Source organism: Anomaloglossus baeobatrachus, chromosome 6 (genome assembly GCF_048569485.1).
Source record: "Anomaloglossus baeobatrachus isolate aAnoBae1 chromosome 6, aAnoBae1.hap1, whole genome shotgun sequence".
Classification (NCBI taxonomy): Eukaryota; Metazoa; Chordata; class Amphibia; order Anura; family Aromobatidae; genus Anomaloglossus; species Anomaloglossus baeobatrachus.
This window is the reverse complement of record NC_134358.1, coordinates 184,613,591-184,757,769: the sequence shown is the minus strand read 5'-3', so window position 1 is coordinate 184,757,769 and position 144,179 is coordinate 184,613,591. Positions and strand designations below refer to the sequence as shown.

The following is a 144,179-nucleotide window of genomic DNA, read 5'->3' as shown; positions in this document are numbered from 1 at the left end:
TATGGTGAGGTCCCACGACATTCCCCAAAAGCAAACCTGGAAAGACATAAAAGAGAAAATCATTCAATAAATAAAGACAAAAGACACCCTCTTTTCCAATTTATTTCTCTATCAAAGCCCTAATCCTGGTCTGCCGAAAGCCAATTGGGGGCGGTCACGTCAATACTGCTGTCACACTCAATGGAGAACCGAACATTCCTCATTGGTTGTGAGAGTACTCACACACACACTGCTGTGGATGCTTCTGTTTGATGACCTTCATCTCATAAGGTGAGCTCAGGTTATTCAGGTCAGCAGTATGTGTGCGGGCGCGGCAGTGATGTCACAGGTTAATCAGAGTTCACAATGAACTCAGATGACATCCTGATGACACCCGCGCTACTGTGGGGGTCGCGGCAGTAACGTCATGGGTTCATCGGAGTTCTCAATAAACTTTGAAGAACCCGTGAAGTCACTGTCGCTACACCCGCGGTGGCGTAGGCGTTGTCAGGATATCAGAGTTCCTTGGATACTCACCTGTCCCCAGCGATGCTGTCCCTGGCATTGATGTCTATGGTGCTGCTGCTTCCAGGTCCTCCGTTGAGTGCATATTCATTGAGTATAATGAGCGGGGATCGGAAGCAAGTGACAGCAGGGCTGGAGACAAGTAAGTATAAAAATTCATTTTATTTCAGAGACACGTGTTTTCTCTGGTTCTTGTCACACGGATTACATCAGTGTGTGACACCCGTGCTGCCTGAGAAAAAAAAACAATGTCTGCGTGCAGGGAAATGTGGGGCAACACGGTCCATGTAAAAACATGCATGTGTGAGGAACACTATAGAATAACATGAGTACGTGTGGCATCCGTGTTAAAAATGGATGTCACACATACCTGAAACATATGGATAAAAATTCCCCGTTTTCCCAATCGGTGCGGGTTCCAGTGATCGGACACTGATCAGCAGGTGATCACCTTGCCCATGGATAGGTGATAACTTGTTTTCACTAAACAATCCCTTTAAGGCGTGTAAACAATCCCTACAATTATTTGTCCGACAGCTCTCTCTTGACTATCACATACAGGAGTGCTCGGCCAAATGTTCTTGTGTTCTCTCTCTGAGAGCTGATGTCGCCTCCTCTGGGGGTGGATTATCTTTCAAGAGATCAAAAGCATCAACAAGTGGAATTCAAACACGCCGGTTCCTTCCCTCCCTTTAAGCTGGGTTCACACTAATCGACAGCGACAACGACGTCGCTGTTACGTCACCATTTTCTGTGACGTAACAGCGACCTTGTAAGTCGCTGTTATGATCGCTGCTTAGCTGTCAAACACAGCGACGCAGCAGCGATCATAACGTCGCTGTGCTACATGTGCAGAGAGCAGGGAGCCGCGCTTAGCGCTGGCTCCTTGCTCTCCTAGGTACAGTACACATCGGGTTAATTAACCCGATGTGTGCTGCAGCTACATGTCACAGTGCAGAGAGCAGGGAGCTGCGCACACTGCTTAGCGCTGGCTCCTTGCTCTCCTTGCTACAGTATACATTGGGTTAATTACCCGATGCGTACTGCAGCCACATGTGCACAGAGCAGGAGCCGGCACTGGCAGCAAGGGCGGAGGCTGGTAACGAAGGTAAATATCGGGTAACCAGGGAAAGGTCTTCCCTTGGTTACCCGATGTTTACGCTGGTTACAGCTTAACGCAGCTGCCAGACGCCGGCTCCTGCTCCCTGCTCGCTTCATTTCGTCGCTCTCTCGCTGTCACACACAGCGATGTGTGTGTCACAGCGGGAGAGTGACGACCAAAAAATTAAGCTGGACATTCAGCAACGACCGGCGACCTCACAGCAGGGGCCAGGTCGTTGCTGGATGTCACACACAGCGACAGCGACTGGACGTCGCTGCAACGTCACAGAAAATGGTGACGTAGCAGCGACCTCGTTGTTGTTGTCGCTGTGTGTGACACCAGCTTTACATCCATTCTCGAGGTAAGTCAGATAGCCCCCATACACATCATATTGTTGTCTGATCCGGGCAATTTTAGCCCTATGTTTATGGGAGCTTTCATGTAATCTGTATAAGGGCTTATTCAAACATCTATGAACGTCAGTACAATCTCTGAACACAATGCATGGACTGGCTGAGGCCGTCCTTATAGACAGTGCTGTGAGCTCAGAAATCATGAACCTCAGTGCAGCAACTCCGCTCTAGTCACCTCTAGTGAGATAGAATGGAGTTACTGTACAGGGGATGTTCCTTACAGACAGTGCTGTGAGATCAGAAATCATGAACCTTAGTGCAACAACTGTGATCTAGTCATCTCTGTGCTGGGCAGTGTTGTAACTAGAATTTGATGGGCCCCAATGCAAAATTAGGACCTGCCCCCCCCAACACAGATACACTGGGTACAGGATAATGACACCGACACTCGGGGCATGGGATAATGACGCTGACACTCAGGGTGCGGGATAATGAAGTTAACACTTGGCTCTTTCCCTCAGCACTCAGGTTTCCCATGATCTGAAATCCCTCTTTCTATCATCATCCAGCTTTCCTATGTTCTGATATCCATCTTGTCCTCAGCACCCAGCTTCCCTAGGCTCTGCTATACATCTTTCCCTCAGCACCCAGCTTTCCCATATCATAGCATCGTAAAGCTGGGTGCTGCGGGTAAGAGCCTCTTTCCATCAGCACAAAACGTTCCCATCCCAAGCTTATGTCTTTGTCCCCCCTCGTATATATAGTTCTCCAAATACTATAATGGCCCCCACATAGCCTTCCATATAGCATATTGGGTCCCACGTAACCCTTCATTTTACTAGAATGCGCCCCATAGTCCTCCTTGTATTATAATGCATTTCCCATAGTCCTCTATGTATAAGGTAACTCTTATAGCCCTCCAATTATTATACTACAACTCCCATAGTCCTCCATGTATTATAATTCACTCCATAGTCCTCCATATATTATACTGCACCCCATAGTCCTCCATATATTATAATGCACCCCCATAGTCCTCCATGTTTTATAATGCACCCCCATAGTCCATGGATAAGGTAGCCCTCATAGGCCTTCATATATTATAATGCAGCCCCCATAGTCATGCATGTATTATAATGCACCCCACAGCTCACCATGTATTATAATGCAGACCTCATAGGCCTCCATGTATAATAATGCAGCCCCCATAATCCTCCATATATTATAATAGTAGCTGTCATATACCGTCCCCCAGGCCCACCCACCCAGTTCCTTGACCACTTTTCAGCCTGGCTGCCGCACTTCATGTCCTCAGAATTACCAACCCTCATCCGAGGAGACTTTAACATACCCATGATCAGCCCCTCCTCCCCATCTGCATCCCAGCTTCTATCTCTCACCACCTCCCTTGGCCTCTCACAGCTCTCATCTTCTGAGACACATGAAGATGGTAACACTCTTGACCTGGTCTTTATCCGCCTCTGCTCAATCTCTGACAACTCACCTCTTCCCCTCTCTGACCACAACATCCTCTCCTTCAAGCTCACAAACCCTCGTCCACCCCAGTACACTCCCACCTATCACACATTCAGAAACCTACAGGCCATTGACTTTCAGACCCTTACAGACTCTTTACACTCATCACTGTCCCCTATCTCCTCACTTTCCTGTCCTGATCTGGCTGTAAACCATTACAATGACACACTCAGAAATACCCTAGACCAAGTAGCACCCCTCACCCTCAGAACCTCCAAACACAGAGTAAAACAGCCCTGGCTCACTTCCCAAACTCGATTTCTCCAGTGATGCTCTAGGAGTGCCAAACGCATATGGAGGAAAACACGCACACCAGAAAACGTCATCCACTACAAGTTCATCTTAAGGACCTACAACTCTTCACCTCGCCAAACAGACCTACTTCACCACCCTTATTTCCTCACTATCCAACAATCCAAAAAAGCTCTTTGACACCTTTCACTCCCTCCTCAGTCCCAAAGTACATACCCCCATCACAGACCTTCATGCTGATGACCTGGCCTCATATTTCACAGATAAAATAGAAAACATCCGCCAGGAGATCAGCTCCCAGCTACCAAGCGTTGTGAATCCCATCCCTCCATATATCCCATCAAGCTCACTTTCCACATTTGACCCAGTCACAGAGGAGGAAGTCTCCAGGCTCCTCTTTTCTTCTCATCCTACCACTTGCCCTACTGATCCCTTTCCCTCACACCTACTCTGGTTGTCACCACTCACCTAACTAAAATCTTCAATCTCTCTCTCTCTTCGGGTATCTTCCCCTCCTCCCTCAAACACTCTATTATTACTCCATTATTAAAAAAACCCTTCCCTTGATCCGTCCTGCACAAGCAACTACAGACCAGTCTCCAATCTCCCCTTCATCTTCAAACTCTTGGAGCGCCTGGTCTACTCTCGCCTCACCCGCTACCTGGCCTCTCACTCTCCTCTAGATCCTTTACAGTCTGGCTTCCGCCCTTTACACTCAACAGAAACTGCCCTTGTCAAAGTGACCAATGACCTATTGACTGCAAAACATAATGGTGACCACTCTCTGCTTATCCTTCTTGACCTCTCTGCCGCCTTCGACACTGTTGACCACCATCTCCTTCTCTCTATGCTCCATTCTATCGGCCTAAAGGACACTGTGCTCTCGTGGTTCTCTAACTATCTTTCTCGCCGTTCATTCAATGTATCATTTGCTGGCTCCACATCTTCTCCTCTTCCTCTCACTGTTGGGGTCCCTCAAGGTTCAGTCCTCGGCCCTCTTCTTTTCTCCCTCTACACTGCCCCAATTGGAATGACCATTAGCAGATTTGGTTTTCAGTACCATCTTTATGCTGATGACACACAGCTATACACCTCATCCCCTGAGCTCACCCCCGCTGTACTACAGAACAGAAGTGACTGCCTGACTGCAGTTTGCAATGTCATGTCTGCTCTCTATCTCAAACTTAACCTTTCCAAAACTGCCCGCTCCTGCCGCTTGCACCTCAAGAACATCTCTAGAATCCGCCCCTTTCTCACAATGGAAATGACAAAAACACTCACCGTGGCCCTGATCCACTCTCGCCTTGACTACTGTAACTCTCTATTAATTGGTCTCCCCCTAACTAGACTCTCTCCTCTACAGTCCATCCTTAATGCAGCAGCTAGGGTCATCTATCTGGCTAATCGCTACTCGGATGCCTCTGCTCTGTGCCAGTCATTGCACTGGCTGCCCATATATCACAGGATCCAATTCAAACTGCTTGTTCTCACCCACAAAGCTCTCCACAGTACAGCACCCCTACATCTCCACCCTCCTCTCTGTCTATCACCACAAAGCTCTCCACAGTGCGGCACCCCCCTACATCTCCACCCTCCTCTCTGTCTGTCTCTGTCTCACCCCACCCGGTCTCTACGCTCTGAAAACGACTTTCGACTAACATCAACACTAATCCGAACCTCCCACTCCCGGATCCAAGACTTCTTCCGAGCTGCACCAATCCTCTGGAACGCTCTACTGTTAGGGCCAGGTGGACGGGCAGACCCAGGAGGCGGATCCACTGGGCCGAACTCCTTGATGAAGGCAAGGGGTCCGGTAGCCGGAGCACTACGGGTAGCAGGACAGTCCGTATACAAGAGTAGAATGGAGAAGTCCCTGGGACCACGGAGTCACTGATGGTAGTCCGGGTGACGGAGCTCAGGTTCGGAGGCCGAGATGTTGTCAGGCGGAGTCCGGAACCGATGGAGCGAGAGGACGGGTCACCTCAGGGATCAGAGATGGTACGGACTGACAGGATGGCAGATAGTCAGCGTTCTGGGTTCGGGAATCGGCAGGACCGGATGGCGAGGCAGGAGCGGCTCTAGAAGAGAGATAGGTAAGTATGGCACAGAGACACAAGGAGACCTGACTCCTAGCTTGGGAAACACGAAGAACAGGCCCCGCCCACTTGGACACTAAACCCCTTTATACCCTGTACCTGTGTGCTCAATTTCCTGTCAGTGGACGCTGGCCCTTTAAGAAAGGGTCAATGACCGCGCGCGCGCCCTAATGCGCATGCGCGAGGCCCGTGTGCCAGAAGCCAGGGCAGGGAGCGGTGAGCAGGAAGCAGGAGAGCCGGGCTGGGGCTGAGCAGCCGACGGGCGCCGGGAGCGGGGACCGGACCGCCTGGAGACCGCAGGCAATGGAGGCTGGGGACCGGGGAGAGAAGCAGGGAAGCCGGGGAGCGTGGCAGGTGAGCCGGGGAGCAGAGCAGGGGAGCCGGAGAGCGTGACATCTACCCCAAGAAGTTATAATGAATCATAACTTACTCTGCTTCAGACGCTCCCTAAAAACGCATCTTTTTAGGGCGGCCTACCACACTCCCTAATCTAATCCAATTCACACAGTGCCTCTACAACTTCTCACAACATAACCTCACGTCAAACTCCATGCCACCCAAATGCATCTCAAGATTCAGGCCCACTGGTCCAGGAAGCCATTATCTATCCCCCATTTCCTTGAAATTGCTGGATTGTCATTGTAAATAAGCACTTGTACCTTGCCCCCCCCACCCCACCCATATCTCATTGTAGATTGTAAGCTCTCACGAGCAGGGTTGTCTTTTTTTTCCCCTCTAAATATTGCATTTTCTATTACTGTTATTACTGTTACTTTTTTGTATATGATCCTCCTGAATTGTAAAGCACTGCGGAATATGTTGGCGCTATAGAAATAAAGATTATTATTATTAATATTATTAATACAGCTCACATAGTACTCCATGTATTACTGTATAATGCACTCCCCATAGTCATTCATGTATTATAATGCAGCCCTCAAAGTCCTCTGTATATTATACTGAACCCCATTGTCCTACATATACTGCACCCCATAGCCATCTATGTAAAATTCACCCCATAGTACTCCATATATTATACTGCACCACATAGTTCTCCATGTATTATACTGCACCCCATAGTACTACATACAGTTAGGTCCAGAAATCTTTGGCCAGTGACACAATTTTGGCGAGTTGGGCTCTGCATGCCACCACATTGGATTTGAAATGAAACCTCTACAACAGAATTCAAGTGCAGATTGTAACGTTTAATTTGAAGGTTTGAACAAAAATATCTGATAGAAATTGTAGGAATTGTACACTTTTCTTTACAAACACTCCACATTTTAGGAGGTCAAAAGTAATTGGACAAATAAACCAAACCCAAACAAAATATTTTTAATTTCAATATTTTGTTGCCAATCCTTTGGAGGCAATCACTGCCTTAAGTCTGGAACCCATGGACATCACCAAACGCTGGGTTTCCTCCTTCTTAATGCTTTGCCAGGCCTTTACAGCCGCAGCCTTCAGGTCTTGCTTGTTTGTGGGTCTTTCCGTCTTAAGTCTGGATTTGAGCAAGTGAAATGCATGCTCAATTGGGTTAAGATCTGGTGATTGACTTGGCCATTGAAGAATGTTCCACTTTTTTGCACTCATGAACTCCTGGGTAGCTTTGGCTGTATGTTTGGGGTCATTGTCCATCTGTACTATGAAGCGCCGTCCGATCAACTTTGCGGCATTTGGCTGAATCTGGGCTGAAAGTATATCCTGGTACACTTCAGAATTCATCCGGCTACTCTTGTCTGCTGTTATGTCATCAATAAACACAAGTGACCACGTGATCACGTTGCCTCCACCATGTTTTACAGAGGATGTGGTGTGCCTTGGATCATGTGCCGTTCCCTTTCTTCTCCAAACTTTTTTCTTCCCATCATTCTGGTACAGGTTGATCTTTGTCTCATCTGTCCATAGAATACTTTTCCAGAACTGAGCTGGCTTCATGAGGTGTTTTTCAGCAAATTTAACTCTGGCCTGTCTATTTTTGGAATTGATGAATGGTTTCCATCTAGATGTGAACCCTTTGTATTTACTTTCATGGAGTCTTCTCTTTACTGTTGACTTAGAGACAGATACACCTACTTCACTGAGAGTGTTCTGGACTTCAGTTGATGTTGTGAACGGGTTCTTTTTCACCAAAGAAAGTATGCGGCGATCATCCACCACTGTTGTCATCCGTGGACGCCCAGGCCTTTTTGAGTTCCCAAGCTTACCAGTCAATTCCTTTTTTCTCAGAATGTACCCGACTGTTGATTTTGCTACTCCAAGCATGTCTGCTATCTCTCTGATGGATTTTTTCTTTTTTTTTCAGCCTCAGGATGTTCTGCTTCACCTCAATTGAGAGTTCCTTAGACCGCATGTTGTCTGGTCACAGCAACAGCTTCCAAATGCAAAACCACACACCTGTAATCAACCCCAGACCTTTTAACTACTTCATTGATTACAGGTTAACGAGGGAGACGCCTCCAGAGTTAATTGCAGCCCTTAGAGTCCCTTGTCCAATTACTTTTGGTCCCTTGAAAAAGAGGAGGCTTATGTATTACAGAGCTATGATTCCTAAACCCTTTCTCCGATTTGGATATGAAAACTCTCATATTGCAGCTGGGAGTGTGCACTTTCAGCCCATATTATATATATAATTGTATTTCTGAACATGTTTTTGTAAACAGCTAAAATAACAAAACTTGTGTCACTGTCCAAATATTTCTGGACCTAACTGTATATTATACTGCACCCCACAGTCCTGCGTATATTATACTGCACCCCATAGTTTTCCATATATTATAATGCACCCCCATAGTCCTATATGTATTATAATGCAGTCACCATAGTCCTTCATACACTGTGTGCAGAATTATTAGGCAAGTTGTATTTCAGAGGATTTTTTTCTATTATTGATCAACAACTATGTTCTCAATCACCCAAAAGACTCATAAATATCAAAGCTTAATATTTTTGGCAGTTGGAGTGGGGTTTTTTAGATTTGGCTATCTTAGGCTAGATTTGGCTATCTTAGGTCCACGCAGCGGAAAATGCACGGATTTTGCCGCGGATTTCTCGCAGAAAAGCCGCGGATTTCACGAAAATCTGCAGCACCGGCACTTCCCAGCCATTTCTATGGCATTTTGGAAATGCTGTGTCCATGCTGTGGATTTTTCCGCAGCGGATTTCGTGCGGATTTTGGTCCGGAAAAATCTGCAACATGTCAATTATTGTTGCGGATTTTCATCCGGATTTTGGCTTTAAAATTGGGAAAAAAAAATCCGCATCAAATCCGCGGCAATTACGCGGTAAATCCACGGCAAATCCGCACCTTTGAAAAGGTGCGGATTTTGCAGGAAAGCTGCGGATTTTGATGCAGAAAAATCCGCAGCTACATTCTCTCGTGGACACATAGCCTTAGGAGGATATCTGTCTGTGCGGGTAACTATTACTGTGCAGAATTATTAGGCAACTTAATAAAAACCAAATCTATTCCCATCTCACTTGTTTATTTTCACCAGGTAAACCAATATAACTGCACAAAATTTAGAAATAAACATTTCTGACATGCAAAAAAAACCACAAAAAATTAGTGACCAATATAGCCCCCTTTCTTTATGATGACACTTAACAGCCGACTATCCATAGATTCTGTCATTGCTTGATCTGTTTACACTCAGCATTGCGTGCAGCAGCCGCCACAGCCTCCAGACACCACAGCCTCCAGACACCACAGCCTCCAGTCACCACAGCCTCCAGCCACCACAGCCTCCAGACACTGCTCCCAGAGGTGGACTGTTTTCTTTCCCTGTAGATCTCACATTTTATGAGGGACCACAGATTCTCTATGGGGTTCAGATCAGGTGAACAAGGGGGCCATGTCATTATTTTTTCATCTTTTAGACCTTTACTGGCCAGCCACGCTGTGGAGTAGTTGGATGCATGTGATGGAGCATTGTCCTGCATGAAAATCATGTTTTTCTTGAACGATACTGATTTCTTCCTGTACCACTGCTTGAAGAAGTTGTCTTCCAGAAACTGGCAGTAGGTCTGGGAGTTGAGCTTCACTCCATTCTCAACCCGAAAAGGTCACACAAGTTGATCTTTGATGATCCCAGCCCATACCAGTACCCACCTCCACCTTGCTGGTGTCTGAGTCGGAGCGGAGCTCTCTGCCCTTTACTGATCCAGCCTCTGGCCCATCCATCTGCCCATCAAGAGTCACTCTCATTTCATCAGTCCATAAAACCTTTGAAAAATCAGTCTTAAGATATTTCTTGGCCCAGCCTTGACGTTTTATCTTATGTTTCTTGGTCAGAGGTGGTGGTTTATCAGCCTTCCTTACCTTGGCCATGTCCCTGAGTATGGCACACCTTGTGCTTTTTGATACTCCAGTAACGTTGCAGCTGTGAAATATGGCCAAACTGGTGGCAAATGGCATCTTGATTTTCCTCAATTCATGGGCAGTTATTTTGTGCCTTTTTGTCCCGGAACGCTTCTTGCGACCCTGTTGGCTATTTGACATGAAACGCTTGATTGTTAGGTGATCACGCTTCAAAGGTTTGGCAATTTCAAGACTGCTGCATCCCTCTGCAAGACATCTCACAATTTTAGACTTTTCAGAGCCCGTCAAATCTCTCTTCTGACCCATTTTGTCAAAGGAAAGGAAGTTGCCTAATAATTAAGCACACCTTATATAGGGTGTTGATGTCATTACACCGCACCCCTCCTCATTACAGAGATGCATATCACCTGATTTACTTAATTGGCAGTTGGCTTTCACTATACAGCTTGGAGTAGGACAACATGTAGAAAAAGTATCATGTGATCAAAATACTAATTTGCCTAATAATTCTGCACACAGTGTATTGTATTATTCACCCCATAGTCCTTAATGTATTCTAATGCAGCCCTATTGTCCATGTATAAGGTAACGCCATTAGTCCTCATATAATGCAGCCCCCATAATCCTATATGTATTATAACGCATCCCCATAGTCCTTCATATTGTATTATGCAGCCCTATAATCCTCCATATACAGTGCCTACAAGTAGTATTCAACCCCCTGCAGATTTAGCAGGTTTACACATTCGGAATTAACTTGGCATTGTGACATTTGGACTGTAGATCAGCCTGGAAGTGTGAAATGCAGCAAAAAAGAATGTTATTTCTTTTTTTATTTTTTTTTTTAAATTGTGAAAAGTTTATTCAGAGGGTCATTTATTATTCAACCCCTCAAACCACCAGAACTGTTTGGTTCCCCTAAAGTATTAAGAAGTATTTCAGGCACAAAGAACAATGAGCTTCACATGTTTGGATTAATTATCTCTTTTTCCAGCCTTTTCTGACTAATTAAGACCCTCCCCAAACTTGTGAACAGCACTCATACATAGTCAACATGGGAAAGACAAAGGAGCATTCCAAGGCCATCAGAGACAAGATCGTGGAGGGTCACAAGGCTGGCAAGGGGTACTAAACCCTTTCCAAGGAGTTGGGCCTACCTGTCTCCACTGTTGGGAGCATCATCCGGAAGTGGAAGGCTTATGGAACTACTGTTAGCCTTCCACGGCCCGGACAGCCTTTGAAAGTTTCCACCCGTGCCGAGGCCAGGCTTGTCCGAAGAGTCAAGGCTAACCCAAGGACAACAAGGAAGGAGCTCCGGGAAGATCTCATGGCAGTGGGGACATTGGTTTCAGTCAATACCATAAGTAACGTACTCCACCGCAATGGTCTCCATTCCAGACGAGCCCGTAAGGTACCTTTACTTTCAAAGCGTCATGTCAAGGCTCGTCTACAGTTTGCTCATGATCACTTGGAGGACTCTGAGACAGACTGGTTCAAGGTTCTCTGGTCTGATGAGACCAAGATCGAGATCTTTGGTGCCAACCACATACGTGACGTTTGGAGACTGGATGGCACTGCATACGACCCCAAGAATACCATCCCTACAGTCAAGCATGGTGATGGCAGCATCATGCTGTGGGGCTGTTTCTCAGCCAAGGGGCCTGGCCATCTGGTCCGCATCCATGGGAAGATGGATAGCACGGCCTACCTGGAGATTTTGGCCAAGAACCTCCGCTCCTCCATCAAGGATCTTAAGATGGGTCGTCATTTCATCTTCCAACAAGACAACGACCCAAAGCTCACAGCCATGAAAACCAAGGCCTGGTTCAAGAGGGAAAAATCAAGGTGTTGCAGTGGCCTAGTCAGTCTGCTGACCTTAACCCAATTGAAAACTTGTGGAAGGAGCTCAAGATTAAAGTCCACATGAGACACCCAAAGAACCTAGATAACTTGGAGAAGATCTGCATGGAGGAGTGGGCCAAGATAACTCCAGAGACCTGTGCTGGCCTGATCAGGTCTTATAAAAGACGATTATTAGCTGTAATTGCAAACAAGGGTTATTCCACAAAATATTAAACCTAGGGGTTGAATAATAATTGACCCACACTTTTATGTTGAAAATTTATTAAAATTTAACTGAGCAACATAACTTGTTGGTTTGTAAGATTTATGCATCTGTTAATAAATCCTGCTCTTGTTTGAGGTTTGCAGGCTCTAACTTATTTGCATCTTATCAAACCTGCTAAATCTGCAGGGGGTTGAATACTACTTGTAGACACTGTATAATGCACCCCTAAAGTCCATGTATAAGGTAACCCAATTAGTCCTCCATATAATGCAACCCCCTAAGTCCTATATGTATTAAAATGCACCCCATAGTTCTTCATATTGGATTATGCAGCTCCATAGTCCTCCATGTATAATGCACCCCTATATTCCATATAAAAGGGATCCTTCATATAGTATTATGCACCCCTTATATTCCTGCATATAGTATTATGCACCCCTTATATTCCTCCATATAGTATTATGCTCCCCTTATATTCCTTCATATAGTTTAGTACACGCCTTATATTCCTCCATATAGTAGTATGCACCCCTTATATTCTGCCATATACTAGTATGCAGCCCCCATATAGTGCACCACCATATTGTGTGCCCCAATATAATATTGTGCGCCAACATATAGTTATATGTGTCACGCTCCCCGGTGCCCGTGCCATGCTCCCCGGTGCCCGTGCCACGCTCCCCGGTTCCCCTGCCACGCTCCCCGGCTCCCCTGCCACGCTCCCCGGCTCCTCTGCCACGCTCCCCCGCTCCCGGACCTCGCTTCCCCACTCCCGTGCCACGCTCCCCGGTCCCCTGCTCCTCAGCCTCCATGCTCCCTCACCTGCGTCCTCCAGGCAACCCGGTCCCCGGTCCCGGCGCCCGTCTGCTGTCCTGAGCCGGCCCGGCACTCCTGCCTCCTGTACACCGCATCCTGCTCTGGCTTCTGGCACCCGGGCCTCGCGCATGCGCATTAGGGCGTGCGCGCGGTCATTGACCTTTTCTTAAAGGGCCAGCGTCCTCCAACAGGATATTGAAGATGCAGGTACAGGGTATATAGGGGGTTCCTTTCCAAGTGGGCGGGGCCTGTTCTTCGTGTTTGCTAAGCTAGGAGTCAGGTCTCCCTGTGCCATTGTCTCGTACTCACCTATCTCTCTTGTAGAGCCGCTCCTGTCCCGCCAACCGGTCCTGACGGTTCCAGAACCCCGAACGGACTGTCCGCCATCTTCTCAGTCCCTACCGTCTCCGATTCCTGGATCTGTGCGGTGACCGATCTCCCCGTTCCGCTGGTTGTGGACCCTGCCTGACATCATCTCGGCCTCCGAACCTGCGCTCCGTCACCCGGACTACCTTCAGAGACTCCGTGATCCCAGGGACTTCTACACCCACTCCTCTGAACGGACTGTCCTGCTACCCGTAGTGCTTCGGCTACCGGGCACCTTGCCCTCGGTTGGGTGCTCAGTCCAGTGGATCCACCTCCTGGGCCTACCCGTCATCCTGGTCCTAACAATATGCAGCCCCATATACTATTTTGCAACCCCAATAAATGCTTCCCCATAGTCCTCTGGAATTCCTGATTAAATACACAAATATACTCACTTCTCCTCATTCAGCCACTGCCCCAGTCTCCTCAGCGTGTGTCCACTGTTATGCCACTCTGACATTTTAGCACATCAGTGCGCAGTAGTGACGTCACTGCTAGAGATGAGCGATGTTCGAGGTTCGCCAATTTCATGTTCGAGTGATTTTTGCTAAAAGCTCGACAGTTCGAGTTACGTTCGAGAACGGTTCGATCACCAAAAAGCCTAGCTAGTTACTAGCTGGCTTTTCACTGTAATAGTGTGAGTCACTCTGTGATTCACACTATTATCAAATTTCAGCTTATAGTGTGCGGGGGGGACGGGGTTTAGATCTGTGCTACTGCAAAGTGCTGAGAGAATGCCGATCACCATTTATTAATTTTTTTTCCCCCTAACCGCGCGTGCAGTGGAGCGTTCCAAGCTGTCAGCAAATCACAGACACAAACACAGCTAAGTTGATTTTTGCCAGACAAGCAAGGGCATGTGTCATAGGCTGTGCATGTCACATGTCCTTAACCTATAAGATACGGCCATTTTCCCCTTCGCCGCTATTATCTGTCTTCTGCGTGTGGGTGACAGTCACCGCTCACGCTGCTGCTGCTGTGTGCGCTATAGAGATACAGTGCAATCTACACAGCGCTTTAGGGATTAGGGACTGCTGGTTATTTCAGCCCTTTTCAGGGCTGATTTACAGGCATTCATAGCCATAGCTGCTAAGCATGTCCGTGCAAATGCGGTGTAGGGATTTAGATAACAGCGTCTGGCTACCTCAGCTCAGGCAATTCCTTACTGCATTTTTTCATTAGCAGGGATAGAAAGTGAGGCTTCCTTTGCTGTCCTGCTCCCCAGAGCACCCGTGCATTCTACCCACATGCACATTTTTGCCACGCTATTTTATTTGCCCAAGGAGCTGACACTTTTTGTGCCATCCTAAAAGTGTCTGGAATACTACCTTAGTGTTCCTTTGCTGTCTTGCTACCTACAGCACCCGTGCATTATACCCACCTGCCCATTTTTGCCATGCTATTTTATTTGCCCTAAGAGCTGACACTTTTTGTGACATCCTAAAAGTGTCTGAGATAGTACCTTAGGGCGGCTTTGCACACTACGACATCGCAGGTGCGATGTCGGTGGGGTCAAATTGAAAGTGACGCACATCCGGCATCGCATGCGACATCGTAGTGTGTAAAGCCTAGATGATACGATTAACGAGCGCAAAATCGTCGTAATCGTATCATCGGTGCAGCGTCGGCGTAATCCATAATTACACTGACGCGACGGTCCGATGTTGTTCCTCGTTCCTGCGGCAGCACACATCACTGTGTGTGAAGCCGCAGGAGCGAGGAACATCTCCTACCGGCGTCACCGCGGCTTCCGTAGGATATGCGGAAGGAAGGAGGTGGGCAGGATGTTCACATCCTGCTCATCTCCGCCCCTCCGCCGCTATTGGCCGCCTGCCGTGTGACGTCGCTATGACGCCGCACGACCCGCCCCCTTAGGAAGGAGGCGGGTCGCCGGCCAGAGCGACGGTAGCAGGGCAGGTGAGTGCGCGTGAAGCTGGCGTAGCGATAATTTTTGCTACGCCAGCTATCACACGATATCGTACCTGAGACGGGGGCGGGGACTATCGCGTGCGACATCGCAGCATCGGCTTGCGATGTCGCAACGTGCAAAGCCCGCCTTAGTGTTCCTTTGCTGTCCTGCTACCCACAGCACCCGTGCATTATACCCACCTGCCCATTTTTGCCATGCTATTTTATTTGACCAAAGAGCTGACACTTTTTGTGCCATCCTAAAAGTGTCTGGAATACTACGTTAGTGTCCCTTTGCTGTCCTGCTACCCACAGCACCCGGGCATTCTACCCAACTGCCCATTTTTCCCACACAATTCTATTTGCAAACTGTGCTGCCACTGTTAGGGGCATATTAAAATTGTCTGGGATAGTCAGTGTTGGTTCTTCAGCTGTCAATAAAGCTAGACCACCGCTGCAATCTACAGCACCTCTCCATTTTTGCTACCACATTTTAAGTGTCCAATCTTTTCGCTAACAAAATGAGTGGCAAAAGGACAGATGCTGGTGGAAAGGGGAACAGGCGTGTTGGAAAAGGAAAAAAAGTTTGTGTCCGTGGGGTAGGTGGGAAAGCTACATTAACATCTGCTGAAGAAATGCCATCTTCCAGCAAAAGTAAGATGTCTACTACTTTCCGTGGACAATCCGATGTGCTTCCTTTTTTACGGAACCGAACAACTGTAACAAAGGTAGATGATGCACAAAAAAAAACAAGCTTGAATGGATCTCAAGTGCTCCAACAAGTGGCCTCGCCTCCACCTCAACTTCAACATCCAAAAAACAACAGTCCTCTGAGTTGTCATCCCAATCGCACTTGCTTTCTCCCAGCTCTCAAGTCTCCACCCGCCCTGAAGAGTATGGTGTAACAGAGATGGCTGAGTCTGCAGAGCTGTTCAGTCACACTATAGCCTCTGGGAATCAGAGGTCTGTTGCCAAGCTACAGTGAGTACAGACCAGGAAATGGTCTGCAGTGATGCCCAGAAGCTTTGTGAGTCTGATTCAGGCCTTGATGACCAAGTTTCTGAGCATAATGTAGACCCTCATTCCCAAACTGTAACACCTGTTGGTAGAGACAATGAGGAACATACTGATGACGATGAGACGCAGATACCAGATTGGGATGACAACTTAACTTGATAATGAAGTTCTAGATCCCACTTACTGTCAACCCACAGTCAGGCACTCGAGGAGGACACCAGAGGCGGTGGAGGAGGATGCAACTGATGACGAAGTTACCTTGCGCCTTCCTGGACAGAGTCGGAGAACTGGAAGCACGTCAACAACTGCATCCTCAGCCACAACTCTGCCTCTGAGCACAAGTCGGGGTGGCTCTGCAGGTCGCATGGCCTCTAAGCCTTGCCTAGCCGGGTCCTTTTTTGACCTTGCAAAGGATCTCCCAAATCATGTGATCTGTAAAATTTGTCACCAATCTATAAGTAAAGGCCAAAACCTCACCAGTTTGACAACTTCTTCCATGAATCGTCACATGAATAACAAGCATAAGTCCCAGTGGGAAGCTCACCGTGCTGCAATGCGGCCTAGCGGAGCAAGCCAACCACCGCCTGCCCCTTCAAATTCCTCCGCGCGCCCTTCATCTTCTATGACTGTGGGGACAGCTGTCACACATGTTTTTCCACGCAGATCTTCCACCTCTTTAACCGCAACAGCCAGTTTGCTTCGCAGGTTGTCAGTTGGTTTGGAAGGGGAAACAAGTGCTGGTGTAGAGCTCTCTCAGACATCGAGAGCATCAACTTTGGATGAAGGCAACATCATGTCTCCGCCTGCACTTTCCTCACAGATCTGCAGTTTTCCAGGGACACCCTACTCACCACCGTCTCCACACAGCAGCCAGATCTCGGTCCCTCAGATGTGGACAAATAAAAGGCCATTTCCTCCGAGCCATGACAAAGCTAAGAGGTTGACTTTCACCCTCTGTAAGCTCTTGGCTACCGAAATGCTGCCTTTCCACCTGGTGGACACAGAGGATTTTCAAGACCTTATATCAGTCGCAGTGCCACAGTGCCAGATGCCCAGTCGCCACTACTTCTCCAAGAAAGGTATGCCTGCGCTACACCAGCATGTCGCACACAACATCGCCGCTTCCTTGAGAAACTCTGTGTGTGACAGGGTGCATTTCCCCACCGATACTTGGACCAGTAAGCATGGACATGGGCGTTACATGTCGCTGACTGGGCACTGGGTAACTATGGTGAGAGATGGTGAGGGGTCTGCTGAACAAGTCTTGCCGTCCCCACGACTTGTGCGTCAATCCTCTGTATGTCGAAGTTCCTCCACTGCTTCTGCCTCCTCAACCTCATCTGGGTCCTCCACCTCCGCCCAAAGCCTGTGTGGTCAGGCCACCCGCGTTGTAACTGTGCACAAGGAATCCCACACACCTCCTTACTATGCTGGCAGTAGAGCTCAACGGCATCAGGCGGTCTTTACGTTGAAATGTCTGGGAAATAAAAGTCACACAGCTGAGGAGTTGTGGTCAGCTCTGCACTCACAGTTTCGTAAATGGTTGTCTCCACTCAACCTGCAGCCAGGTAAGGCCGTGTGCGACAATGCTGCAAACCTGGGTGCGGCCCCTCGCCGGGGCAAGGTGACACACGTGCCTTGTATGGCTCACATTTTGAACCTTGTTGTCCAGCAATTTTTCACCCACTATCCCGACCTAGATGGGCTTCTGCACAGGGCACGGTAACTCTCTGCTCACTTCCGCCGTTCAACCGCCGCAGCTGACCGACTTGCATCGCTGCAGAGGTCTTTCGGCCTGCTGGTTCATCGCCTGAAATGCGATGTGACGACACGCTGGAATTCGACTCTCCACATGTTACAGCGACTGTGGCAGCACCGCCGAGCCCTGGTGCAATACGTTATGACGTATAGCCTGGGCCAACGAGATGCAGAGGTGGGGCAGATCACGCTGATGGAGTGGTCTCAGATCAAGGACCTATGCACCCTTCTGCACAGCTTCGACATGGCGACGAATATGTTTAGCGCTGACAATGCCATTATTAGCATGACAACGGAAGGGTTAACAAGATCTACAAGGACCAGACGTTCATCATCAACAAGGCGGCAGGCATGGGACAGTGGGGGAGAGGGATTAACAAGGGCGCATGGTAGCAGCCAAACTGTTTAGGAAGGGGCAGGAGCCCATGAAGAAATGGAGGACGAACTGTCGATGGGCATGGAAGACTCAGCTGATGAGGGAGACCTTGGTCAAATTTCGGTTGTTCGAGGTTGGGAGGATATGTCAGAGGAAGGCAGCATGGTTATCACCTCGCCGCCACCAACACAGCAAGGACTTGGTCCGCAGGGATGCGCAAGACACATGAGTGCCTTCTTGCTGCACTACCTTCAACATGACCCTCGGATTGTCCGAATTAGAAGTAATGATGACTACTGGCTTGCCACACTCTTAGATCCCCGGTACAAGTCCAAGTTTTGCAAAATAATTCCAGCCATAGAAAGGGACGCACGTATGCAGGAGTATCAGCAGAAGCTGTTACTCGATCTTAGCTCGGCTTTTCCACCAAACAACCGTGCAGGTGCAGGGAGTGAATCTCCCAGTTGTAACTTGACAAACAGGGGACTGTCTCGTCATCAACAGTCAAACCGTACCAGCAGCACCGTATCTGGTGGTAACAGCAGTTTTATTGAATCGTTTCATAATTTTTTAGACCCTCCTTTGCAAGGCCACCAGAGACAAGAAGTCTGACACATAGTCAACGGCTGGAGAGGATGATACAGGAGTATCTCCAAATGAACATCGATGCCATGACTTTGCAAATGGAGCCTTGCTCATTTTGGGCTTCAAATCTTGAAAAATGGCCAGAGCTCTCCACTTACGCCTTGGAGATCTTGTCATGTCCCGCGGCCAGCGATGTCTCTGAATGTGTATTCAGTGCTGCTGGGTGTGTGCTGACAGATAAGCGCACGCGTCTGTCCAGTGACAATGTGGACAGACTAATGTTCATCAAGATGAACAAGTCATGGATCAGCAAGGACTTTGCTACCCCGGTGTCATCCTGGGGAGAGTAAAGGCTTGTGGATTTGGATTGTGCTTGATGCAAGTCAACATGTGAAGTTTACAACTAGGGCACAAGTGATGCCACTGAAGTGGTGTGTGTGGGGCCCAATTTTTGGAAAAAAGGGAGACTCCGCTTGGAGTCCCCTTGCTGTGTTTTTAAAAATGATCCAAGATGAACAAGTCATAGTTCAGCAAGGACTTTGCTACCTACCCAGGTGTCATCCTGAAGACAGTTAAGGCTGGCGTATTTTTGAATGTGCTTGATGCAAATCAACAGGTCAAGTTTGCAACTGGGGCACAAGTGATGCCACTGAAGGGGTGTGTGTGGCCCAATTTTTGGAAAAAAGGGAGACTCTGCTTAGAGTCCCTTTGCTGTGTTTTACATGATTTTAGAAGGGCGTGCCATGCCTATATCTGTGTCTTCTCCTCTTTTTCCTCGTCCAGCTGTTTCGTTTTCGCATGAGTATATGTCCTTGTCACTTTCCCATGTGTTTGTGGTATGTTGTGAGTTGTTTGTCACCTTTTGGACACCTTTGAAGGTGTTTTCTATGTGTTTTTAGGTGTTTGCCTCCCATTGTTTTCAATGGGGTTCGAGAGGTTCGTCAAACGGTTCGTCGAACGGCACCTCGAACGGAGCCTTCAGAGGCTCGCTCATCTCTAGTAACCGCAGTCCTCCATGCTGAAACATCAGTGTCTCACAGACACATAGTAGTAGAATGATTAGAAATAGAGTGTTCTGCTCCTCCTCGCATTGTTCCTTTCAATTGTATTGGCATCTGTGATGGTGATGCCGATATAAATGAAAGTACGATCGTCGTCAGGAGGTCCACGGGGCCACAGTGACTCACGGGCCCAATCTAGACAGCTCACTAGTGAATCATCTAGAATAGAGTGGCAAAAATGAGGTGCTCAAAATATCCACTCTGATCTAGACGGCTCACTGCTGAATCACCTAAAACAGAGTGGCTAAAATGAGGTCCTCAAAAAATCCACTCTGATATAGACGGCTCACTACTGAAGCAGCTAGAACGGAGTGGCTAAAATGAGGTCCTCAAAAAATCCACTACGACACAATGTGGATATTATGAGGACTTTCAGCTGCGCTCTGTTACGGTTTTTGCTTTGAGGCTCCTCCCACTCTTCGAAAAAATCCATTGCAGTCACCTCAGTACCAAATGTACCTAATGTAGTGGCTAAAATGAGGTCCTCAAAAAATCCACTCTGATATAGACGGCTCACTACTGAAGCAGCTAGAACGGAGTGGCTTTTTTGAGGTCCTCAAAAAATCCACTACGACACAATGTGGATATTATGAGGACTTTCAGCTGCGCACTGTTACGCTTTTTGCTTTGAGGCTCCTCCCACTCTTCGAAAAAATCCATTGCAGTCACCTCAGTACCAAATGTACATAATGTAGTGGCTAAAATGAGGTCCTCAAAAAATCCACTCTGATATAGACGGCTCACTACTGAAGCAGCTAGAACGGAGTGGCTTTTTTGAGGTCCTCAAAAAATCCACTACGACACAATGTGGATATTATGAGGACTTTCAGCTGCGCTCTGTTACGGTTTTTGCTTTGAGGCTCCTCCCACTCTTCGAAAAAATCCATTGCAGTCACCTCAGTACCAAATGTACCTAATGTAGTGGCTAAAATGAGGTCCTCAAAAAATTCACTCTGATATAGACGGCTCACTACTGAAGCAGCTAGAACGGAGTGGCTTTTTTGAGGTCCTCAAAAAATCCACTACGACACAATGTGGATATTATGAGGACTTTCAGCTGCGCACTGTTACGCTTTTTGCTTTGAGGCTCCTCCCACTCTTCGAAAAAATCCATTGCAGTCACCTCAGTACCAAATGTACATAATGTAGTGGCTAAAATGAGGTCCTCAAAAAATCCACTCTGATATAGACGGCTCACTACTGAAGCAGCTAGAACGGAGTGGCTTTTTTGAGGTCCTCAAAAAATCCACTACGACACAATGTGGATATTATGAGGACTTTCAGCTGCGCACTATTACGCTTTTTGCTTTGAGGCTCCTCCCACTCTTCGAAAAAATCCATTGCAGTCACCTCAGTACCAAATGTACATAATGTAGTGGCTAAAATGAGGTCCTCAAAAAATCCACTCTGATATAGACGGCTCACTACTGAAGCAGCTAGAACGGAGTGGCTTTTTTGAGGTCCTCAAAAAATCCACTACGACACAATGTGGATATTATGAGGACTTTCAGCTGCGCTCTGTTACGCTTTTTGCTTTGAGGCTCCTCCCACTCTTCGAAAAAATCCATTGCAGTCACCTCAGTACCAAATGTACATAATGTAGTGGCTAAAATGAGGTCCTCAAAAAATCCACTCTGATATAGACGGCTCACTACTGAAGCAGCTAGAACGGAGTGGCTTTTTTGAGGTCCTCAAAAAATCCACTACGACACAATGTGGATATTATGAGGACTTTCAGCTGCGCTCTGTTACGGTTTTTGCTTTGAGGCTCCTCCCACTCTTCGAAAAAATCCATTGCAGTCACCTCAGTACCAAATGTACCTAATGTAGTGGCTAAAATGAGGTCCTCAAAAAATCCACTCTGATATAGACGGCTCACTACTGAAGCAGCTAGAACGGAGTGGCTTTTTTGAGGTCCTCAAAAAATCCACTACGACACAATGTGGATATTATGAGGACTTTCAGCTGCGCACTGTTACGCTTTTTGCTTTGAGGCTCCTCCCACTCTTCGAAAAAATCCATTGCAGTCACCTCAGTACCAAATGTACATAATGTAGTGGCTAAAATGAGGTCCTCAAAAAATCCACTCTGATATAGACGGCTCACTACTGAAGCAGCTAGAACGGAGTGGCTTTTTTGAGGTCCTCAAAAAATCCACTACGACACAATGTGGATATTATGAGGACTTTCAGCTGCGCTTTGTTACGATTTTTGCTTTGAGGCTCCTCCCACTCTTCGAAAAAATCCATTGCAGTCACCTCAGTACCAAATGTACATAATGTAGTGGCTAAAATGAGGTCCTCAAAAAATCCACTACGACACAATGTGTGAAATTATAAGCACTTTCTCGGCTGCGCTCTGTTACGTTTTTCGCCGTGAGGCTCCTCCCACTCTTCGAAAAAATCCACTGCAGTCACCTCAGTACCAAATATACATAATGTAGTGGCTAAAATGAGGTCCTCAAAAAATCCACTACGACACCATGTGTGAAATTATAAGCACTTTCTCGGTTGCGCTCTGTTACGTTTTTCGCCGTGAGGCTCCTCCCACTCTTCAAAAAACTGAATTTCAGTCACTTCAGTACCAAATGTACATAATGAAGGCTACAGAGAGATCCTCAAAAAATCCACTCTGATCCAATATGGTAAGTTATAAAGACTGTCAGCTGCGCGGTTCCGTTTTTCCTTGTGAGGCTCCGCCCACTCTTTCAATGTCAGTCCTGCGGCCACGACTTGTGGAAATACGGTAAAATTAAAATTCCAGCAAAACTGAACAATCAGCGCTGTGTGTAATTATTTATATTGTAAAAAATAATAATAAAATGTAAGTTATAATAATAATGAAAATAAAAATTTGCCCTTTGGAAAAAAATAATAAATATAACAGTGTGAGCATCTAATAAATAAAAACATGAAATCATTCCAATTATAAATCTGATTCCAGCCCCTGCTCTGAGGCCTGGAGACCCCGCTGTAGAAACTGAACTGTGTTGTATGGAGAAAAGATCACAGAGATCATCAAAAAATCAACTCTGATCTAGCCACCTCACTAGTGAAGCAGCTAGAACGGAGTGGATAAAATGAGGTGACCAAAAACATGTGACTACAGCGAGGCCTCAAGAAATCAACTCTGATCTAGTCACTTCAGCAGTGAACCGGCTAGATCAGAGTGGAAAAAATGAGGACCACAAAAAACCCACTCTGATCTAGACACTTCAGTAGTGAGCCGGCTAAATCAGAGTGGAAAAAATGAGGCCTCAAAAAATCAACTCCGATATAGCCGGCTCACTACTGAAGCAGCTAGATCAGAGTTGATTTTTTGAGGACCACAAAAAATCAACTCTGATCTAGACGCAACCGTAATAACAGACGTTGTTCCTCGGCCGCTGCCTCACAGAAACCTCACCGGAAACGGCTCTGCAAACCACGCCCACGTATACTGGTAGCTCCACCAATCAGCACACGCGGCAGATCTATTTCCGGGTGAAGGAACGGCTCTTGTGTTGCTAAGGAGACAGAAGCCTGTGACGTCAGGAGCGATGGGTGACAACCGGCATTGCCATGGAGCTGCCGGCGTGCACGGAGTAATGCGCATGTGCGCGGCATCACCACTGTGCTGTGCTGTGCTGTGCTGTGCTGTGCTGTGCTGTGCTGTGCTGTGCTGTGCTGTGCTGTGCTGCGCTGCGCTGCGCTGCGCTGCGCTGCGCTGCGCTGCGCTGCGCTGCGCTGCGCCCAGTATGTCGGCATGGCGGCGGCTATGTGACACTGGGGGGCAACGTAGCCGGGAGACAGGACCGGACCTGGTGTTCTGGTGACAGGACCCCCCCCCCAGGAACCCTCAGCCCCCAGGTAACAGAATGGGGCAGAGGCTGAGGTGACAGGACCCCCCCCCAGGAACCCTCAGCCCCCAAGTAGCAGAATGGGGCAGAGGCTGAGGTAACAGGACCCCCCCGCCAGGAACCCTCAGCCCCCAGGTAACAGAATGGGCCAGAGTCTGAGGTGACAGGACCCCCCCCCCCCCCTCCAGGAACCCTCAGCCCCCAGGTAACAGAATGGGGCAGAGGCTGAGGTAATTGGACCCCCCCCCCCCAGGGACCCTTAACCCCCAAGTAACAGAATGGCCCAGAGGCTGAGGTAACAGGACCCCCCCCCCAGGGACCCTTAACCCCCAAGTAACAGAATGGCCCAGAGGCTGAGGTAACAGGAACCCCCCCCCCCAGGGACCCTTAACCCCCAAGTAACAGAATGGCCCAGAGGCTGAGGTAACAGGACCCCCCCCCCCAGGGACCCTTAACCCCCAAGTAACAGAATGGCCCAGAGGCTGAGGTAACAGGACCCCCCCCCCCAGGGACCCTTAACCCCCAAGTAACAGAATGGCCCAGAGGCTGAGGTAACAGGACCCCCCCCCCCAGGGACCCTTAACCCCCAAGTAACAGAATGGGCCAGAGTCTGAGGTAACAGGACCCCCCCCCCCCCCAGGAACCCTCAGCCCCCAAGTAACAGAATGGGCCAGAGTCTGAGGTGACAGGACCCCCTCCAGGAACCCTCAGCCCCCAGGTAACAGAATGGGGCAGAGGCTGAGGTAATTGGACCCCCCCCCCCCCAGGGACCCTTAACCCCCAGGTAACAGAATGGGGCAGAGGCTGAGGTAACAGGACCCCCTCCAGGAACCCTCAGCCCCCAGGTAACAGAATGGGGCAGAGGCTGCGGTTACAGGACCCCCTCCAGGAACCCTCAGCCCCCAGGTAACAGAATGGGGCAGAGGCTGAGGTTACAGGACCCCCTCCAGGAACCCTCAGCCCCCAGGTAACAGAATGGGGCAGAGGCTGCGGTTACAGGACCCCCTCCAGGAACCCTCAGCCCCCAGGTAACAGAATGGGGCAGAAGCTGCGGTTACAGGACCCCCTCCAGGAACCCTCAGCCCCCAGGTAACAGAATGGGGCAGAGGCTGAGGTTACAGGACCCCCTCCAGGAACCCTCAGCCCCCAGGTAACAGAATGGGGCAGAGGCTGCGGTTACAGGACCCCCTCCAGGAACCCTCAGCCCCCAGGTAACAGAATGGGGCAGAGGCTGAGGTAATTGGACCCCCCCCCCCCAGGGACCCTTAACCCCCAGGTAACAGAATGGGGCAGAGGCTGAGGTTACAGGACCCCCTCCAGGAACCCTCAGCCCCCAGGTAACAGAATGGGGCAGAGGCTGAGGTTACAGGACCCCCTCCAGGAACCCTCAGCCCCCAGGTAACAGAATGGGGCAGAGGCTGCGGTTACAGGACCCCCTCCAGGAACCCTCAGCCCCCAGGTAACAGAATGGGGCAGAGGCTGAGGTTACAGGACCCCCTCCAGGAACCCTCAGCCCCCAGGTAACAGAATGGGGCAGAGGCTGAGGTTACAGGACCCTTTCCACTCACGGAATAGACCAGAGGCTGGAGTGACAGGACCCCCTCACCATCCCCCCCCCCCTGCTTTTATCTAGAAATCACAGCAAAAGTGAACACAATGTCAGCGAGTGCTGGAGCTGCGTGCTCACCGTATAGGGTCGCTCATTGCTGGGAATCATTCACACAATGGACATATCGCGATATCGCCAGTTCTACATTATAATGGCAGAGCCACAGTCATGGGAACTAATATACTATAATAGGGGCCTACATGCGCCGCAGACCCTATTGGAAACTAAATCCCCCTCATAGATGAAGGAGAACAGATGACATACCATTTGCAACAAAACCAATGGTGATTCTGGTTCCATATTTCTGCACTGATAATGGTTTTGGTGCTGTATTTCTGTACTGGTGGTTCTGGTGCCGTATTTCTGCATTGATGGTGGTTCCGGTGCTGTATTTCGGCACTGATGGGGGTTCTGGTGCTGTATTTCTGCACTGATGGGGGTTCTGGTGCTGTATTTATGCACTGATGGTGGTTCTTGTGCTTTATTTTTGTACTTTATGTGGTTCTGATGCTGTATTTAAGTATTGGTGGTTTTGGTGTTGTATTTCTGTACTGGTGATGGTTTTGGTTCTATATTTCTGCACTGGTAGTGGTTCTGGTACTGTATTTCTTTACTGATGGTGGTTCTGGTGCTGTATTTCTGTAGTGGTGGTTCTGGTTCTGCATTGATGGTGGTTCTGGTGCTGTATTTCTGCATTGATGGTGGTTCTGGTGCTGTATTTCTGTACTGGTGGTGGTTCTGGTGCTGTATTTCTGCATTGGTGGTTCTGGTGCTGTATTTCTGCATTGATGGTGGTTATGGTGCTGTCTTTCTGTACTGATTGTGGATTTGGTGCTTCATTTCTGTACTGATGGTGGTTCTGGTGCTGTATTTTTGTACTGATGGTGGTTCTAGTGTTGTATTTCTGTACTGATGGGGGTTCTCGTGCTTTATTTCTGCTCTGATGGTGGTTCTGTTGTTTTATTTCTGTACTTAATGTGGTTCTGGTGCTTTATTTCTATACTGGTTGGGTTCTGATGCTTTATTTCTGTACTGAAGGTGGCTCTGTTGCTTTATTTCTGCAATGATGGTGGCTCTGTTGCTGTATTTCTGTACTTATGGTGGTTCTAGTGCTGTATTTCTGTACTGATCATGGTTCTGGTGCTGTATTTCTGTACTGATGGTGGTTCTGGTGCTGTATTTCTCTACTGATGGTGGTTATAGTGCTGTATTTCTGTACTGATGATGATTCTGGTGCTGTATTTCTGCACTGATGGTGGTTGTGTTGTTTTATTTCTGTACTGATGGTGGTTCTATTGCTTTATTTCTGCACTGATGGTGGCTCTGGTGCTTTATTTCTATACTGATGGTGTTTTTTTGTGTTTTATTTCTGCACTGATGGGGGTTCTTGTGCTGTATTTCTGCACTGATGGTGGTCCTGGTGCTGTATTTCTGTACTAATGGTGGTTCTGGTGCTTTATTTGTGTACTGATGGTCGTTCTGGTGCTGTATTTCTGTACTTTTCTGGTTATGGTGCTGTATTTAAGTATTTATGGTTTTGGTATTGTATTTCTATACTAATGGTTGTTCTGGTGCTGTATTTTTGTACTGGTGGTTCTGGAGCTGTATTTCTGTATTGATGGTGGTTCTGGTGCTTTATGTCTGTACTGATGGTGGTTCTGGTTCTGTATTGGTGGTTCTGGTGTATTTCTGTACTGGTGATGGTTTTTGTACTATATTTCTGTACTGGCAGCTGTTCTGGTGCTGTATTTTTGTACTGATGGTGGTCCTGGTGCTGTATTTCTGTACTGGTGGTTCTGGTGCTGTATTTCTGTACTATTAGTGGTTCTAATGTATTTCTTTTCTGAATATGGTCCTGGTGCTGTATTTCTGTACTGATTGTGTTTCTTATTCTCGTCCATTTTATTCTCCTCTGCTTTACTCTCCTCCATTTTATTCTCCTCCGCTTTACTCTCCTCCATTTTAGTCTCCGCTTTATTCTCCTCCATTTTATTCTCCTCCGCTTTATTCTCCTCCACTTTATTCTCCTCCATTTTATTCTCCTCCGCTTTATTCTCCATCCGCTTTACTCTCCGCTTTATTCTCCTCCGCTTTATTCTCCTCCGCTTTATTCTCCTCCGCTTTATTCTCCTCCATTTTATTCTCCTCCGTTTTACTCTCCTCTGCTTTACTCTCCTCTGCTTTACTCTCCTCCGCTTTACTCTCCTCCGCTTTACTCTCCTCCGCTTTATTCTCCTCCGCTTTATTCTCCTCCGCTTTATTCTCCTCCGCTTTATTCTCCTCCGCTTTATTCTCCTCCGCTTTACTCTCCTCCGCTTTACTCTCCTCCGCTTTACTCTCCTCCGCTTTACTCTCCTCCGCTTTATTCTCCTCCGCTTTACTCTCCTCTGCTTTACTCTCCTCCGCTTTACTCTCCTCCGCTTTACTCTCCTCTGCTTTACTCTCCTCTGCTTTACTCTCCTCTGCTTTACTCTCCTCTGCTTTACTCTCCTCCGCTTTACTCTCCTCTGCTTTACTCTCCTCTGCTTTACTCTCCTCCGCTTTACTCTCCTCCGCTTTACTCTCCTCCGCTTTACTCTCCTTCGCTTTATTCTCCTCCGCTTTACTCTCCTCTGCTTTACACTCCTCCGCTTTACTCTCCTCCGCTTTACTCTCCTCCGCTTTACTCTCCTCCGCTTTACTCTCCTCCGCTTTACTCTCCTCCGCTTTACTCTCCTCCGCTTTACTCTCCTCCGCTTTACTCTCCTCCGCTTTACTCTCCTCCGCTTTACTCTCCTCCGCTTTATTCTCCTCTGCTTTACACTCCTCCGCTTTACACTCCTCTGTTTTTTCCCTCTGGGTTATTCTCCGTTTCCCCCGGAGTCGGCGGCCGTTTTATGTTTCTTTCCTCTCACTTTCCGCTGTGGCTCGGCTGAGCTCTGATTATGATTTCTGTCTTCCGAGTTTCATCCACTTTGTATAATTTGGATTCGGCTCCACATTACCGCTCAGCGGAGGTGGAGCACGGAGCCTCCCGGGTCCGGACATGGATCCAACATTAAAAGTGATGTGTGAATGGATCAATGAAACTCTGAGTCCAGGAGAAAGCAGGCCGCACCAGGAGGAGACACTCGGTGTGACTGCAGCCTCAGGAATGTGCCCGGGGCTGCGCCCCCCGGTCGTTTGTACCCCCGGTGGTTTGTCCCTGCCGGGGCTGCGTTCCCCCAGTGGATTGTGCCCCTGGTGGTTTGTGCTCCCGGTGGTTTGTGCCCCCGGTGGTTTGTGCCCCCGGTGGTTTGTACCCCTGGTGGTTTGTGCCTCTGGTGGTTTGTATTCCCGGTGGTTTGTGCCCCCAGTGGTTTGTACCCCCCGGTGGTTTGTACCCCCCGGTGGTTTGTACCCCCCGGTGGTTTGTACACCTGGTGGTTTGTACACCTGGTGGTTTGTACACCTGGTGGTTTGTGCCTCTGGTGGTTTGTATTCCCGGTGGTTTGTGCCCCCAGTGGTTTGTACCCCCCGGTGGTTTGTACCCCCCGGTGGTTTGTACACCTGGTGGTTTGTGCCTCTGGTGGTTTGTGCCTCTGGTGGTTTGTACCCCTGGTGGTTTGTGCCTCTGGTGTTTTGTGCCCCAAGGTGGTTTGTACCCCTGGTGGTTTGTACCCCCCGGTGGTTTGTACCCCCGGTGGTTTGTACCCCTGGTGGTTTGTACCCCTGGTAGTTTGTACCCCTGGTGGTTTGTGCCTCTGGTGGTTTGTGCCTCTGGTGGTTTGTGCCTCTGGTGGTTTGTGCCTCTGGTGGTTTGTACCCCTGGTGGTTTGTGCCTCTGGTGGTTTGTGCCTCTGGTGGTTTGTGCCTCTGGTGGTTTGTGCCTCTGGTGGTTTGTGCCTCTGGTGGTTTGTACCCCTGGTGGTTTGTGCCTCTGGTGGTTTGTGCCTCTGGTGGTTTGTACCCCTGGTAGTTTGTGCCTCTGGTGGTTTGTGCCTCTGGTGGTTTGTGCCTCTGGTGGTTTGTGCCTCTGGTAGTTTGTGCCTCTGGTGGTTTGTACCCCAGGTGGTTTGTGCCCCCGGTGGTTTGTACCCCTGGTGGTTTGTGCCTCTGGTGGCTTGTATTCCCGTTGGTTTGTGCCCCCAGTGGTTTGTACCTCTGGTGGTTTGTACCTCTGGTGGTTTGTACCCCTGGTGGTTTGTGCCTCTGGTGGTTTGTACCCCTGGTGGTTTGTACCCCTGGTGGTTTGTACCCCTGGTGGTTTGTGCCTCTGGTGGTTTGTGCCTCTGGTGGTTTGTGCCTCTGGTGGTTTGTGCCTCTGGTGGTTTGTGCCTCTGGTGTTTTGTGCCCCAAGGTGGTTTGTGCCTCTGGTGGTTTGTACCCCCCGGTGGTTTGTACCCCTGGTAGTTTGTGCCTCTGGTGGTTTGTGCCTCTGGTGGTTTGTGCCTCTGGTAGTTTGTGCCTCTGGTGGTTTGTGCCTCTGGTGGTTTGTGCCTCTGGTGGTTTGTACCCCTGGTGGTTTGTGCCTCTGGTGGTTTGTGCCTCTGGTGGTTTGTGCCTCTCGTGGTTTGTGCCTCTGGTGGTTTGTGCCTCTGGTGGTTTGTGCCTCTGGTGGTTTGTGCCTCTGGTGGTTTGTGCCTCTGGTGGTTTGTACCCCTGGTGGTTTGTGCCTCTGGTGGTTTGTGCCTCTGGTGGTTTGTACCCCCCGGTGGTTTGTACCCCTGGTGGTTTGTGCCTCTGGTGGTTTGTACCCCCCGGTGGTTTGTGCCTCTGGTGGTTTGTGCCTCTGGTGGTTTGTGCCTTTGGTGGTTTGTACCCCCGGTGGTTTGTGCCTCTGGTGGTTTGTGCCTCTGGTGGTTCGTACCCCCCGGTGGTTTGTGCCTCTGGTGGTTTGTACCCCCCGGTGGTTTGTACCCCCCGGTGGTTTGTACCCCCCGGTGGTTTGTACCCCTGGTGGTTTGTGCCTCTGGTGGTTTGTACCCCCCGGTGGTTTGTACCCCCCGGTGGTTTGTGCCTCTGGTGGTTTGTGCCTCTGGTGGTTTGTACCCCCGGTGGTTTGTGCCTCTGGTGGTTTGTGCCTCTGGTGGTTTGTGCCTCTGGTGGTTTGTGCCTCTGGTGTTTTGTGCCTCTGGTGGTTTGTGCCTCTGGTGGTTTGTGCCTCTGGTGGTTTGTGCCTCTGGTGGCTTGTGCCTCTGGTGGTTTGTACCCCTGGTGGTTTGTGCCTCTGGTGGTTTGTGCCTCTGGTGGTTTGTACCCCCCGGTGGTTTGTACCCCTGGTGGTTTGTGCCTCTGGTGGTTTGTACCCCCCGGTGGTTTGTGCCTCTGGTGGTTTGTGCCTCTGGTGGTTTGTGCCTTTGGTGGTTTGTACCCCCGGTGGTTTGTGCCTCTGGTGGTTTGTGCCTCTGGTGGTTTGTGCCTCCGGTGTTTTGTGCCTCCGGTGTTTTGTGCCTCCGGTGTTTTGTGCCTCTGGTGTTTTGTGCCTCTGGTGTTTTGTGCCTCTGGTGTTTTGTGCCTCCGGTGTTTTGTGCCTCTGGTGGTTTGTGGGGTGGTTTGTACCCCCCGGTGGTTTGCACCCCTGGTGGTTTGTGGGGTGGTTTGTACCCCCCGGTGGTTCGCACCCCCCGGTGGTTCGCACCCCCCGGTGGTTTGTGCCTCTGGTGGTTTGTGCCTCTGGTGGTTTGTGCCTCTGGTGGTTTGTGCCTCTGGTGGTTTGTGGGGTGGTTTGTACCCCCCGGTGGTTCGCACCCCCCGGTGGTTTGTGCCTCTGGTGGTTTGTGCGGTGGTTCGCACCCCCCGGTGGTTCACGTTCTGTTCTTCGGTGACCTCCGCCGCCCCTATATCACACATTCGCCTCCTCGTTCTCCGCTCACCTGTCCTGATCAGTCTTCATCACTATATTTAGCTGCGAGGAATCAGCCTGTGCTTGTGATGTGCGGGTGCAGGACGAGACCTCCCTAATATGAGGAGTCCGGAGCTCGCTGACTGTAACAGACTCGTCCCACCGCCTCTGAGCGGAGACCTCACATCCTCCTCTGTATCTTGTGTCCCAGGAGGGGGCGACAGTGGAGAAGATGGACGTGACGAGAAGAAGCCGGGCAACAACTGGACGTCTGCAGCAGCCATGAGTGATGGCGACTACACAGGTTATTATGCCTTATTATAACCAGGGGCCTGACAACCAACCCAGGGGCCTGACAACTAACCCAGGGGCCTGACAACCAACCCAGGGGCCTGACAACCAACCCAGGGGCCTGACAACTAACCCAGGGGCCTGACAACTAACCCAGGGGCCTGACAACTAACCCAGGGGCCTGACAACTAACCCAGGGGCCTGATAACTAACCCAGGGGCCTGACAACTAACCCAGGGGCCTGACAACTAACCCAGGGGCCTGACAACTAACCCAGGGGCCTGACAACCAACCCAGGGGCCTGACAACTAACCCAGGGGCCTGACAACTAACCCAGGGGCCTGACAACCAACCCAGGGGCCTGACAACCAACCCAGGGGCCTGACAACCAACCCAGGGGCCTGACAACCAACCCAGGGGCCTGATAACTAACCCAGGGGCCTGACAACCAACCCAGGGGTCTGACAACCAACCCAGGGGCCTGACAACTAACCCATGGGCCTGACAACTAACCCAGGGGCCTGACAGCCAAACCAGGGGCCTGACAACTAACCCAGGGGCCTGACAAGTAACCCAGTGGCCTGACAACTAACCCAGGGGCCTGACAACTAACCCAGGGGCCTGACAACTAACCCAGGGGCCTGACAACTAACCCAGGGGCCTGACAACTAACCCAGGGGCCTGACAACTAACCCAGGGGCCTGACAACTAACCCAGGGGCCTGACAACTAACCCAGGGGTCTGACAACTAACCCAGGGGCCTGACAACTAACCCAGGGGCCTGATAACTAACCCAGGGGCCTGACAACCAACCCAGGGGTCTGACAACCAACCCAGGGGCCTGACAACCAACCCAGGGGCCTGACAACTAACCCAGGGGCCTGACAACCAACCCAGGGGCCTGACAACTAACCCAGGGGCCTGACAACCAACCCAGGGGCCTGATAACTAACCCAGGGGCCTGACAACTAACCCAGGGGCCTGACAACTAACCCAGGGGCCTGACAACTAACCCAGGGGCCTGACAACTAACCCAGGGGCCTGACAACTAACCCAGGGGCCTGATAACTAACCCAGGGGCCTGACAACTAACCCAGGGGCCTGACAGCCAAACCAGGGGCCTGACAACTAACCCAGGGGCCTGACAACCAACCCAGGGGTCTGACAACCAACCCAGGGGCCTGACAACTAACCCAGGGGCCTGACAACCAACCTAGGGGCCTGACAACCAACCCAGGGGCCTGACAACTAACCCAGGGGCCTGACAACCAACCCAGGGGCCTGACAACCAACCCAGGGGTCTCACAACCAACGCAGGGGCCTGACAACTAACCCAGGGGCCTGACAACCAACCCAGGGGTCTGACAACCAACCCAGGGGTCTCACAACCAACCCAGGGGCCTGACAACCAACCTAGGGGCCTGACAACTAACCCGGCGGCCTGACAACTAACCCGGGGGCCTGACAACCAACCCAGGGGGTCTGACAACCAACCCAGGGGGTCTGACAACTAACCCAGGGGGTCTGACAACTAACCCAGGGGCCTGACAACTAACCCAGGGGCCTGACAACCAACCCAGGGGCCTGACAACTAACCCAGGGGCCTGACAACTAACCCATGGGCCTGACAACTAACCCATGGGCCTGACAACTAACCCAGGGGCCTGACAACCAACCCAGGGGTCTCACAACTAACCCAGGGGCCTGACAACCAACCTAGGGGCCTGACAACTAACCCGGGGGCCTGACAACTGACCCAGGGGCCTGACAACCGACCCAGGGGGTCTGACAACTAACCCAGGGGCCTGACAACCAACCCAGGGGCCTGACAACCAACCCAGGGGCCTGACAACCAACCCAGGGGCCTGACAACCAACCCAGGGGCCTGACAACCAACCCAGGGGCCTGACAACCAACCCAGGGGCCTGACAACTAACCCAGGGGCCTGACAACCAACCCAGGGGCCTGACAACCAACCCAGGGGCCTGACAACTAACCCAGGGGCCTGACAACTAACCCAGGGGCCTGACAACTAACCCAGGGGCCTGACAACCAATCCAGGGGCCTGACAACTAACCCAGGGGCCTGACAACTAACCCAGGGGCCTGACAACTAACCCAGGGGCCTGACAACCAACCCAGGGGCCTGACAACTAACCCAGGGGCCTGACAACTAACCCAGGGGCCTGACAACTAACCCAGGGGCCTGACAACCAACCCAGGGGCCTGACAACCAACCCAGGGGCCTGACAACCAACCCAGGGGCCTGACAACCAACCCAGGGGCCTGACAACTAACCCAGGGGCCTGACAACTAACCCAGGGGCCTGACAACTAACCCAGGGGCCTGACAACTAACCCAGGGGCCTGACAACTAACCCAGGAGCCTGATAACTAACCCAGGGGCCTGACAACCAACCCAGGGGCCTGACAACCAACCCAGGGGCCTGACAACCAACCCAGGGGCCTGACAACCAACCCAGGGGCCTGACAACTAACCCAGGGGCCTGACAACTAACCCAGGGGCCTGACAACTAACCCAGGAGCCTGATAACTAACCCAGGGGCCTGACAACCAACCCAGGGGTCTGACAACCAACCCAGGCGCCTGATAACTAACCCAGGTGTCACAAACCACCGGGGGGGTCACTCAGAACTCCCCCGCGCTGGCTACCAGTACGTCACAATCGGGGGGTAACAAGTGGGGGTCACCCCTCCTTTATACCTCCCGACCGACAGACAGAGCACGTGACGCGCTCTCTAGCGCCCCTCTTATAGTCAGGCCAATTATGGAATTGCCCGACAATAAGCAAGGAGGCCGCTATACTACTTATGCCGATTATTGAAGGGTCCCCGGTGAGAGTAAGGTATATATTCCCCCGACCTCCGCGGGCGGAATATATAAAATCTCCCCGAATCTCACTGGCCTCCCCACAATAATCCTTGGCACAATTCGCTGCCACCAACCGATTTACGGTAACTATTAGCCGAACACACAGACGTGGGATTCAAGATCGAGATAACAGAACAGCCCAAGATTAATTATATAATTTAATCAGCCTAAAGCACACTAGAACTACAATATATACAATAGGGAATCTACAGAATATACATATGTCAGAGTACAGTTACAGATAAAGCATGGTTTACAACAGGTATGCAATTCAATCAGTTACCTTGTGCGTCTGGCCACAGGGGGGCGCTGTAGACCAGGTTTCTAGGAACTCCCACAGATGTTTCCTGCACGTGACCCCCAGCGAAAGAACACTGGAAAATGGCCGAAGTAGGGTTATCAACCTGGCCAAATCCAGGTCCCCTCCTACCTTCGTGACCTCACAGGGAGCACTGCTCCACCCCTGGCTGGAGTTATGGACAAAATCCACAACATGGAATATGGCCATAACTTTGCCTGGGAGCGTCGTAGGCGGACGCCAGTGCTCTCATTGTGACAGTTATGAATTTAGCTACAGAACGAGGGGACTCATGACCTGTCTGCCAGTTCCCCATTGGCTGATATCACGCCTGGGGCATTTCCCAATGTCCTGCTCCCATAAAAAGGGTGTGCCGGCATCGTCCGCATGCAGAGACACCATTTTTATGGTTGCCATATTTATCGGAAATATGGCTTGCGAGATATGAACCATTTTTTACTGGAGTCGTTCTGTCTGCTAGTTCCATAGCCTTGCTAATGAGATACAACTCTTGTTACAGGGTGACGGCAGGGAGTCATCCTGTGTCCATTGTTCCCACACCACCTCATCTCCATATCACAGGACATGGCCATGGAGGTGTAAGTGGAACACTGAGAACAAGAAGGGAGGGGGCACTGCCAGGGAGTGATGAGGGATTAGGACTGGAGTCATAATTCATCTTCATATCCCGGGATTTGCCTCACACCTCCCCCCTTTTGAGGGCGCTAGGGGGCAGCACACTCCGGTGTTCCCCCGTGCGCCCGTCCGCGACCTCTCCTTGTCGGGACAGCCCGTCTGCGTTACCGTGGTCACGGCCCCTTTTGTGGCGAATGGTGAAGTTGTATTGCTGGAGCGCAAGGCTCCATCGCAACAATCGCCCATTCGTCCCAGAGACGGTGTGCAACCAGCTGAGGGGATTGTGGTCCGTCTCCACGATGAAGTGGCGCCCGTATAGATAGGGTTGCAGACGCTGCAGGGCCCACACTATGGCCAGGCACTCCTTCTCCATCGTGGAATAGGCAACTTCCCTTGGTAACAGCTTCCTGCTCAGGTACAAGACTGGGTGCTCTTGGCTCGCAGAGTCCACCTGGCTGAGCACCGCACCGAGGCCGAAGTCACTGGCGTCGGTCTGTACTACAAACGGCCGCGTGAAGTCGGCTGCCTGTAGCACGGGCGGGCTGGACAGGGCGTCCTTTAGGGCCTGGAAGGCTGTCTCGCAGTCCATTGTCCAATCGACTGCAGAGGGCAGCTTCTTCTTGGTGAGGTCCGTCAAGGGCTTTGCCAGGCTACTATAGCATGGAACAAACCTCCTATAGTACCCAGCGGTCCCCAAGAAGGACATCACCTGCTTCTTGGTCCTGGGGGTGGGCCAGGATGCGATGGCTTCCACTTTCTCAGGCTCGGGCTTCAGTGTTAATAATAATAATAATAATAATCTTTATTTCTATAGCGCCAACATATTCCGTAGCGCTTTACCTACCCGGTGACCGAGGTACTGGACCTCGCTCATGGCCAGCTGACACTTTCCCGGCTTGATGGTCAAACCTGCCCAGTGGATCCGCCTGAGCACCTGTGCTAGATGCTCTAGGTGGTCCTCCCAGGTGGGACTGAAGACGGCAATGTCATCCAGGTACGCGGCCGCGTACCCTTCAAGTCCCTTGAGCAGGGTGTTGACCATCCGCTGGAAAGTGGCAGGGGCATTCCTCATCCCGAATGGCATCACCGTGGACTCGTACAGTCCAAATGGGGTAATAAAGGCAGAGCGTTCCCTGGCCTTGCGAGTCAGGGGGATCTGCCAATATCCCCGGCTCAGGTCCATGATGGTCAGGTACTGAGCCCCGGCCAACTGATCGAGCAGGTCATCGATGCGTGGCATTGGGTACGCATCGGCGACCGTGACAGCATTGAGCCCCCTGTAGTCCACGCAGAACCGAGTGGTTCGGTCCTTCTTAGGGACGAGGACTACAGGCGAGGCCCAAGCGCTGTTGGATGCCTGGATCACCCCCAGCTTCAGCATCTCGTCAATCTCCTGGCGCATGTGTTGCTGCACCTCCAGGGAGACCCGATATGCTGAACGCCGGATCGGGGGATGATCCCCAGTGTCCACGTGATGGACAGCCAAGTCAGTCCTTCCGGGCTGGTTGGTAAACAACCCCCGGAAGGGGAGGAGGGTGGCCCACAGCTGGGACCGTTGGTCTTCCAAGAGCTGGTGGCCAACCTCCACATCCTCAATGGATCCGCCTGCCCTAACCTGGGCTAGCATATCCAAGAGGGTTTCCGCTTCTCCCTCCTCGGGTAGGTTGCACACGGGGAGCGCACATGCCTCCCGCTCATGATGTGCCTTCATCATGTTCACATGGAAGGGCTTCCGCCTTCCACGGGCAGGGTCCAGGGTGACCAGGTACGTTACAGGGTTGAGCTGCTGGTACACGAGATATGGGCCTTCCCAGGCTGCCTGAAGCTTGTCCTGTGGTACGGGGACCAGTACCCACACCTTTTGACCCACTTGGTAGGTCCTCTCACAAGCGTTCTGGTCGTACCAACGCTTCTGATCGGCCTGGGCTTGAGCCATATTGTCGTGTACCAGTTGCGTCAAGGCCTGCATTTTGTCCCGGAAGCGCATGACATACTCGATAACCGACACTCCAGGGGTGGCCAAATCCCCTTCCCAAGCCTCTTTCACCAGAGCCAGGGGGCCCCGCACACGTCGCCCGTACAGGAGCTCAAACGGTGAGAATCCTGTTGAGGCCTGTGGAACCTCCCGGTAAGCAAATAACAGGTGTGGGAGATACCGCTCCCAGTCACGCCCATGGGAGTCGACCAACATCTTAAGCATCTGCTTTAAGGTGCCATTGAACCGCTCGCACAGGCCATTAGTCTGTGGATGGTACGGGCTGGCCACCAGATGTCGCACCTGGACTTGCTTACAGAGGGCCTCCATCAGCTGGGACATGAATTGGGTCCCCCGGTCAGTGAGCATTTCCTGGGGAAAACCCACTCGGGAGAAAATCTCCAGCAATGCGGTGGCCACCTTGTCAGCCCGAATGGACGACAAGGCCACTGCTTCTGGGTACCGGGTGGCATAGTCCACTACCGTCAGTATGAAGCGTTTCCCGGAGCTGCTGGGGATGGCCAGCGGGCCGACCAGATCCACAGCCACCCTCCTGAAAGGCTCATCGATGATTGGCAGAGATACCAGTGGGGCTTTGGGGCGTGGCCCCGCCTTCCCCACTCTCTGACAGGTTTCACACGAACGGCAGTAGGCAGCCACATCGGCCCCCATTTTTGGCCAGTAGAAATGCTGGTTTAACCTGGCCTTGGTCTTAGCGATCCCTAGGTGTCCGGCCATCGGAATCTCATGTGCGATCCGCAACAACTCCGTCCGGAACGGATAGGGTACCACCAACTGTCGGTCCCTGGGCCACGACTCCGGTGCACCCTGCTGGACCGTGGCCCGGTACAGCCGTCCTTGGTCCCAGACCACTCGCTCCGGGTCCGAGTCCGAGGGAGGCTGTGCCGCCTGCTCCTTAAGAGCTTTCAGGCTGTCGTCAGCTTCTAACGCTGCCTGAAACCCCTGACTAGATGTGGCCAGAATCGACGAGACTGTCACATCTTCAGTCAGTACCCCGGGACCTGTGTCCTGGCCTCCACCTGACTCGGCTGCCACTTGGTCAGAAGGGGAAGAGCTATCGGACCTCCGGGAGGCCCCTTGGCTTCCAGCACTCCCACTGCGGGTGACAGCGGCCACAGCCGCTGCGACCGTGGGTCGTGCCTGCTCCTCCTCCGTTCCTGACCAAGTCGCCGGTTCAGGCAGACCTACCTGGCTTCCTGACACCCCGGTTGTGGGGGAACCATGCACCGAGATCTTACCTGGGAGCACTTCCGCTCCTGGACCGGCCCCAATCTCACCTGCCTGTTCCCCTCCTGCAGCAACAGAACCCCGCTGTGAAATCTCTGGGGACCCCACATTTGCTGTGGTAGCCCCCACCCCACACACTGGTCCTCCCCCTGCAGCACCCTGCTCTCTGCTTATCCCTGCAGAGGGCAACAGATCCCAGCTCACAGGCTGGTTACTTGTAGAGGCATTGTCACACCTTTCTCTGACCCCCTCCCCTGTCACAGCTGCAGCTGAGTGTGTGTCTATGGTGTCTATGCAAGCAGAAATATCAGAGTTCACTCCCTCCTCCCTTACATCATTCATAGATAACACATTAACATTGTTAGGAGTCATGTCAGTACTGGCTGAAGGTTCAGCCCTTGGTTGGGGCCCAAACTGGGAGGTTATCTGCCCCAAATCTGTCCCAAGTAGCACGTTTGCAGGGATCCGATCAGTTACCCCCACCTCCCTCACCCCTCGCCCTGCGCCCCAGTCCACATAAATGTCAGCAACAGGCAGCGCCGGGTCAGTGCCTCCAATCCCGGAGACAGCGAGGGTTTTTCCAGGGATCAAGTCTTGGGGGGACACCATCTCAGGCCGCACCAGAGTCACCTCCGAGGCGCTGTCTCGCAGTCCTATGGTCACAGACCGGCCGACGGTGACAGGTTGGAAGCTGTCCAGGGACCTACCACCACCCCCACCCACACAATACACCTTGGGCGGCCCTTGGGACGGGGACGGAGCCGGGGCCTTGGGACGCTGAGGGCACATGGCCTTGAAGTGTCCAGGTAGGTTGCACTGGTGGCACCGTCTTGGTTCCGCCACGGGCCTGGAGAGGGGAGTTGAGGGGGACACCCCCTGCAGTCTAGGGGCAGGTGGGGCAGTCGCCGAATTCATCTTACCCCCTCTCCAGGTGCTGCTGGTGGCCGCTCTCCTGGCCTCAGGGGCCCGGTTGTTGGTGTAGTCATCGGCAAGGGCAGCTGTAGCCGTGGACCCCTTTGGCTTCTGGTCTCGGATGAACTGGCGGAGATCCTCAGGGCAGTTCCACAAGAGTTGCTCCGTGATGAACAAGTCCAGGATCTCCGGTCCGGTGGAAAGCTGCAGGCCTTGGGTCCAGTGGTCGGCAGCTCGGGCAAGTGCCCGCCGGTGGTCAGCCCAGGAGTCCTTTGGTCCCTTCTGTAGGCTCCGGAACTTCTTGCGGTAGGACTCTGGAGTGAGGTTGTACTGTTGGATCAGGGCCCGCTTGATGGTGTCGTAGCCCTGATCTGCCTCCGCAGGCAAGTCCCCAAGGATTTCCAGGGCCTTACCCCTTAAACGGGGGGTCAGGTATTTGGCCCACTGGTCCTTGTCCAGATGGTGCTGCAGGCAAGTCCGTTCAAAAGCAGTCAAGAAAGAGTCCAAGTCTCCATCCTTCTCCAGCACTGGGAAGTCCTCAACACGGACCTTTGGAAGTTTGGTGTCTCGAAGGTCACGTGTGGCTGATGAGGGCCGGAGCTGAGCTAGCTGCAGCTGGTAGTCACGGTCTGCCTGTCGCTCTCGCTCTCGCTCTTCACGCGCTGCCTGCCGCTCTCGCTCCGCAGCCTCACGCTCTGTGTGCCGCTCCGCAGCCTCAGCGTCACGCGCTGCCTGCCGCTCTGCCCTGCGCTCTGCCAGGAGTTCCTTGTAGCCCTTCTGGTCTCCAGCCTGGAGAAGGGCCATAGCCATTTGAAGAAGGCTATCCGAGCCTCCCAGGCTCGGTGGAATGGCACGTGGTGATCTGCGGCACGCTGCAGAGCTAGGCGATTCACTGTCCCTTTCAGAGCGGAGGGCTGGCATCTGGCTCGTTGAGGAACCTTGGGTGAGCTCCTCCTCATCTTGTCCAGCAGTGCCAGGTTGTGCAATGTCCTCGGCAGAACGGTTTTCTGGCGTCGAGCTCCTGGAGGACTCGTGGGCAACCTCCTCATTACTGTCCACAGCACCGTCCTCCCTCTCTTCGGCTCCTGCCTTAGCATTGGCCAGTTGCATAGCTCTGCTCCTGGTGCCATCAGCCATTCTTGCAGACTTTTGGTCACTGACACAGAACTGACACCTGATGCCTCCACACACCTTACAGTATCTGCACTCTGACACTCTAGTGTTGAGCTGGTCTGAAGACCCCAGCAGCCACAGCTGCTGCAGGCAGTCTTTAGTGTCTGGGAGTATGGGTCTCACACTCACACACACTATTATCTCGATCCCACCGCTATGCCACCAATATGTCACAAACCACCGGGGGGGTCACTCAGAACTCCCCCGCGCTGGCTACCAGTACGTCACAATCGGGGGGTAACAAGTGGGGGTCACCCCTCCTTTATACCTCCCGACCGACAGACAGAGCACGTGACGCGCTCTCTAGCGCCCCTCTTATAGTCAGGCCAATTATGGAATTGCCCGACAATAAGCAAGGAGGCCGCTATACTACTTATGCCGATTATGGAAGGGTCCCCGGTGAGAGTAAGGTATATATTCCCCCGACCTCCGCGGGCGGAATATATAAAATCTCCCCGAATCTCACTGGCCTCCCCACAATAATCCTTGGCACAATTCGCTGCCACCAACCGATTTACGGTAACTATTAGCCGAACACACAGACGTGGGATTCAAGATCGAGATAACAGAACAGCCCAAGATTAATTATATAATTTAATCAGCCTAAAGCACACTAGAAACTACAATATATACAATAGGGAATCTACAGAATATACATATGTCAGAGTACAGTTACAGATAAAGCATGGTTTACAACAGGTATGCAATTCAATCAGTTACCTTGTTGCGTCTGGCCACAGGGGGGCGCTGTAGACCAGGTTTCTAGGAACTCCCACAGATGTTTCCTGCACGTGACCCCCAGCGAAAGAACACTGGAAAATGGCCGAAGTAGGGTTATCAACCTGGCCAAATCCAGGTCCCCTCCTACCTTCGTGACCTCACAGGGAGCACTGCTCCACCCCTGGCTGGAGTTATGGACAAAATCCACAACATGGAATATGGCCATAACTTTGCCTGGGAGCGTCGTAGGCGGACGCCAGTGCTCTCATTGTGACAGTTATGAATTTAGCTACAGAACGAGGGGACTCATGACCTGTCTGCCAGTTCCCCATTGGCTGATATCACGCCTGGGGCATTTCCCAATGTCCTGCTCCCATAAAAAGGGTGTGCCGGCATCGTCCGCATGCAGAGACACCATTTTTATGGTTGCCATATTTATCGGAAATATGGCTTGCGAGATATGAACCATTTTTTACTGGAGTCGTTCTGTCTGCTAGTTCCATAGCCTTGCTAATGAGATACAACTCTTGTTACAGGGTGACGGCAGGGAGTCATCCTGTGTCCATTGTTCCCACACCACCTCATCTCCATATCACAGGACATGGCCATGGAGGTGTAAGTGGAACACTGAGAACAAGAAGGGAGGGGGCACTGCCAGGGAGTGATGAGGGATTAGGACTGGAGTCATAATTCATCTTCATATCCCGGGATTTGCCTCACACCAGGCGCCTGACAACCAACCCAGGGGCCTGATAACTAACCCAGGGGCCTGACAGCCAACCCAGGGGCCTGACAACCAACCCAGGGGCCTGACAACCAACCCAGGGGTCTGACAACTAACCCAGGGGCCTGACAACCAACCCAGGGGCCTGACAACCAACCCAGGGGCCTGACAACCAACCCAGGGGTCTGACAACCAACCCAGGGGTCTGACAACTAACCCAGGGGCCTGACAACTAACCCATGGGCCTGACAACTAACCCATGGGCCTGACAACTAACCCATGGGCCTGACAACTAACCCAGGGGCCTGACAACTAACCCAGGGGCCTGACAACCAACCCAGGGGCCTGACAACTAACCCAGGGGCCTGACAACTAACCCAGGGGCCTGACAACTAACCCAGGGGCCTGACAACTAACCCAGGGGCCTGACAACTAACCCAGGGGGCCTGACAACTAACCCAGGGGCCTGATAACTAACCCAGGGGTCTGACAACCAACCCAGGGGCCTGACAACCAACCCAGGGGTCTGACAACTAACCCAGGGGTCTGATAACTAACCCAGGGGCCTGACAACCAACCCAGGGGCCTGACAACCAACCCAGGGGCCTGACAACTAACCCAGGGGCCTGACAACTAACCCAGGGGCCTGACAACTAACCCAGGGGTCTGACAACTAACCCAGGGGCCTGATAACTAACCCAGGGGCCTGACAACCAACCCAGGGGCCTGACAACCAACCCAGGGGCCTGACAGCTAACCCAGGGGTCTGACAACTAACCCAGGGGCCTGACAACTAACCCAGGGGCCTGATAACTAACCCAGGGGTCTGACAACCAACCCAGGGGCCTGACAACCAACCCAGGGGTCTGACAACTAACCCAGGGGTCTGATAACTAACCCAGGGGCCTGACAACCAACCCAGGGGCCTGACAACCAACCCAGGGGCCTGACAACCAACCCAGGGGCCTGACAACTAACCCAGGGGCCTGACAACTAACCCAGGGGCCTGACAACTAACCCAGGGGTCTGACAACTAACCCAGGGGCCTGATAACCAACCCAGGGGCCTGACAACCAACCCAGGGGCCTGACAACCAACCCAGGGGCCTGACAGCCAACCCAGGGGCCTGACAACCAACCCAGGGGCCTGACAACTAACCCAGGGGCCTGACAACTAACCCAGGGGCCTGATAACTAACCCAGGGGCCTGACAACCAACCCAGGGGCCTGACAACCAACCCAGGGGCCTGACAGCCAACCCAGGGGCCTGACAACCAACCCAGGGGTCTGACAACTAACCCAGGGGCCTGACAACTAACCCAGGGGCCTGACAACTAACCCAGGGGCCTGACAACTAACCCAGGGGGCCTGATAACTAACCCAGGGGCCTGACAACTAACCCAGGGGCCTGACAACCAACCCAGGGGCCTGACAACTAACCCAGGGGCCTGACAACTAACCCAGGGGCCTGATAACTAACCCAGGGGCCTGACAACCAACCCAGGGGCCTGATAACTAACCCAGGGGCCTGACAACCAACCCAGGGGTCTGACAACTAACCCAGGGGCCTGACAACTAACCCAGGGGCCTGATAACTAACCCAGGGGCCTGATAACTAACCCAGGGGCCTGACAACCAACCCAGGGGCCTGACAACCAACCCAGGGGCCTGACAACCAACCCAGGGGCCTGACAACCAACCCAGGGGCCTGACAACTAACCCAGGGGCCTGACAACTAACCCAGGGGCCTGACAACTAACCCAGGGGCCTGACAACTAACCCAGGGGCCTGACAACTAACCCAGGGGCCTGACAACCAACCCAGGGGCCTGACAACCAACCCAGGGGCCTGACAACTAACCCAGGGGCCTGACAACTAACCCAGGGGCCTGACAACCAACCCAGGGGCCTGACAACCAACCCAGGGGCCTGACAACTAACCCAGGGGCCTGACAACTAACCCAGGGGCCTGACAACTAACCCAGGGGCCTGACAACTAACCCAGGGGCCTGACAACTAACCCAGGGGCCTGACAACCAACCCAGGGGCCTGACAACCAACCCAGGGGCCTGACAACCAACCCAGGGGCCTGACAACTAACCCAGGGGCCTGACAACTAACCCAGGGGCCTGACAACCAACCCAGGGGCCTGACAACCAACCCAGGGGCCTGACAACTAACCCAGGGGCCTGACAACTAACCCAGGGGCCTGACAACTAACCCAGGGGCCTGACAACTAACCCAGGGGCCTGACAACCAACCCAGGGGCCTGACAACCAACCCAGGGGCCTGACAACTAACCCAGGGGCCTGACAACTAACCCAGGGGCCTGACAACTAACCCAGGGGCCTGACAACTAACCCAGGGGCCTGACAACTAACCCAGGGGCCTGACAACTAACCCAGGGGCCTGACAACTAACCCAGGGGCCTGACAACCAACCCAGGGGCCTGACAACCAACCCAGGGGCCTGACAACTAACCCAGGGGTCTGACAACTAACCCAGGGGCCTGACAACCAACCCAGGGGTCTGATAACCAACCCAGGGGTCTGACAACTAACCCAGGGGTCTGACAACCAACCCAGGGGCCTGACAACCAACCCAGGGGCCTGACAACCAACCCAGGGGCCTGACAACCAACCCAGGGGCCTGACAACTAACCCAGGGGTCTGACAACAAATGCAGGAGCTCAACAACCAACCCAGGGGTCTGACAAACAACCCAGGGCCCAACAAGCAATCCATAGGTCTGACAACCAACCCAGGGGCCCGACAACCAATGCAGCAGCCCAAAAACCATCCCAGGGACCCGACAACCGGCGCTGACAGCACTGTAATAGGATCTGAGGCAGAAACTGATGATTATAGGGTGCAGATGACAAGCCGCACACCCACACCTGAGGATGACAGGCCGCACACCCACACCTCAGGATAACAAGCCACACACCCACACCTGAGGATGACAAGCCGCACACCCACACCTGAGGATGACAGGCCGCACACCCACACCTGAGGATGACAGGCCACACACCCACACCTCAGGATAACAAGCCACACACCCACACCTGAGGATGACAAGCCGCACACCCACACCTGAGGATGACAGGCCGCACACCCACACCTCAGGATAACAAGCCACACACCCACACCTGAGGATGACAAACCGCACACCCACACCTGAGGATGACAGGCCGCACACCCACACCTCAGGATAACAAGCCACACACCCACACCTGAGGATGACAGGCCGCACACCCACACCTCAGGATAACAAGCCACACACCCACACCTGAGGATGACAAACCGCACACCCACACCTGAGGATGACAGGCCGCACACCCACACCTCAGGATGACAGGCCGCACACCCACACCTGAGGATGACAAGCTGCACACCCACACCTGAGGATGACAAGCCGCACACCCACACCTGAGGATGACAAGCCGCACACCCACACCTGAGGATGACAAGCCGCACACCCACACCTGAGGATGACAGGCCACACACCCACACCTGAGGATGACAGGCCGCACACCCACACCTGAGGATGACAGGCCGCACACCCACACCTGAGGATGACAGGCCGCACACCCACACCTGAGGATGACAAGCCGCACACCCACACCTGAGGATGACAGGCCACACACCCACACCTGAGGATGACAAGCCGCACACCCACACCTGAGGATGACAAGCCGCACACCCACACCTGAGGATGACAGGCCGCACACCCACACCTGAGGATGACAGGCCGCACACCCACACCTGAGGATAACAAGCCACACACCCACACCTGAGGATGACAGGCCGCACACCCACACCTGAGGATGACAAGCCGCACACCCACACCTGAGGATGACAAGCCGCACACCCACACCTGAGGATGACAGGCCGCACACCCACACCTGAGGATGACAAGCCACACACCCACACCTGAGGATGACAAGCCACACACCCACACCTGAGGATGACAGGCCGCACACCCACACCTGAGGATGACAGGCCACACACCCACACCTGAGGATGACAGGCCACACACCCACACCTGAGGATGACAGGCCGCACACCCACACCTGAGGATGACAAGCCGCACACCCACACCTGAGGATGACAGGCCGCACACCCACACCTGAGGATGACAGGCCGCACACCCACACCTGAGGATGACAGGCCGCACACCCACACCTGAGGATGACAAGCCACACACCCACACCTGAGGATGACAAACCGCACACCCACACCTGAGGATGACAAGCCGCACACCCACACCTGAGGATGACAGGCCACACACCCACACCTGAGGATAACAAGCCACACACCCACACCTGAGGATAACAAGCCACACACCCACACCTGAGGATAACAAGCCGCACACCCACACCTGAGGATAACAAGCCACACACCCACACCTGAGGATAACAAGCCACACACCCACACCTGAGGATGACAGGCCGCACACCCACACCTGAGGATGACAGGCCACACACCCACACCTGAGGATAACAAGCCGCACACCCACACCTGAGGATGACAAGCCACACACCCACACCTGAGGATGACAGGCGCCCATCCAGTATTAATAAGTGATGGCCGCCATATCCCGAGCAATCACAGCGTCAGTGATGAGGAGACTGTATTGGAGACAGATCCGGCCACAATCGTTGCAGGGGCTGTAATTGCAGGGGGTGCGGGGGCTGTAATTGCAGGGGGTTCGGGGGCTGTAATTGCAGGGGGTGCGGGGGCTGTAATTGCAGGGGGTTCGGGGGCTGTAATTGCAGGGGGTGCGGGGGCTGTAATTGCAGGGGGTGCGGGGGCTGTAATTCCAGGGGGTTCGGGGGCTGTAATTGCAGGGGGTTCGGGGGCTGTAATTGCAGGGGATGCGGGGGCTGTAATTGCAGGGGGTTCGGGGGCTGTAATTGCAGGGGATGCGGGGGCAGTAATTGCAGGGGATGCGGGGAATGTAATTGCAGGGGATGCGGGGGCTGTAATTGCAGGGGGTTCGGGGGCTGTAATTGCAGGGGGTTCGGGGGCTGTAATTGCAGGGGATGCGGGGGCTGTAATTGCAGGGGGTTCGGGGGCTGTAATTGCAGGGGATGCGGGGGCAGTAATTGCAGGGGATGCGGGGAATGTAATTGCAGGGGATGCGGGGGCTGTAATTGCAGGGGGTTCGGGGGCTGTAATTGCAGGGGGTGCGGGGGCTGTAATTGCAGGGGGTTCGGGGGCTGTAATTGCAGGGGGTTCGGGGGCTGTAATTGCAGGGGGTTCGGGGGCTGTAATTGCAGGGGGTTCGGGGGCTGTAATTGCAGGGGGTTCGGGGGCTGTAATTGCAGGGGGTGCGGGGGCTGTAATTGCAGGGGGTGCGGGGGCTGTAATTGCAGGGGATGCGGGGGCTGTAATTGCAGGGGGTGCGGGGGCTGTAATTGCAGGGGATGCGGGGGCTGTAATTGCAGGGGGTGCGGGGGCTGTAATTGCAGGGGGTTCGGGGGCTGTAATTGCAGGGGGTGCGGGGGCTGTAATTGCAGGGGATGCGGGGGCTGTAATTGAAGGGGGTGCGGGGGCTGTAATTGCAGGGGGTGCATGGGGCTGTAATTGCAGGGGGTTCCGGGGCTGTAATTGCAGGGGGTGCGGGGGCTGTAATTGCAGGGGATGCGGGGGCTGTAATTGCAGGGGGTTCGGGGGCTGTAATTGCAGGGGGTTCGGGGGCTGTAATTGCAGGGGGTTCGGGGGCTGTAATTGCAGGGGATGTGGGGGCTGTAATTGCAGGGGGTTCGGGGGCTGTAATTGCAGGGGGTTCGGGGGCTGTAATTGCAGGGGGTTCGGGGGCTGTAATTGCAGGGGGTGCGGGGGCTGTAATTGCAGGGGATGCGGGGGCTGTAATTGCAGGGGGTTCGGGGGCTGTAATTGCAGGGGATGCGGGGGCTGTAATTGCAGGGGGTTCGGGGGCTGTAATTGCAGGGGGTTCGGGGGCTGTAATTGCAGGGGGTGCGGGGGCTGGAATTGCAGGGGGTTCGGGGGCTGTAATTGCACTCGACCCCGGAGCCGGGGGGTCTAGACATCCTTATAGCCTATATAAAAGACCTATGCTATTAAAGACTTGCAATAATTGGGGGTCCGCTGGAGCATTTGCATTGGGGTCCATGGGCTTCATATGACGCCGCTGTTTCCAGCGGTGACTCTCCCAAGTTACGAGACCCCTCAGATAGTCACGGAGGGTTAGGGGCGACATGATGAAGGTATTGCCCAAGGCTTTGTTCTGAGGCCACTGGTCCTTGGGTGGGGTCTCACCTGCCAGGGTGTACCAGCTCACATATTTTGGGGGTCTCATTCTCCAAGCTATTTCTGTGTGGCTGAAGCTCAGGGCCCCCTAGTTATGTAATGAGCACTGTCTGGGGTCTCACGACGGAGCAGGTTACAGATGATTTTTCCGTTGAAGTCGGTTGGTGCTCCTGCAGACCTCGCTGCTATAGACAGAGTGAACACTAGATGGCAGCGGTGTGTATAGTATACAGCGGCAGCAGCGCAGTAATCACTGCACGGCAGTGGTAGGGGGCGAGGATGGACGGCGGGGGGTGAGGATGGACGGCGGGGGGCGAGGAAGGATGGCGAGGGGCGAGGAAGGACGGCGGGGGGCGAGAATGGACGGCAGGGGGCGAGGAAGGATGGCGAGGGGGCGAGGAAGGACCAGCGGGGGCGAGGATGGACGCAGAGGGCGAGGATGGACGGCGGGGGCGAGAATGGACGGCAGGGGGCGAGGAAGGACGGCGGGGGGCGAGAATGGACGGCGGGTGCGAGGATGGACGGCGGGTGGCGAGGATGGACGACAGGGGGCGAGGATGGACGCAGGGGGCGAGGATGGACGGCGGGGGGCGAGGATGGACGGCGGGGGCGAGGGTGGACGGCGGGGGGCGAGGGTGGACGGCGGGGGGCGAGGATGGACGGCGGGGGGCGAGGGTGGACGGCGGGGGGCGAGGGTGGATGCAGGGGGGCGAGGGTGGATGCAGGGGGCGAGGATGGATGCAGGGGGCGAGGATGGACGGTGGGGGGCGAGGATGGACGGCGGGGGCCTGGATGGATGGCGGCAGGGGGCGAGGATGGACGCAGGGGGCGAGGATGGACGCAGGGGCGAGGATGGACGGCGGGTGGCGAGGATGGACGGCGGGTGGCGAGGATGGACGGCGGGTGGCGAGGATGGACGACGGGGGGGGCGAGGATGGACGACGGGGGGGGGGCGAGAATGGACGGCGGGGGTCGAGGATGGACGGCGGGGGTCGAGGATGGACGGCGGGGTCGAGGATGGACGGCGGGGGTCGAGGATGGACGGCGGGGGCGAGGATGGACGGCAGCGGGGGGCCGAGGATGGACGGCGGGGGGCGAGGGTGGACGGCGGGGGGCGAGGGTGGACGCAGGGGGCGAGGATGGACGCAGAGGGCGAGGATGGACGCAGGGGGCGAGGATGGACGCAGAGGGCGAGGATGGACGGCGGGGGTCGAGATGGACGCAGAGGGCGAGGATGGACGCAGAGGGCGAGGATGGACGCAGAGGGCGAGGATGGACGCAGAGGGCGAGGATGGACGCAGAGGGTGAGGATGGACGGCGGGGGGCGAGGATGGACGGCGGGGGGCGAGGATGGACGCAGAGGGCGAGGATGGACAGCGGGGGTCGAGGATGGACGCAGAGGGCGAGGATGGACGGCGGGGGGCGAGGCTGGACGGCGGGGGGCGAGGATGGACGGCGGGGGGCGAGGATGGACAGCGGGGGCGAGGATGGACGCAGAGGGCGAGGATGGACGGCGGGGGGCGAGGATGGACGGCAGGGGCGAGGATGACGCAGAGGGCGAGGATGGACGCAGAGGGCAAGGATGGACGGTGGGGGGTGAGGATGGACGGCGGGGGGTGAGGATGGAGGTCTGTGCCTGGAGCGGCATCAGCGGTGCTGTTCACACACGGCAGGTTCACTGTGAAATCACTAAAGTGATCGGATGCACTGGATTCTGCACAGAAACGTCCGCTGTGTGTGAATGAAGCCCGGCATCCGGACATCTGACCACCAGAGTGCAGCCTGTGCGGACCAAGGCTACAGAGAGGTGTCAGAAGGGGGGCATACCATGTTCCTAGAGCAATGACATCCCTGACTACACTAGTGACCGCTGCAGCCAATCACACCTAATACAATATCCCTCCCTTATATCCTGGTAATTCTCATCATTATTGAGTGTGTCTTCCTGATACACGGCAGGGGCTCTGCTGACTGTACACAGCTGAAGGTCTGTGACCGTGTGCCAGGGAAGGTTCTGCTCCCACCCTGGTACCGTGCCACATGCTGTGTATGGGCAGGGCAGGCCGGGGGCTCAGTATATTAGTGTCTATCACACGGGTCATGGATTAGAGGACGGGGCGAGCTGTGCAATATCCGGATGGCTCCGTGGTCCATGATATCACCCCTCGCCTTATGTCGCAGCCGGTAATGAGCGCTCTCTGTCTCTGCAGCAGACGCCACCGCAGATGAAAGTCACAGAATATAATCCCTTAATCCAGAAGAGAGAAGATCCGGATCCCGGTGCACTTTGTAAGTACAGATGTGATTTATAATGTCCCCATCTGTCCGCCCTCACCCTCTGCGATCACACGGCGCTGCTCACAGTCATCCACAGGGAGCCGGGGCCTCAGCGCCATAGAGGGCGGATAGGCCAGGAAGATAAGTGTAACCTCACTGTGTGCAGGACGTGATGTCATAACCCCACCGAGTGCAGGACGTGATGTCATAACTCCACCGAGTGCAGGACGTGATGTCATAACTCCACCGAGTGCAGGACGTGATGTCATAACTCCACTGTGTGCAGGACGTGAAGTCATAACCCCACCGTGTGCAGGACGTGATGTCATAACTCCACTGTGTGCAGGACGTGATGTCATAACTCCACTGTGTGCAGGACGTGATGTCATAACTCCACCGAGTGCAGGACGTGATGTCATAACTCCACCGAGTGCAGGACGTGATGTCATAACTCCACTGTGTGCAGGACGTGAAGTCATAACCCCACCGTGTGCAGGACGTGATGTCATAACTCCACTGTGTGCAGGATGTGATGTCATAACCCCACCGAGTGCAGGACGTGATGTCATAACCCCACCGAGTGCAGGACGTGATGTCATAACCCCACTGTGTGCAGGACGTGATGTCATAACCCCACCGAGTGCAGGACGTGATGTCATAACCCCACCGAGTGCAGGACGTGAGGTCATAACTCCACTGTGTGCAGGACGTGATGTCATAACCCCACCGAGTGCAGGACGTGATGTCATAACTCCACTGTGTGCAGGACGTGATGTCATAACTCCACTGTGTGCAGGACGTGATGTCATAACTCCACCGAGTGCAGGACGTGATGTCATAACTCCACCGAGTACAGGACGTGATGTCATAACTCCACCGAGTGCAGGACGTGATGTCATAACTCCACCGAGTGCAGGACGTGATGTCATAACTCCACCGAGTGCAGGACGTGATGTCATAACTCCACCGAGTGCAGGACGTGATGTCATAACTCCACCGAGTGCAGGACGTGATGTCATAACCCCACCGAGTGCAGGATGTGATGTCATAACCCCACCGAGTGCAGGACGTGATGTCATAACTCCACTGTGTGCAGGACGTGATGTCCATAACTCCACCGAGTGCAGGACGTGATGTCATAACTCCACCGTGTGCAGGACGTGATGTCATAACTCCACCGAGTGCAGGACGTGATGTCATAACCCCACCGAGTGCAGGACGTGATGTCATAACCCCACCGAGTGCAGGACGTGATGTCATAACTCCACCGAGTGCAGGACGTGATGTCATAACTCCACCGAGTGCAGGGACGTGATGTCATAACTCCACCGAGTGCAGGACGTGATGTCATAACCCCACCGAGTGCAGGACGTGATTCATAACCCCACCGAGTGCAGGACGTGATGTCATAACCCCACCGAGTGCAGGACGTGATGTCATAACCCCACCGAGTGCAGGACGTGATGTCATAACCCCACCGAGTGCAGGACGTGATGTCATAACCCCACCGTGTGCAGGACATGATGTCATAACTCCACTGTGTGCAGGACGTGAAGTCATAACCCCACCGTGTGCAGGACGTGATGTCATAACTCCACTGTGTGCAGGACGTGATGTCATAACTCCACTGTGTGCAGGACGTGATGTCATAACTCCAATGTGTGCAGGACGTGATGTCATAACTCCATTGTGTGCAGGACGTGATGTCATAACTCCACTGTGTGCAGGACGTGATGTCATAACCCCACCGAGTGCAGGACGTGATGTCATAACTCCATTGTGTGCAGGACGTGATGTCATAACTCCACTGTGTGCAGGACGTGATGTCATAACTCCACTGTGTGCAGGACGTGATGTCATAACTCCACTGTGTGCAGGACGTGATGTCATAACTCCATCGAGTGCAGGACGTGATGTCATAACTCCACCGAGTGCAGGACGTGATGTCATAACTCCACCGAGTGCAGGACGTGATGTCATAACCCCACCGAGTGCAGGACGTGATGTCATAACCCCATCGAGTGCAGGACGTGATGTCATAACTCCACCGAGTGCAGGACGTGATGTCATAACTCCACTGTGTGCAGAACGTGATGTCATAACTCCACCGAGTGCAGAACGTGATGTCATAACTCCACCGAGTGCAGGACGTGATGTCATAACCCCACCGAGTGCAGGACGTGATGTCATAACTCCACTGTGTGCAGAACGTGATGTCATAACTCCACCGAGTGCAGAACGTGATGTCATAACTCCACCGAGTGCAGGACGTGATGTCATAACCCCACCGAGTGCAGGACGTGATGTCATAACTCCACTGTGTGCAGGACGTGATGTCATAACTCCACCGAGTGCAGGACGTGATGTCATAACCCCACAGAGTGCAGGACGTGATGTCATAACTCCACTGTGTGCAGGACGTGATGTCATAACCCCACCGAGTGCAGAACGTGATGTCATAACTCCACCGAGTGCAGGACGTGATGTCATAACTCCACTGTGTGCAGGACGTGATGTCATAACCCCACCGAGTGCAGGACGTGATGTCATAACCCCACCGAGTGCAGGACGTGATGTCATAACTCCACCGAGTGCAGGACGTGATGTCATAACTCCACCGAGTGCAGGACGTGATGTCATAACCCCACCGAGTGCAGGACGTGATGTCATAACCCCACTGTGTGCAGGACGTGATGTCATAACTCCACCGTGTGCAGGACGTGATGTCATAACTCCACCGAGTGCAGGACGTGATGTCATAACTCCACCGAGTGCAGGACGTGATGTCATAACCCCACCGAGTGCAGGACGTGATGTCATAACCCCACTGTGTGCAGGACGTGATGTCATAACTCCACCGAGTGTAGGACGTGATGTCATAACCCCACCGAGTGCAGGACGTGATGTCATAACCCCACTGTGTACAGGACGTGATGTCATAACCCCACTGTGTGCAGGACGTGATGTCATAACTGCACTGTGTGCAAGACGTGATGTCATAACTCCACTGTGTGCAGGACGTGATGTCATAACTCCACCGAGTGCAGGACGTGATGTCATAACTCCACCGAGTGCAGGACGTGATGTCATAACCCCACTGTGTGCAGGACGTGATGTCATAACCCCACCGAGTGCAGGACGTGATGTCATAACCCCACTGTGTACAGGACGTGATGTCATAACCCCACTGTGTGCAGGACGTGATGTCATAACTCAATTGTGTGCAGGACGTGATGTCATAACCCCACTGTGTGCAGGACGTGATGTCATAACTCCATTGTGTGCAGGACGTGATGTCATAACCCCACCGAGTGCAGGACGTGATGTCATAACTCCACCGAGTGCAGGATGTGATGTCATAACTCCACCGAGTGCAGGATGTGATGTCATAACCCCACCGAGTGCAGAACGTGATGTCATAACTCCACCGAGTGCAGGACCTGATGTCATAACCCCACCGAGTGCAGGACGTGATGTCATAACTCCACCGAGTGCAGGACGTGATGTCATAACCCCACCGAGTGCAGGACGTGATGTCATAACTCCACTGTGTGCAGGACGTGATGTCATAACCCCACCGTGTGCAGGACGTGATGTCATAACTCCACCGAGTGCAGGACGTGATGTCATAACCCCACTGTGTGCAGGACGTGATGTCATAACCCCACTGTGTGCAGGACGTGATGTCATAACTCCACCGAGTGCAGGATGTGATGTCATAACTCCACCGAGTGCAGGACGTGATGTCATAACTCCACCGTGTGCAGGACGTGATGTCATAACCCCACCGTGTGCAGGACGTGATGTCATAACCCCACCAAGTGCAGGACGTGATGTCATAACTCCACTGTGTGCAGGACGTGACGTCATAACTCCATTGTGTGCAGGACGTGATGTCATAACCCCACCGAGTGCAGGACGTGATGTCATAACTCCACCGAGTGCAGGACGTGATGTCATAACTCCACTGTGTGCAGGACGGGATGTCATAACTCCACTGTGTGCAGGACGTGATGTCATAACCCCACTGTGTGCAGGACGTGATGTCATAACCCCACCGAGTGCAGGACGTGAGGTCATAACTCCACCGAGTGCAGGACGTGATGTCATAACCCCACCGAGTGCAGGACGTGATGTCATAACCCCACCGAGTGCAGGACGTGATGTCATAACCCCACCGAGTGCAGGACGTGATGTCATATCTCCACCGAGTGCAGGATGTGATGTCATAACTCCACTGTGTGCAGGACGTGATGTCATAACTCCACCGAGTGCAGGACGTGATGTCATAACCCCACTGTGTGCAGGATGTGATGTCATAACTCCACCGAGTGCAGGACGTGATGTCATAACTCCACCGAGTGCAGGACGTGATGTCATAACTCCACTGTGTGCAGGACGTGATGTCATAACCCCACCGAGTGCAGGACGTGATGTCATAACCCCACCGAGTGCAGGACGTGATGTCATAACCCCACCGAGTGCAGGACGTGATGTCATAACCCCACCGAGTGCAGGACGTGATGTCATAACTCCACCGAGTGCAGGACGTGATGTCATAACCCCACCGAGTGCAGGACGTGATGTCATAACTCCACTGTGTGCAGGACGTGATGTCATAACCCCACCGTGTGCAGGACGTGATGTCATAACTCCACCGAGTGCAGTATGTGATGTCATAACTCCACTGTGTGCAGGACGTGATGTCATAACCCCACCGAGTGCAGGATGTGATGTCATAACCCCACCGAGTGCAGAACGTGATGTCATAACTCCACCGAGTGCAGGACGTGATGTCATAACTCCACCGAGTGCAGGACGTAATGTCATAACTCCACTGTGTGCAGGACGTGATGTCATAACTCCACCGTGTGCAGGATGTGATGTCATAACTCCACCGAGTGCAGGACGTGATGTCATAACCCCACTGTGTGCAGGACGTGATGTCATAACCCCACCGTGTGCAGGACGTGATGTCATAACTCCACCGAGTGCAGAACGTGATGTCATAACCCCACCAAGTGCAGGACGTGATGTCATAACTCCACTGTGTGCAGGACGTGATGTCATAACTCCATTGTGTGCAGGACGTGATGTCATAACCCCACCGAGTGCAGGACGTGATGTCATAACTCCACCGAGTGCAGGACGTGATGTCATAACTCCACTGTGTGCAGGACGTGATGTCATAACTCCACTGTGTGCAGGACGTGATGTCATAACTCCACCGAGTGCAGAACGTGATGTCATAACTCCACCGAGTGCAGAACGTGATGTCATAACTCCACCGAGTGCAGAACGTGATGTCATAACCCCACCGAGTGCAGGACGTGATGTCATAACCCCACCGAGTGCAGGACGTGATGTCATAACTCCACCGAGTGCAGGATGTGATGTCATAACTCCACTGTGTGCAGGACGTGATGTCATAACTCCACTGTGTGCAGGACGTGATGTCATAACTCCACCGAGTGCAGGACGTGATGTCATAACTCCACTGTGTGCAGGACGTGATGTCATAACCCCACTGTGTACAGGACGTGATGTCATAACCCCACTGTGTGCAGGACGTGATGTCATAACCCCACTGTGTACAGGACGTGATGTCATAACCCCACTGTGTGCAGGACGTGATGTCATAACTCCATTGTGTGCAGGACGTGATGTCCTAACCCCACTGTGTGCAGGACGTGATGTCATAACCCCACTGTGTGCAGGACGTGATGTCATAACTCCACTGTGTGCAGGACGTGATGTCATAACTCCACCGAGTGCAGGACGTGATGTCATAACCCCACCGAGTGCAGGACGTGATGTCATAACCCCACCGAGTGCAGGACGTGATGTCATAACCCCACCGAGTGCAGGACGTGATGTCATAACCCCACCGAGTGCAGGACGTGATGTCATAACTCCACCGAGTGCAGGACGTGATGTCATAACTCCACTGTGTGCAGGACGTGATGTCATAACCCCACCGAGTGCAGGACGTGATGTCATAACTCCACCGAGTGCAGGACGTGATGTCATAACTCCACTGTGTGCAGGACGTGATGTCATAACTCCACCGAGTGCAGGACGTGATGTCATAACTCCACCGAGTGCAGGACGTGATGTCATAACTCCACCGAGTGCAGAACGTGATGTCATAACCCCACCGAGTGCAGGACGTGATGTCATAACTCCACTGTGTGCAGGACGTGATGTCATAACTCCACTGTGTGCAGGACGTGATGTCATAACTCCACTGTGTGCAGGACGTGATGTCATAACCCCACCGAGTGCAGGACGTGATGTCATAACTCCACCGAGTGCAGAACGTGATGTCATAACTCCACTGTGTGCAGGACGTGATGTCATAACTCCACTGTGTGCAGGACGTGATGTCATAACTCCACTGTGTGCAGGACGTGATGTCATAACTCCACCGAGTGCAGGACGTGATGTCATAACTCCACCGAGTGCAGGACGTGATGTCATAACTCCACCGAATGCAGGACGTGATGTCATAACTCCACTGTGTGCAGGACGTGATGTCATAACCCCACCGAGTGCAGGACGTGATGTCATAACTCCACTGTGTGCAGGACGTGATGTCATAACCCCACCGAGTGCAGGACGTGATGTCATAACTCCACTGTGTGCAGGACGTGATGTCATAACCCCACCGAGTGCAGGACGTGATGTCATAACCCCACCGAGTGCAGGACGTGATGTCATAACTCCACCGAGTGCAGGACGTGATGTCATAACTCCTCCGAGTGCAGGACGTGATGTCATAACTCCACCGAGTGCAGGACGTGATGTCATAACTCCACCGAGTGCAGGATGTGATGTCATAACCCCACCGAGTGCAGGACGTGATGTCATAACTCCACCGAGTGCAGAACGTGATGTCATAACTCCACTGTGTGCAGGACGTGATGTCATAACTCCACTGTGTGCAGGACGTGATGTCATAACTCCACTGTGTGCAGGACGTGATGTCATAACTCCACTGTGTGCAGGACGTGATGTCATAACTCCACCGAGTGCAGGACGTGATGTCATAACTCCACCGAGTGCAGGACGTGATGTCATAACTCCACCGAGTGCAGGACGTGATGTCATAACTCCACCGAGTGCAGGACGTGATGTCATAACTCCACCGAATGCAGGACGTGATGTCATAACTCCACTGTGTGCAGGACGTGATGTCATAACCCCACCGAGTGCAGGACGTGATGTCATAACTCCACTGTGTGCAGGACGTGATGTCATAACCCCACCGAGTGCAGGACGTGATGTCATAACTCCACTGTGTGCAGGACGTGATGTCATAACCCCACCGAGTGCAGGATGTGATGTCATAACCCCACCGAGTGCAGGACGTGATGTCATAACTCCACCGAGTGCAGGATGTGATGTCATAACTCCACCGAGTGCAGGACGTGATGTCATAACCCCACCGAGTGCAGGACGTGATGTCATAACTCCACCGAGTGCAGGATGTGATGTCATAACTCCTCCGAGTGCAGGACGTGATGTCATAACCCCACCGAGTGCAGGACGTGATGTCATAACCCCACCGAGTGCAGGACGTGATGTCATAACCACCGAGTGCAGGACGTGATGTCATAACTCCACTGTGTGCAGGACGTGATGTCATAACCCCACCGAGTGCAGGACGTGATGTCATAACTCCACCGAGTGCAGGACGTGATGTCATAACTCCACTGTGTGCTGGACGTGATGTCATAACCCCACTGTGTGCAGGACGTGATGTCATAACCCCACCGAGTGCAGGACGTGATGTCATAACCCCACTGTGTGCAGGACGTGATGTCATAACTCCACCGAGTGCAGGACGTGATGTCATAACCCCACCGAGTGCAGGACGTGATGTCATAACTCCACCTAGTGCAGGACGTGATGTCATAACTCCATTGTGTGCAGGACGTGATGTCATAACTCCACTGTGTGCAGGACGTGATGTCATAACCCCACTGTGTGCAGGACGTGATGTCATAACCCCACCGAGTGCAGGACGTGATGTCATAACCCCACCGAGTGCAGGACGTGATGTCATAACTCCACCGAGTGCAGGACGTGATGTCATAACTCCACTGTGTGCAGGACGTGATGTCATAACCCCACCGAGTGCAGGACGTGATGTCATAACCCCACCGAGTGCAGGACGTGATGTCATAACCCCACCGAGTGCAGGACGTGATGTCATAACCCCACCGAGTGCAGGACGTGATGTCATAACCCCACCGAGTGCAGGACGTGAGGTCATAACTCCACCATGTGCAGGACGTGATGTCATAACTCCACTGTGTGCAGGACGTGATGTCATAACTCCACTGTGTGCAGGACGTGATGTCATAACCCCACCGAGTGCAGGACGTGATGTCATAACCCCACCGAGTGCAGGACGTGATGTCATAACTCCACCGAGTGCAGGACGTGATGTCATAACTCCACCGAGTGCAGGACGTGATGTCATAACTCCACCGAGTGCAGGACGTGATGTCATAACTCCACCGAGTGCAGGACGTGATGTCATAACCCCACCGAGTGCAGGACGTGATGTCCTAACCCCACTGTGTGCAGGACGTGATGTCATAACTCCACCGAGTGCAGGACGTGATGTCATAACTCCACCGAGTGCAGGACGTGATGTCATAACTCCACCGAGTGCAGGACGTGAGGTCATAACTCCACCATGTGCAGGACGTGATGTCATAACCCCACCGTGTGCAGGACGTGATGTCATAACTCCACCGAGTGCAGGACGTGATGTCATAACCCCACCGAGTGCAGGACGTGATGTCATAACTCCACCGTGTGCAGGACGTGATGTCATAACTCCACCGAGTGCAGGACGTGATGTCATAACCCCACCGAGTGCAGGACGTGATGTCATAACTCCACCGAGTGCAGGACGTGATGTCATAACTCCACCGAGTGCAGGACGTGATGTCATAACTCCACTGTGTGCAGGACGTGATGTCATAACCCCACCGAGTGCAGGACGTGATGTCATAACCCCACCGAGTGCAGGACGTGATGTCATAACCCCACCGAGTGCAGGACGTGATGTCATAACCCCACCGAGTGCAGGACGTGATGTCATAACCCCACCGAGTGCAGGACGTGAGGTCATAACTCCACCATGTGCAGGACGTGATGTCATAACTCCACCGTGTGCAGGACGTGATGTCATAACTCCACTGTGTGCAGGACGTGATGTCATAACCCCACCGAGTGCAGGACGTGATGTCATAACCCCACCGAGTGCAGGACGTGATGTCATAACTCCACCGAGTGCAGGACGTGATGTCATAACTCCACCGAGTGCAGGACGTGATGTCATAACTCCACCGAGTGCAGGACGTGATGTCATAACCCCACCGAGTGCAGGACGTGATGTCATAACTCCACCGAGTGCAGGACGTGATGTCATAACTCCACCGAGTGCAGGACGTGATGTCATAACCCCACCGAGTGCAGGACGTGATGTGATAACTCCACCGTGTGCAGGACGTGATGTCATAACTCCACCGAGTGCAGGACGTGATGTCATAACCCCACCGAGTGCAGGACGTGATGTCATAACCCCACCGAGTGCAGGACGTGATGTCATAACCCCACCGAGTGCAGGACGTGATGTCATAACTCCACCGAGTGCAGGACGTGATGTCATAACCCCACCGAGTGCAGGACGTGATGTCATAACCCCACCGAGTGCAGGACGTGATGTCATAACTCCACCGAGTGCAGGACGTGATGTCATAACCCCACCGAGTGCAGGACGTGATGTCATAACTCCACCGTGTGCAGGACGTGATGTCATAACTCCACCGAGTGCAGGACGTGATGTCATAACCCCACCGAGTGCAGGACGTGATGTCATAACCCCACCGAGTGCAGAACGTGATGTCATAACCCCACTGTGTGCAGGACGTGATGTCATAACTCCACCGAGTGCAGGACGTGATGTCATAACCCCACCGAGTGCAGGACGTGATGTCATAACCCCACCGAGTGCAGGACGTGATGTCATAACCCCACCGAGTGCAGGACGTGATGTCATAACCCCACCGAGTGCAGGACGTGATGTCATAACCCCACCGAGTGCAGGATGTGATGTCATAACTCCACACTCGGCGGTGTCCTCCAGCAGTCAGTGAGCGGCAGGGTCGGCGGTGTCCTCCAGCAGTCAGTGAGCGGCAGGGTCGGGGGTGTCCTCCAGCAGTCAGTGAGCGGCAGGGTCGGTGGTGTCCTCCAGCAGTCAGTGAGCGGCAGGGTCGGTGGTGTCCTCCAGCAGTCAGTGAGCGGCAGGGTCGGCGGTGTCCTCCAGCAGTCAGTGAGCGGCAGGGTCGGTGGTGTCCTCCAGCAGTCAGTGAGCGGCAGGGTCGGTGGTGTCCTCCAGCAGTCAGTGAGTGGCAGGGTCGGGGGTGTCCTCCAGCAGTCAGTGAGTGGCAGGGCCGGCGGTGTCCTCCAGCAGTCAGTGAGCGGCAGGGTCGGTGGTGTCCTCCAGCAGTCAGTGAGCGGCAGGGCCGGCGGTGTCCTCCAGCAGTCAGTGAGCGGCAAGGTCGGTGGTGTCCTCCAGCAGTCAGTGAGCGGCAGGGTCGGCGGTGTCCTCCAGCAGTCAGTGAGCGGCAGGGTTGGGGGTGTCCTCCAGCAGTCAGTGAGTGGCAGGGTCGGGGGTGTCCTCCAGCAGTCAGTGAGTGGCAGGGTCGGCGGTGTCCTCCAGCAGTCAGTGAGCGGCAGGGTCGGTGGTGTCCTCCAGCAGTCAGTGAGCGGCAGGGTCGGTGGTGTCCTCCAGCAGTCAGTGAGCGGCAGGGTCGGTGGTGTCCTCCAGCAGTCAGTGAGCGGCAGGGTCGGTGGTGTCCTCCAGCAGTCAGTGAGCGGCAGGGTCGGGGGTGTCCTCCAGCAGTCAGTGAGCGGCAGGGTCGGGGGTGTCCTCCAGCAGTCAGTGAGCGGCAGGGTCGGTGGTGTCCTCCAGCAGTCAGTGAGCGGCAGGGTCGGTGGTGTCCTCCAGCAGCAGTCAGTGAGCGGCAGGGTCGGTGGTGTCCTCCAGCAGTCAGTGAGCGGCAGGGTCGGCGGTGTCCTCCAGCAGTCAGTGAGCGGCAGGGTCGGTGGTGTCCTCCAGCAGTCAGTGAGCGGCAGGGTCGGGGGTGTCCTCCAGCAGTCAGTGAGCGGCAGGGCCGGCGGTGTCCTCCAGCAGTCAGTGAGCGGCAGGGTCGGCGGTGTCCTCCAGCAGTCAGTGAGCGGCAGGGTCGGCGGTGTCCTCCAGCAGTCAGTGAGCGGCAGGGCCGGCGGTGTCCTCCAGCAGTCAGTGAGCGGCAGGGCCGGCGGTGTTCTCCAGCAGCAGTCAGTGAGCGGCAGGGTCGGCGGTGTCCTCCAGCAGCAGTCAGTGAGCGGCAGGGTCGGCGGTGTCCTCTAGCAGTCAGTGAGCGGCAGGGTCGGCGGTGTTCTCCAGCAGTCAGTGAGTGGCAGGGTCGGCGGTGTCCTCCAGCAGTCAGTGAGCGGCAGGGCCGGCGGTGTCCTCCAGCAGTCAGTGAGCGGCAGGGCCGGCGGTGTTCTCCAGCAGCAGTCAGTGAGCGGCAGGGTCGGCGGTGTCCTCCAGCAGTCAGTGAGTGGCAGGGTCGGCGGTGTCCTCCAGCAGTCAGTGAGCGGCAGGGTCGGTGGTGTCCTCCAGCAGTCAGTGAGCGGCAGGGTCGGCGGTGTCCTCCAGCAGTCAGTGAGTGGCAGGGTCGGCGGTGTCCTCCAGCAGTCAGTGAGCGGCAGGGTCGGCGGTGTTCTCCAGCAGTCAGTGAGTGGCAGGGTCGGCGGTGTCCTCCAGCAGCAGTCAGTGAGCGGCAGGGTCGGTGGTGTCCTCCAGCAGTCAGTGAGCGGCAGGGTCGGTGGTGTCCTCCAGCAGTCAGTGAGCGGCAGGGTCGGTGGTGTCCTCCAGCAGTCAGTGAGCGGCAGGGTCAGTGGTGTCCTCCAGCAGTCAGTGAGCGGCAGGGCCGGCGGTGTCCTCCAGCAGTCAGTGAGCGGCAAGGTCGGTGGTGTCCTCCAGCAGTCAGTGAGTGGCAGGGTCGGCGGTGTCCTCCAGCAGTCAGTGAGCGGCAGGGTCGGTGGTGTCCTCCAGCAGTCAGTGAGCGGCAGGGTCGGTGGTGTCCTCCAGCAGTCAGTGAGCGGCAGGGTCGGCGGTGTCCTCCAGCAGTCAGTGAGCGGCAGGGTTGGGGGTGTCCTCCAGCAGTCAGTGAGTGGCAGGGTCGGGGGTGTCCTCCAGCAGTCAGTGAGTGGCAGGGTCGGCGGTGTCCTCCAGCAGTCAGTGAGCGGCAGGGTCGGTGGTGTCCTCCAGCAGTCAGTGAGCGGCAGGGTCGGTGGTGTCCTCCAGCAGTCAGTGAGCGGCAGGGTCGGTGGTGTCCTCCAGCAGTCAGTGAGCGGCAGGGTCGGTGGTGTCCTCCAGCAGTCAGTGAGCGGCAGGGTCGGGGGTGTCCTCCAGCAGTCAGTGAGCGGCAGGGTCGGGGGTGTCCTCCAGCAGTCAGTGAGCGGCAGGGCCGGCGGTGTCCTCCAGCAGTCAGTGAGCGGCAGGGTCGGGGGTGTCCTCCAGCAGTCAGTGAGCGGCAGGGTCGGTGGTGTCCTCCAGCAGTCAGTGAGCGGCAGGGTCGGTGGTGTCCTCCAGCAGCAGTCAGTGAGCGGCAGGGTCGGTGGTGTCCTCCAGCAGTCAGTGAGCGGCAGGGTCGGTGGTGTCCTCCAGCAGTCAGTGAGCGGCAGGGTCGGGGGTGTCCTCCAGCAGTCAGTGAGCGGCAGGGCCGGCGGTGTCCTCCAGCAGTCAGTGAGCGGCAGGGTCGGCGGTGTCCTCCAGCAGTCAGTGAGCGGCAGGGTCGGCGGTGTCCTCCAGCAGTCAGTGAGCGGCAGGGCCGGCGGTGTCCTCCAGCAGTCAGTGAGCGGCAGGGTCGGGGGTGTCCTCCAGCAGTCAGTGAGCGGCAGGGTCGGTGGTGTCCTCCAGCAGTCAGTGAGCGGCAGGGTCGGTGGTGTCCTCCAGCAGCAGTCAGTGAGCGGCAGGGTCGGTGGTGTCCTCCAGCAGTCAGTGAGCGGCAGGGTCGGTGGTGTCCTCCAGCAGTCAGTGAGCGGCAGGGTCGGGGGTGTCCTCCAGCAGTCAGTGAGCGGCAGGGCCGGCGGTGTCCTCCAGCAGTCAGTGAGCGGCAGGGTCGGCGGTGTCCTCCAGCAGTCAGTGAGCGGCAGGGTCGGCGGTGTCCTCCAGCAGTCAGTGAGCGGCAGGGCCGGCGGTGTCCTCCAGCAGTCAGTGAGCGGCAGGGCCGGCGGTGTTCTCCAGCAGCAGTCAGTGAGCGGCAGGGTCGGCGGTGTCCTCCAGCAGCAGTCAGTGAGCGGCAGGGTCGGCGGTGTCCTCTAGCAGTCAGTGAGCGGCAGGGTCGGCGGTGTTCTCCAGCAGTCAGTGAGTGGCAGGGTCGGCGGTGTCCTCCAGCAGTCAGTGAGCGGCAGGGCCGGCGGTGTCCTCCAGCAGTCAGTGAGCGGCAGGGCCGGCGGTGTTCTCCAGCAGCAGTCAGTGAGCGGCAGGGTCGGCGGTGTCCTCCAGCAGTCAGTGAGTGGCAGGGTCGGCGGTGTCCTCCAGCAGTCAGTGAGCGGCAGGGTCGGTGGTGTCCTCCAGCAGTCAGTGAGCGGCAGGGTCGGCGGTGTCCTCCAGCAGTCAGTGAGTGGCAGGGTCGGCGGTGTCCTCCAGCAGTCAGTGAGCGGCAGGGTCGGCGGTGTTCTCCAGCAGTCAGTGAGTGGCAGGGTCGGCGGTGTCCTCCAGCAGCAGTCAGTGAGCGGCAGGGTCGGCGGTGTCCTCCAGCAGTCAGTGAGCGGCAGGGTCGGCGGTGTTCTCCAGCAGTCAGTGAGTGGCAGGGTCGGCGGTGTCCTCCAGCAGCAGTCAGTGAGTGGCAGGGTCGGCGGTGTCCTCCAGCAGTCAGTGAGCGGCAGGGTCGGCGGTGTTCTCCAGCAGTCAGTGAGTGGCAGGGTCGGCGGTGTCCTCCAGCAGTCAGTGAGCGGCAGGGTCGGTGGTGTCCTCCAGCAGTCAGTGAGCGGCAGGGTCGGCGGTGTCCTCCAGCAGTCAGTGAGCGGCAGGGTCGGCGGTGTCCTCCAGCAGTCAGTGAGTGGCAGGGTCGGCGGTGTTCTCCAGCAGTCAGTGAGTGGCGGGGCCGGCGGTGTTCTCCAGCAGTCAGTGAACGGCGGGGCCGGTAATTCCATCCGGTGCAGGACGTTCTCTCCAGCTCTTTACATATTCTGTGCAGCCGCCTCCTTGTCTCCAGCTCAGACCTGTCTGATGTCTCCACCGGCTGCCACCTGCGGTGAGTACCCTCCGCCTGCCCACACCTCACTGACAGCAAGCAGAGTGCTTACCGGAGACAGACGGGGACGAGTGTGATGTCACATGTGATGCATGATGTCACCAGCTGTCCCCACCAATCGTGTCCTCACATGGAGCAGATTCATTGCAGAATATTCGTGCCATCACCTGCATGGGTAATTGTGGCAGCAATCGGACGGTCGCAGCAGTCGGACGGTCGCAGCAGTCGGACGGTCGCAGCAGTCGGACGGTCGCAGCAGTCGGACGGTTGCAGCAGTCGCACGGTCGCAGCAGTCGCACGGTCGCAGCAGTCGCACGGTCGCAGCAGTCGCACGGTCGCAGCAGTCGGACGGTCGCAGCAATCTGCCGTCTTCACCATCGCTTCATCCATTCTCTATGGCATCGCTAGAGGTACCTATCACCCCACATTAACGGGGGAGGGGTCAGTGGGGTCCTTGTAGTCAGAGCCCTGTTCATAGCTTTGGTAAGGGCCACAGAGACCAGAGATCTGTTTTCCAGATTGATGGGGTCCCAGCAGCCAGAGCCCCATTTTCAAGGTCAGTGGGGGTCTCAGTGGTCAACACTTTATTCTCAGGATCGGTAAGAGGCTCAGCAATAACAGCCACATTCTAGAGGTCAGTAAGGGTCCTGGTGGTCAGAGATCTGTCTATAGATCAGTAAGGGTCCTGGTGGTCAGAGACCTGTTCTATAGATCAGTAAGGGTCCTGGTGGTCAGAGACCTGTTCTATAGATCAGTAAGGGTCCTGGTGGTCAGAGACCTGTTCTATAGATCAGTAAGGGTCCTGGTGGTCAGAGACCTGTTCTGTAGATCAGTAAGGGTGCTGGTGGTCAGAGACCTGTTCTATAGATCAGTAAGGGTCCTGGTGGTCAGAGACCTTTTCTATAGATCAGTAAGGGTCCTGGTGGTCAGAGACCTTTTCTATAGATCAGTAAGGGTCCTGGTGGTCAGAGACCTGTTCTATAGATCAGTAAGGGTCCTGGTGGTGAGAGACCTGTTCTATAGATCAGCAAGGGTGCTGGTGGTCAGAGACCTGTTCTATAGATCAGTAAGGGTCTTGGTGGTCAGAGATCTGTCTATAGATCAGTAAGGGTCCTGGTGGTCAGAGACCTGTTCTATAGATCAGTAAGGGTCCTGGTGGTCAGAGATCTGTCTATAGATCAGTAAGGGTCCTGGTGGTCAGAGACCTGTTCTATAGATCAGTAAGGGTGCTGGTGGTCAGAGACCTGTTCTATAAATCAGTAAGGGTCCTGGTGGTCAGAGACCTGTTCTATGGATCAGTAAGGGTGCTGGTGGTCAGAGACCTGTTCTATAGATCAGTAAGGGTCCTGGTGGTTAGAGACCTGTTCTATAGATCAGTAAGGGTCCTGGTGGACAGAGACCTGTTCTATAGATCAGTAAGGGTGCTGGTGGTCAGAGACCTGTTCTATAGATCAGTAAGGGTGCTGGTGGTCAGAGATCTGTCTATAGATCAGTAAGGGTCCTGGTGGTCAGAGACCTGTTCTATAGATCAGTAAGGGTCCTGGTGGTCAGAGACCTGTTCTATAGATCAGTAAGGGTCCTGGTGGTCAGAGACCTGTTCTATAGATCAGTAAGGGTCCTGGTGGTCAGAGACCTTTTCTATAGATCAGTAAGGGTGCTGGTGGTCAGAGACCTGTTCTATAGATCAGTAAGGGTGCTGGTGGTCAGAGACCTGTTCTTTAGATCAGTAAGGGTCCTGGTGGTCAGAGACCTGTTCTATAGATCAGTAAGGGTCCTGGTGGTCAGAGACCTGTTCTATAGATCAGTAAGGGTCCTGGTGGACAGAGACCTGTTCTATAGATCAGTAAGGGTGCTGGTGGTCAGAGACCTGTTCTTTAGATCAGTAAGGGTCCTGGTGGTCAGAGACCTGTTCTATAGATCAGTAAGGGTCCTGGTGGTCAGAGACCTGTTCTATAGATCAGTAAGGGTCCTGGTGGTCAGAGACCTGTTCTATAGATCAGTAAGGGTCCTGGTGGTCAGAGATTTGTTCTATAGATCAGTAAGGGTCCTGGTGGTCAGAGACCTGTTCTATAGATCAGTAAGGGTCCTGGTGGTCAGAGATTTGTTCTATAGATCAGTAAGGGTCCTGGTGGTCAGAGACCTGTTCTATAGATCAGTAAGGGTCCTGGTGGTCAGAGACCTGTTCTATAGATCAGTAAGGGTGCTGGTGGTCAGAGACCTGTTCTATAGATCAGTAAGGGTGCTGGTGGTCAGAGACCTGTTCTATAGATCAGTAAGGGTCCTGGTGGTCAGGGACCTGTTCTATAGATCAGTAAGGGTCCTGGTGGTCAGATACCTGTTCTATAGATCAGTAAGGGTCCTGGTGGTCAGAGACCTGTTCTATAGATCAGTAAGGGTCCTGGTGGTCAGAGACCTGTTCTATAGATCAGTAAGGGTCCTGGTGGTCAGAGACCTGTTCTATAGATCAGTAAGGGTCCTGGTGGTCAGAGACCTGTTCTATAGATCAGTAAGGGTCCTGGTGGTCAGAGACCTGTTCTATAGATCAGTAAGGGTCCTGGTGGTCAGAGATTTGTTCTATAGATCAGTAAGGGTGCTGGTGGTCAGAGACCTGTTCTATAGATCAGTAAGGGTGCTGGTGGTCAGAGATCTGTCTATAGATCAGTAAGGGTCCTGGTGGTCAGAGACCTGTTCTATAGATCAGTAAGGGTCCCGGTGGTCAGAGACCTGTTCTATAGATCAGTAAGGGTGCTGGTGGTCAGAGACCTGTTCTATAGATCAGTAAGGGTCCTGGTGGTCAGAGACCTTTTCTATAGATCAGTAAGGGTGCTGGTGGTCAGAGACCTGTTCTATAGATCAGTAAGGGTGCTGGTGGTTAGAGACCTGTTCTTTAGATCAGTAAGGGTCCTGGTGGTCAGAGACCTGTTCTATAGATCAGTAAGGGTCCTGGTGGTCAGAGACCTGTTCTATAGATCAGTAAGGGTCCTGGTGGTCAGAGACCTGTTCTTTAGATCAGTAAGGGTCCTGGTGGTCAGAGACCTGTTCTATAGATCAGTAAGGGTCCTGGTGGTCAGAGATTTGTTCTATAGATCAGTAAGGGTCCTGGTGGACAGAGACCTGTTCTATAGATCAGTAAGGGTGCTGGTGGTCAGAGACCTTTTCTATAGATCAGTAAGGGTGCTGGTGGTCAGAGACCTGTTCTTTAGATCAGTAAGGGTCCTGGTGGTCAGAGACCTTTTCTATAGATCAGTAAGGGTCCTGGTGGTCAGAGACCTGTTCTATAGATCAGTAAGGGTCCTGGTGGTCAGAGACCTGTTCTTTAGATCAGTAAGGGTCCTGGTGGTCAGAGACCTGTTCTATAGATCAGTAAGGGTCCTGGTGGTCAGAGACCTTTTCTATAGATCAGTAAGGGTGCTGGTGGTCAGAGACCTGTTCTATAGATCAGTAAGGGTGCTGGTGGTCAGAGACCTGTTCTTTAGATCAGTAAGGGTCCTGGTGGTCAGAGACCTTTTCTATAGATCAGTAAGGGTCCTGGTGGTCAGAGACCTGTTCTATAGATCAGTAAGGGTCCTGGTGGTCAGAGACCTTTTCTATAGATCAGTAAGGGTGCTGGTGGTCAGAGACCTGTTCTATAGATCAGTAAGGGTCCTGGTGGTCAGAGACCTGTTCTTTAGATCAGTAAGGGTCCTGGTGGTCAGAGACCTGTTCTATAGATCAGTAAGGGTCCTGGTGGTCAGAGACCTTTTCTATAGATCAGTAAGGGTGCTGGTGGTCAGAGACCTGTTCTATAGATCAGTAAGGGTCCTGGTGGTCAGAGATCTGTCTATAGATCAGTAAGGGTCCTGGTGGTCAGAGACCTGTTCTATAGATCAGTAAGGGTCCTGGTGGTCAGAGACCTGTTCTATAGATCAGTAAGGGTCCTGGTGGTCAGAGACCTGTTCTATAGATCAGTAAGGGTCCTGGTGGTCAGAGACCTGTTCTTTAGATCAGTAAGGGTGCTGGTGGTCAGAGACCTGTTCTATAGATCAGTAAGGGTCCTGGTGGTCAGAGACCTGTTCTATAGATCAGTAAGGGTCCTGGTGGTCAGAGACCTTTTCTATAGATCAGTAAGGGTGCTGGTGGTCAGAGACCTGTTCTATAGATCAGTAAGGGTCCTGGTGGTCAGAGACCTGTTCTTTAGATCAGTAAGGGTGCTGGTGGTCAGAGACCTGTTCTATAGATCAGTAAGGGTCCTGGTGGTCAGAGATTTGTTCTATAGATCAGTAAGGGTCCTGGTGGACAGAGACCTGTTCTATAGATCAGTAAGGGTGCTGGTGGTCAGAGACCTTTTCTATAGATCAGTAAGGGTGCTGGTGGTCAGAGACCTGTTCTATAGATCAGTAAGGGTGCTGGTGGTCAGAGACCTTTTCTATAGATCAGTAAGGGTCCTGGTGGTCAGAGACCTGTTCTATAGATCAGTAAGGGTCCTGGTGGTCAGAGACCTGTTCTATAGATCAGTAAGGGTCCTGGTGGTCAGAGATTTGTTCTATAGATCAGTAAGGGTCCTGGTGGTCAGAGACCTGTTCTATAGATCAGTAAGGGTCCTGGTGGTCAGAGACCTGTTCTATAGATCAGTAAGGGTCCTGGTGGTCAGAGACCTGTTCTATAGATCAGTAAAGGTGCTGGTGGTCAGAGACCTGTTCTATAGATCAGTAAGGGTCCTGGTGGTCAGAGCACTGCAGATCAGTAAGGGTCCTGGTGGTCAGAGCACTGCAGATCAGTAAGGGTCCTGGTGGTCAGAGCGCTGCAGATCAGTAAGGGTCCTGGTGGTCAGAACGCTGCAGATCAGTAAGGGTCCTGGTGGTCAGAGCGCTGCAGATCAGTAAGGGTCCTGGTGGTCAGAGCGCTGCAGATCAGTAAGGGTCCTGGTGGTCAGAGACCTGTTCTATAGATCAGTAAGGGTCCTGGTGGTCAGAGACCTGTTCTATAGATCAGTAAGGGTCCTGGTGGTCAGAGATTTGTTCTATAGATCAGTAAGGGTCCTGGTGGTCAGAGACCTGTTCTATAGATCAGTAAGGGTCCTGGTGGTCAGAGACCTGTTCTATAGATCAGTAAAGGTGCTGGTGGTCAGAGACCTGTTCTATAGATCAGTAAGGGTCCTGGTGGTCAGAGACCTGTTCTATAGATCAGTAAGGGTGCTGGTGGTCAGAGATCTGTCTATAGATCAGTAAGGGTCCTGGTGGTCAGAGACCTGTTCTATAGATCAGTAAGGGTCCTGGTGGTCAGAGACCTGTTCTATAGATCAGTAAGGGTCCTGGTGGTCAGAGACCTGTTCTATAGATCAGTAAGGGTCCTGGTGGTCCGAGACCTTTTCTATAGATCAGTAAGGGTGCTGGTGGTCAGAGACCTGTTCTTTAGATCAGTAAGGGTCCTGGTGGTCAGAGACCTGTTCTATAGATCAGTAAGGGTCCTGGTGGTCAGAGATTTGTTCTATAGATCAGTAAGGGTCCTGGTGGACAGAGACCTGTTCTATAGATCAGTAAGGGTGCTGGTGGTCAGAGACCTGTTCTTTAGATCAGTAAGGGTCCTGGTGGTCAGAGACCTGTTCTATAGATCAGTAAGGGTCCTGGTGGTCAGAGACCTGTTCTATAGATCAGTAAGGGTCCTGGTGGTCAGAGACCTGTTCTATAGATCAGTAAGGGTCCTGGTGGTCAGAGATTTGTTCTATAGATCAGTAAGGGTCCTGGTGGTCAGAGACCTGTTCTATAGATCAGTAAGGGTCCTGGTGGTCAGAGATTTGTTCTATAGATCAGTAAGGCTCCTGGTGGTCAGAGACCTGTTCTATAGATCAGTAAGGGTCCTGGTGGTCAGAGACCTGTTCTATAGATCAGTAAGGGTGCTGGTGGTCAGAGACCTGTTCTATAGATCAGTAAGGGTGCTGGTGGTCAGAGACCTGTTCTATAGATCAGTAAGGGTCCTGGTGGTCAGAGACCTGTTCTTTAGATCAGTAAGGGTCCTGGTGGTCAGAGACCTGTTCTATAGATCAGTAAGGGTCCTGGTGGTCAGAGATTTGTTCTATAGATCAGTAAGGGTGCTGGTGGTCAGAGACCTGTTCTATAGATCAGTAAGGGTCCTGGTGGTTAGAGACCTGTTCTATAGATCAGTAAGGGTCCTGGTGGTCAGAGACCTGTTCTATAGATCAGTAAGGGTCCTGGTGGTTAGAGACCTGTTCTATAGATCAGTAAGGGTCCTGGTGGTCAGAGACCTGTTCTATAGATCAGTAAGGGTCCTGGTGGTCAGAGACCTGTTCTATAGATCAGTAAGGGTGCTGGTGGTCAGAGACCTGTTCTATAGATCAGTAAGGGTCCTGGTGGTCAGAGACCTGTTCTATAGATCAGTAAGGGTCCTGGTGGTCAGAGACCTGTTCTATAGATCAGTAAGGGTCCTGGTGGTCAGAGACCTGTTCTATAGATCAGTAAGGGTCCTGGTGGTCAGAGACCTGTTCTATAGATCAGTAAGGGTCCTGGTGGTCAGAGACCTGTTCTATAGATCAGTAAGGGTCCTGGTGGTCAGAGACCTGTTCTATAGATCAGTAAGGGTCCTGGTGGTCAGAGACCTGTTCTATAGATCAGTAAGGGTCCTGGTGGTCAGAGACCTGTTCTATAGATCAGTAAGGGTCCTGGTGGTCAGAGATTTGTTCTATAGATCAGTAAGGGTGCTGGTGGTCAGAGACCTGTTCTATAGATCAGTAAGGGTGCTGGTGGTCAGAGATCTGTCTATAGATCAGTAAGGGTCCTGGTGGTCAGAGACCTGTTCTACAGATCAGTAAGGGTCCCGGTGGTCAGAGACCTGTTCTATAGATCAGTAAGGGTGCTGGTGGTCAGAGACCTGTTCTATAGATCAGTAAGGGTCCTGGTGGTCAGAGACCTTTTCTATAGATCAGTAAGGGTGCTGGTGGTCAGAGACCTGTTCTGTAGATCAGTAAGGGTGCTGGTGGTCAGAGACCTGTTCTTTAGATCAGTAAGGGTCCTGGTGGTCAGAGACCTGTTCTATAGATCAGTAAGGGTCCTTGTGGTCAGAGACCTGTTCTATAGATCAGTAAGGGTCCTGGTGGTCAGAGATTTGTTCTATAGATCAGTAAGGGTCCTGGTGGTCAGAGACCTGTTCTATAGATCAGTAAGGGTCCTGGTGGTCAGAGATTTGTTCTATAGATCAGTAAGGGTCCTGGTGGTCAGAGACCTGTTCTATAGATCAGTAAGGGTCCTGGTGGTCAGAGACCTGTTCTATAGATCAGTAAGGGTCCTGGTGGTCAGAGACCTGTTCTATAGATCAGTAAGGGTCCTGGTGGTCAGAGATTTGTTCTATAGATCAGTAAGGGTCCTGGTGGTCAGAGACCTGTTCTATAGATCAGTAAGGGTCCTGGTGGTCAGAGATTTGTTCTATAGATCAGTAAGGGTCCTGGTGGTCAGAGACCTGTTCTATAGATCAGTAAGGGTCCTGGTGGTCAGAGACCTGTTCTATAGATCAGTAAGGGTCCTGGTGGTCAGAGACCTGTTCTATAGATCAGTAAGGGTCCTGGTGGTCAGAGATTTGTTCTATAGATCAGTAAGGGTCCTGGTGGTCAGAGACCTGTTCTATAGATCAGTAAGGGTCCTGGTGGTCAGAGACCTGTTCTATAGATCAGTAAGGGTCCTGGTGGTCAGAGACCTGTTCTATAGATCAGTAAGGGTGCTGGTGGTCAGAGATCTGTCTATAGATCAGTAAGGGTCCTGGTGGTCAGAGACCTGTTCTATAGATCAGTAAGGGTCCTGGTGGTCAGAGACCTTTTCTATAGATCAGTAAGGGTGCTGGTGGTCATAGACCTGTTCTATAGATCAGTAAGGGTGCTGGTGGTCAGAGACCTGTTCTTTAGATCAGTAAGGGTCCTGGTGGTCAGAGACCTGTTCTATAGATCAGTAAGGGTCCTGGTGGTCAGAGATTTGTTCTATAGATCAGTAAGGGTCCTGGTGGACAGAGACCTGTTCTATAGATCAGTAAGGGTGCTGGTGGTCAGAGACCTTTTCTATAGATCAGTAAGGGTGCTGGTGGTCAGAGACCTGTTCTTTAGATCAGTAAGGGTCCTGGTGGTCAGAGACCTTTTCTATAGATCAGTAAGGGTCCTGGTGGTCAGAGACCTGTTCTATAGATCAGTAAGGGTCCTGGTGGTCAGAGACCTTTTCTATAGATCAGTAAGGGTGCTGGTGGTCAGAGACCTGTTCTATAGATCAGTAAGGGTCCTGGTGGTCAGAGATTTGTTCTATAGATCAGTAAGGGTCCTGGTGGACAGAGACCTGTTCTATAGATCAGTAAGGGTGCTGGTGGTCAGAGACCTTTTCTATAGATCAGTAAGGGTGCTGGTGGTCAGAGACCTGTTCTATAGATCAGTAAGGGTCCTGGTGGTCAGAGACCTTTTCTATAGATCAGTAAGGGTGCTGGTGGTCAGAGACCTGTTCTATAGATCAGTAAGGGTCCTGGTGGTCAGAGACCTGTTCTTTAGATCAGTAAGGGTGCTGGTGGTCAGAGACCTGTTCTATAGATCAGTAAGGGTGCTGGTGGTCAGAGACCTGTTCTTTAGATCAGTAAGGGTCCTGGTGGTCAGAGACCTGTTCTATAGATCAGTAAGGGTCCTGGTGGTCAGAGACCTTTTCTATAGATCAGTAAGGGTCCTGGTGGTCAGAGACCTGTTCTATAGATCAGTAAGGGTCCTGGTGGTCAGAGACCTTTTCTATAGATCAGTAAGGGTGCTGGTGGTCAGAGACCTGTTCTATAGATCAGTAAGGGTCCTGGTGGTCAGAGACCTGTTCTTTAGATCAGTAAGGGTCCTGGTGGTCAGAGACCTGTTCTATAGATCAGTAAGGGTCCTGGTGGTCAGAGACCTTTTCTATAGATCAGTAAGGGTGCTGGTGGTCAGAGACCTGTTCTATAGATCAGTAAGGGTCCTGGTGGTCAGAGACCTGTTCTTTAGATCAGTAAGGGTCCTGGTGGTCAGAGATCTGTCTATAGATCAGTAAGGGTGCTGGTGGTCAGAGACCTGTTCTATAGATCAGTAAGGGTGCTGGTGGTCAGAGACCTGTTCTTTAGATCAGTAAGGGTCCTGGTGGTCAGAGACCTTTTCTATAGATCAGTAAGGGTGCTGGTGGTCAGAGACCTGTTCTATAGATCAGTAAGGGTCCTGGTGGTCAGAGACCTGTTCTTTAGATCAGTAAGGGTGCTGGTGGTCAGAGACCTGTTCTATAGATCAGTAAGGGTCCTGGTGGTCAGAGACCTGTTCTATAGATCAGTAAGGGTCCTGGTGGTCAGAGACCTTTTCTATAGATCAGTAAGGGTCCTGGTGGACAGAGACCTGTTCTATAGATCAGTAAGGGTGCTGGTGGTCAGAGACCTTTTCTATAGATCAGTAAGGGTGCTGGTGGTCAGAGACCTGTTCTATAGATCAGTAAGGGTGCTGGTGGTCAGAGACCTTTTCTATAGATCAGTAAGGGTCCTGGTGGTCAGAGACCTGTTCTATAGATCAGTAAGGGTCCTGGTGGTCAGAGACCTGTTCTATAGATCAGTAAGGGTCCTGGTGGTCAGAGATTTGTTCTATAGATCAGTAAGGGTCCTGGTGGTCAGAGACCTGTTTTGTTCTATAGATCAGTAAGGGTCCTGGTGGTCAGAGACCTGTTCTATAGATCAGTAAGGGTCCTGGTGGTCAGAGACCTGTTCTATAGATCAGTAAAGGTGCTGGTGGTCAGAGACCTGTTCTATAGATCAGTAAGGGTCCTGGTGGTCAGAGCACTGCAGATCAGTAAGGGTCCTGGTGGTCAGAGCACTGCAGATCAGTAAGGGTCCTGGTGGTCAGAGCGCTGCAGATCAGTAAGGGTCCTGGTGGTCAGAGCGCTGCAGATCAGTAAGGGTCCTGGTGGTCAGAGCGCTGCAGATCAGTAAGGGTCCTGGTGGTCAGAGCGCTTCAGATCAGTAAGGGTCCTGGTGGTCAGAGATTTGTTCTATAGATCAGTAAGGGTCCTGGTGGTCAGAGACCTGTTCTATAGATCAGTAAGGGTCCTGGTGGTCAGAGACCTGTTCTATAGATCAGTAAAGGTGCTGGTGGTCAGAGACCTGTTCTATAGATCAGTAAGGGTCCTGGTGGTCAGAGCACTGCAGATCAGTAAGGGTCCTGGTGGTCAGAGCACTGCAGATCAGTAAGGGTCCTGGTGGTCAGAGCGCTGCAGATCAGTAAGGGTCCTGGTGGTCAGAGCGCTGCAGATCAGTAAGGGTCCTGGTGGTCAGAGCGCTGCAGATCAGTAAGGGTCCTGGTGGTCAGAGCGCTGCAGATCAGTAAGGGTCCTGGTGGTCAGAGCGCTGCAGATCAGTAAGGGTCCTGGTGGTCAGAGCGCTGCAGATCAGTAAGGGTCCTGGTGGTCAGAGCGCTGCAGATCAGTAAGGGTCCTGGTGGTCAGAGCGCTGCAGATCAGTAAGGGTCCTGGTGGTCAGAGCGCTGCAGATCAGTAAGGGTCCTTGTGGTCAGCGAGGTGTCCCTTCTGATTGTGGCTGATCCCTGCTGCGGGGCCGGGGCACCCTGTGGTCGGTGTATGTGGTGCGGTGTGTTCCTGGCGTCATGTCGGCACGGGGGGGGCGTCTTGTGCACAATGCCGCTCTATAGTGACACTGTGCTCACTGTTATCTCACTGCCGTCCTTACAAGCCCTGCACCTATAGATATAGTGTAGAGCGAGACCCCAGTATTACATCAGTAGATGCGATGGACCCCCCCGTACGCTGAGTGTGAGGAGCGGAGATGCAGCCGCCCGTACACGTTCTGTAATCACAGGAAGCTGCAGCCCTTCCCTCCGGAGCTGTCACTACATGTTCTGCTGTTTGGGTCACGAAGGTCTGTGCGTGTGAAACTCTGTGCCCTAAAAGAGCCCATGACACGAGCGTCCACTGACACCCCGAGACCCCACAATCACCGACGGGTACAGCCACACCGGGAGCCTGAAACCCACCACAAGACTGGTGTAAGTGATAAGAGTTTACTTCCTATAGTATACCCCAGAGCTGCACTCACTATTCTGCTGGTGCAGTCACTGTGTACATACATTACTGATCCTGAGTTACCTCCTGTATTATCCTCCAGAGCTGCACTCACTATTCTGCTGGTGCAGTCACTGTGTACATACATTACATTACTGATCCTGAGTTACATCCTGTATTATACTCCAGAGCTGCACTCACTATTCTGCTGGTGCAGTCACTGTGTACATACATCACTGATCCTGAGTTACCTCCTGTATTATCCTCCAGAGCTGCACTCACTATTCTGCTGGTGCAGTCACTGTGTACATACATCACTGATCCTGAGTTACCTCCTGTAGTATACTCCAGAGCTGCACTCACTATTCTGCTGGAGCAGTCACTGTGTACATACATTACATCACATGTCCTGTACTGATCTTGCATTGCACTCTTTATTGCTCTCCAGAGCTGCGCTCAGCATAGTGTTACTGTATTACTTTGTGTCTCCGGTGACTTGGTAAATAATCCATCAGTCTGGGATGCACAGTCCCGGTCTTTCCCGTCTCCTCTCAGATGAAGTGTCCAATCACATGAGTGTGCAATCAGTCATGTATCAGTAGGGGACGGTGTGTGGTGTCGTCCGTCTCCAGAGCTGCACTCATCCCCTGCACACTGAGGAATGAATGGTGAGCTTTCTCCTGTTCTGTGCCCCTCGGGTCAGTACTGATCTGCATATGATATTATTTACAGGGTATTGGTAGCTATGGACCTCAGTGACTTGTGGTCCCTGACTGACCCCTCACTGATGGTACAGAGCGGAGGACATGGAGGATATTTGGGCCTTGCCCCGAGATCATGTATTCACAAGAAAAGTACACTACACGGCCTGTGAGGGGCGAGACTGGCAGCATGAGGTGACCAGGAGACACACGACTGACTGTGACTATTACACCAGGGATGGGCAATTCATTTTCTTGATGGGCAACATGGGGGACCGAGACTTTCTTTTTTTGATGGCCTTCAGCTCAATTTGAGCCATGGCGACTTGATGGATCAACGCTCTGTAGGAAGATCTTGTGCAGCCTAGATAGGTCCACCAGGGTCTTCTCCACCTAGATAGGTCCACCAGGGTCCTCTTCGCTTAAATAGGTTCATCAGGGTCTTCCCTGCCTAGATAGGTCCACCAGGATCCTCTCTGCTTAAATAGGTCCACCAGGGCCCTCTCCGCCTAGTTCGTTCCACCAGAGTCCTCTCCGCCTAGATAGGTCGACCAGGGTTCTCTCCGGCTAGATAGATCCACCAGAGTCTGCTCTGCTTAGATACGTTCATCAGGGTTTTCCCTGCTTAGATAGGTCCACCAGGGTCCTCTCCGCCTAGTTCGTTCCACCAGAGTCCTCTCCGCCTGGATACGTCCACCAGGGTCCTCTCCGCCTAAATAGGTTCATCAGGGTCTTCCCTACTTTGATAGGTCCACCAGGGTCTTCTCCGCCTAGAAGTTCATCAGGGTCTTCCCTGCCTAGATAGGTCCACCAGGGTCTTCTCCGCCTAAATAGGTTAACCAGGGTCTTCTCCGCCTAAATAGGTTAACCAGGGTCCTCTCCGCCTAGATAGGTCCACCAGGGTCCTCTCCGCCTAGATAGGTCCACCAGGGTCTTCTCCACTGTTACTTTGATTGTATCAATCGGGTTGCTGCTCTTCCTCTTCTCCTTGTTCCTTCTATTCTTCTGGCCTTGATGTCCTTCTCCAGTGATTGCTCTCTTCGTGTGATGTATAGACGGATCATAGCTTGGTGAGCTTTCCTTCCAGTGACACGTCTGGCTTGATTTGTTCCAAATTGATTTGTATGTTCCTCTTGCCATCCGTGGTATTGATAAAATCCTTCTCCAACATCACATTTCAAAGGTGTTGATTCTTCTACTTTCTTGTTCCTTTATTGTCCAGGTTTTTCATCCATATATGACTTCAGAAAAGACCAGACTATGTATGAGCTGAGACCAGACTATGTAGGAGCCGTGCCTTTATCACCAGTGAAATGTTCCTGGATTTGAGGGCTTGTCCAGTGACTTCACTATTGATTTGCCCAGAGCTATTCTCCTCTTGTCTTCCGGTGTGGTCGCTGCATCTTGACTGACCATTGATCCGAGGAGGTTGAAGTCCTTTACAGCTTCCAGTTTGTCGCCGTCCATCTCCTGTGTGCTGTTGTACCTGGCAGCAGTCAGTATCGTTGTCTTCTTGGTACTGAGTAGGAGTCCCGTGTTGGAGCTTTCCAGCTTGACCCTCAGTAATAGTCCTTCATTCCATCTGCAGCGTTGCATCGTCTGCGTATGTAAGATTGTTGATGAGTCGTCCAGCAATTCTGATTCCTTCTATTTCGGCAAGTCCAGCCTTCCTGACAATAGCATCTGTATATAGATTGAAGAGAAATGGTGGCCGGACGCCGCCTTGTCTGGCGCCTCGCTCTGTAAACCATGCCATGTCACCGCGCTCCGATCGGACTGTGGCTTCTTGGTGGATGTAAAGGTTCCTGATGAGGCTCATCAGATGGTTCAGACCCAGATCCTTCATAGTTCCAAAGTTTCTGGTGATCACAGTCCCAGGCTTTGCTGTGGTCCTTTGCCATCATTCGTCTGACGTCAACAGGTACCGCTCTTCTCTGAATCCTTTGTGTTCCTCTGGCCGCTCCTCGTCACAATGGGGCTGGAGCCGTCTTTGTAGGATCTTCAGCAGTATTTTCTGAGAAGGCGCAGGTTACCATCTTACCAGCAGCAGACCTCTGTGTGAGAACCGCCTCGGCCCTGGAAGATGAAGCATCCACTTCCGGGAGGAGCTGCTCATTAATCTCCGGTCTATGCAGCACCAGAGCCAGAGAGAAGGCCTGGTGGAGGGCAAAAAAAGCACTGTCTGCTGCTGAAGTCCACATCTTAGTATTCGCCCCTTGCAGATCAGGGCTTAGATAGGAAGAATTTGGGACAAAAATTACGGGATGAAGTGGCGGTAATAGTTGGGGAAACCGAGGAACCGCTCGATTGCCTTTAATCTGTCGGGACAGGGCCCTTTCAGCACTACCAACACCTTGTCCATCCTCAAGCCGGTGTGAGAGATTATGAAGCCAAGGAAAGGCAGGGAAGACCGTTCAAAGAGGCACTTCTTGTGTGTGGCGTATAGATGATTCTCTCTTAGTCTCTGTAGTACCTGGCGAACATTCCTTATGTGTGTAGACCGATCGGGAGAGAACACAAGAATGTCGTCCAGGTACACCACCACACATGAACAGAGCAGGTCTCAGAATATATCGTTGACGAATTCCTGAAAGACCACTGGATCGTTGCTGAACCCAAATGGCATGACCCGATACTCAGTGGCTGTCACAAGTATTAATGACGGTCTTCCATTCATCACCCGACTGTATCCAGACGTGTTTGTATGCACCATGGAGGTCAAGCTTGGAGAAAATCTTGGAACCTCGGAGATGGTCGAACAATTCCATTCTAAGCCGCAGCAGGTATTTATTCTTGGCCGTGATTTGGCTGAGACCTCTGTGACCAATACATAGCTGTAGGGAACCATCCTTTATCTTTACAAAGAAGAATCCAGCTCCAGCCATTGAGGAGGATGGAGGACGTTTGGATGAACCCCCTTGCCAGGTTCTCCTTGATGTACTCGGACATGGCCTGGGTCTTCTCCTAGGTTCGGAGGGTAGCTATGGAACCAGGAATAAGGTTGATAGGACAAGTGTATGCCTATTTGGTGGCAGAGTCTCAGCCTCCTTTTCGTTAAAGACATCCACGTAGGACCAGTAGGCGGACGGCAGACACGGAAGATATGAGAGCCTGACAGGTGGCCGAGCAGATTGAACAGAGACCGAGACACTTTTTGTAACAGGAGTAACCGCACCTGGGCACATCTCCGGATCTTCAGTCCAAAACTGGTTTATGCCTCCGAAGCCACAGCAGGCCCAATAACAGTGGATGTGACATTTCTGGTGGCACGTAGAAAACAATTCTCTCCTTGTGCAGCATTCCCTCCCAAAGGTCAAATAGCTCAGTAACAAACTGAATAGCCTCGGACAGGGGGCTTTCCATCCACAGACGACACGGCAAAGCGAGCTTGAAGTTGATGGATGGGAATCCGATACCGATCCACAATAGCCTGCTCTATTAAGTTTCCGGCGGAACCAGAGTCCAGTTAGAGTGACTCAGTGAATTGGATGTTACCACTAGTTATAGACACGGATATATATATAGGGATGGAGAGGACTTGCTGTCACCTAGGGTAGCCTCTTCTACAGACCCTAGTCTTGGCAGTTTCCCGGCTGTCTAAGATAGAAGTAAATCAGGTGAGTAGGTCTCCCGCAGTAGAAGCACCTCTCTCCGGTGTGAAGGACCTTTTGGTGGATCTTTGCCGGATGCACTTGATCCACCTCCATGGGCTCGGGAGGGGTCACAGAGACCGTGGATCGCGGCATGGTGGGTTTCAGGAATGAAGGAGCCAGGTTCAACGACCTCCTCTTGGTTCGCCTCTCTGGATTGTTCTTGGAACCTGAAATCGATGGGGATAGCCAACGATACCAGGTCATCAAGAGAAGAATGGACATCTCGACCAGTCAGCTCGTCCCTAATCCTACCGGACAAGCCTTGCCGGAATATAGCCACCAGTGCTTCATTATTCCAGCCCAGTTCAGAGGACAGGGTGTGGGACTGGATGACATACTGGCCTATGGTCAGACTCCCCGGAGCGGTCTAAGGAGCGAGGATACAGCTGAGGAAACTTGACCTGGCTCATCTAACACCTTGCGGAACGCCTTCAAGAAAATCTGCACTTTCTGGACAATAGGACCACTCCTCTCCCACATTGGATTGATCCAAGCAAGGGCCCCGCCAGTCAGGTGCGACATCATAAAGTCCTCTTTAGCCCGAACGGAGATGAACTGATGTGACAAAAGTTCGATGTGCCAGTAGCACTGATTTATGAATCCCCTCAATAGTTGGGGATCGCCGTCAAACCGTGGAAGAGTAGACAAAAGAGGGCTGGAGCTTGTAGCTGGAATTGTAGGAACGTCACCCAAGGCCAAAGAAGACGCTTGAGTCAAGGCATGCCTATGGGTTGGGTCGGCTAAGGCTAAGTTCACACTTCAGTTGTTTTCAATCCGTCAGGTCCGTCAGCAACGGATCAGTTGTTTTTTAGATGTCAACTGATGCAACTGATGTGTTTTTCACAGGATTCCTTTCACAGGAATCCTGTGAAAAAACGGATCAGTTGCGTCCGTTACATCCGCTGTGCGTCCGTTTTTTGACGGATCAGTCATGATCCGTCTGTGTTTGGGACAGCCCAGTGGGCGTGCCAAACATGCTGGGCATGCTCAGTAGAGCATGACGGAATCCTGCGCTGGATTCCGTTGTAAGACGGATTACGACGGAATCCAGCACCATAGACATACATTACAAGCTTGACGGATGGCGACGGATTCCTGCGCGGCGCGTTAATTTTGCTTGCCCGAAAAACGTTACATTCTGCGTTGCTCCCCGCTCGGCGGTCAGTCAAAAACGACGGACCGCGACGCAGCGGATGCAACGCAGGGTCATCAGTCGCAATCCGTCACTAATAGAAGTCTATGGGGAAATACAGGATTCCTGCAAAATATTTTGCAGGATTCCGTAATTCCTCAAGGCTACGGATTGTGACTGATGCAAAACAACTGAAGTGTGAACTTAGCCTAATACAGCAGGCTTGACCGATATGGTACGATATAGCAGCGGCCGGTACAAAAGGCTTTGCCTATATGGTATGATGAAGCAGCGACTGGGTTAGGGCGTGCTGGCCCTTTAAGAGAAAGTGCACGCGCACCCTTATATTGCTCCCAGGAGGATTGTGTGGTATGCGCAGGCTACAAGAGAGTTCAAAGACCGGGGACAGAGCAGCCACCGCTGACTGGCCGGAGAGGAAGCATGGTGGTGTCCCTACCGGGGAATAGGGACAGGACAGTGCTGGGATGCCAGTAAGGGCTTTACATATTTATATACAGTGTGAGTCCTCACATAGCCCCCTACATACAGTGTGAGCCCCCACATAGCCCCCTACATACAGTGTGAGCCCTCACATAGCCCTCTACATACAGTGTGAGCCCCCACATAGCCCTCTACATACAGTGTGAGCCCCCACACAGCCCCCTACATACAGTGTGAGCCCTCACATAGCCCCCTACATACAGTATGATCCCTCACATAGCCCCCTACATACAGTGTGAGCCCTCACATAGCCTCCGATATACAGTATGATCCCTCACATAGCCCCCTACATACAGTGTGAGCCCTGACATAGCCTCCGATTTACAGTATGATCCCTCACATAGCCCCCTACATACAGTGTGAGTCCTCACATAGCCCCCTACATACAGTGTGAGCCCCCACATAGCCCTCTACATACAGTGTGAGCCCCCACATAGCCCTCTACATACAGTGTGAGCCCCCACACAGCCCCCTACATAGTGTGAGCCCTCACATAGCCTCCGATATACAGTATGATCCCTCACATAGCCCCCTACATACAGTGTGAGCCCTGACATAGCCTCCGATTTACAGTATGATCCCTCACATAGCCCCCTACATACAGTGTGAGCCCCCACATAGCCTCCTATTCATAGAATGAGCCCCCACACAGCCCCCTACATACAGTGAGAGCCCTCACATAGCCTCCGATATACAGTATGATCCCTCACATATCCCCCTACATACAGTGTGAGCCCTGACATAGCCTCCGATATACAGTATGATCCCTCACATAGCCCCCTACATACAGTGTGAGCCCCCACATAGCCTCCTATTCATAGAATGAGCCCCCACATAGCCCCCTACATACAGTGTGAGCCCTCACATAGTCTCCTACGAACAGTTTGAACCCCCCCATAGCCCCCTACATACAGTGTGAACCCTCACATAGTCTCCTACATACAGTGTGAGCCCCCACATAGCCTCCTATTCAGAGAAGGAGCCTCCACATAGCCTCCGATATACAGTGTGAGCCCCCACATAGCCACCGATATGTAGCAGGAGCCCCCACAAAGACTCCTAAATAGATGAATACATATACATTAAAAAAGTGACACAACCACAGCACTTACTCCCCTCGCTCCTGTTCCCCGTGCGATCTGATGACATCTCTGGTGTAGTGACTCTCTGGACATCAGACGTGGTATAATGACATCACGACTGCGGTCTCATACACTGATTGTAAGCCCCCCTTCCTGTGGCATGACGCGGCACCCCACCACAGTCACTAATCACGTCTTTATCTCCTGTCTACCACCAGTGATGATGTCACTCCCACCCCAGTGATGTCATCCTTCCTGACAGGCCCCGCCCCCTGTGTATGGAACAGGTTGGACTTGTCGTAATCATCTCTGTCAATATCGACGCTGCTTTGTGTGATGGATCCACAGGGAGAGGACCGAGAAACTGACTCCACCCGGCAGCCACTGCCAGAGACAGGCGTCTGGACAGCCGGGAGCGACAGCTCCGACCCAGGAATATCTGCTACCGACCGACAGTGACCGGAACAGTAATGTATGTACACAGTGACTGCACCAGCAGAATAGTGAGTGCAGCTCTGGAGTATAATACAGGAGGTAGCTCAGGATCAGTAATGTATGTACACAGTGACTGCACCAGCAGAATAGTGAGTGCAGCTCTGGGGTATAATACAGGAGGTAACTCAGGATCAGTAATGTATGTACACAGTGACTGCACCAGCAGAATAGTGAGTGCAGCTCTGGAGTATAATACAGGAGGTAACTCAGGATCAGTAATGTAATGTATGTACACAGTGACTGCACCAGCAGAATAGTGAGTGCAGCTCTAGAGTATAATACAGAAGGTAACTCAGGATCAGTAATGTAATGTATGTACACAGTGACCGCACCAGCAGAATAGTGAGTGCAGCTCTGGAGTATAATGCAGGAGGTAACTCAGGATCAGTAATGTAATGTATGTACACAGTGACCGCACCAGCAGAATAGTGAGTGCAGCTCTAGAGTATAATACAGAAGGTAACTCAGGATCAGTAATGTAATGTATGTACACAGTGACTGCAGCGGCAGAATAGTGAGTGCAGCTCTGGAGTATAATACAGAAGGTAACTCAGGATCAGTAATGTATGTATACAGTGACTGCCCCAGCAGAATAGTGAGTGCAGCTCTGGAGTATAATACAGGAGGTAACTCAGGATCAGTAATGTAATGTATGTACACAGTGACTGCACCAGCAGAATAGTGAATGCAGCTCTGGAGTATAATACAGAAGGTAACTCAGGATCAGTAATGTATGTATACAGTGACTGCCCCAGCAGAATAGTGAGTGCAGCTCTGGAGTATAATACAGGCTCCGTGCAGGATGAGTAATGTACAGTGTGTACAGTGACCAGTGGGGACATATCTTGTATCTTTGGACTGATCCTTCTTCTTTATCGTGCAGTGATTGTCGTCTCTGGGCCGCAGTATGATGGAGGTGTCGGAGGATTCTGGGGGCTGGTGGCGGGTCCTGTCCTGGGCGTCGTCCTTCTTCTTGGTGTTTGGCGGCATGCTCCCATACATCCCGCAGTATATGGAGATCAGGAGGACGTGTAACACGGACGGCTTCTCCACCTGGGTCTGCTTTGTTCTGCTGATCGCCAATATTCTCCGGATATTTTTTTGGTAAGTGATATCACAGCCGGAGCTGGATTTGTTGGTCACATGACTTTTCTTTGCACCTCAGACTTGGGAGGAGCCTTGTTTGTAGTCCGGTGGGTGGAGCTTTGAGGGTCTGTGTCACAAACCACCGGGGGGGGTCACTCAGAAATCCCCCGCGCTGGCTACCAGTACGTCACAATCGGGGGGTAACAAGTGGGGGTCACCCCTCCTTTATGCCTCCCGACCGACAGACAGAGCACGTGACGCGCTCTCTAGCGCCCCTCTTATAGTCAGGCCAATTATGGAATTGCCCGACAATAAGCAAGGAGGCCGCTATACTACTTATGCCGATTATTGAAGGGTCCCCGGTGAGAGTAAGGTATATATTCCCCCGACCTCCGCGGGCGGAATATATAAAATCTCCCCGAATCTCACTGGCCTCCCCACAATAATCCTTGGCACAATTCGCTGCCACCAACCGATTTACGGTAACTATTAGCCGAACACACAGACGTGGGATTCAAGATCGAGATAACAGAACAGCCCAAGATTAATTATATAATTTAATCAGCCTAAAGCACACTAGAAACTACAATATATACAATAGGGAATCTACAGAATATACATATGTCAGAGTACAGTTACAGATAAAGCATGGTTTACAACAGGTATGCAATTCAATCAGTTACCTTGTGCGTCTGGCCACAGGGGGGCGCTGTAGACCAGGTTTCTAGGAACTCCCGCAGATGTTTCCTGCACGTGACCCCCAGCGAAAGAACACTGGAAAATGGCCGAAGTAGGGTTATCAACCTGGCCAAATCCAGGTCCCCTCCTACCTTCGTGACCTCACAGGGAGCACTGCTCCACCCCTGGCTTGAGTTATGGACAATATCCCAACATGGAATATGGGCCATAACTTTGCCTGGGAGCGTCGTAGGCGGACGCCAATGCTCTCATTGTGACAGTTATGAATTTAGCTACAGAACGAGGGGACTCATGACCTGTCTGCCAGTTCCCCATTGGCTGATATCACGCCTGGGGCATTTCCCAATGTCCTGCTCCCATAAAAAGGGTGTGCCGGCATCGTCCGCATGCGGAGACACCATTTTTATGGTTGCCATATTTATCGGAAATATGGCTTGCGAGATATGAACCATTTTTTACTGGAGTCGTTCTGTCTGGCTATTTCCATAGCCTTGCTAACTAGCTAGCAGCTCCTACTACAGGGTGACGGCAGGGAGTCATCCTGTGTCCATTGTTCCCACACCACCTAATTTCCATATCACAGGACATGGCCATGGAGGTGTAAGTGGAACACTGAGAACAAGAAGGGAGGGGGCACTGCCAGGGAGTGATGAGGGATTATGACTGGAGTCATAATTCATCTTCATATCCCGGGATTTGCCTCACACCTCCCCCCTTTTGAGGGCGCTAGGGGGCAGCACACTCCGGTGTTCCCCCGTGCGCCCGTCCGCGACCTCTCCTTGTCGGGACAGCCCGTCTGCGTTACCGTGGTCACGGCCCCTTTTGTGGCGAATGGTGAAGTTGTATTGCTGGAGCGCAAGGCTCCATCGCAACAATCGCCCATTCGTCCCAGAGACGGTGTGCAACCAGCTGAGGGGATTGTGGTCCGTCTCCACGATGAAGTGGCGCCCGTATAGATAGGGTTGCAGACGCTGCAGGGCCCACACTATGGCCAGGCACTCCTTCTCCATCGTGGAATAGGCAACTTCCCTTGGTAACAGCTTCCTGCTCAGGTACAAGACTGGGTGCTCTTGGCTCGCAGAGTCCACCTGGCTGAGCACCGCACCGAGGCCGAAGTCACTGGCGTCGGTCTGTACTACAAACGGCCGCGTGAAGTCGGCTGCCTGTAGCACGGGCGGGCTGGACAGGGCGTCCTTTAGGGCCCGGAAGGCTGTCTCGCAGTCCATTGTCCAATCGACTGCAGAGGGCAGCTTCTTCTTGGTGAGGTCCGTCAAGGGCTTTGCCAGGCTACTATAGCATGGAACAAACCTCCTATAGTACCCAGCGGTCCCCAAGAAGGACATCACCTGCTTCTTGGTCCTGGGGGTGGGCCAGGATGCGATGGCTTCCACTTTCTCAGGCTCGGGCTTCAGTGTTCTCCCACCTACCCGGTGACCGAGGTACTGGACCTCGCTCATGGCCAGCTGACACTTTCCCGGCTTGATGGTCAAACCTGCCCGGTGGATCCGCCTGAGCACCTGTGCTAGATGCTCTAGGTGGTCCTCCCAGGTGGGACTGAAGACGGCAATGTCATCCAGGTACGCGGCCGCGTACCCTTCAAGTCCCTTGAGCAGGGTGTTGACCATCCGCTGGAAAGTGGCAGGGGCATTCCTCATCCCGAATGGCATCACCGTGGACTCGTACAGTCCAAATGGGGTAATAAAGGCAGAGCGTTCCCTGGCCTTGCGAGTCAGGGGGATCTGCCAATATCCCCGGCTCAGATCCATGATGGTCAGGTACTGAGCCCCGGCCAACTGATCGAGCAGGTCATCGATGCGTGGCATTGGGTACGCATCGGCGACCGTGACCGCATTGAGCCCCCTGTAGTCCACGCAGAACCGAGTGGTTCGGTCCTTCTTAGGGACGAGGACTACAGGCGAGGCCCAAGCGCTGTTGGATGCCTGGATCACCCCCAGCTTCAGCATCTCGTCAATCTCCTGGCGCATGTGTTGCTGCACCTCCAGGGAGACCCGATATGCTGAACGCCGGATCGGGGGATGATCCCCAGTGTCCACGTGATGGACAGCCAAGTCAGTCCTTCCGGGCTGGTTGGTAAACAACCCCCGGAAGGGGAGGAGGGTGGCCCACAGCTGGGACCGTTGGTCTTCCAAGAGCTGGTGGCCAACCTCCACATCCTCAATGGATCCGCCTGCCCTAACCTGGGCTAGCATATCCAAGAGGGTTTCCGCTTCTCCCTCCTCGGGCAGGTTGCACACGGGGAGCGCACATGCCTCCCGCTCATGATGTGCCTTCATCATGTTCACATGGAAGGGCTTCCGCCTTTCACGGGCAGGGTCCAGGGTGACCAGGTACGTTACAGGGTTGAGCTGCTGGGACACGAGGTATGGGCCTTCCCAGGCTGCCTGAAGCTTGTCCTGTGGTACGGGGACCAGTACCCACACCTTTTGACCCACTTGGTAGGTCCTCTCACAAGCGTTCTGGTCGTACCAACGCTTCTGATCGGCCTGGGCTTGAGCCATATTGTCGTGTACCAGTTGCGTCAAGGCTTGCATTTTGTCCCGGAAGCGCATGACATACTCGATAACCGACACTCCAGGGGTGGCCAAATCCCCTTCCCAAGCCTCTTTCACCAGAGCCAGGGGGCCCCGCACACGTCGCCCGTACAGGAGCTCAAACGGTGAGAATCCTGTTGAGGCCTGTGGAACCTCCCGGTAAGCAAATAACAGGTGTGGGAGATACCGCTCCCAGTCACGCCCATGGGAGTCGACCAACATCTTAAGCATCTGCTTTAAGGTGCCATTGAACCGCTCGCACAGGCCATTAGTCTGTGGATGGTACGGGCTGGCCACCAGATGTCGCACCTGGACTTGCTTACAGAGGGCCTCCATCAGCTGGGACATGAATTGGGTCCCCCGGTCAGTGAGCATTTCCTGGGGAAAACCCACTCGGGAGAAAATCTCCAGCAATGCGGTGGCCACCTTGTCAGCCCGAATGGACGACAAGGCCACTGCTTCTGGGTACCGGGTGGCATAGTCCACTACCGTCAGTATGAAGCGTTTCCCGGAGCTGCTGGGGATGGCCAGCGGGCCGACCAGATCCACAGCCACCCTCCTGAAAGGCTCATCGATGATTGGCAGAGATACCAGTGGGGCTTTGGGGCGTGGCCCCGCCTTCCCCACTCTCTGACAGGTTTCACACGAACGGCAGTAGGCAGCCACATCGGCCCCCATTTTTGGCCAGTAGAAATGCTGGTTTAACCTGGCCTTGGTCTTAGCGATCCCTAGGTGTCCGGCCATCGGAATCTCATGTGCGATCTGCAACAACTCCGTCCGGAACGGATAGGGTACCACCAACTGTCGGTCCCTGGTCCACGCCTCCGGTGAACCCTGCTGGACCGTGGCCCGGTACAGCCGTCCTTGGTCCCAGACCACTCGCTCCGGGTCCGAGTCCGAGGGAGGCTGTGCCGCCTGCTCCTTAAGAGCTTTCAGGCTGTCGTCAGCTTCTAACGCTGCCTGAAACCCCTGACTAGATGTGGCCAGAATCGACGAGACTGTCACATCTTCAGTCAGTACCCCGGGACCTGTGTCCTGGCCTCCACCTGACTCGGCTGCCACTTGGTCAGAAGGGGAAGAGCTATCGGACCTCCGGGAGGCCCCTTGGCTTCCAGCACTCCCACTGCGGGTGACAGCGGCCACAGCCGCTGCGACCGTGGGTCGTGCCTGCTCCTCCTCCGTTCCTGACCAAGTCGCCGGTTCAGGCAGACCTACCTGGCTTCCTGACACCCCGGTTGTGGGGGAACCATGCACCGAGATCTTACCTGGGAGCACTTCCGCTCCTGGACCGGCCCCAATCTCACCTGCCTGTTCCCCCCCTGCAGCAACAGAACCCCGCTGTGAAATCTCTGGGGACCCCACATTTGCTGTGGTAGCCCCCACCCCACACACTGGTCCTCCCCCTGCAGCACCCTGCTCTCTGCTTATCCCTGCAGAGGGCAGCAGATCCCAGCTCACAGGCTGGTTACTTGTAGAGGCATTGTCACACCTTTCTCTGACCCCCTCCCCTCCTGTCACAGCTGCAGCTGCGTGTGTGTCTATGGTGTCTATGCAAGCGGAAATATCAGAGTTCACTCCCTCCTCCCTTACATCATTCATAGATAACACATTAACATTGTCCGGAGGCATGTCAGTACTGGCTGAAGGTTCAGCCCTTGGTTGGGGCCCAAACTGGGAGGTTATCTGCCCCAAATCTGTCCCAAGTAGCACGTTTGCGGGGATCCGATCAGTTACCCCCACCTCCCTCACCCCTCGCCCTGCGCCCCAGTCCACATAAATGTCAGCAACAGGCAGCGCCGGGTCAGTGCCTCCAATCCCGGAGACAGCGAGGGTTTTTCCAGGGATCAAGTCTTGGGGGGACACCATCTCAGGCCGCACCAGAGTCACCTCCGAGGCGCTGTCTCGCAGTCCTATGGTCACAGACCGGCCGACGGTGACAGGTTGGAAGCTGTCCAGGGACCTACCACCACCCCCACCCACACAATACACCTTGGGCGGCCCTTGGGACGGGGACGGAGCCGGGGCCTTGGGACGCTGAGGGCACATGGCCTTGAAGTGTCCAGGTAGGTTGCACTGGTGGCACCGTCTTGGTTCTGCCACGGGCCTGGAGAGGGGAGTTGAGGGGGACACCCCCTGCAGTCTAGGGGCAGGTGGGGCAGTCGCAGAGTTCATCTTACCCCCTCTCCAGGTGCTGCTGGTGGCTGCTCTCCTGGCTTCAGGAGCCCGATTGTTGGTGTAGTCATCGGCCAGGGCAGCTGTAGCCGTGGACCCCTTTGGCTTCTGGTCTCGGATGAACTGGCGGAGATCCTCAGGGCAGTTCCACAAGAGTTGCTCCGTGATGACCAAGTCCAGGATCTCTGGTCCGGTGGAAAGCTGCAGGCCTTGGGTCCAGTGGTCGGCAGCTCGGGCAAGTGCCCGCCGGTGGTCAGCCCAGGAGTCCTTTGGTCCCTTCTGCAGGGTCCGGAACTTCTTGCGGTAGGACTCCGGAGTGAGGTTGAACTGTTGGATCAGGGCCCGCTTGATGGTGTCGTAGCCCTGATCTGCCTCAGCAGGCAAGTCCCCAAGGATTTCCAGGGCCTTACCCCTTAAACGGGGGGTCAGGTATTTGGCCCACTGGTCCTTGTCCAGATGGTGCTGCAAGCAAGTCCGTTCAAAAGCAGTCAAGAAAGAGTCCAAGTCTCCATCCTTCTCCAGCACTGGGAAGTCCTCAACACGGACCTTTGGAAGTTTGGTGTCTTGAAGGTCACGTGTGGCTGATGAGGGCTGGAGCTTGGCTAGATGCAGCTGGTAGTCACGGTCTGCCTGTCGCTCCGCAGCCTCACGCTCTGCCTGGCGCTCTTCACGCGCTGCTTGCCGCTCCGCAGCCTCAGCATCACGCGCTGCCTGCCGCTCTGCCCTGCGCTCTGCCATGAGTATCTCGTAGGTATCCCGGTCTCCCGCCTGGAGAAGGGCCATAGCCATTTGGAGAAGGCTATCCGAGCCTCCCAGGCTCGGTGGAATGGCACGTGGTGATCTGCGGCCCGCTGCGGAGCCTGGTGCTTCACTGTCCATTGCAGAGCGGAGGGCTGGCATCTGGCTCGTTGAGGACCCTTGGGTGAGCTGCTCCTCATCTTGTCCAGCAGTGCCAGGTTGTGCAATGTCCTCTGCAGAGCGGTTCTCTGGCGTCGAGCTCCTGGAGGACTCGTGGGCAACCTCCTCATTGCTGTCCACAGCACCGTCCTCCCTCTCTTCGGCTCCTGCCTTAGCATTGGCCAGTTGCATAGCTCTGCTCCTGGTGCCATCAGCCATTCTTGCAGACTTTTGGTCACTGACACAGAACTGACACCTGATGCCTCCACACACCTTACAGTATCTGCACTCTGACACTCTAGTGTTGAGCTAGTCTGAAGACCCCAGCAGCCACAGCTGCTGCAGGCAGTCTTTAGTGTCTGGGAGTATGGGTCTCACACTCACACACACTATTATCTCGATCCCACCGCTTGCCACCAATATGTCACAAACCACCGGGGGGGGTCACTCAGAAATCCCCCGCGCTGGCTACCAGTACGTCACAATCGGGGGGTAACAAGTGGGGGTCACCCCTCCTTTATGCCTCCCGACCGACAGACAGAGCACGTGACGCGCTCTCTAGCGCCCCTCTTATAGTCAGGCCAATTATGGAATTGCCCGACAATAAGCAAGGAGGCCGCTATACTACTTATGCCGATTATTGAAGGGTCCCCGGTGAGAGTAAGGTATATATTCCCCCGACCTCCGCGGGCGGAATATATAAAATCTCCCCGAATCTCACTGGCCTCCCCACAATAATCCTTGGCACAATTCGCTGCCACCAACCGATTTACGGTAACTATTAGCCGAACACACAGACGTGGGATTCAAGATCGAGATAACAGAACAGCCCAAGATTAATTATATAATTTAATCAGCCTAAAGCACACTAGAAACTACAATATATACAATAGGGAATCTACAGAATATACATATGTCAGAGTACAGTTACAGATAAAGCATGGTTTACAACAGGTATGCAATTCAATCAGTTACCTTGTGCGTCTGGCCACAGGGGGGCGCTGTAGACCAGGTTTCTAGGAACTCCCGCAGATGTTTCCTGCACGTGACCCCCAGCGAAAGAACACTGGAAAATGGCCGAAGTAGGGTTATCAACCTGGCCAAATCCAGGTCCCCTCCTACCTTCGTGACCTCACAGGGAGCACTGCTCCACCCCTGGCTTGAGTTATGGACAATATCCCAACATGGAATATGGGCCATAACTTTGCCTGGGAGCGTCGTAGGCGGACGCCAATGCTCTCATTGTGACAGTTATGAATTTAGCTACAGAACGAGGGGACTCATGACCTGTCTGCCAGTTCCCCATTGGCTGATATCACGCCTGGGGCATTTCCCAATGTCCTGCTCCCATAAAAAGGGTGTGCCGGCATCGTCCGCATGCGGAGACACCATTTTTATGGTTGCCATATTTATCGGAAATATGGCTTGCGAGATATGAACCATTTTTTACTGGAGTCGTTCTGTCTGGCTATTTCCATAGCCTTGCTAACTAGCTAGCAGCTCCTACTACAGGGTGACGGCAGGGAGTCATCCTGTGTCCATTGTTCCCACACCACCTAATTTCCATATCACAGGACATGGCCATGGAGGTGTAAGTGGAACACTGAGAACAAGAAGGGAGGGGGCACTGCCAGGGAGTGATGAGGGATTATGACTGGAGTCATAATTCATCTTCATATCCCGGGATTTGCCTCACAGTCTGTAACTAATAGCGCCTCTTTCAGGCTGCCCCATGCACATTGTGGACAGGACGCCCCACATTGTAATCAGCTTAGATGCTTCTCCATGTTGCGCGCTGCATCTAATCCCTGCACTGATTGTCATGTGTGAGTATTATCAAGCCGGCCTGATCCCGGTGCTCGGGAAGATAACGCCTGATTCCGGTGCTCGGGCAGATAACGCCTGATCCCGGTGCTCGGGCAGATAACGCCTGATTCCGGTGCTCGGGCAGATAACGCCTGATCCCGGTGCTCGGGCAGATAACGCCTGATCCCGGTACTCGGGCAGATAACATCTCATATCTCATCCCGGTGCTCGGGCAGATAACATCTGATCCCGGTGCTCGGGCAGATAACGTCTCCGCCCGGCGTATCTGGTTGTTTTCCGGCAATGTCACGGTGATCTGCGTGTCATTAATGGCGGCTAGTTAGTGGCTCGCTGTCTGCAGCCGGCGGCTCCGATGAATGATTTATCAGGATGAAAGTTATTTCACTATTCATTATCTTCCTCATCTAAATGCGCCCCGAGCTCGTGATGAAAGCCATCGTCATCATCATCCGGATCTTAAAGGGGCCGCGTGCATGAAACCAGCCGTGCTCCATACAACCAGCCCCTAATATACAGTCATATGAATAAGTTTGTGCACCCCTATTAATGTTATCTTTTTTTCTTTATAACAATTTGGGGTTTTGCTATTTCGGTTTCATATATCTAATAACTGATGGACTGAGGAATATTTTTGGATTGAAATGAGGTTTATTGTACTAACAGAAAATGTGCAATCCGCATTTAAACAAAATTTGACCGGTGCATAAGTATGGGCACCTCAACATAAAAGTGACATTAATATTTTGTAGCTCCTCCTTTTGCAGAAATCACAGCCTCTAGTCGCTTCCTGTAGCTGTTAATGAGTCCTGGATCCTGGATGAAGGGAGATTTGACCATTCCTGGTTACAAAACAATTCCAGTTCTGGTAAGTTTGATGGTCTCGAGCATGGACAGCCGCTTCCCATCATCCCACAGATGTTCAATGATATTCAGGTCTGGGGACTGGGATGGCCATTCCAGAACATTGTAATTGTTCCTCTGCATGAATGCCTGAGTAGATTTGGAGCGGTGTTTTGGATCATTGTCTTGCTGAAATATCCATCCCCTGCGTAACTTCAACTTCGTCACTGATTCTTGCACATTATTGTGAAGAATCTGCTGATACTGAGTTGAATCCATGCGACCCTCAACTTTAACCAGATTCCCGGTGCCGGCATTGGCCACACAGCCCCAAAGCATGATGGAACCTCCACCAAATGTTACTGTGGGTAGCAAGTGCTTTTCTTGGAATGCGTGTTTTTTTGCCTCCATGCATAACGCCTCAATCTTTGTTTCATCAGTCCACAGGACCTTCTTCCAAAATGTAACTGGCTTGTCCACATGTGCTTTACCTCAGGCGACTCTGTTTGGGGCGTGCTTGCAGAAACGGCTTCTTTCCCATCACTCTCCCATACAGCTTCTCCTTGTGTAATGTGCGCTGTATTGTTGACCGATGCACAGTGACACCATCTGCAGCAAGATGATGCTGCAGGTCTTTGGAGGTGGTCTGTGGATTGTCCTTGACTGTTGTCACCATTCTTCTTCTCTGCCTTTCTGATATTTTTCTTGGCCTGCCACTTCTGGGCTTCACAAGAACTGTACCTGTGTTCTTCCATTTCCTTACTATGCTCCTCACAGTGGAAACTGACAGGTTAAATCTCTGAGACAGCTTTTTGTACCTTCCCCTGAACAACTATGCTGAATAATCTTTGTTTTCAGGTCATTTGAGAGTTGTTTTGAGGAGCCCATGATGCCACTCTTCATAGGAGATTCAAATAGGAGAACAACTTGCAAGTGGCCACCTTAAATACCTTTTCTCATGATTGGATGCACCTGCCTATGAAGGTCAAAGCTCAATGAGGTTACAAAACCAATTTAGTGCTTTAGCAAGTCAGTAACAAGTAGTTAGGAGGGTTCAAATCAAGAAATTGATAAGGGTGCCCATACTTTTGCACCGGTCAAATTTAGTTTAAATGCGGATTGCACATTTTCTGTTAGTACAATAAACCTCATTTCAATCCAGAAATATTCCTCAGTCCATCAGTTATTAGATATATGAAGCTGAAATAGCAAAAACCCAAATTGTTATAAAGAAAAAAGGTTACATTAATAGGGGTGCACAAACTTTTTCATATGACTGTATACATAGCCTGGGATGCTGGGTGACTGCCGGTGGCCCTGTGACTGCCTGCAGCTGATCCACGACACCGCAAGCAAAGCCAAGAGAACGAGGTATTGAAAGTCAGTGATTGGTGCAGTGGTGATCCCGCTCCAGAGCTCGCTGACTGTGCTCTCTGCTCCCTCTTCTTCACTTGTCCTCTATGTATACGGCCATTAGTCCCTCACCCCTGTGACCTCCGTCCCCTCTGCCTATGGCTTCTGGCAGCGGCTTCTGGCAGCTCAGGTGGAAGACAGGAGTAAAATGGGCTGACCGTAGACTTAACATTGGCCAAAAGATGTCCTCGATCGCTGACCCTCGCCTGGGAGCTAGGGGGGTCTGTAGGTCCACCCATACCACATATTGTTATTTGTGGGGTCCACAGTCGCATCCCCTCATGAATGGTGCAGAGATGTGGAGTCCGGTCTGCCCCTCCATCATACATCTATACAGAGGTGTATGGCCCGGTCTGCCCCTCCATCATACATCTATACAGCGGTGTACGGCCCGGTCTGCCCCTCCATCATACATCTATACAGAGGTGTATGGCCCGGTCTGCCCCTCCATCATACATCTATACAGAGGTGTACGGCCCGGTCTGCCCCTCCATCATACATCTATACAGAGGTGTACGGCCCGGTCTGCCCCTCCATCATACATCTATACAGAGGTGTACGGCCCGGTCTGCCCCTCCATCATACATCTATACAGAGGTGTACGGCCCGGTCTGCCCCTCCATCATACATCTATACAGCGGTGTACGGCCCGGTCTGCCCCTCCATCATACATCTATACAGCGGTGTACGGCCCGGTCTGCCCCTCCATCATACATCTATACAGCGGTGTACGGCCCGGTCTGCCCCTCCATCATACATCTATACAGAGGTGTACGGCCCGGTCTGCCCCTCCATCATACATCTATACAGCGGTGTACGGCCCGGTCTGCCCCTCTATCATACATCTATACAGTGGTGTACGGCCCGGTCTGCCCCTCCATCATACATCTATACAGATGTGTACGGCCCGGTCTGCCCCTCCATCATACATTTATACAGCGGTGTACGGCCCGGTCTGCCCCTCCATCATACATCTATACAGCAGTGTACTGCCCGGTCTGCCATTCCATCATACATCTATACAGCGGTGTACGGCCCGGTCTGCCCCTCCATCATACATCTATACAGCGGTGTACGGCCCGGTCTGCCCCTCTATCATACATCTATACAGTGGTGTACGGCCCGGTCTGCCCCTCCATCATACATCTATACAGCGGTGTACGGCCCGGTCTGCCCCTCCATCATACATCTATACAGCGGTGTATGGCCCGGTCAGCAGCGGCCATATTGTGCCGGCCTCCTGTGATCACCTGTTCTCCTCTCTTCCAGGTTTGGGAAGTTTTTCGAGCTCCCCCTCCTCCTGCAGAGCCTCCTGATGATCGGCACCATGCTCTGTATCCTGCATCTGTGCTGCGCCGTGCAGCGTGTGAACCGCGTGTCCACCGGGAGCCAGACCTTCACCGGTCAGTGCCACAGCCCCTAGAGATGCAGCGGGATGGTCGGGAAACTGTGGGGGTCAATATATATGTGTATGTGTGTATATATATATATACAGTATATATAGGGGCACAAGGGGTACAGAGGGCAAAATGACGGTGTCTCAGGGGCAATATAGTGACCAGGAGAAGCTGAGCGGGCGGAGCGGCTGCAGGAAAGTGCTAAGCTGCTGAGCGGATGGTAAGGGAGCGGGTGACTCAGGACGGGACCCCCCATAGACCACACTCCAGGAGTACACACAGCGGCAGGGACCGGACAGCGAGCGGCACAGGGGCGGTCATATAGAACAATGCCACGTGTATACCTGGCCCCCACAACCCTGCCACCACTATACATGACACCTTACTAGCCGGATCCCCCAAATCAACAGGACCCTAATTAATAAAAGGGATCTAGAAATGATCAGGCGGATGGGATCTGGTAATTATCAGGATCAAACAGATGGGATCTGGTCATTATCAGGATCAGGCAGTTGGGATCTGGTAATTATCAGGATCAGGCAGTTGGGATCCAGTAATTATCAGGATCAGGCAGTTGGGATCTGGTAATTATCAGGATCAGGCAGCTGGGATCTGGTAATTATCAGGATCAGGCAGTTGGGATCTGGTAATTATCAGGATCAGGCAGTTGGGATCCAGTTATTATCAGGATCAGGCGGTTGGGATCCAGTTATTATCAGGATCAGGCAGTTGGGATCAGGTAATTATCAGGATCAGGCAGTTGGGATCAGGTAATTATCAGGATCAGGCAGTTGGGATCTGGTAATTATCAGGATCAGGCAGTTGGGATCCAGTAATTATCAGTATCAGGCAGTTGGGATCAGTTAATTATCAGGATCAGGCAGTTGGGATCAGGTAATTATCAGGATCAGGCAGTTGGGATCTGGTAATTATCAGGATCAGGCAGTTGGGATCTGGTAATTATCAGGATCAGGCAGTTGGGATCCAGTTATTATCAGGATTAGGCTCTGTTCACATGGTTCATGGTTCCTCTGGTGTCTGGGATCAGCACAGGCAGACTCGGGCATTGACCTCTGTGTGCAGATTCCTAGGCAGGCTAGAGTTAATCTCCGCTGGTCTGCTAGCTCCTTTGATCGCATGTTGTGGGGAAATCTATCACATATGCTCCCCTCCTATTTATGCTGGTAGAATCCTTCCACCCAGGCCAGCTATAGCTTATTCTATGTTGGTCTGTGAGGTGTGGTGACTGTCTGTAGATTGTTGTGCTCTTTGCTTGGTGCGGTTGTGGAGTTTACCCCTGTTGTTTTGTCGCTTCCTTCCTGCTCTTGTTTTCCTCCTGAACCTCTTATTGTCTTATCCTCTGTGTGCCGCTGTGTGACAGAGTTTTGGTTTTCCCTTGTCTGTCTTTATCTGTGGCTTTCATTACACTCCTGTCCCTCCCTGGGGGGGAGGGGGAATCAGATCAGGAGCAGGGCCAGGAAGGAGACTCAGGCCTCTCCACCATCAGGAGTATCCCTGAGGTTAGGGATAGCATAGGACCCCCTAGCTTGAGTCCCCATCGTCATCGGGTCACATTGTTCTTGTAATGAACTGACTTTACATTGGGGGTCGGGGGATAATTTGGATTACAGATGTAGATCTAGGGGACAGATGATATGGGGCCCCTGATGTCTCTTAGTGGGGCCGGCGGTGGTCTGGCAGATTGGGTAAAGAGCAGCATCTGGGGATGGGTGCAGACCTGCCAGTGACCCCAGTGTCGGGGGGTAGAGGTCAGGATCTGACCCCTACACTTGTATTTGCAGATTTCGATGTTGGCCACTTCTGGAAGTGGAGCCGCTTTGAGGACTACCTGCAGTGCTGCCTGTGGCTGGCCCTCCTGGGGGCGCTGCTCACCTATATCCTCCTGGACGTCCCCATCTTCGTGGAGGGTCTGGGCTTAGCTGCTCTTCTGACTGAGGCAACATTGGGGCTCCCTCAGCTGCTGCAGAACCTCAGGAACAAGTCCACCCAGGGTATGAGGTAAGAAGCAAGGCGCATGTATCACCTCATTGTTTACACCGGAGAAGTGGCCACCGGTGGGCGCTGCAGCGCTGCCGCACCCGTATGCCACCCCACCAGCGCTGCCGCACCCTTATACCGCCCCACCAGCGCTGCCGCACCCTTATACCGCCCCACCAGCGCTGCCGCACCCGTATACCACCCCACCAGCGCTGCCACACCCGTATACCACCCCACCAGCGCTGCCGCACCCTTATACCACCCAACCAGCGCTGCCGCACCCTTATACCACCCCACCAGCGCTGCCGCACCCGTATACCACCCCACCAGCGCTGCCGCACCCTTATACCACCCCACCAGCGCTGCCGCATCCTTATACCACCCCACCAGCGCTGCCACACCCTTATACCACCCCACCAGCGCTGCCGCACCCTTATACCGCCCCACCAGCGCTGCCGCACCCTTATACCGCCCCACCAGCGCTGCCGCATCTGTATACCACCCCACCAGCGCTGCCGCACCCTTATACCACCCCACCAGCGCTGCCGCACCCTTATACCACCCCACCAGCGCTGCCGCACCCTTATACCACCCCACCAGCGTTGCTGCCGCACCCTTATACCGCCCCACCAGCGCTGCCGCACCCATATACCACCCCACCAGCGCTGCCGCACCCTTATACCACCCCACCAGCGCTGCCGCACCCTTATACCACCCCACCAGCGCTGCCGCACCCTTATACCACCCCACCAGCGTTGCTGCCGCACCCTTATACCGCCCCACCAGCGCTGCCGCATCCTTATACCACCCCACCAGCGCTGCCGCATCTGTATACCACCCCACCAGCGCTGCCGCACCCTTATACCACCCCACCAGCGCTGCCGCATCTGTATACCACCCCACCAGCGCTGCCGCACCCTTATACCACCCCACCAGCGCTGCCGCACCCTTATACCACCCCACCAGCGCTGCCGCACCCTTATACCACCCCACCAGCGCTGCCGCACCCTTATACCACCCCACCAGCGCTGCCGCACCCTTATACCACCCCACCAGCGCTGCCGCACCCTTATACCACCCCACCAGCGCTGCCGCACCCTTATACCACCCCACCAGCGCTGCCGCACCCTTATACCACCCCACCAGCGCTGCAGTCTGTGATTAATGGACTCGGTCATACGGTGACGCTTATGTCCGTCGCTCCACAGTAAGGAGGCGCCGCTTATTCCCGCCAGGTGTACCGGTCATCTATGGTGACGGCTCGCGCTGGCGCTGCTCACACAGCTTTCATTGCTTGTCTCGTGCTCTCGATGCCGGAGCCGCGCACTTCTCCATGATTTGTGACTCAGTCTGCACCGCACGGCTAATTACACCAAAAAGCAGCCGAGAGTCGGATCTTCCCGGACCGCAGTGCGCTGCACATCCATGGGGGGCGCCGGACTATCTGCAGCGGGATCCACGCCCATCACTGCGATGACCACAATGTGCTCCTCCACCCGGTGCCACCGCCGCACTTATCACAGCACCGTGTACAGGTGTAATAATAATCATCCTTATTTCTATAGCGCCAACATATTCCGCAGCGCTGTACAATTCAGAGGGTCATATGCAAGCAAGTAACAGTTACAGAAGATACAATAATTAAAGACAACCGTAAGAGCTTACACTCTACAATGGGGTGCGGTGGGGGAGACAAGGTACAGGGGCTTATTTACAGCCAGGGTCCGGCCATCTGGAAGAAATGGGGGACAGATAAAGGCTGCACGAGCCGTCACCGGCCGCTCGCTGTGATGCTTGTGGGTGCGGGGGAGTCTGACGGAGAGTTATGTTCTGAGAAGTTGTGGAGGGGAGATGTATGAATTGACTCCATTAGGGAGGGTGATGGCCGCCATAGAAAGACGTGTTCTTCGGGAGCTTCTGAAGCTGAGTAAGTTGTGGTTCTTCCGGGTTTCTGGGGGTAGAGCATTCCAGAGGCTGAAATGTGCTGTGACCCCTCTTATTACAGATCAGGGCGGGCCCCAGACTTCACCCTCCCCCTAGTGATGGCCCCGGACTTCCTCTCCCCCTAGTGATGGCCCCGGACTTCCTCTCCCCCTAGTGATGGCCCCGGACTTCCTCTCCCCCTAGTGATGGCCCCGGACTTCCTCTCCCCCTAGTGATGGCCCCGGACTTCCTCTCCCCCTAGTGATGGCCCCGGACTTCCTCTCCCCCTAGTGATGGCCCCGGACCTCCTCTCCCCCTAGTGATGGCCCCGGACCTCCTCTCCCCCTAGTGATGGCCCCGGACCTCCTCTCCCCCTAGTGATGGCCCCGGACCTCCTCTCTCCCTAGTGATGGCCCCGGACCTCCTCTCTCCCTAGTGATGGCCCCGGACCTCCTCTCTCCCTAGTGATGGCCCCGGACCTCCTCTCTCTCTAGTGATGGCCCCGGACCTCCTCTCCCCCTAGTGATGGCCCCGGACCTCCTCTCTCCCTAGTGATGGCCCCGGACCTCCTCTCTCCCTAGTGATGGCCCCGGACCTCCTCTCTCCCTAGTGATGGCCCCGGACCTCCTCTCCCCCTATTGATGGCCCCGGACCTCCTCTCCCCCTAGTGATGGCCCCACACCTCCTCTCTCCCTAGTGATGGCCCCGGACCTCCTCTCCCCCTAGTGATGGCCCCGGACCTCCTCTCCCCCTAGTGATGGCCCCGGACCTCCTCTCCCCCTAGTGATGGCCCCGGACCTCCTCTCTCCCTAGTGATGGCCCCGGACCTCCTCTCTCCCTAGTGATGGCCCCGGACCTCCTCTCTCCCTAGTGATGGCCCCGGACCTCCTCTCTCTCTAGTGATGGCCCCGGACCTCCTCTCTCCCTAGTGATGGCCCCGGACCTCCTCTTCCCCTAGTGATGGCCCCAGACTTCCTGTCTCCCTAGTGATGGCCCCGGACCTCCTCTCCCCCTAGTGATGGCCCAGGACCTCCTCTCCCCCTAGTGATGGCCCCGGACCTCCTCTCTCCCTAGTGATGGCCCCGGACCTCCTCTCTCTCTAGTGATGGCCCCGGACCTCCTCTCCCCCTAGTGATGGCCCCGGACCTCCTCTCTCCCTAGTGATGGCCCCGGACCTCCTCTCTCCCTAGTGATGGCCCCAGACCTCCTCTCCCCCTAGTGATGGCCCAGGACCTCCTCTCTCCCTAGTGATGGCCAAGGACCTCCTCTCTCCCTAGTGATGGCCCCGGACCTCCTCTCCCCCTAGTGATGGCCCAGGACCTCCTCTCTCCCTAGTGATGGCCCCGGACCTCCTCTCCCCCTAGTGATGGCCCCGGACCTCCTCTCTCCCTAGTGATGGCCCCGGACCTCCTCTCTCTCTAGTGATGGCCCCGGACCTCCTCTCTCCCTAGTGATGGCCCCGGACCTCCTCTCTCCCTAGTGATGGCCCCGGACCTCCTCTCTCTCTAGTGATGGCCCCGGACCTCCTCTCCCCCTAGTGATGGCCCCGGACCTCCTCTCTCCCTAGTGATGGCCCCGGACCTCCTCTCTCCCTAGTGATGGCCCCGGACCTCCTCTCCCCCTATTGATGGCCCCGGACCTCCTCTCCCCCTAGTGATGGCCCCACACCTCCTCTCTCCCTAGTGATGGCCCCGGACCTCCTCTCCCCCTAGTGATGGCCCCGGACCTCCTCTCCCCCTAGTGATGGCCCCGGACCTCCTCTCCCCCTATTGATGGCCCCGGACCTCCTCTCCCCCTAGTGATGGCCCCACACCTCCTCTCTCCCTAGTGATGGCCCCGGACCTCCTCTCCCCCTAGTGATGGCCCCGGACCTCCTCTCCCCCTAGTGATGGCCCCGGACCTCCTCTCCCCCTAGTGATGGCCCCGGACCTCCTCTCTCCCTAGTGATGGCCCCGGACCTCCTCTCTCCCTAGTGATGGCCCCGGACCTCCTCTCTCCCTAGTGATGGCCCCGGACCTCCTCTCTCCCTAGTGATGGCCCCGGACCTCCTCTCTCTCTAGTGATGGCCCCGGACCTCCTCTCTCCCTAGTGATGGCCCCGGACCTCCTCTTCCCCTAGTGATGGCCCCAGACTTCCTGTCTCCCTAGTGATGGCCCCGGACCTCCTCTCCCCCTAGTGATGGCCCAGGACCTCCTCTCCCCCTAGTGATGGCCCCGGACCTCCTCTCTCCCTAGTGATGGCCCCGGACCTCCTCTCTCTCTAGTGATGGCCCCGGACCTCCTCTCCCCCTAGTGATGGCCCCGGACCTCCTCTCTCCCTAGTGATGGCCCCGGACCTCCTCTCTCCCTAGTGATGGCCCCAGACCTCCTCTCCCCCTAGTGATGGCCCAGGACCTCCTCTCTCCCTAGTGATGGCCAAGGACCTCCTCTCTCCCTAGTGATGGCCCCGGACCTCCTCTCCCCCTAGTGATGGCCCAGGACCTCCTCTCTCCCTAGTGATGGCCCCGGACCTCCTCTCCCCCTAGTGATGGCCCCGGACCTCCTCTCCCCCTAGTGATGGCCCCGGACCTCCTCTCTCCCTAGTGATGGCCCCGGACCTCCTCTCCCCCTAGTGATGGCCCCGGACCTCCTCTCTCTCTAGTGATGGCCCCGGACCTCCTCTCTCTCTAGTGATGGCCCCGGACCTCCTCTCCCCCTAGTGATGGCCCCGGACCTCCTCTCTCCCTAGTGATGGCCCCGGACCTCCTCTCTCCCTAGTGATGGCCCCGGACCTCCTCTCTCCCTAGTGATGGCCCCGGACCTCCTCTCTCCCTAGTGATGGCCCCGGACCTCCTCTCTCCCTAGTGATGGCCCCGGACCTCCTCTCCCCCTAGTGATGGCCCCGGACCTCCTCTCCCCCTAGTGATGGCCCCGGACCTCCTCTCCCCCTAGTGATGGCCCCGGACCTCCTCTCCCCCTAGTGATGGCCCCGGACCTCCTCTCTCCCTAGTGATGGCCCCGGACCTCACTCTTCTCTCTGTGTCTCTCCCCATTAGTGTGAAGATGGTCGTGCTGTGGACCGCCGGTGACTGCTTTAAGACGGCCTACTTCATTATTCGGGGCACCCCGCCTCAGTTCTGGCTGTGCGGAGCTCTGCAGATCTGCCTGGACTTGCTCATCCTCCTCCAGGTCTGGTTTTACAACCAGCAGCCTCACCTCAAGTTTGGCTGAGGAGCTGACAATCAGCGTAGGACGGGGATATGGCCGGGGGCCACGAGGACGGAGGCTGGAGCCGAGACGGGATGTATAAGAGCTATGGTTATACCCGTCATCTTGACCCCCGATGAGACCCCCCGAGACGATGAGACTCCGCATGAACAAGAATAGGGGCCCCAAAGAAAAATAGGCCCTGATGTGCACCTGACCCCCCTCACCACAGACAGACCCCGGTAATCTCCTCCGCTCCTTACACCCCTCACCCCCGGACTCAGTGCTGTACGCAGGAGGGGATGGTGCGACCCCAACTCTTCCCCATTCCTCTCCAGTCTTTGTACCCCTGCAGCTGATCATGTGTCATCTATCCATGGGACTGCTGCAGCCAATCACTGACTGTCTCCATGGGATCAGCAGTGGATGTACAGGGGCCGATGGGGGCCGGGAGTGTGAGAACCACAGTGTGTCCTGTAAAGGAATGTGCCCGATGGAGGACCTCAGCTTGTACAGCGCCTCAGCGCCCAGTTATCGGGGTGCACTGTACGTTCGGGCAACACTTCATGTCAGAGGATGCCCCCGGCCGAGACCTGCCACTCATCCAGGAGCGCAGCCGATCCATTCACAAAATGCCTTTATAGTCCACGGCGACCAATCACAGAGCGGCTTTCACTTTTCAGCAACACTGTAAGAAATGAAGCTGTGCCGTGACTGGATGATATGAAGGGTACACGCCCACCAGACTCTGTGTTATCGGTCAGGGAGGCGGAGCCTGCTCCTTCCTGACACCTGTCAGGTGATACATGGTCAAAGCGCTGCTGCCAATCACTGCACCGATCGCTGTGTCTGGTCACACCTGTCAGGTGATACATGGTCAGGCGCTGCTGCCGATCGCTGTGTCCGGTCACACCTGTCAGGTGATACATGGTCAGGCGCTGCTGCTGATCGCTGTGTCCGGTCACACCTGTCAGGTGATACATGGTCAGGCGCTGCTGCCGATCGCTGTGTCTGGTCACACCTGTCAGGTGATACATGGTCAGGCGCTGCTGCCGATCGCTGTGTCCGGTCACACCTGTCAGGTGATACATGGTCAGGCGCTGCTGCCGATCGCTGTGTCCGGTCACACCTGTCAGGTGATACATGGTCAGGCGCTGCTGCCGATCGCTGTGTCCGGTCACACCTGTCATTATGTGTCAGACTATACTACAAATGTCAGAAAATCCTGAAGATGAGCGACGGCGTCCGGCCAGATCCACAAACCGCGCAAATGTATGGAATAAAGTGTGTCCGGCTGTATCCGCACAGGAAGCTTGTGTACGATCATCATACAGAGGTGGATATGAGGCAGATATGAGGCAGATATGAGGCAGATATGAGGCAGATATGAGGCAGATATGAGGCAGATATGAGGCAGATATGAGGCAGATATGAGGCAGATATGAGGCAGATAATAGGCAGATATGAGGCAGATAATAGGCAGATATGAGGCAGATATGAGGCAGATATGAGGCAGATAATACACATATATGAGGCAGAGATGAGGCAGAGATGAGGCAGATAATAGACAGATAATAGGCAGATAATAGGCAGATATGAGGCAGATATGAGGCAGATATGAGGCAGATATGAGGCAGATAATAGGCAGATATGAGGCAGATATGAGGCAGATAATAGGCAGATATGAGGCAGATATGAGGCAGATAATACACAGATATGAGGCAGAGATGAGGCAGAGATGAGGCAGAGATGAGGCAGAGATGAGGCAGAGATGAGGCAGAGATGAGGCAGATATGAGGCAGATATGAGGCAGATAATAGGCAGATATGAGGCAGATATGAGGCAGATATGAGGCAGATAATACACAGATATGAGGCAGAGATGAGGCAGATAATAGACAGATATGAGGCAGATATGAGGCAGATAATACACAGATATGAGGCAGATAATACAAAGATATGAGGCAGATAATACACAGATATGAGGCAGATAATACACAGATATGAGGCAGATAATAGACAGATATGAGGCAGATATGAGGCAGATAATACACAGATATGAGGCAGATAATAGACAGATATGAGGCAGATATGAGGCAGATAATACACAGATATGAGGCAGATAATACACAGATATGAGGCAGATATGAGGCAGATAATAGACAGATATGAGGCAGATAATAGACAGATATGAGGCAGATATGAGGCAGATAATACACAGATATGAGGCAGAGATGAGGCAGATAATAGACAGATATGAGGCAGATATGAGGCAGATAATACACAGATATGAGGCAGATAATACAAAGATATGAGGCAGATAATACACAGATATGAGGCAGATAATACACAGATATGAGGCAGATAATAGACAGATATGAGGCAGATATGAGGCAGATAATACACAGATATGAGGCAGATAATACACAGATATGAGGCAGATATGAGGCAGATAATAGACAGATATGAGGCAGATAATAGACAGATATGAGGCAGATATGAGGCAGATAATAGACAGATATGAGGCAGATAATAGGCAGATATGAGGCAGATAATACACAGATATGAGGCAGATATGAGGCAGATAATAGACAGATATGAGGCAGATAATAGACAGATATGAGGCAGATATGAGGCAGATAATAGACAGATATGAGGCAGATAATAGGCAGATATGAGGCAGATAATACACAGATATGAGGCAGATAATACACAGATATGAGGCAGATAATACACAGATATGAGGCAGATAATACACAGATATGAGGCAGATAATACACAGATATGAGGCAGATAATAGGCAGATATGAGGCAGATAATAGGCAGATATGAGGCAGATAATACACAGATATGAGGCAGATAATACACAGATATGAGGCAGATAATAGGCAGATATGAGGCAGATAATACACAGATATGAGGCAGATAATACACAGATATGAGGCAGATAATACACAGATATGAGGCAGATAATAGACAGATATGAGGCAGATAATAGGCAGATATGAGGCAGATAATACACAGATATGAGGCATCTCCGCTTTGCTCTATGGCTCTTCCTCGCTCGCAGATCCTCCTCCTCTTCCTCGCTCGCAGATCCTCCTCCTCCTCCTCGCTCGCAGATCCTCCTCCTCCTCCTCGCTGAGTCACGCTCTTTTCATCCTCCTGATTGCAGATGGTTCTGATAAATCCAAAAAGATGCCAAAAATCATAAACCCATCCAAAGGGTTAAATGTGTAACTGCGGAGTAATAATGGTCAGTGGTGATAATGGCAGGTGTCGGGGGGGGATGAGGCCCGGGCTCGGTGGTCGGTCTATGGGGCAGTGATCGGGGGCTCGGTGGTCGGTGTATGGGGCAGTGATCAGGGGCTCGGTGGTCGGTCTATGGGGCAGTGATCGGGAGCTCGGTGGTCGGTCTATGGGGCAGTGATCAGGGGCTCGGTGGTCGGTCTATGGGGCAGTGATCAGGGGCTCGGTGGTCGGTCTATGGGGCAGTGATCAGGGGCTCGGTGGTCGGTCTATGGGGCAGTGATCAGGGGCTCGGTGGTCAGTCTATGGGGCAGTGATCAGGGGCTCGGTGGTCGGTCTATGGGGCAGTGATCAGGGGCTCGGTGGTCGGTCTATGGGGCAGTGATCGGGGGCTCGGTGGTCGGTCTATGGGGCAGTGATCGGGGGCTCCGTGGTCGGTCTATGAGGCAATGATCAGGGGCTCGGTGGTCGGTCTATGGGGCAGTGATCGGGGGCTCGGTGGTCGGTCTATGGGGCAGTGATACGGGGCTCGGTGGTCGGTCTATGGGGCAGTGATCGGGAGCTCGGTGGTCGATCTATGGGGCAGTGATCAGGGGCTCGGTGGTCGGTCTATGGGGCAGTGATCAGGGGCTCGGTGGTCGGTCTATGGGGCAGTGATCAGGGGCTCGGTGGTCGGTCTATGGGGCAGTGATCAGGGGCTCGGTGGTCGGTCTATGGGGCAGTGATCAGGGGCTCGGTGGTCAGTCTATGGGGCAGTGATCAGGGGCTCGGTGGTCGGTCTATGGGGCAGTGATCGGGGGCTCGGTGGTCGGTCTATGGGGCAGTGATCGGGGGCTCGGTAGTCGGTCTATGGGGCAGTGATCGGGGGCTCGGTGGTCGGTCTATGGGGCAGTGATCGGGGGCTCGGTGGTCGGTCTATGGGGCAGTGATCGGGGGCTCGGTGGTCGGTCTATGGGGCAGTGATCGGGGGCTCGGTGGTCGGTCTATGGGACAGTGATCAGGGGCTCTGTGGTCGGTCTATGGGGCAGTGATCAGGGGCTCGGTGGTCGGTCTATGGGGCAGTGATCAGGGGCTCGGTGGTCGGTCTATGGGGCAGTGATCAGGGGCTCGGTGGTCGGTCTATGGGGCAGTGATCGGGGGCTCGGTGGTCGGTCTATGGGGCAGTGATCGGGGGCTCGGTGGTCGGTCTATGGGGCAGTGATCGGGGGCTCGGTGGTCGGTCTATGGGGCAGTGATCGGGGGCTCGGTGGTCGGTCTATGGGGCAGTGATCGGGGGCTCGGTGGTCGGTCTATGGGGCAGTGATCGGGGGCTTGGTGGTCGGTCTATGGGGCAGTGATCGGGGGCTCGCTGGTCGGTCTATGGGGCAGTGATCGAGGGCTCGGTGGTCGGTCTATGGGGCAGTGATCAGGGGCTCGGTGGTCGGTCTATGGGGCAGTGATCAGGGGCTCGGTGGTCGGTCTATGGGGCAGTGATCAGGGGCTCAGTGGTCGGTCTATGGGGCAGTGATCGGGGGCTCGGTGGTCGGTCTATGGGGCAGTGATCGGGGGCTCGGTGGTCTGTTTTGTGCGTCCTTCCTGCCCGGACCACCCTCCCCGGCCCCCAATCCGGAAGCGGCATATCTCCAGAAATTACACACCCTGGCGGCCCTGATCACCAGCTTTACACATCGTCTGTAACCACAGGAACCAGAAGTCCCAGCATGCCCCTCCTCCATCGTCTGTAACCACAGGAACCAGAAGTCCCAGCATGCCCCTCCTCCATCGTCTGTAACCACAGGAACCAGAAGTCCCAGCATGCCCCTCCTCCATCGTCTGTAACCACAGGAACCAGAAGTCCCAGCATGCCCCTCCTCCATCGTCTGTAACCACAGGAACCAGAAGTCCCAGCATGCCCCTCCTCCATCGTCTGTAACCACAGGAACCAGAAGTCCCAGCATGCCCCTCCTCCATCGTCTCTGTTCAGTTTCCATACTTATTATAGTAGAGAGAATAATGAGCCAGAGGTCGGCACGTATTATCATAATACCACATATGGCCCCGCGCCAGCGCCGACAACCGTGCAACACATCATCACTCACCTCCAGAGCTGCACTCACTATTCTGCTGTTACATCATGTCTTATCCTCCAGTCTCCTCCAGAGCTGCACTCACTATTCTGCTGTTACATCATGTCTTATCCTCCAGTCTCCTCCAGAGCTGCACTCACTATTCTGCTGTTACATCGTGTCTTATCCTCCAGTCACCTCCAGAGCTGCACTCACTATTCTGCTGTTACATCATGTCTTATCCTTCAGTCACCTCTAGAGCTGCACTCACTATTCTGCTGTTACATCTTATTTTATCCTCTAGTCACCTCCAGAGCTGCTCTCACTATTCTGCTGTTACATCATGTCTTATCCTCCAGTCACCTCCAGAGCTGCACTCACTATTCTGCTGTTACATCGTGTCTTATCCTCCAGTCACCTCCAGAGCTGCAGTGACTATTCTGCTGTTACATCATGTCTTATCCTTCAGTCACCTCCAGAGCTGCACTCACTATTCTGCTGTTACATCTTATTTTATCCTCTAGTCACCTCCAGAGCTGCGGTGACTATTCTGCTGTTACATCGTGAGTGCAGATAGTTTTACATTGTTCCCTCTCTGAAGATCCTGTGTAACACAGTCCATGTAGTTTGAAATTAACCCCTCTGTGGAGATCCTGTATGTGCAGTCCATGTAGTTGGAGGTTTTCCTCCCTTTTGTTGATCCTGTGTGGTACAGTCCATGTAGTTGGAGGTTTTCTACCCTTTGTTGATCCTGTGTGGTGCAGTCCATGTAGTTGGACGTTTTCCTCCCTTTTGTTGATCCTGTGTGGTACAGTCCATGTAGTTGGAGGTTTTCTACCCTTTGTTGATCCTGTGTGGTACAGTCCATGTAGTTGGATGTTTTCCCCCCTTTGTTGATCCTGTCTGGTACAGTCCATGTAGTTGGAGGTTTCCCCCCCTTTTGTTGATCCTGTGTGGTACAGTCCATGTAGTTGGAGGTTTTCTACCCTTTGTTGATCCTGTGTGGTACAGTCCATCTAGTTAAAGGTTTTCTACCCTTTGTTGATCCTGTGTGGTACAGTCCATGTAGTTGGAGGTTTTCCTCCCTTTTGATGATCCTGTGTGGTACAGTCCATGTAGTTGGAGGTTTTCCCCCCTTTGTTGATCCTGTCTGGTACAGTCCATGTAGTTGGAGGTTTTCCCCCTTTTATTGATCCTGTGTGGTACAGTCCATGTAGTTGGAGGTTTTCTACCCTTTGTTGATCCTGTGTGGTACAGTCCATGTAGTAGGAGGTTTTCTACCCTTTGTTGATCCTGTGTGGTGCAGTCCATGTAGCTGGAAGTTTTCTACCCTTTGTTGATCCTGTGTGGTGCAGTCCATGTAGCTGGAAGTTTTCTACCCTTTGTTCATCCTGTGTGGTGCAGTCCATGTAGTTGGAGGTTTTCTACCCTTTGTTGATCCTGTGTGGTACAGTCCATGTAGTTGGAGGTTTTCCCCCTTTTGTTGATCCTGTCTGGTACAGTCCATGTAGTAGGAGGTTTTCTACCCTTTGTTGATCCTGTGTGGTGCAGTCCATGTAGCTGGAAGTTTTCTACCCTTTGTTCATCCTGTGTGGTGCAGTCCATGTAGTTGGAGGTTTTCTACCCTTTGTTGATCCTGTGTGGTACAGTCCATGTAGTTGGAGGTTTTCCCCCTTTTGTTGATCCTGTCTGGTACAGTCCATGTAGTAGGAGGTTTTCTACCCTTTGTTGATCCTGTGTGGTGCAGTCCATGTAGCTGGAAGTTTTCTACCCTTTGTTCATCCTGTGTGGTGCAGTCCATGTAGTTGGAGGTTTTCTACCCTTTGTTGATCCTGTGTGGTACAGTCCATGTAGTTGGAGGTTTCCCCCCTTTTGTTGATCCTGTGTGGTACAGTCCATGTAGTTGGAGGTTTTCTACCCTTTGTTGATCCTGTGTGGTACAGTCCATGTAGTTGGAGGTTTTCTACCCTTTGTTGATCCTGTGTGGTACAGTCCATGTAGTTGGAGGTTTTCTACCCTTTGTTGATCCTGTGTGGTGCAGTCCATGGAGTTGGAGGTTTTCTACCCTTTGTTGATCCTGTGTGGTGCAGTCCATGTAGTTGGAGGTTTTCTACCCTTTGTTGATCCTGTGTGGTGCAGTCCATGTAGTTGGAGGTTTTCTACCCTTTGTTGATCCTGTGTGGTGCAGTCCATGTAGTTGGAGGTTTTCTACCCTTTGTTGATCCTGTGTGGTACAGTCCATGTAGTTGGAGGTTTTCTCCCTTTTGTTGATCCTGTCTGGTACAGGCCATGTAGTTGGAGGTTTCCCCCCTTTTGTTGATCCTGTGTGGTACAGTCCATGTAGTTGGAGGTTTTCTACCCTTTGTTGATCCTGTGTGGTACAGTCCATGTAGTTGGAGGTTTTCTACCCTTTGTTGATCCTGTGTGGTACAGTCCATGTAGTTGGAGGTTTTCTACCCTTTGTTGATCCTGTGTGGTGCAGTCCATGGAGTTGGAGGTTTTCTACCCTTTGTTGATCCTGTGTGGTGCAGTCCATGTAGTTGGAGGTTTTCTACCCTTTGTTGATCCTGTGTGGTGCAGTCCATGTAGTTGGAGGTTCCCCCCATTGTTGGATCGCTAGCATTATGGCGCATCATTAGCATTATATCTGATCGTTAGTGTTATGGCGTCTCCTTAGCGTCATGGTGGCTCATCAGTGTCACGGGGGTTCATTAGTGTCTGTGATTGGGCAGCACCTCCTCTATTACAGCCCGGCCCTGAGAGCGCAGAGTAGAAGCGCTGAGCAGACATGAGCCGCTGCGGAGCACGCGGGTGACTCCTGCACATGTAGATGAGACGCCATCAATATGTATGACTGCAGATTTGCATTTTCTTCGCATTGCTGGGACACATTGTTTCCAGAGCTTATTGATAGAAAGTGAATTGGAGGCGGCAGCCGACGCCGCGCTCCTAATATAAGATGTACGCAGCGGCGCGCTCCTAATATAAGATGTACGCAGCGGCGCGCTCCTAATATAAGATGTACGCAGCGGCGCGCTCCTAATATAAGATGTACGCAGCGGTGCGCTCCTAATATAAGATGTACGCAGCGGCGCGCTCCTAATATAAGATGTACGCAGCGGCGCGCTCCTAATATCAGATGTACGCAGCGGCGCGCTCCTAATATAAGATGTACGCAGCGGCGCGCTCCTAATATAAGATGTACGCAGCGGAGCGCTCCTAATATAAGATGTACGCAGCGGCGCGCTCCTAATATAAGATGTACGCAGCGGCGCGCTCCTAATATAAGATGTACGCAGCGGCGCGCTCCTAATATAAGATGTACGCAGCGGCGCGCTCCTAATATCAGATGTACGCAGCGGCGCGCTCCTAATATAAGATGTACGCAGCGGCGCGCTCCTAATATAAGATGTACGCAGCGGCGCGCTCCTAATATAAGATGTACGCAGCGGCGCGCTCCTAATATAAGATGTACGCAGCGGCGCGCTCCTAATATCAGATGTACGCAGCGGCGCGCTCCTAATATAAGATGTACGCAGCGGCGCGCTCCTAATATAAGATGTACGCAGCGGAGCGCTCCTAATATAAGATGTACGCAGCGGCGCGCTCCTAATATAAGATGTACGCAGCGGCGCGCTCCTAATATAAGATGTACGCAGCGGCGCGCTCCTAATATAAGATGTACGCAGCGGCGCGCTCCTAATATCAGATGTACGCAGCGGCGCGCTCCTAATATAAGATGTACGCAGCGGCGCGCTCCTAATATAAGATGTACGCAGCGGCGCGCTCCTAATATAAGATGTACGCAGCGGCGCGCTCCTAATATAAGATGTACGCAGCGGCGCACTCCTAATATCAGATATACGCAGCGGCGCACTCCTAATATCAGATATACGCAGCGGCGCGCTCCTAATACCAGATGCACGCGGCGGCGCGCTCCTAATACCAGATGCACACGCCGGCGCGCTCCTAATACCAGATGCACGCGGCGGCGCGCTCCAAATACCAGATGCACACGGCGGCGCGCTCCTAATACCATATGCACACGGCGGCGCGCTCCTAATATCCGATGCACGCGACGCCGCGCTCCTAATATCAGATGCATGAGATGCCGCGCTCCTAATACCAGATGCATGCGGAGGCGCGCTCCTAATATCAGATGCACACGGCGGCGCGCTCCTAATACCAGATGCACGCAGCGGCGCGCTCCTAATATCAGATGCACACGGCGGCGCGCTCCTAATATCAGATGCATGAGATGCCGCGCTCCAAATACCAGATGCACACGGTGGCGCTATCCTAATACCAGATGCACACGGCAGCGCGCTCCTAATACCAGATGCACACGGCGGCGCGCTCCTAATACCAGATGTACGCAGCGGCGCGCTCCTAATACCAGATGCACACGGCGGCGTGCTCCTAATACCAGATGCACGCGGCGGCGCGCTCCTAATACCAGATGCACACGGCGGCGCGCTCCTAATACCAGATGTACGCGGCGGCGCGCTCCTAATACCAGATGCACACGGCGGCGCGCTCCTAATACCAGATGCACGCAGCGGCGCGCTCCTAATACCAGATGCACGCGGTGTCGCGCTCCTAATACCAGATGCACGCGGCGACGCGCTCCTAATACCAGATGCATACGGCGGCGCGCTCCTAATACCAGATGCACGCGGCGGCGCGCTCCTAATATCAGATGCACACGGCGGCGCGCTCCTAATACCAGATGCACACGGCGGCGCGCTCCTAATACCAGATGTACGCAGCGGCGCGCTCCTAATACCAGATGCACACGGCGGCGCGCTCCTAATACCAGATGCACGCGGCGGCGCGCTCCTAATACCAGATGCACACGGCGGCGCGCTCCTAATACCAGATGTACGCGGCGGCGCGCTCCTAATACCAGATGCACACGGCGGCGCGCTCCTAATACCAGATGCACGCAGCGGCGCTCTCCTAATACCAGATGCACGCTGTGTCGCGCTCCTAATACCAGATGCACGCGGCGGCGCGCTCCTAATACCAGATGCATACGGCGGCGCGCTCCTAATACCAGATGCACGCGGCGGTGCGCTCCTAATATCAGATGCACACGGCGGCGCGCTCCTAATATCAGATGCATGAGATGCCGCGCTCCTAATACCAGATGCATGCGGCGGCGCGCTCCTAATATCAGATGCACACAGCGGTGCGCTCCTAATACCAGATGCACGCGGCGGCGCGCTCCTAATATCAGATGCACACGGCGGCGCGCTCCTAATACCAGATGCACGCGTCAGCGCGCTCCTAATACCAGATGCACGCAGCGGCGCGCTCCTAATACCAGATGCACACGGCGTCGCGCTCCTAATACCAGATGTACGCGGCGGCGCGCTCCTAATATCAGATGCACACGGCGGCGCGCTCCTAATACCAGATGTACGCGGCGGCGCGCTCCTAATATCAGATGCACACGGCGGCGCGCTCCTAATACCAGATGTACGCGGCGGCGCGCTCCTAATATCAGATGCACACGGCGGCGCGCTCCTAATATCAGATGCATGAGATGCCGCGCTCCTAATATCAGATGCACACAGCGGCGCGCTCCTAATATCAGATGCACACGGCGGCGCGCTCCTAATACCAGATGCACGCAGCGGCGCACTCCTAATATCAGATGCACACGGCGGCGCGCTCCTAATACCAGATGCACGCAGCGGCGCGCTCCTAATATCAGATGCACACGGTGGCGCGCTCCTAATATCAGATGCATGAGATGCCGCGCTCCAAATACCAGATGCACACGGCGGCGCGCTCCTAATACCAAATGCACACGGCGGCGCGCTCCTAATATCAGATGCACACGGCGGCGCGCTCCTAATATCAGATGCACACGGCGGCGCGCTCCTAATATCAGATGCATGAGATGCCGCGCTCCTAATACCAGATGTACGCAGCGGCGCGCTCCTAATACCAGATGCACACGGCGGCGCGCTCCTAATACCAGATGCACACGGCGGTGCGCTCCTAATACCAGATGCACACGGCGGCGCGCTCCTAATACCAGATGCACACGGCGGCGCGCTCCTAATACCAGATGCACACGGCGGCGCGCTCCTAATACCAGATGCACGCGGCGGCGCGCTCCTAATATCAGATGCACGTGGCGGCGCGCTCCTAATACCAGATGCATGCGGCGGCGCGCTCCTAATATCAGATGCATGAGATGCCGCGCTCCAAATACCAGATGCACGTGGCGGCGCGCTGTGGTCGGTGTTGTGCAGGGTTTAGTGAGCGGCTCTGGGAGAGATTTATAGAATTTAATAAACTTTTCACCTGGGACCACGAGCGATGATGAAGGATCCGGAGGCCATGGAATCAGCGTCCTCTCACCCCCTATGCGAAGACGCATCACAGTGCAACTACATCCACAGGAGGAGGGATGATGGGTGTGATGGGGTTCACCACCAGAGGGTAGTGGTATAGCAGTTTTATTCTTGTACATAGGGGGCAGTATTATAGTAGTTATATTCTTGTATGTAGGAGGCAGTATTATAGTAGTTATATTCTTGTATATAGGAGCAGTATTATAGTAGTTATATTCTTGTACATAGGGGGCAGTATTATAGTAGTTATATTCTTGTATATAGGAGCAGTATTATAGTAGTTATATTCTTGTATATAGAGGGCAGTATTATAGTAGTTATATTCTTGTATATAGGGGGCAGTATTATAGTAGTTATATTCTTGTACATAGGGGCAGTATTATAGTAGTTATATTCTTGTATATAGGAGGCAGTATTATAGTAGTTATATTCTTGTATATAGGAGCAGTATTATAGTAGTTATATTCTTGTATATAGGGGCAGTATTATAGTAGTTATATTCTTGTATATAGGGGCAGTATTATAGTAGTTATATTCTTGTATATAGGGGCAGTATTATAGTAGTTATATTCTTGTATATAGGGGCAGTATTATAGTAGTTATATTCTTGTACATAGGGGCAGTATTATAGTAGTTATATTCTTGTACATAGGGGCAGTATTATAGTAGTTATATTCTTGTATATAGGAGGCAGTATTATAGTAGTTATATTCTTGTACATAGGGGCAGTATTATAGTAGATATATTCTTGTACATAGGGGCAGTATTCTAGTAGTTATATTCTTGTATATAGGGGGCAGTATTATAGTAGTTATATTCTTGTATATAGGAGGCAGTATTATAGTAGTTATATTCTTGTATATAGGGGGCAGTATTATAGTAGTTATATTCTTGTACATAGGGGCAGTATTATAGTAGTTATATTCTTGTACATAGGGGCAGTATTATAGCAGTTATATTTTTGTACATAGGGGCAGTATTATAGTAGTTATATTCTTGTACATAGGAGCAGTATTATAGTAGTTATATTCTTGTACATAGGGGCAGTATTATAGTAGTTATATTCTTGTACATAGGGGCAGTATTATAGTAGTTATATTCTTGTATATAGGGGCAGTATTATAGTAGTTATATTCTTGTACATAGGGGCAGTATTATAGTAGTTATATTCTTGTACATAGGGGCAGTATTATAGTAGTTATATTCTTGTATATAGGGGCAGTATTATAGTAGTTATATTTTTGTACATAGGGGCAGTATTATAGTAGTTATATTCTTGTACATAGGAGCAGTATTATAGTAGTTATATTCTTGTACATAGGGGCAGTATTATAGCAGTTATATTCTTGTACATAGGGGCAGTATTATAGTAGTTATATTCTTGTATATAGGGGGCAGTATTATAGTAGTTATATTCTTGTATATAGGGGGCAGTATTATAGTAGTTATATTCTTGTACATAGGGGGCAGTATTATAGTAGTTATATTCTTGTATATAGGGGCAGTATTATATAGTGGTTATATTCTTGTACATAGGGGGCAGTATTATAGTAGTTATATTCTTGTATATAGGGGCAGTATTATAGTAGTTATATTCTTGTACATAGGGGGCAGTATTATAGTAGTTATATTCTTGTATATAGGGGGCAGTATTATAGCAGTTATATTCTTGTACATAGGGGCAGTATTATAGTAGTTATATTCTTGTATATAGGAGCAGTATTATAGTAGTTATATTCTTGTATATAGGGGGCAGTATTATAGCAGTTATATTCTATTCTTGTACATAGGGGCAGTATTATAGCAGTTATATTCTTGTACATAGGGGCAGTATTTGTCAGGACCAGGAGGACTGGTAGACCCAGGAGGTGGATCCGCTGGACCGAGCACCCCACCGGGGGGCAGGGTACACAGCAGCCGGAGCACTGGCGTGGCTGGGACGGGAGCCGCGTCCCACAGGGGACGGGAAGAACAAAGTCACTGGGGTCTCGGAGTTCCTAAGAGACAGTGCAGGACACTGGTACAGGTGCCGGGTAGTAAAGACAGGCAGTAGTACAGGACACGGCACCAGGGGACCTGAGCACCTAGCACACAAGACTATGCTACAAGACACGTTGATCAGGCCCCGCCCACATGGCAAGGCCAGTCCTATATACCCAGCACAGCCTCATGTCATTTCCTGCTGCAGGTGTGCTGGGCCTATAAGACCAGGAGAGCGCGGCCCGGTCCTATACAGAAGCATGAGTCTAAGGGTACGCTCACACGAGCGTGAAAATCGGACGAGTGCAATGCGAGAAATTCTCGCATTGCACTCTGACCAATGTTAGGCAATGAGGTTGAGCTGTTGGTCAGATTCTGGATGCGAGAAAAGCGGCAGCATGCTGCGATTGTCTGCGAGAGCCGTATCTCTCGCACCCATTCAAGTGAATGGATGCGAGAGATACATCGGACTGCACTCGGATGTTATCCCAGTGCAGTGCGATCTACGCACAGGCTGACAGTGGAGGAGATGGGGGGATTAACCCCTCCCTCTCCTCCGCAGCGCCTGCACTCAGCTTCACAGCTGTGACCCGATCGCAAGATCGGGTTACAGTCGCATGACACCCGGCTCACGCTCGCAGCAGAGCCTGAGCCGGGGGACATTAGCATATCGCATCCGATGCTCTCGCATCACATGCCATACGCTCGTGTGAGTCCAGCCTAAGACTCAGACTCCTGAGACCAGGAACAAGACTCAGGGGAGCATGAGCGGCAGGTGTGACCGGCAGACACGTGAACTGGATCATTGGGCAAGGAGCGGTGGTGCGCTGGCGAGGCTGGATCAGTGGGTACGGAGCGGTGGTGCAATGCAGGTGTGACTGGATCAGTGGGTACGGAGCGGTGGTGCGATGCAGGTACGACTGGATCAGTGTGTGTACGGCGCGGTGGTGCGATGCAGGAACCGGCTCAGTGGGTAAGGAGGGCTGCCGGGACACCGGGAGTGTGACAGTACCCCCCCTTGAAGCCCACCTCCCCGCGGCCATGTAGGCGCGCCGAAGAGCGGCAGCAACGTACTTCCGGGACAACCAGGACCGCGCCTCAGGACCGCAATCCACCCAATCGACCAGGAAGGACTGCTTACCCTGGACCGTTTTCATGGCCACTATGTCCCGTATCGGAGAACCCAAGTCAGCGGCAATGGAGGCAAAGTTAGGGGAGGACAGTCAGAAGCAGGACTGGAGTCTTGGACGACCGGATCGGGCGTCTCGGACCGGGTACAGGACAGTGTCTCATCCTCAGTAGCCGGTGGCATCAAAGTCTCAATAGCCAGGGACGGTGGAACGACGCTAGACTGCGTCGTCTCTTCTTCAGGACCTGGTGGTACCAAAGGCTCAAGTATCAGGAGCTGTGGTAAAACGCTGGACTGCGTCGTTTCCTCTTCTTCTTGAGGCATGACAGGGTCAGGTGCCAGGGGCCGAGGAACGGGCTGTAGACAGATATCATGGCACGGGGGACTCCAGCGAGTGATTGCGCCAGAGCGCCAACTGATGTCAGGGTCGTGGAGTTGAAGCCAGGGCAGACCCAGCAGGAGCTCAGGAGCCATTCTCGGGATGACATAGAAGACTATAGTCTCGGTATGCGAAGCACCAACGCAGAGTCTCACGGGTTCGGTTGTATATACGACAGGTTCGTATAACGGTTTTCAGTCCACGGAGGCGAACCAGAGGGTTTTGGCACGCGGGGTCACAGGTATCTGGTATCGGGACACTGTAGATTGGTGAATGAAATTACCCGCTGCCCCCGAATCAATGTGAGCCTCTGCCGTGAACCGGACCCTCTCAGTCGTAACTTGGACAGTCTGTGTAACCGGGACTGAGGGGACTCCAGTACCAAGGTTGGCGGTTCCCAGCATCCCTTGGACTCGGGGTCTTCCTGGTCTCTCAGGGCATGAGCGGAGCAGATGTGAACCGCTTCCACAATAGAAACACAGGCCCTGGGCGAGTCGCTCTGCTCGGCGTTGCTCAGCTTGGCTCAGTTGGTCAATTTGCATTGGTTCAGGAGTAGAATCGCAGAACGGCAGTGGCGGGGGAACGGTAGACCTCTGCGGAACGGAGATGTGACGGATTGGTCGCTTCTCCCGGGATACTTCCTTGGTTCGCTCTTGGAAACGGAGGTCAATCCGGGTGGCTAGGGATATCAGAGCGTCCAAAGTACGGGGAATGTCACGACCGGCTAATTCATCCTTAATGCGGCCGGAGAGCCCCTCTCAGAAGGCGGCAGTCAATGCCTCGTTGTTCCAGCCTAGCTCGGAGGCAAGCGTGCGAAACTGGATGGCGTACTGGCCCACCGTCAGGGTTCCTTGGCGTAGCCGGAGGAGCGAGGAGGTAACCGCGGCAGTGCGTCCCGGTTCATCAAAGGTACTTCGAAAAGCCTGAAGGAATTCCCGGATGTCGGTGGTCACCGGATCCTCGTTCTCCCACAACGGATTTATCCAGGCCAACGCCTCGCCTTCCAGGTGGGACATCACAAAGGCTATCTTGGCTTGGTCGGAAGCGAAGAGGTGCGGGAGTAATTTGAAGTGCAGAGAGCACTGGTTCAAAAACCCCCGGCAGTTCTTGGGGTCCCCGGCATACCGAGGCAGAGCAGCGAGGCAAAGTTGCGAGGCCGTGGAGGAAACTGGTTCAGATCCAGACATCGTTTGGTGCGTGGACTGAGACGAGGCGGCGGTCTGTAACGTGTACAACCGGTGGTCCACAGACGTCAGGAACTTCAGTATGCGGTGTAAGGTTTCACGCTGTTGCACCAGTTCCTGGCGTAGTTCAGCCAGCTCAGACGTTTGTGCTCCAGCGGGATCCATGGCCTGATCAATCTGTCAGGACCGGGAGGACTGGTAGACCCAGGAGGTGGATCCATTGGACCGAGCACCCCACCGGGGGCAGGGTACACGGCAGCCGGAGCACTGGCGTGGCTGGGACGGGAGCCGCGTCCCACAGGGGACGGGAAGAACAAAGTCACCGGGGTCTCGGAGTTCCTAAGAGACAGTGCAGGACACTGGTACAGGTGCCGGGTAGTAAAGACAGGCAGTAGTACAGGACACGGCACCAGGGGACCTGAGCACCTAGCACACAAGACTATGCTACAAGACACGTTGATCAGGCCCCGCCCACATGGCAAGGCCAGTCTTATATACCCAGCACAGCCCTATGTCATTTCCTGCTGCAGGTGTGCTGGGCCTATAAGACCAGGAGAGCGCGGCCCGGTCCTATACAGAACCATGAGTCTAAGACTCAGACTCCTGAGACCAGGAACAAGACTCAGGGGAGCATGAGGGGCAGGTGTGACCGGCAGACACGTGAACTGGATCATTGGGCAAGGAGCGGTGGTGCGCTGGCGAGGCTGGATCAGTGGGTACGGAGCGGTGGTGCAATGCAGGTGTGACTGGATCAGTGGGTACGGAGCGGTGGTGCGATGCAGGTACGACTGGATCAGTGTGTACGGCGCGGTGGTGCGATGCAGGAACCGGCTCAGTGGGTAAGGAGGGCTGCCGGGACACCGGGAGCGTGACAGTATTATAGCAGTTATGTTCTTGTACATAGGGGGCAGTATTATAGTAGTTATATTCTTGTATATAGGAGGCAGTATTATAGTAGTTATATTCTTGTACATAGGGGGCAGTATTATAGTAGTTATATTCTTGTACATAGGGGCAGTATTATAGTAGTTATATTCTTGTATATAGGAGGCAGTATTATAGTAGTTATATTCTTGTACATAGGGGGCAGTATTATAGTAGTTATATTCTTGTACATAGGGGCAGTATTATAGCAGTTTTATTCTTGTACATAGGGGGCAGTATTATAGTAGTTATATTCTTGTATATAGGAGCAGTATTATAGTAGTTATATTCTTGTATATAGGGGCAGTATTATAGTGGTTATATTCTTGTACATAGGGGCAGTATTATAGTAGTTATATTCTTGTACATAGGGGCGGTATTATAGTAGTTATATTCTTGTACATAGGGGCAGTATTATAGTAGTTATATTCTTGTATATAGGGGGCAGTATTATAGTAGTTATATTCTTGTATATAGGAGCAGTATTATAGTAGTTATATTCTTGTACATAGGGGGTAGTATTATAGTAGTTATATTCTTGTACATAGGGGCAGTATTATAGTAGTTATATTCTTGTACATAGGGGCAGTATTATAGTAGTTATATTCTTGTATATAGGAGCAGTATTATAGTAGTTATATTCTTGTACATAGGGGGCAGTATTATAGTAGTTATATTCTTGTATATAGGGGCGGTATTATAGTAGTTATATTCTTGTATATAGGGGGTAGTATTATAGTAGTTATATTCTTGTACATAGGGGCAGTATTATAGTAGTTATATTCTTGTACATAGGGGCAGTATTATAGTAGTTATATTCTTGTACATAGGGGCAGTATTATAGTAGTTATATTCTTGTACATAGGGGCAGTATTATAGTAGTTATATTCTTGTATATAGGGGGTAGTATTATAGTAGTTATATTCTTGTGTATAGGGGACAGTATTATAGTAGTTATATTCTTGTGTATAGGGGCAGTATTATAGTAGTTATATTCTTGTATATAGGGGCAGTATTATAGTAGTTATATTCTTGTGTATAGGGGACAGTATTATAGTAGTTATATTCTTGTATATAGGGGCAGTATTATAGTAGTTATATTCTTGTGTATAGGGGACAGTATTATAGTAGTTATATTCTTGTACATAGGGGCAGTATTATAGTAGTTATATTCTTGTATATAGGGGCAGTATTATAGTAGTTATATTCTTGTACATAGGGGCAGTATTATAGTAGTTATATTCTTGTACATAGGGGCAGTATTATAGTAGTTATATTCTTGTACATAGGGGCAGTATTATTATGCTGAGGCTGGGCACATTCAGGGTATCAGTGTTTCCATACACTGGTTCCGGACACTTGCGGTGCGGTAATAAATCAGTGGCGGTTTTACGTCGTTGTTACTCAATACCTGATGATAAAAAGAAACAAAAAATCCAAATCCTAAATGAGCCCCAATGGGCCTAATTTCTGGGCTGTTTCCGATGAGTGCGGTTGTGTGTTATTGTCGGAGCGTGCTCATTATCCTGTGTACCCGGTGGTGTATGGGGGTATACCGTGCTCTTTACCCGGTGGTATATGGGGGTATACCGTGCTCTTTACCCGGTGGTATATGGGGGTATACCGTGCTCTTTACCCGGTGGTATATGGGGGTATACCGTGCTCTTTACCCGGTGGTGTATGGGGGTATACCGTGCTCTTTACCCGGTGGTGTATGGGGGTATACCGTGCTCTTTACCCGGTGGTATATGGGGGTATACCGTGCTCTTTACCCGGTGGTGTATGGGGGTATACCGTGCTCTTTACCCGGTGGTATATGGGGGTATACCGTGCTCTTTACCCGGTGGTATATGGGGGTATACCGTGCTCTTTACCCGGTGGTATATGGGGGTATACCGTGCTCTTTACCCGGTGGTATATGGGGGTATACCGTGCTCTTTACCCGGTGGTATATGGGGGTATACCGTGCTCTTTACCCGGTGGTATATGGGGGTATACCGTGCTCTTTACCCGGTGGTATATGGGGGTATACCGTGCTCTTTACCCGGTGGTGTATGGGGGTATACCGTGCTCTTTACCCGGTGGTGTATGGGGGTATACCGTGCTCTTTACCCGGTGGTATATGGGGGTATACCGTGCTCTTTACCCGGTGGTGTATGGGGGTATACCGTGCTCTTTACCCGGTGGTATATGGGGGTATACCGTGCTCTTTACCCGGTGGTATATGGGGGTATACCGTGCTCTTTACCCGGTGGTGTATGGGGGTATACCGTGCTCTTTACCCGGTGGTATATGGGGGTATACCGTGCTCTTTACCCGGTGGTATATGGGGGTATACCGTGCTCTTTACCCGGTGGTATATGGGGGTATACCGTGCTCTTTACCCGGTGGTATATGGGGGTATACCGTGCTCTTTACCCGGTGGTATATGGGGGTATACCGTGCTCTTTACCCGGTGGTATATGGGGGTATACCGTGCTCTTTACCCGGTGGTATATGGGGGTATACCGTGCTCTTTACCCGGTGGTATATGGGGGTATACCGTGCTCTTTACCCGGTGGTATATGGGGGTATACCGTGCTCTTTACCCGGTGGTGTATGGGGGTATACCGTGCTCTTTACCCGGTGGTGTATGGGGGTATACCGTGCTCTTTACCCGGTGGTATGGGGGGGCACTTACTTATCACAGCTTCCTCTGCTGATTCTTTGTAGCACTGTGCTCAGAATAGAGCAGGTTTTATTGTGTGTGGATCTGTACCCCGGTGATCCGCTCACTACAGGGTCCATCATGGGTCACGGTGAGTGCCCCCAGAGGTTGTGTCGGCTCTTCACAGAGTGAACTTACTGCAGTCACCACTGGTATTAATGGAAACCGCTGTCCTAAACCGCGACCAGCGCCCGTAACAGGCGCCTAATCCTGAGGCCTCCGCCTGTCTGTGTGTCTATATAATGGGTACGGAAAGTATTCACACCCCTTTACATTTTTCACTCTTTGTTTCATTGCAGCCCTTTGGTAAATCCTCAGTAATGTGCACTCTGCACCCCCCATCCCCCGTCTTGACAGAGAAAAAACCAAATGTAGATATTTTTGCAATTTTTTTTAAACAAGAAAACCTAAAATCTTACATGGTCATAAGTATTCACACCCCTTTGCTCAGAATATCACATGGTCAAAAGTATTCACCCCCTTTGCTCAGTATATCGCATGGTCATACGTATTCAGCCCCCTTGCTCAGTATATCACATGGTCATAAGTATTCAGCCCCTTTGCTCAGTATATCACATGGTCATAAGTATTCAGTACCTTTGCTCAGTATATCACATGGTCAAAAGTATTCACCCCCTTTGCTCAGTATATCGCATGGTCATACGTATTCAGCCCCCTTGCTCAGTATATCACATGGTCATAAGTATTCACCCCTTTGCTCAGTATATCACATGGTCATAAGTATTCACCCCCTTTGCTCAGTATATCACATGGTCATACGTATTCAGCCCCTTTGCTCAGTATATCACATGGTCATAAGTATTCACCCCCTTTGCTCAGTATAACACATGGTCATAAGTATTCAGCCCCTTTGCTCAGTATAGCACATGGTCATAAGTATTCAGCCCCTTTGCTCAGTATATCACATGGTCATAAGTATTCAGCCCCTTTGCTCAGTATATCACATGGTCATAAGTATTCAGCCTCTTTGCTCAGTATATCACATGGTCATAAGTATTCAGCCCCTTTGCTCAGTATATCACATGGTCATAAGTATTCAGCCTCTTTGCTCAGTATATCACATGGTCATAAGTATTCAGCCCCTTTGCTCAGTATATCACATGGTCATAAGTATTCAGCCTCTTTGCTCAGTATATCACATGGTCATAAGTATTCAGCCCCTTTGCTCAGTACTGAGTAGAGGCACCCTCCCTTTTGAGCTAGTACAGCCATGAGTCTTCTTGGGATCCTGGATTTGGGGATCCTCGGCCATTCTTCCTTGCAGATCCTCTCCAGTTCCATCAGGTTGGATGGTGAACGTTGGTGGACGCCATTTTCAGGCCTCTCCAGAGATGCTCAGTTGGGTTTAGGTCAGGGCTCTGGCTGGGCCGGTCACAGAGTTGTTCTGAAGCCGCTCCTTTGTTATTTTAGCTGTGTGCTGAGGGTCATTGTCTTGTTGGGGGTGAACCTTCAGCCATGTCTGAGGTCCAGAGCATCTGGAGGAGGTTTTCTTCCAGGATATCTCTGTACTTGGCCGCATTCATCTTTCCTTCAATTGTAACCAGTCCTGTCCCTGCCCCCATAGCATGATGCTGCCTCCACCATGTCTCACTGTGGGGATTGTGTTGGGCAGGTGATGAGCGGTGCCTGGTTTTCTCCACACATACCGCTTAGAATTATCACCAGAAAGTTCTATCGTCTCTTCAGACGAGGAGATCTTATTCCTCATAGTCTGGGATCCTTCATGTGTTTTTGGCAAACTCTATGCAGCTTTCATATGTCTTGCACTGAGGAGAGGCTTCCGTCAGCCACTCTGCTATAAAGGCCGGACTGGTGGAGGCTGCAGTGATAGGTGACTTTGTGGAACTTTCTCCCATCTCCCTACTGCATCTGGAGCTCAGCCGCAGTGATCTCGGGGTTCTTCTTTACCTCTCACCAAGGCCCTTCTCCCATGATTGCTCAGTTTGGCAGGACGGCCGGGCCTAGGAAGAGTTCTGCTGGTCCCAAACTTCTTCCATGTAAGTGTCGCGGGCGGAGGAGGGTGGCAACGCTGCACTCTCCCACTGCTCGGGTCCGGCCGCCGCTGCTCTGCGGCTACTGCTGCTCGGTGGCTCGAGCGATGGGCCAGATCCCGGGGACTCGAGCGGCGCTCCTCGCCCGTGAGTGAAAAGGGGATTGGTTTTGGGGATTTATTGTCCGTGACGCCACCCACGGTTGTGGTGATTGTGTGGACACCACCGCTGCTCTGGCTGGGGATCCCGGGAGTGGTGGTATGGAGCAGCTAGATGTTGGTTTGCCCCTCCGTGGGTAGGGGGTTTGGTTGTCCCGGGGCCCAATGTGCTGGGGAGTTAGGATGGTGGACAGGCGGGTTATGGGGCCTGTGGAGGTGCAGGGTCGCGGGGGCAGCGCTGTGCCGCACGGCACGGTGGTACTCGCTCAGCCCAAGGATGATGACACAGTTCACGGTAAACAAGCGGCTGGATGGACGGGTCCCTCGGACGACTGCGGTGCTGATGTTCCCTGCAAGTTAGCGGTGACGGTCTCTTCCCTGCACCTAGAAACGGTTGTTGGTAGCGATGGATTCCCACCGGTAACCCGCTCCCCGGCTTGGATATGGGCCGGAGGAGCTCCTCTCTTGCCCGCAGGCGCTGGCCCTGGGAAACTGGTGCCTTGGCGGTGGCGGTGTCTCCCCTTCACGGTTGGACGGTTGCCTTCAATCGGGACTTTGGCTGTTGGGAGACCTGGAGGTCCCCTTCACTGACGGATTTGGCAAATTACGGCGACTGCTAGCCTTGCCGGGATCCGAAAGGCCCCTGCCAATGGTGCTGGCTTCTCTTTGTATACCGCTCCGGTACCGCCGGGCCACCACCCGTCCACGGTCCTTTCAGCAACCTCCGATCAGCCTCTCCTGCAGACGGTCACCGCCGTCTGCCAACCTTGCTGTCTAAGTCCGGGGCACACACCCGGACCAACTTCAGGCTTTCAAACTGTCACTTTCCTTCACTTCCACTCCTGTCACTTGCTCCTCTACCACTTCCTTCTACTCTCTAACTCAACTCTCAACTCAACTGACTGGTTTTCCCGCCTCCAGGACTGTGTACTGCTCGGTGGGCGGAGCCAACCGCCTGGCCCACCCCCTGGTGTGAACATCAGCCCCTGGAGGAGGGCAACAAGGATTTGTGTTCTGACCTTGGTGTGCCTGCAGGGAATGTGGGGTGTGTGGTGGTGTCTTCACCTGTGACCCCTGGCTTGCCCAGGGCGTCACATTCCCCCTTAGCAAAACGCAGACCGTCCTCGGGCTGCCCGTCCAAAAACGGTTTTATTTTCCTTTTTTTTTTCTGAAAAGATAAAACAAGACATACAGGCATACTAACATCATCCCACAACGGGAGGCACTTTTCTTTAAACGTTACGGTTTTAACGTTTGCGGCTGCTGCTCTCTCCCACCCAAGTAACCTGGCCCTGATGCTGCCCCTAAGAAACAGGCAGCACCCCTTGACCCCAGTCCTGAACCAAGCTACCCGAGCGGGATCTGTCCTTCCCCTCCAGTGGGTAGCCACCGGTTCCTGTGGTGGCTGGGCCCCAGCCTGCTCCACTGCGGGCCCTCCCTCCAATCTGCCTCTCCGGAGGCGGTACGGTGGCAGTTGCAACAAAACATATTATTTACAAGCCACTAACGTTTGTGGTTGCCCTGCAAGTTCACGGGCTAGTTCATAGGAGTTCCTATGCAAAACCTTTCAAGCGGTCCCCACGGTGACACGGTGCCGGCAACGGCCGGTTGCAAATCACGGATGAAGACAATCAGATGACTTTCACGGTAATCATTTTCATTTTCTCAAACTTTCAACTTTAAAACTTTTAAACACACATGTGGTCCCAACGGGGACTGTGACAACGGTGCTCAGCTGCCCTATTCAGATTCCTCGGCATCACCTTGGGGAAGGGGTGCGGCGCTCACACGGGCCTCCTGGCTGCCCCTTAGCTTTGCATCTAGCGCAAACCACCCCCTCTCCCCACAGTGCCGGGTATACTGCACCAAGTCGCCCGGCATCAGGTTACGACCTGGGTGCTCCTCTGGGAGATGGGCATTCACATCCCGCCGGGCTATGAACACCTCGGCCTCCAGGCCCGGTTCGTAAATGAATCCATAGCCCCGGCGGACATCAAACCGCCTCACCTGCCCTTCATACAACGGGCCCCGGACACGGAAAGTTGCCTGACGGAGGTTCTCTTTTTCCCGGATTGCACGGGCCACCAACTCCGCCTTCTTCCTTTCCCTCTCCTCGATTTCCAGGCCCAACGGTACCGGCTCCCTGTCCCAGTACGGCACTGCTGCGAGCTCTGGCGCACGGGTCGGGCCCCACGGGACATTTTGGACGCTGCCCACTGTTAGGGATCTGGGCGGCAGGTCCCGCGGTGTCTTGGCCTTGGACGCCGCCTTACAGCGGCAACCCGGCGCAACCTCAGCCGAGGTGTGGGGGATGGGCACAGGGGCTTTCCTCTGTTGGGCCTTCGGCACGGAACGGGCTATCGGCTCCGGCTCGGGGAACTTCTCGGGGGACGCCTCCTGTTCGGACTTCGGGGCTTTCCACGGCAGCACCTCCGGGCGGCTAACGGCTCCGGCTGCAGGTCGGCCCGCCGGGGCGGGCATGCTGGGTATCGCTACCGGTTGCGGTGGCAGCGGGCCTAGTGGCGGGGTCGCAGCTTCCGGGACGGGTGGCGAGGGAGGCAGCAGGGTGAGAGGGTTTAGACCGGGTCCCGCAGCCGCGATGACCGGCCCTTCAAGGGCATCGGGGCGTGGGTCACTCACCCTCCCTTCCTCAGCTTCCTCCTTGCGTCTCCGCACGGTCGCTATGACATCCGCCATGTCGGTCTCCCACTCCTCCATGAGGAGCTGCATCTTGACCTGCAGCCTCTGGTAGAGCTGCGCGGTTCGGATCTCCACCCATGCCGCGGTTCCCGGTGCGGGGGCTACGGTGCTTCGGGACGGCATCCACATGCTGCTGGCGGCTTCTTCCAAGAACAAGATGTCTGCAGAGTCCTGGCGTCCCTGCTTTTATAGCCGCGGCTACATGCGTCCAGTCGCCATTTCGTCCCCCTTAGCCTTTTTCCGGCTCCTCCTCTACCGGGGCGGGGTTTTGGCCTTCGCGCCTCCACTACTCGAGAAGACGCTTGAGCGGGAACTTTTCGCGCCAAAGATGGCGGCTTCTGAAATTTTCTGTCCGGACACCTCCGGCGGTAACAAGGCGCACCTCTACCCAACGGCAGAGCGGTAAGATCCTGTTCGTGACGCCAAGTTGTCGCGGGCGGGGAGGAGGGTGGCAACGCTGTGCTCTCCCACTGCTCGGGTCCGGCCGCTGCGGCTCTGCGGCTACTGCTGCTCGGTGGCTCGAGCGATAGGCCGGATCCCGTGAGTGAAAGGGGTGTTTTGTTGGTGGGGGATTTGATTAATGTCCGTGACGCCACCCACGGTTGTGGTGATTATGTGGACACCACCGCTGCTCTGTCTGGGGATCCCGAGAGTGATGGTATGGAGCAGCTAGATGTTTGTTGGTTTGCCCCTCTGTGGGTAGGGGGTTTGGTGGTCCCGGGGCCCAATGTGCTGGGGAGTTAGGATGGTGGACAGGCGGGTTATGGGGCCTGTGGAGGTGCAGGGACGTGGGGGCAGCGCTGTGCCGCACGGCACGGAGGTACTCACTCAGCCCAAGGATGATGACACAGTTCACGGTAAACAAGCGGCTGGTTGGACGGGTCCCTCGGACGGCTACGGTGCTGATGTTCCCTGCAAGTTAGCGGTGACGGTCTCTTCCCTGCACCTAGAAACGGTTGTTGGTAGCGATGGATTCCCACCGGTAACCCGCTCCCCGGCTTGGATATGAGCCGGAGGAGCCCCTCTCTTGCCTGCAGGCGCTGGCCCTGGGAAACTGGTGCCTTGGCGGTGGCGGTGTCTCTCTCATACGGTTGGACGGTTGCCTTCAATCGGGACTTTGCTGCTGGGAGACCCGGAGGTCCCCTTCACTGACGGATTTGGCAAATTACGGCGACTCCTAGCCTTGCCGGGATCCGAAAGGCCCCTGCCAATGGTGCTGGCTTCTCTTTGTATACCGCTCCGGTACCGCCGGGCCACCACCCGTCCACGGTCCTTTCGGCAACCTCCGATCAGCCTCTCCTGCAGACGGTCACCGCCGTCTGCCAACCTTGCTGTCTCAGTCCGGGGCACACACCCGGACCAACTTCAGGCTCTGTTGCTGTCACTTTCCTTCACTTCCACTCCTGTCACTTGCTCCTCTACCACTTCCTTCTACTCTCTAACTCAACTGTCAACTCAACTGACTGGTTTTCCCGCCTCCAGGACTGTGAACTCCTCGATGGGTGGAGCCAACCGCCTGGCCCACCCCCTGGTGTGAACATCAGCCCCTGGAGGAGGGCAACAAGGATTTGTGTTCTGACCTTGGTGTGCCTGCAGGGAATGTGGGGTGTGTGGTGGTGTCTTGACCTGTGACCCCTGGCTTGCCCAGGGCGTCACATAAGGATTATGCAGGCCACTGTGCTCTTAGGAATCTTGAGTACTGCAGAAAGTCTTTTGTAACCTTGGCCAGATCTGTGCCTTGCCACAATTCTGTCTCTGAGCTCCTTGGGCAGTTCCTTTGACCTCATGATCCTCATTTGGAGTGACATGCAGTGTGAGCTGTGAGGTGTTATATAGACAGGTGTGCGCCTTTCCAAATCACGTCCTATCAGTGTAATTACACACAGCTGGACCCCAATGAAGGAGGAGAACCATCTCAAGGAGGATCACAAGGAAATGGACAGCATGGGACTTACATGAGTGTGTGTGAGCAAAGGGGCTGAATACTTATCACCATGTGTTATACTGAGCAAAGGGGCTGAATAATTATGACCATGTGATATATTGAGCAAAGGGGCTGAATACTTATCACCATGGGATATATTGAGCAAAGGGGCTGAATACTTATGACCATGTGATATATTGAGCAAAGGGGCTGAATACTTATCACCATGTGTTATATTGAGCAAAGGGGCTGAATACTTATCACCATGTGTTATACTGAGCAAAGGGGCTGAATACTTATCACCATGTGTTATACTGAGCAAAGGGGCTGAATACTTATGACCATGGGATATTTCATTTTTTCTTGTATAATAAATTTGCAAATATTTCTACATTTCTGTTTTTTTTTCCTGTCAAAATGAGGGATGGAGGGTGCAGAGTGCACATTAATGAGAATTTACCAAATGGCTGCAATGAAACAAAGAGGGAAAAGTGTAAAGGGGTGTGAATACTTTCCGTACCCACTGTATTGGAGTGTGAGCTCTGGGGTCGGGCATGATGGGAGTAGTGATACACTGGAGTGTGAGCTCTGGGGTCGGGCGTGATGGGAGTAGTGATACACTGGAGTGTGAGCTCCGGGGTCGAGGATGATGGGAGTAGTGATACACTGGAGTGTGAGCTCTGGGGTCGGGCATGATGGGAGTAGTGATACACTGGAGTGTGAGCTCTGGGGTCGGGCATGATGGGAATAGTGATACACTGGAGTGTGAGCTCCGGGGTCGAGGATGATGGGAGTAGTGATATACTGGAGTGTGAGCTCTGGGGTCGGGCATGATGGGAATAGTGATACACTGGAGTGTGAGCTCCGGGGTCGAGGATGATGGGAGTAGTGATACACTGGAGTGTGAGCTCTGGGGTCGGGGATGATGGGAGTAGTGATACACTGGAATGTGAGCTCTGGGGTCGGGCATGATGGGAGTAGTGATACACTGGAGTGTGAGCTCCGGGGTCGAGGATGATGGGAGTAGTGATACACTGGAGTGTGAGCTCCGGGGTCGAGGATGATGGGAGTAGTGATACACTGGAGTGTGAGCTCCGGGGTCGGGGATGATGGGAGTAGTGATACACTGGAGTGTGAGCTCTGGGGTCGGGGATGATGGGAGTAGTGATACTCCGGTGTTTCCGTGCTCTGGGGTCAGGTGCACCGGCGCTTCCTCTGGGGTCAGGTGCACCGGCGCTTCCTCTGGGGTCAGGGATGATGGGAGTAGTGATACTCCGGTGTTTCCGGGCTCTGAGGTCAGGTGCACCGGCGCTTCCTCTGGGGTCAGGTGCAGCGGCGCTTCCTCTGGGGTCAGGTGCACCGGCGCTTCCTCTGGGGTCAGGTGCACCGGCGCTTCCTTTGGGGTCAGGTGCACCGGCGCTTCCTCTGCTGTCAGGTGCACCGGCGCTTCCTCTGGTGTCAGGTGCACCGGCGCTTCCTCTGGTGTCAGGTGCAGCGGCGCTTCCTCTGGTGTCAGGTGCACCGGCGCTTCCTCTGGGGTCAGGTGCACCGGCGCTTCCTCTGGGGTCAGGTGCACCGGCGCTTCCTCTGGGGTCAGGTGCAGCGGCGCTTCCTCTGGTGTCAGGTGCAGCGGCACTTCCTCTGGTGTCAGGTGCACAGGCGCTTCCTCTGGTGTCAGGTGCAGCGGCGCTTCCTCTGGTGTCAGGTGCAGCGGCGCTTCCTCTGGTGTCAGGTGCAGCGGCACTTCCTCTGGTGTCAGGTGCAGCGGCGCTTCCTCTGGTGTCAGGTGCAGCGGCGCTTCCTCTGGTGTCAGGTGCACAGGCGCTTCCTCTGGTGTCAGGTGCACAGGCGCTTCCTCTGGTGTCAGGTGCAGCGGCGCTTCCTCTGGTGTCAGGTGCAGCGGCGCTTCCTCTGGTGTCAGGTGCAGCGGCGCTTCCTCTGGTGTCAGGTGCACAGGCGCTTCCTCTGGTGTCAGGTGCACCGGCGCTTCCTCTAGGGTCAGGTGCAGCGGCGCTTCCTCTGGGGTCAGGTGCAGCGGCGCTTCCTCTGGTGTCAGGTGCAGCGGCGCTTCCTCTGGTGTCAGGTGCAGCGGCGCTTCCTCTGGTGTCAGGTGCAGCGGCGCTTCCTCTGGGGTCAGGTGCAGCGGCGCTTCCTCTGGGGTCAGGTGCAGCGGCGCTTCCTCTGGTGTCAGGTGCAGCGGCGCTTCCTCTGGTGTCAGGTGCACCGGCGCTTCCTCTGGTGTCAGGTGCAGCGGCGCTTCCTCTGGTGTCAGGTGCAGCGGCGCTTCCTCTGGTGTCAGGTGCAGCGGCGCTTCCTCTGGTGTCAGGTGCACCGGCGCTTCCTCTGGTGTCAGGTGCACCGGCGCTTCCTCTGGTGTCAGGTGCAGCGGCGCTTCCTCTGGTGTCAGGTGCACCGGCGCTTCCTCTGGTGTCAGGTGCAGCGGCGCTTCCTCTGGTGTCAGGTGCACAGGCGCTTCCTCTGGGGTCAGAATATAAAGCACCAGCCGCCCTCATACTCCTGGGCTTGACTGCACTTAAAAATGGCTGATAACAGAAAGCAGTAGTGTTCTTCCTTGCAGAAGGTGAAGATCCCGTCATGGCTCTGCTGCCTCTTCGCGGGTTTCTTGGCCGCTCGTCTCCGGATCTGTTTGTTCTTTCTCAGTTCCAGATTTTGCATCTGAATAACGAATTGTTTTTCTGCGTCTCCTGCCAAATCCTGAATCTATAAAAATACATGATAATGAGGGGTATGAATCACAGATATCGACGGGGGCGCTGCTGGGGCGGGGGCGCTGCTGGGGCGGGGGCGCTGCTGGGGCGGGGACGCTGCTGGGGCGGGGACGCTGCTGGGGCGGGGGCGCTGCTGGGGCGGGGACACTGCTGGGGCGGGGGCTCTGCTGGGGCGGGGACACTGCTGAGGCGGAGGCACTGCTGGGGCGGGGACGCTGCTGGGGCGGGAGCGCTGCTGGGGCGGGGATGCTGCTGGGGCGGGAGCGCTGCTGGGGCGGGGATGCTGCTGGGGCGGGGATGCTGCTGGGGCGGGGGCTCTGCTGGGGCGGGGACACTGCTGGGGCGGAGGCGCTGCTGGGGCGGGGATGCTGCTGGGGCAGGAGCGCTGCTGGTGCGGAGACACTGCTGGGGCAGGAGCGCTGCTGGGGCGGGGGCGCTGCTGGGGCAGCGACACTGCTGGGGCGGGGGCGCTGCTGGGGCGGGGACGCTGCTGGGGCGGGGGCGCTGCTGGGGCAGGGACGCTGCTGGGGCGGGAGCGCTGCTGGGGCGGGGACGCTGCTGGGGCGGGGACGCTGCTGGGGCGGGGGCGCTGCTGGGGCGGGGACGCTGCTGGGACGGGGGCACTGTTTGGGCGCTGCTGGGTTGCTGCTGGGGCGGGGGCACTGCTGGGTTGCTGCTGGGGTAAAGACGCTGCTGGGGCGGGGGTGCTGCTGGAGCGGGAGCGCTGCTGGGGCGGGGACGCTGCTGGGGCAGAGGCGCTGCGGGGGCAGTGCTGGGGCGGGAGCGCTGCTAGGGATAGAATGCTGCTGGGGCGGGGGCACTGCAGGGATGCTGCTGGGGCGGGGGCGCTGCTGGGGCGGGGGCGCTGTTGGGGCGGGGACGCTGTTGGGGCGGGGACGCTGTTGGGGCGGGGGCGCTGCTGGGGCGGAGGCGCTGCTGGGGCGGGGACGCTGCTGGGGCGGGGACGCTGCTGGGGCGGGGGCGCTGCTGGGGCGGGGACACTGCTGAGGCGGGGGCTCTGCTGGGGCGGGGACACTGCTGAGGCGGAGGCACTGCTGGGGCGGGGACGCTGCTGGGGCGGGAGTGCTGCTGGGGCGGGGATGCTGCTGGGGCGGGAGCGCTGCTGGGGCGGGGACGCTGCTGGGGCGGGGATGCTGCTGGGGCGGGGGCTCTGCTGGGGCGGGGACACTGCTGGGGCGGAGGCGCTGCTGGGGCGGGGATGCTGCTGGGGCAGGAGCGCTGCTGGTGCGGAGACACTGCTGGGGCAGGAGCGCTGCTGGGGCGGGGGCGCTGCTGGGGCGGGGGCGCTGCTGGGGCGGGGACGCTGCTGGGGCGGGGACGCTGCTGGGGCGGGGGCGCTGCTGGGGAGGGGGCGCTGCTGGGGCGGGGACGCTGCTGGGGCGGGGACGCTGCTGGGGCGGGAGCGCTGCTGGGGCGGGGACGCTGCTGGGGCGGGGACGCTGCTGGGGCGGGGGCGCTGCTGGGGCGGGGACGCTGCTGGGGCGCTGCTGGGTTGCTGCTGGGGCGGGGGCACTGCTGGGTTGCTGCTGGGGTAAAGACGCTGCTGGGGCGGGGGCGCTGCTGGAGCGGGAGCGCTGCTGGGGCGGGGACGCTGCTGGGGCAGAGGCGCTGCTGGGGCGGGGGCAGTGCTGGGGCGGGAGCGCTGCTAGGGCTAGAATGCTGCTGGGGCGGGGGCACTGCGGGGATGCTGCTGGGGCAGAGGCGCTGCTGGGGCGGGGGTGCTGCTGGGGCGGGGGCCCTGCTGTGGTGGAGGCGCTGCGGGGGCGCTGCTGGGGCGGGGGCGCTGCTGGGGCGGGGGTGCTGCTGGGGCGGGGGTGCTGCTGGGGCGGAGGCGCTGCTGGGGCGGGGGTGCTGCTGGAGCGGAGGCGCTGCTGGGAAGGAGGCTTCATAGGAGATGCTGATCAAAACCGGTGAGAGCCTGACGTCAGGGGGGACACTGCACACAGTGACTGCACAGGAGGAGGAGGCTGCACACAGTGACTGCACAGGAGGAGGAGACTGCACACACTGACTGCACAGGAGGAGGAGGCTGCACACAGTGACTGCACAGGAGGAGGAGACTGCACACACTGACTGCACAGGAGGAGGAGACTGCACACAGTGACTGCACAGGAGGAGGAGGCTGCACACAGTGACTGCACAGGAGGAGGAGACTGCACACACTGACTGCACAGGAGGAGGAGACTGCACACAGTGACTGCACAGGAGGAGGAGGAGACTACACACAGTGACTGCACAGGAGGAGGAGACTGCACACAGTGACTGCAAAGGAGGAGGAGACTGCACACACTGACTGCACAGGAGGAGGAGACTGCACACAGGGACTGCACAGGAGGAGGAGACTGCACACAGGGACTGCACAGGAGGAGGAGACTGCACACAGGGACTGCACAGGAGGAGGAGACTGCACACAGTGACTGCACAGGAGGAGGAGACTGCACACAGTGACTGCACAGGAGGAGGAGACTGCACACAGTGACTGCACAGGAGGAGGAGACTGCACACAGGGACTGCACAGGAGGAGGAGGCTGCACACAGGGACTGCACAGGAGGAGGAGGCTGCACACAGGGACTGCACAGGAGGAGGAGACTGCACACAGTGACTGCACAGGAGGAGCAGACTGCACACAGTGACTGCAAAGGAGGAGGAGACTGCACACAGTGACTGCAAAGGAGGAGGAGACTGCACACAGTGACTGCACAGGAGGAGGAGACTGCACACAGTGACTGCACAGGAGGAGGAGACTGCACACAGTGACTGCACAGGAGGAGGAGGAGACTGTACACACTGACTGCACAGGAGGAGGCTGCACACAGTGACTGTACAGGAGGAGGAGGCTGCACACAGGGACTGCACAGGAGGAGGAGGCTGCACACAGGGACTGCACAGGAGGAGGAGACTGCACACACTGACTGCACAGAAGGAGACTGCACACAGTGACTGCACAAGAGGAGAAGACTGCACACAGGGACTGCACAGGAGGAGGAGACTGCACACAGGGACTGCACAGGAGGAGGAGGCTGCACACAGTGACTGCACAGGAGGAGGAGACTGCACACAGGGACTGCACAGGAGGAGGAGGCTGCACACAGGGACTGCACAGGAGGAGGAGGCTGCACACAGTGACTGCACAGTAGGAGGAGACTGCACACACTGACTGCACAGAAGGAGACTGCACACAGTGACTGCACAAGAGGAGGAGACTGCACACAGTGACTGCACAGGAGGAGGAGGCTGCTGCACACAGGGACTGCACAGGAGGAGGAGGCTGCACACAGGGACTGCACAGGAGAAGGAGACTGCACACAGTGACTGCACAGGAGGAGCAGACTGCACACAGTGACTGCACAGGAGGAGGAGGAGACTGTACACAGTGACTGTACAGGAGGAGGAGGCTGCACACAGTGACTGTACAGGAGGAGGAGGCTGCACACAGGGACTGCACAGGAGGAGGAGGCTGCACACAGGGACTGCACAGGAGGAGGAGACTGCACACACTGACTGCACAAAAGGAGACTGCACACAGTGACTGCACAAGAGGAGAAGACTGCACACAGTGACTGCACAGGAGGAGGAGACTGCACACAGGGACTGCACAGGAGGAGGAGGCTGCACACAGTGACTGCACAGGAGGAGGAGACTGCACACAGGGACTGCAAAGGAGGAGGAGGCTGCACACAGTGACTGCACAGGAGGAGGAGGCTGCACACAGGGACTGCACAGGAGGAGGAGGCTGCACACAGGGACTGCACAGGAGGAGGAGGCTGCACACAGGGACTGCACAGGAGGAGGAGGCTGCACACACTGACTGCACAGAAGGAGACTGCACACAGTGACTGCACAAGAGGAGGAGACTGCACACAGTGACTGCACAGGAGGAGGAGACTGCACACAGGGACTGCACAGGAGGAGGAGGCTGCACACAGTGACTGCACAGGAGGAGGAGACTGCACACAGGGACTGCACAGGAGGAGGAGGCTGCACACAGTGACTGCACAGGAGGAGGAGGCTGCACACAGTGACTGCACAGGAGGAGGAGGCTGCACACAGTGACTGCACAGGAGGAGGAGGCTGCACACAGTGACTGCACAGGAGGAGGAGGCTGCACACAGTGACTGCACAGGAGGAGGAGGCTGCACACAGGGACTGCACAGGAGGAGGAGGCTGCACACAGGGACTGCACAGGAGGAGGAGGCTGCACACAGTGACTGCACAGGAGGAGGAGGCTGCACACAGTGACTGCACAGGAGGAGGAGACTGCACACAGGGACTGCACAGGAGGAGGAGGCTGCACACAGTGACTGCACAGGAGGAGGAGGCTGCACACAGTGACTGCACAGGAGGAGGAGGCTGCACACAGTGACTGCACAGGAGGAGGAGGCTGCACACAGGGACTGCACAGGAGGAGGAGGCTGCACACACTGACTGCACAGGAGGAGGAGACTGCACACAGTGACTGCACAGGAGGAGGAGGCTGCACACAGTGACTGCACAGGAGGAGGAGGCTGCACACAGTGACTGCACAGGAGGAGGAGACTGCACACAGTGACTGCACAGGAGGAGGAGACTGCACACACTGACTGCACAGAAGGAGACTGCACACAGTGACTGCACAGGAGGAGGAGGCTGCACACACTGACTGCACAGGAGGAGGAGACTGCACACACTGACTGCACAGAAGGAGACTGCACACAGTGACTGCACAGGAGGAGGAGACTGCACACACTGACTGCACAGGAGGAGGAGACTGCACACACTGACTGCACAGGAGGAGGAGACTGCACACACTGACTGCACAGAAGGAGGCTGCACACAGTGACTGCACAGGAGGAGGAGGCTGCACACAGTGACTGCACAGGAGGAGGAGGCTGCACACAGTGACTGCACAGGAGGAGGAGGCTGCACACAGGGACTGCACAGGAGGAGGAGGCTGCACACAGGGACTGCACAGGAGGAGGAGGCTGCACACAGTGACTGCACAGGAGGAGGAGACTGCACACAGGGACTGCACAGGAGGAGGAGGCTGCACACAGTGACTGCACAGGAGGAGGAGGCTGCACACAGTGACTGCACAGGAGGAGGAGGCTGCACACAGGGACTGCACAGGAGGAGGAGGCTGCACACACTGACTGCACAGGAGGAGGAGACTGCACACAGTGACTGCACAGGAGGAGGAGGCTGCACACAGTGACTGCACAGGAGGAGGAGGCTGCACACAGGGACTGCACAGGAGGAGGAGACTGCACACAGTGACTGCACAGGAGGAGGAGACTGCACACAGTGACTGCACAGGAGGAGGAGACTGCACACACTGACTGCACAGAAGGAGACTGCACACAGTGACTGCACAGGAGGAGGAGGCTGCACACACTGACTGCACAGGAGGAGGAGACTGCACACACTGACTGCACAGAAGGAGACTGCACACAGTGACTGCACAGGAGGAGGAGACTGCACACACTGACTGCACAGGAGGAGGAGACTGCACACAGGGACTGCACAGGAGGAGGAGACTGCACACAGGGACTGCACAGGACGAGGAGGCTGCACACAGTGACTGCACAGGAGGAGGAGGCTGCACACAGTGACTGCACAGGAGGAGGAGGCTGCACACAGTGACTGCACAGGAGGAGGAGGCTGCACACAGTGACTGCACAGGAGGAGGAGACTGCACACACTGACTGCACAGGAGGAGGAGACTGCACACAGTGACTGCACAGGAGGAGGAGACTGCACACAGGGACTGCACAGGAGGAGACTGCACACAGTGACTGCACAGGAGGAGGAGACTGCACACAGTGACTGCACAGGAGGAGGAGACTGCACACAGTGACTGCACAGGAGGAGGAGACTGCACACACTGACTGCACAGGAGGAGGAGACTGCACACACTGACTGCACAGGAGGAGGAGACTGCACACAGTGACTGCACAGGAGGAGGAGACTGCACACAGTGACTGCACAGGAGGAGGAGACTGCACACAGGGACTGCACAGGAGGAGGAGACTGCACACAGGGACTGCACAGGAGGAGGAGACTGCACACAGGGACTGTAGAGGATGTGTCTGGGCCCAGGATGAAGCTTTTAGGCTCTACCTCTTGCTGCCTCCTGTACACTGATGTTGTCGGCTTCTTGCTCAGCAGATTTCCTGCAGTTGGAGGTTCTGGATTTTATCCGTGTTTTGTCTCTTTTCTCTTCTCTCTGTTCGGGTTTATCTGTGTTTTATTTCTATCATTGTGCTCTGCGCTATAATCACCTCAATGTGATCCTGTACACGCTGCCATTGTCTCCTCTCTATGATCATCTCCACGCTGCCATTGTCTCCTCTCTATGGTCATCTCCACACTGCCATTGTCTCCTCTCTATGATCATCTCCACGCTGCCATTGTCTCCTCTCTATGGTCATCTCCACACTGCCATTGTCTCCTCTCTATGATCATCTCCACACTGCCATTGTCTCCTCTCTATGATCATCTCCACGCTGCCATTGTCTCCTCTCTATGATCATCTCCACGCTGCCATTGTCTCCTCTCTATGGTCATCTCCACACTGCCATTGTCTCCTCTCTATGATCATCTCCACACTGCCATTGTCTCCTCTCTATGATCATCTCCACGCTGCCATTGTCTCCTCTCTATGGTCATCTCCACACTTCCATTGTCTCCTCTCTATGGTCATCTCCACACTGCCATTGTCTCCTCTCTATGATCATCTCCAGGCTGCCATTGTCTCCTCTCTATGGTCATCTCCACACTGCCATTGTCTCCTCTCTATGGTCATCTCCACGCTGCCATTGTCTCCTCTCTATGATCATCTCCACGCTGCCATTGTCTCCTCTCTATGGTCATCTCCACACTGCCATTGTCTCCTCTCTATGGTCATCTCCACGCTGCCATTGTCTCTTCTCTATGATCATCTCCACGCTGCCATTGTCTCCTATTTATGATCATCTCTGCACTGCCATTGTCTCCTCTCTATGGTCATCTCTGCACTGCCATTGTCTCCTCTCTATGATCATCTCCACGCTGCTATTGTCTCCTCTCTATGGTCATCTCCACACTGCCATTGTCTCCTCTCCATGATCATCTCCGCACTGCCATTGTCTCCTCTCTATGGTCATCTCCACGCTGCCATTGTCTCCTCTCTATGATCATCTCCACACTGCCATTGTCTTCTATCTATGATCATCTCCACGCTGCCATTGTCTCCTCTCTATGATGATCTCCATGCTGCCATTGTCTCCTCTCTATGATCATCTCCACGCTGCCATTGTCTCCTCTCTATGATCATCTCCACACTGCCATTGTCTCCTCTCTATGATGATCTCCACGCTGCCATTGTTTCCTCTCTATGATCATCTCTGCACTGCCATTGTCTCCTCTCTATGATCATCTCCACACTGCCATTGGTTCCTCTCTATGATCATCTCCACGCTGCCATTGTCTCCTCTCTATGATCATCTCCACGCTGCCATTGTTTTCTCTCTATGATCATCTCCGCACTGCCATTGTCTCCTCTCTATGATCGTCTCCACGCTGCCATTGTCTTCTCTCTATGATCATCTCCGCACTGCCATTGTCTCCTCTGTATGATCATTTCCACACTGCCATTGTCTCCTCTGTATGATCATCTCCACACTGCCATTGTCTCCTCTCTATGATCATCTCCGCACTGCCATTGTCTCCTCTCTATGATCATCTCCACACTGCCATTGTCTTCTCTCTATGATCATCTCCGCACTGCCATTGTCTCCTCTCTGTGATCATCTCCACACTGCCATTGTCTTCTCTCTATGATCATCTCCACACTGCCATTGTCTTCTCTCTATGATCATCTCCGCACTGCCATTGTCTCCTCTCTGTGATCATCTCTGCACTGCCATTGTCTCCTCTCTATGATCATCTCCGCACTGCCATTGTCTCCTCTCTATGATCATCTCCACACTGCCATTGTCTCCTCTCTATGATCATGTCCGCGCTGCCATTGTTTCCTCTCTATGATCATCTCCACGCTGCCATTGTCTCCTCTCTATGATCATCTCCACGCTGCCATTGTCTCCTCTCTATGATCATCTCCACGCTGCCATTGTCTCCTCTCTATGATCATCTCCACGCTGCCATTGTGTCCTCTCTATGATCATCTCCACGCTGCCATTGTCTCCTATCTATGATCATCGCCACACTGCCATTGTCTCCTCTCTGTGATCATCTCTGCACTGCCATTGTCTCCTCTCTATGATCATCTCCACGCTGCCATTGTCTCCTCTCTATGATCATCTCCACGCTGCCATTGTCTCCTATCTATGATCATCTCCACGCTGCCATTGTCTCCTATCTATGATCATCTCCACACTGCCATTGTCTCCTCTCTATGATCATCTCCAGGCTGCCATTGTCTCCTCTCTATGATCATCTCCACGCTGCCATTGTCTCCTCTCTATGATCATCTCCGCACTGCCATTGTCTCCTCTCTATGATCATCTCCACGCTGCCATTGTCTCCTCTCTATGATTATCTCTGCACTGCCATTGTCTCCTCTCTATGATCATCTCTGCACTGCCATTGTCTCCTCTATATGATCATCTCTGCACTGCCATTGTCTCCTCTCTATGATCATCTCCGCGCTGCCATTGTCTCCTCTCTATGATGATCTCCACGCTGCCATTGTCTCCTCTCTATGATTATCTCTGCACTGCCATTGTCTCCTCTCTATGATCATCTCCACGCTGCCATTGGTTCCTCTCTATGATTATCTCCGCACTGCCATTGTCTCCTCTCTATGATCATCTCCTCGCTGCCATTGGTTCCTCTCTATGATCATCTCCACGCTGCCATTGTCTCCTCTCTATGATCATCTCCACGCTGCCATTGTTTCCTCTCTATGATCATCTCTGCACTGCCATTGTCTCCTCTCTATGATCATCTCTGCACTGCCATTGTCTCCTCTCTATGATCATCTCCACGCTGCCATTGTCTCCTCTCTATGATGATCTCCACGCTGCCATTGTTTCCTCTCTATGATCATCTCTGCACTGCCATTGTCTCCTCTCTATGATCATCTCCACGCTGCCATTGTCTTCTCTCTATGATCATCTCCGCACTGCCATTGTCTTCTCTCTATGATCATCTCCGCACTGCCATTGTCTCCTCTGTATGATCATCTCCACACTGCCATTGTCTCCTATTTATGATCATCTCTGCACTGCCATTGTCTCCTCTCTATGGTCATCTCTGCACTGCCATTGTCTCCTCTCTATGATCATCTCCACACTGCTATTGTCTCCTCTCTATGGTCATCTCCACACTGCCATTGTCTCCTCTCCATGATCATCTCCGCACTGCCATTGTCTCCTCTCTATGGTCATCTCCACGCTGCCATTGTCTCCTCTCTATGGTCATCTCCACGCTGCCATTGTCTCCTCTCTATGATCATCTCCACACTGCCATTGTCTTCTATCTATGATCATCTCCACGCTGCCATTGTCTCCTCTCTATGATGATCTCCACGCTGCCATTGTCTCCTCTCTATGATCATCTCCACGCTGCCATTGTCTCCTCTCTATGATCATCTCCACACTGCCATTGTCTCCTCTCTATGATGATCTCCACGCTGTCATTGTTTCCTCTCTATGATCATCTCTGCACTGCCATTGTCTCCTCTCTATGATCATCTCCACACTGCCATTGGTTCCTCTCTATGATCATCTCCACGCTGCCATTGTCTCCTCTCTATGATCATCTCCACGCTGCCATTGTTTTCTCTTTGATCATCTCTGCACTGCCATTGTCTCCTCTCTATGATCATCGCTGCACTGCCATTGTCTCCTCTCTATGATCATCTCCACGCTGCCATTGTCTCCTCTCTATGATGATCTCCACGCTGCCATTGTCTCCTCTCTATGATCATCTCCACGCTGCCATTGTCTCCTCCCTGTGATCATCTCCACGCTGCCATTGTCTCCTCTCTGTGATCATCTCCACGCTGCCATTGTCTCCTCTCTATGATCATCTCCACACTGCCATTGTCTCCTCCCTGTGATCATCTCTGCACTGCCATTGTCTCCTCTCTATGATCATCTCCACGCTGCCATTGTCTCCTCTCTATGATCATCTCCACACTGCCATTGTCTCCTCTCTATGATCATCTCCAGGCTGCCATTGTCTCCTCTCTATGATCATCTCCACGCTGCCATTGTCTCCTCTCTATGATCATCTCCGCACTGCCATTGTCTCCTCTCTATGATCATCTCCACGCTGCCATTGTTTCCTCTCTATGATCATCTCCACGCTGCCATTGTCTCCTCTCTATGATCATCTCCGCACTGCCATTGTCTCCTCTCTATGATCATGTCCGCGCTGCCATTGTTTCCTCTCTATGATCATCTCCACGCTGCCATTGTCTCCTCTCTATGATCATCTCCACGCTGCCATTGTCTCCTATCTATGATCATCTCCACACTGCCATTGTCTCCTCTCTGTGATCATCTCTGCACTGCCATTGTCTCCTCTCTATGATCATCTCCACGCTGCCATTGTCTCCTCTCTATGATCATCTCCACGCTGCCATTGTCTCCTCTCTATGATCATCTCCACGCTGCCATTGTCTCCTATCTATGATCATCTCCACGCTGCCATTGTCTCCTATCTATGATCATCTCCACACTGCCATTGTCTCCTCTCTATGATCATCTCCACATAGCCATTGTCTCCTCTGTGATCCTCTCCACACTGCCATTGTCTCCTCTCTATGATCATCTCCACGCTGCCATTGTCTCCTCTCTATGATTATCTCTGCACTGCCATTGTCTCCTCTCTATGATCATCTCTGCACTGCCATTGTCTCCTCTCTATGATCATCTCTGCACTGCCATTGTCTCCTCTCTATGATCATCTCCACGCTGCCATTGTCTCCTCTCTATGATGATCTCCACGCTGCCATTGTCTCCTCTCTATGATTATCTCTGCACTGCC

At 53.7% G+C, this 144,179-nt stretch overlaps 1 protein-coding gene across 7 annotated transcripts; it reads left to right on the top strand.

Moving 5' to 3' along the window:
* Positions 1-31,445: 31,445 nt before the first annotated feature.
* On the top strand, positions 31,446-105,004 carry LOC142243052 (solute carrier family 66 member 2-like). Of its 7 annotated transcripts, none has more exons than XM_075314584.1 (7): positions 31,446-31,676; positions 50,726-50,801; positions 65,270-65,529; positions 84,594-84,814; positions 96,466-96,599; positions 98,396-98,612; positions 103,549-105,004. In XM_075314584.1, exons 4-7 carry the CDS (start codon positions 84,618-84,620, stop codon positions 103,721-103,723), a joined length of 723 nt encoding a protein of 240 aa, XP_075170699.1. In that variant the 5' UTR covers positions 31,446-31,676; positions 50,726-50,801; positions 65,270-65,529; positions 84,594-84,617; the 3' UTR covers positions 103,724-105,004. The 7 variants fall into 7 exon arrangements, with proteins under 7 accessions (XP_075170699.1, XP_075170695.1, XP_075170696.1 ...); XM_075314580.1 differs by lacking the exon at positions 65,270-65,529 and adding an exon at positions 83,434-83,687 and having other exon boundaries at positions 50,723-50,801; XM_075314581.1 differs by having other exon boundaries at positions 50,723-50,801.
* Positions 105,005-144,179: the final 39,175 nt, after the last annotated feature.

What these genes read in the sequence shown, in the direction of transcription:
- LOC142243052 (XM_075314583.1), top strand. Translation starts at nt 84,618, where the DNA reads ATGATGGAGGTGTCGGAGGATTCTGGGGGCTGGTGGCGGGTCCTGTCC. An exon ending in CGGGAGCCAGACCTTCACCG is followed by an intron (nt 96,600 to 98,395) that starts GTCAGTGCCACA and finishes TTGTATTTGCAG; the next exon opens with ATTTCGATGTTGGCCACTTC. An exon ending in AAGTCCACCCAGGGTATGAG is followed by an intron (nt 98,613 to 103,548) that starts GTAAGAAGCAAG and finishes TCTCCCCATTAG; the next exon opens with TGTGAAGATGGTCGTGCTGT.